Source organism: Lagopus muta, chromosome 16, assembly GCF_023343835.1.
Source record: "Lagopus muta isolate bLagMut1 chromosome 16, bLagMut1 primary, whole genome shotgun sequence".
In the NCBI taxonomy this organism is placed as follows: Eukaryota; Metazoa; Chordata; class Aves; order Galliformes; family Phasianidae; genus Lagopus; species Lagopus muta.
The window spans coordinates 4387587-4511802 of record NC_064448.1 but is presented as its reverse complement, the minus strand read 5'-3'; the positions used below and the strand labels follow the sequence as shown (position 1 = coordinate 4511802).

The following is a 124216-nucleotide window of genomic DNA, read 5'->3' as shown; positions in this document are numbered from 1 at the left end:
GCACTTTCGCACACATACTTCTATAGGTAAACCCGGCACCTGTGCATGCACATTTGCATGCGCGCACACCTGCACAGCTCCCTGCCTGTGTGCACATTCGTACCCACGTTTGCATGCTCACACCGGCACACTTCTGTGCACATGTGCACATTTGCACACGTAGACTCAAGCGTGTGCTCTTCTGCAGGCACACACACCTCATGTGTGCACACATCTGCAAGGACATGCGTGCATGCGTGCATGCAGCCTGCACAGGTTGCCCACTCACACACAGTGCACACACACACACACACACACCCTTTGCTCTCTGTGCATGAAGCATGTCCCCATGTGTGCACGCATGTGTGCTCCCTCACCCCAGTGCCCCAGGGTCAGCTCTGAGCTGGGCAGCATCCCCAGCACTTTCCCCCTGTTTCCCTCCAGCAATCCCTCCTCTCCTCCCCCTACACTGCACCCAACGAAGGGCACTGCAGCACTGGGAGCTCTTTGCTGATTAATTGCAAGCTCAATCCCTCTTCTTTTGCTTTTGCAATTAGTGGATAAGATGATGATTTCTCCATTTAGAGGCGGTGGTGCCTTCCTGCACTGGGAGCCACAGAGCAGAAGGGAGCCATCCCTGCACTGAGCAAAGGGCAGGAGGGGGAGAAGTGGGGCTGGGGTTGCTCCTCCACCCCTTTGCTGCCCTTTGGGACTGTTTGGGACAGTTCCCTCAGTCAGCACAGTGCTGCACCGTGGGATGGATGCTCACATACAACAGCCCCAGAGGCTCTTTGTTCATCCAAGGGGCTCAGGGCACCCAAAATACATGGGCCAGGAGGGCACAGGGGTTGCAAGGGGCTTTTGGGGTCGGAGCTGCTTTTGGAGCCATCCTTCCATGCTGGGTTCCTGAGCTCCGAGCAGATCACAGCAGCTGCAGTGAAGACAAATAGCCCCATTCTGCACAATGGCAAACCCAACCCCCAGCCACTTACTGCCCATCTATTTTTGGGTTTGGCTGGAGCTGAAAAAAAAAAAAACCTCCCTTTTGCCAAGCAGTTGGGTGCCAGCAGAGCTGTGGCATTTCCCAGCTGTGGGGCAGGATTTGGCCTCAACCCATCTGCTGTTCCCCAGCTCTCACAGCCTTTATGGCCAGGCTCATACAATCCCAGGGCCGGGGTTGGGTCTTCTGCTCTCTGCTAAGGCTTTACGAGCTGCAGGAATTTCACTCTGGGGGATATTTCCTAGAAAACATGGTGGGCAGCACAGGGTGAGCGCATGGTGAGGGTGGCTGGGGGCTCCCAACATTCTCTGCTCACACATCTGGCCAGAGCCTGCAGCCCAGGCACGGCTGGGCAAGGAGCAAACTCACTTGTAGGCTCAGTAAAATCAATCCTAAATGATTTTTAGTAATCTTTGTACACGTTCCCGGTGTTTATTACAAAATACTGGGTGCAGGAGCATCAGCAGCTGATGGAAGCTGAGGTTCGGAGCCATACCTGACCACAAACTGGGAGCTCTGCACAGTTTTCGTTTTCCCAGTGCTGTTGGAGCAGAGCAGTGCAGCACCCAGCCCTGAAATATCTTCACCCACTGGGGTTCTGCTCTTTTTAGGGTAGATGTGGCACCGAGGGACACAGTCAGTGGGCATGGTGGGGTGGGGTTGGACTTGGGGATCTTGGTGGCCTTTAATGACCCTGTGATTTTTGATTTGGGTATGTAAGGGTTCCTCCCAACACCAAAGCAGCCAGGTGTGAACGCTGGCACTGTGCTCTGACCTGCCTGGGACAGGCACCACAACTCCCAGAAATGATGCTCATAAGGGCAGTGCATCGCCCTCCCATCCCCAACATCCCCATGGCTCTTCCTGCTGGTGTCCAGCTTTTCCAAGTCTGATTTCTGCATTCCTGTAAGCTGGCATCTGCAGGGGATGCAGCGCACGTCTGCACAGACACGCGTGGTAATCGCTCACAAAGGCTCCAAAGTGAAAAATCATCACTTAAATGGGAGCACGTCCCTGCAGATCCCAGGGGGCCGGGCAGCCCTGCACAGCCCCTCACAAAGACACCTCTGTCCCTGCCTTTGGGGCAGGAGGAAAGCAGGGCAGGGGCACCCAGTGTTGGGGCTGGGGGTTTGACATGTCTCATAGTGCAGCAGGGATGCAGCTGTGGGGATCATGAGCTGTGGGGCTGATTCATACCCCTGCAGTGTCCCTGTTTGTCCTGCTCAGCCTACACGTGGATGGGGGTGTCCCAACCCCACGGGGTAAAGCAAAGCAGATCAGTCTGCCCTACACCCAGGGCTGTGCAATGCCCTGTGCAGAGGTGTTGCCGTTTTGTGCACCTTTAATTGTTCAGATTTCAGATGGGAAAGGGAGAGAAAAGGCTGAACCAGAGGGCTTGGATTTAATCCCCACCTGCTCAGCTGCTAAATTAACACTTTTGGAGCCTGTTCTCACTTGATTATCGCCCCGTGCCGTGAAATCCTCTGAGGACAGGATGTCCTACTTAGCAAAATCAACGCAGCATTGGGTAAATAGACTTTCTCAGGTTTTAATTAGTCCCATGCACCGCTGTGTGGGGGCTCCCAGGACGTGGCTGCAGCAGCTGCTCCACTCCAAACCAAGCCCATGTGCTGCAGGGTGGTGACACGGCATCCATTCTGCAGCCACCTCTGATCCTGCTGTGGTTCTCAGAAGCTTGGAGCAGTGCTAACGGACACCTGGCTGGGGCTGGACCGAAGTCCTGCTATGGGAGAGAGGGACAAATTTCTTCTCTGAAAGAGGCAGTGATGAAGTGGCACAGCTGCCCAGGGAGGTGGGGGGGTCACCATCCCTGAAGGTGTTCTGGAAATGGAGTTGTGGCACTGAGGGGCAGTGGGCACGGTGGGTTGGGGTTCAGCTTGGGGATCTTGGAGCTCTTTTCCAATCTCATTGGCCTTGTGATTCTGTGATTCCCACAGGGCCTGCTGATGTGGGCTTGTGCCCCACCAGCTTGCAGAGCTGGAGCCCAACCCCAGCCCTGTCTGCAGTGCTATGGGTTTTAGTAAGGGTGCCTGAAAGCCCCAGTGCCCAGGTATTCATCATCCTGGGCCAAGAGGTGGCTGGGGATTCACTGATTGATGCCTCTTGGGGCACTGCAAGTTCCAACCACATTCAGGTGGGGAGTGGAGGTGGAGATGGAGGTGAAGGTGGAGGTGGAGATGGAGGTGAAGGTGGAGATGGAGAGAAAGGAGAAGCAACAGACACAGGAGCCCCAGAGCCCAGCCCTATATGGACCATTGCCATGCCTCCATACCCTCACATTCCAGCCCTGCTTGGGCCCTGCAAACACAGCACCAAGCTCTGCAGCCACCTGATGGGGACCAGATTGGGCTGGGGGAAAGTCCTCAGCCAGCACAGCTCCTTAGAAGACATATATATATATATACATATATATCTTTTTTTTCTTTATGGGAAGAATTAAAATGTTGCTCGGAGTCTTTTGTTATTGCTGCAGGTGGATTGCGGTGCTGGCTCGCGGTGCCCGTGGAGCTGATGGCACTGTGTGTGTGTCCTCTGATTGGATTAAGTTGTGAATTTACAGTTTCATTTGGGGAAACAATATTAAAAAGGAAAAAGATCCGCGTGGAGAGAAGGGAGGCAAACAGGACAGCGTTCTCAAATAATTACCGCCGCCTGGAAAATAACCGTGACGCGTGAAAATCCAATTACATGTATCTGTAGAAACCTCTGAGTAAAAGGCATCCCATGTTCTCAAGTCCTCCCCAGTCCTGAGCCTGTGGCCAATGCCACCCATGGGTGCTATGGTCCTCTGGATGGGTGCTCCCTCCTCCCGCTGCTTTGGGGTCTTTGACAGGGAGCAGAGCACCAGGGAAACCAGCCACGTTCCTCCTTAGACAAATAACTTCCATCTGAAGTCTTTTTATCTCCTCTTCCTTATCCTTCCTCGGCTGCAGCAGGAGGAGAGCTGGTGTTTAATGACATCCTTCATCCTCTGAATAAGGAGCGTGCTGAATCATCCCATCTGCAGGCACAATTCTGCGGGGCTGCTGGCGGGTGGGGATGGGGATGGGGATGGGGATAGGGATAGGGATAGGGATAGGGATAGGGATGGGGATGGGGATAGGGGTAGGGATAGGGATAGGGATAGGGATAGGGAAAGGGATAGGGATAGGGATAGGGATAGGGATAGGGATAGGGATAGGGATAGGGATAGGGATAGGGATGGGGATGGGGATAGGGATAGAGATAGGGATAGGGATAGGGATAGGGATAGGGATAGGGATAGGGATAGGGATGGGGATGGGGATGGGGATGGGGATGGGGATGGGGATGGGGATGGGGATGGGGATAGAGATGGGGATGGGGATGGGGATGGGAATGGGGATAGGGATAGGGATAGGGATGGGGATGGGGATAGGGATAGGGATAGGGATGGGGATGGGGATGGGGATGGGGATAGGGATAGGGATAGGGATAGGGATAGGGATGGGAGTGGGGATAGGGATGGGGATGGGGATGGGGATAGGGATAGGGATGGGGATGGGGATGGGGATGGGGATGGGGATGGGAATGGGGATAGGGATGGGGATGGGGATGGGGATGGAGATAGGAATAGGGATAGGGATAGGGATAGGGATAGGGATAGGGATAGGGATAGGGATAGGGATAGGGATAGGGATGGGGATAGGGATGGGGATGGGGATAGGGATAGGGATGGGGATGGGGATAGGGATAGGGATAGGGATAGGGATGGGGATGGGGATGGAGATAGGAATAGGGATAGGGATAGGGATAGGGAAAGGGATAGGGATAGGGATAGGGATGGGGATGGGGATGGGGATGGGGATGGGGATATGGATAGGGATAGGGATAGGGATGGAGATAGGAATAGGGATAGGGATGGGGACGGGGACGGGGATGGGGATGGGGATGGGGATGGGGGTAGAAAGGGGGTGGAGTGGGATGAGATGGGGATGGGATGAGGATGGGGATGAAAATGGGATGAGGATGGGATGGGGATGGGAAGGGGGTGAGCACAGGGATGGGGATTGGATGGAAATGGGCATGGGAATGGGCGCAGGGCACAGAGCACCAACTTGGCCCTCCCCAAGCCATGCTCTGCGTTTGGGTTCCACACACAGCTTTCCCCCTGTTTTTCCCCCTGTTTTCTTGGGCTGCAGAGAGCTCTCAGCCATGCACTGAGAGACCCAAAGGGAAACCAAAAATTTCCTAATGAAGAAGTGCCCATCTGTAGCTTCGTCCTTCTCCATGGGTGTGTGCAGGTGGTCTCCAGGGTACTGCAGAAACACTGGGGGATGCTCAGCCACAGCAGCACCAGGGGTGATAACGCAGAGGCTTTGCAGCTCCTCAGGACAGTTTTATTCTGAAAACAGAGGAACCCCAGCTCGGTGGTTCCCACAGCATTGCCACACACCATGGGGACAACAGATCTGCACCGACCTGTTTGCAAGCAGTGAAGAGGAGCAAAATTCTTTCCCCCTCACACATTAAACCTCTCTTGGAGAAGTGCAATTACCGCCGTAAAACCAGGCAGAGCAATGGCTGGGAGCAGGGCTTATTTCTAATAGCAGCTTGGCGCAATCTGCACACATTTTTCAGGCACCGTTTGCCTTTCCCTGCCAAGGGCCCTGCACACACATTCTGCTCTCTGAAGATTTCTGCCTAGGCTCCGAAGCTCCGTGTGCAGACAGAGACTGAAGGAGAACTGGAAATTTTGGAGTAATGGAAAATAGCTCGCCGGGTATTTGAAGGAGTCGGATGCCTGTGATAAACAATACTGCCTGAGCTTCTCTCTTGCAGAGGTAATAAAAGGGATGCCAATAGCAAGGCCTGGGAGGTGGTGTGGTGTCAGCTCAGTGCTGTGCTGCGTGCACTGCTGGGGCCGTCTGTGCTCTGCTTTAAAGAGGGGCAAGCTGAGCAAGGAAAGACTGTGCCCACAAGGCGCAGAGGGATGTGTGAGCTGAGCCCCATCCGGAGCAGCTCCTGTGTGAGCATCCAAACTTTTGCAATTTTTTTTACAACATTTTGCAAAATCTTGTGGTGTTTTTTACAAGGGCTGTGTGCTGAAAGAAGGCTGTGCCACCCAAACACGAGCCGCTTTACTGCCGTAGCAATGTTAGTTTTTGTGCACAGCCTCATTCCAGCTCAGTGACACCGCGGCACACCTGCTGTGCTCTCAGCCCCTGGAACTCCGCTGAGGACAGGGTGTGATTTTGGAGCCAGCATTCCACAAACATGAGTTTTTCTGATCTTAAAACAAGGGCAGGGCATTGCTCAGTGTTGGGATGGGTCTGCGACAGGGAGTGCTTTGCAAAGGGAAAGTGCTCCCAGCAGTGCATCATGGCACAGACACCTGCTTGCCCTCATCCTGGATACACAGCTGGGTCCCAGTCCCCATCCACCAACCAACCCATGTGTCTCCAAACCCAACGCTTGGCTGCAGTGGGCTGGAGGCAGCTGGGGATGTGTGCCTGGAGGAGGTAGGGGCTGAGTCTGGGGCAGGGGGTGGGGGATAGAGGAGGTATCACTGGGCAGTGGGCATCAGTAGGGAGCAGGGATCATTGGGAATTGGGTATCACTGGGGATCAGGTGCAACCGGGGACTGTGCACGGCTGGGAATTGGGTATCACTGGGGGTTGGGCATCACTGGAGGTTGGGCATCATTGGGAAATCAGGTATCACCAGGAATAGGGCTTGTCGCCATGGCTTGGGCGATCACCGAGTGCACAGCAGCAGGGACTGAGCATCACCAGGCAGCAGGCAGCACTGGGGATCGGGCATCACCGGGAACTGGGCTCATCAGGAACTGGGCAACACCGGCGATTGGGTGGGACCAGGGACTGGGCATCACTGAGCGGATAGCACCAAGGACCGAGCATCACCGGAGACAGAGCATCACCGGGCAGATATCACCGGGGATCGGGCAGCACCAGGACCGGGCAGCACCGTGCTGGCGGCGGGGCGGCGCGGAGCGGAGCGGCGGGCGGAGCGCCCGGGGGTGGCGGAGAGCGGCACCGCCTCCGGCGCGGGCACCGGGGCGGGGCGGGCCCGGAGCTCCCGGTGCCGGCGGCGGCGCTGGGGGGCGCGGGGGCTCCGTCCCCGCCGGAGCGCGGCCCCTTCCGAGCGGAGGATGAGCTGCGGCGAAGCCAAGGACATGGAAGGTAGCGGCGGTGGGGGGGGGAAAGGGGGGACTCAGGTGCACCGCGGGGATCAGGTCCTCCTACCCGAAATGCGCGGTTTGTATATCCGTCCTGGGGGCTGCCTCCATCACCCTCCTGTCCCCAGCTCCTCCCTCCATCCCGGTGTACGTCCTCCATCCTTGGTGGAACGTCCCCTCTGTCCCTGGGCTCCGTTCCCTCCGTTAATGAGGCTCTGCCCCTTCATGCCGGGGTCCTTCTCCCATCCCGGGGGCTGCTTTCCATCGCCCCCTGCAGTGTCCTCTCCACCCCATGAGTCTGCCCTCTCTCCCAGGATTTGTCCTCCATCCCCACGTGCTGTCTCCTCCATTCTGGGGGTCTGCACCTTCATTCCCATACGCAGCCCCCTCCATCCTGGGAAGGTGTGTGTCTGTCCATCCCTATTTTCATCCCCATTTTGGGGGATACCAATGAAATGGGCTCTTGGACTGGAGAGAGGGGGTGCAAGGACAGGAGCAGGGTGCCGAGCAGGGTGGGACACCTGGGAAGAACTCAGGGACATGGAATGGGCTCTCTGCATGTGGTGTGTCTGTGCTGGTGGGCTCCTACCAGGAGATCCTGCCCTGCCCACATCTCTGTCCCAAGGTGATCAGGGACCCCTTGGCAGCGTCCATGGCCTCAGCAGCACAGACACCCACAAAGACACATACAGCCATGGGAAGGACATTGCCTTTTGTTCTCTTCCTCCTCCTTTCCCACTTGGCTCCGTCCCCGGCCATGTGAGGGGCTCAGGCTTTCACCTTCACAAGCAGGGAATTATGAGGAAAATAATGGAATGGTGTTAATGGCAGCAAGGGACTGAGCCGGGTATGCCTCAGGGGTGACCTGGAGAGTGTGAGCTCCATAGGGTCATTGCTCTGCTTTGGGTTTGGTCCTGTCCTGCTCGGGGACAGCAGGAATTTGGGAATGTCTCAGGGCAGGACCTAGTTTATAGAACATTGTAGAAGTCCAGCTTCCAGCACTGTATACCATGGGGGTCTCAGAGAGCATCGCTGAGCTCCAGGGCTCTGTGCCAGCAGCAGCTCTGCCCTGCATGGTGGTGAAGCCGTGGGGAAGGGATGGAGGAGCCTGGGACAATGGCAACGCCAGGCAGATTTGTGGCTCATGTAGACACTGCTGAAAGTGAGACAAATCCCTCAAAGAGCGGCCCTGCAAGCAGAGCTGTGCTCAGTTCCCCTATCCCAGGGGTTCCTGGAGAGCTCAGCTCTCAGCCCTGTCCTCACCTCGAGGAGCAGCAGCAGCAGGCTGAGCACTCCAGTGAATCCCTGCCACAAATCCCCCTCTGACTGCAGGAAAATCTCTCGCACCATTTGGTGCTAAATGTCTCTTCCCCTTGGAGACACCAAGCACACCAATGTGGGGTTTGTTCCCTGCAAAGCAAACGTCTCCCAGGGACTGCTGCTGCAGTGTCACCCCTGGGAGCCCCTCCACTCCCCATAGCAAATATGGCCCTGCAGCAGGGCAGGAATGGGGGACATTGATGACATCAGGGGCACAGAGCAAGCTGTTCCTCACACCTCTGTGCCGTGCTCCTTGCACCATTAACACATGAACTTGGGTTGCTTGCAACTGCATTCCCTGGGGAAGCACAACACGTGTGTGCAGGCACAAAGTGCATTTGCAGAAGGTCCTGATCCCGCTGCCCAAGGATGCACTGGCATTCAGACATCCCATCCTCAGCTTTCTGTCTCTGTGCCACATTCCCAGGAGATTCGCATCCATCTCCCCCTCCAGTGGTGCTGCTGCTGCACTGAGCTCCTGCAGCACTTTGCAGCCAGCCCTAAAAGTGTCCAGAGGGGGAAAAACACGGAGAGACCATGTGCAGGGTGAGGGGAAGGCACAGCCAAGTAGCAGCACAGCCTCTGCGCTCCATGCCTGCCCCACGCTGCTGGAGGAGTGCCCAAAATGCATGAAAGCCACTGAAGGAAAAGGAGCCAGCAGCGATTCCCAAGGCTGCAGGCACCCATTCCGTGGAGCAGGGCCCACAGGCTTGGGGGGAATTCGGAAAACCCCCTGTGCCCAATGGGAGCAGAGGAGCTGCGCATCCCAAGCAGGGTCCTAAGGCTGTGCCTGGCTGTGCCATGGCTTTTACTGGCCACGGTGTGCTTTGATGCCCAACTGCTGCTCACTCGGTGCCAGCTGGCCGAGCCCCCCCGGCCCCGCCGCCGGATTAGCCGGGAGCACGCGGGGAGAGCACGGAGCATCTCTCCAAATCCAACGGCGAGGGTGGGATTAAGGCCCTCGGGCTGCCGCCTCGCCCGGCTGCGCCTCGCTGGGATGCCCGGCAGGGGACCGGCAGGTTTGTGCCCCCCCGTGTGAGGCCGGCGGGGGCTGCTCAGCCCGGAGCTCCCGGATGCGGGGCGAGCGTGCGGCCGCCGTTTATTGGCAGAAGGACGGAGGCAATCAGCGGAGGCAGTCAGGTGTGGAAGAGGCATGAGGGGAGGAAGGGATGGAGCGGCGCTGGTGACAGCCGGTGCCGAGCGCTCGCGCGCATCCCTCCTCCCGCAGGGATGCAGCAGGGCCGCCCGTCCCTCTGCTGCGTCGCCAGCATCCGCGGCTCGCAGGGCGCACCTGAGCCAGGTGAGGGGGCCCGGGGCTGGGGGACGGTGCGGCATCCGGAAGGGATGGGGAGGCTCGTTTGGTTTGGTTTGGGAGAGAGGGATGCGCTGCTGGAATGGGGATGAGAGGAGAAGATTTTCCTCTGTTCTGCCTTTGCTCTGAAGATGGTCCGTGGCTCTGGCACTCCATCCACGCAGGCAGCAGCTCTGCCCTGCGCCATGGTGAAGCCACATGGAAAGGATGGAGGGGACGGGAGTTCTGGCTCAGCACTCCTTCAGTGCCCATGATGGGCACCTGGGGTACACGGGGCTGGGATGTGGGAGTGGGGGGCTGTGAGGTGCCCCCCGCACAGATCAGAACCCCAGCTCTCCCTGCTCGCTGCTGTTCCGGGCTCATTTCCCCTATTGCTTCCCCCCTCTCTCCCATCTGCTCTCACTGGCTTTCCTGCTTTGCTTTGAGCCGTGCTGCAAGAGGAGCAGAGATACCCACATCCTGCTGCTCCGTGAGCCACAATGATGGCACTTGGAGCTCCGTGGTCATCTCTGGCTAAAGGTCCCTGTGGTGGCAGAGCCCTTCCACAGGGACAGCCCTGGCACAGCTCCATCCCTGGGCACAGAGCATCTCTGTGCAGTTCTAATCCATTTGCTTCCTGTAAACCCCCTGCTCCCAGGGCAAGACCTCGTTTTCCAAACTAACCTGAGCAAGAGCAAAGTTTTAGGGTCAGGCTGCTGTTTCCCAAAGATGGATTTTGAAACTGGGAGGCCAGGAGGGGGCACGGCATGGCGCATCCTGTCCACATCGCTGGGACATGGAGCTGCTGCTCTCCCAGCACAGGTGCTCATGGTTTTGTTCAGCTCATACCCAACCATCCCTTTTTCTGGCCCCACGAGAGAGGGCTTGGGAGGCTGATCCGAAGCTGGAGCAACACTCATGGAGCCAACTCTGACATTCCGCTTTTCACTTCCCATTTCCTACAGGATCCAACACATTCAGCCTTCAGACACATTTATTTCTGTCCTGGCTATAAATTCCACAGGCAGCATTTACATCCCACCTTCCCCTTGCATAAAGGTGTGTGGGAGAGGTGAAACCTCCTCCACTCTGCACCCAGTGGGGCCGAGCAGCAGCGGATCCCCTCCAGCCCTCCCAGCCCTGGTTATTCTCAGCTGCTGGTGCTTTCCTGCTCTGCTTTAAGGGGTGTTTGGAGGCAGGTGAGATGCGGATGCTGCTGCAGATCTGCGCTGCTCATCCCAAACCATCTTCTACCCACACACCCCCAGCAGCATCTAATCCCCTTTGGCCTGCAGGAGAGCTTTGCATCTTCATTGCAATGCAGTCAAACAAAATGCACGAGCTGAGCTTACAGAGGTAAGGGCAAGGGACTGAATCTGGCCATGGTCACTGCAAAGGTGAGCGCGTTGGGGTGCATGCATGCCCCACACACCCCCAGCTCCAGGCCAACCTGCACCCATTGGTGTGCTACTGGTCTTCTTCTCCAACTCCCTGGGAACAGCTTGACTCCACCCGGTCTCTGGAATCCAGCTGACTGGATCAGAAAAGAGTTTCCATCAGAAAGAGGCAGATGGAAAAGGACAGGATACGGCTGGGCAGCTTGGAGCTAAAAGGGGCATTTTTGGGGGTCCCGGGTGCAGGGCAGACCCCTCTCACCCCCTTTCCTTCTGCAGCTGCCGCCGCCGCCGCCGCTCACTTCAGCTTCTGCCGCAGCCTCCTGGAGCACACGGTGTCAGCTGAGAACCTCAGCTACCGCCTGCAGCGCAGCCCCGGCACCAGCCTCACCTGGCACGACGGGCGCAGCCAGCGCGGCGAGGGCAGCCGTGCCATCAAACTCCTGCGGCAGCCAGGCACAGAGGGCTCCCAGGTATTGCTGGGTTCCAGGGTCAGGATTTTCACTGCTGGGTTTTGTGGTTCTGGGCTGTGCAAGGGTGAGCTTTGCATTGTGACTCCTCCCCGCTCAGAGCTGGAAGTTGGCACCGTTCTGCAAGTGATGCGCCAGAACCGAATTCCTTGTAATGCTTTAAAAGAACAGAGGACTTTGTTATGTCTCTTAGGAGGGAAATGGTCGGAACTTGGCTAAAACTGGGAACTTTATGGCACTCATGTGAGCAATGAAGCAGTGAGGCCAAGGTTCCCACACCCCCTGCTGCCGTGCTCTGTGCTGCCATGGGGAGAAGTGGGACAGATCTTTGGTGCTCTGTAAGCCCGAGCATAAAAATCATTGCAGCTTTTGGTACTCTGTTAACCCAGGATGCTGAGGGAGCAGCAGAACCTGGCTCCTGTGCTCACGGTGCCTGTGGGCTCGGGGTATTGCTGGGGCCCTTCAGTCCCCACCACATCCATGTCCCCTTCACTCCCAATGGGGGCACAGCACAGAGCAGAGCAGCTTCCCGGGCAACAGCTGTGCCTCCCAGTGCCTCCCAGTGAGGTTTGGGAGTGAGAAAGCTTCTAATTGTGCCACAAACAAGGGAAAACAGCCCATGGAGTGGAAGTGACTTCAATTGCTTGCTTTGGGTCCTCACACTGCTGTGTGGGCTTCCCCCATCCAACCCCCACTGCTGGGCATTGCTGCTGCCTGCTCGCCTCCGTTCACGGCTGAGAGTTCATTGGAGAGACAGCGCAGCTCAGCCACCTGGAAAAGCAGCCCAGCATCCATTACAGCCATCCCCACGTCCTGCTGCTCCCACTGAGCGCCTGCACACAGGGCATAGGGCTGCAATGTGCAGGGGTACCTGCAGCACAGGAACCTGGAGCACGGATGTAGCCCCCATTTGTGAAACGGAGCTCGAGAAGCAAGAGGATTCGAGCACGCTTCTGGCTGGGGAAATTGCGGGTTGTCAGTCACCTCTTCCCCAGTGCCCCCGAGGTTAGTTGGGTAATAGCTGCTGGGAGCTCACCATCATCTCTGTGCGTGGTGGTATGAGGAGAGAGCTCAGCAGCAGCAGGCTCAGCCCCTGCACTGCTTACTGCTGCATGGAGGTGAAACCAGAGCCAGAACCCAGGAGCAGAAGCAGGGTGCAGGGGTGCAGCGTGGGCAGCAGCATGCAGCATGGCAGGGGGATGCAGCATGGCAGTGGGATGCAGCACTGCTCCCAGCCCTGCAACTCACTGGAGTATCTCTGACCCCTCCGCCCTCCATTTCTTCCCATTTGACATCACTCAGGGATGTGCCATTCATTTCAATAACCGCGGGATGTCTGGAGACCCTGTTGCACTAATTATCTCTACTCCTCTATTAGGCATGCTTAATTAGCCAATGTTCACACACAGAGGTCGGTGCTGGCACACTGCAGTCCAAGCGCTGCCGACCTTTCTGATGCCAGCAGATTCGTAACTCATCCCCTTACTGTCCACGACAAGGAAGAGGAGTTTGCCAGGAGGGACCCTGGAAATCCAAACCTCTGCCATTGCAGCACAGAGGGAGCTGCCTGGCTCCGTACACTACTGTGCATTCAGTGTCACCTCCTGCCTCTCACATCAGGACTCAGGTCCCTCCATCTGCCACCAGGGCAGAGCCCATAGGACCCAGGTGATGTCCCCAAGGGTGGTCCTGCGCTCTTGCAGCACTCCACTGGGCTGGGAGGTGCATGGTGAGCTGGGCCTTCTTCCTCTGAAGGAACCATCTCTGGGCAGACAGGGCAGGACCCATCGCAGGATTTTGCACCCCATAGTGCTGAGCCCCACTGACACTTCCCATCTCCCTTGTAGGGCCGTGGCTGCGATCACTATGGCATCTACCACACCAGCCCAACGCTGGGCAGCCTTACCAAGCCAGTGGTGCTGTGGAGCCAGCAGGATGTGTGCAAATGGCTGAAGAAGCACTGCCCACACAACTATCTCATCTACGTCGAGGCGTTCTCCCACCACGCCATCACAGGTACTGCTGCTACCCCCAGTGCCTTGTGCTCATTGCATAAAGCACTGCTCCAGTCCCACTTCTGCCCAGTTCATGGCTGGGCAGAGCTCTGAGCTGGCCAGCACCTATGGAGTGTAAAGTGCAGTGCACAGAGCTGCAAGCATCATCCTCCCTGACCCTCAGTGTCCCCTTTTTGCTGGGACCAGGGATGGGCTCACTGGAGTGGGGCAGCTCTATGCACAGCCCTGTGCCCTTGAGGAATGCAAAGCCCTAATGCAAGAGCTCAGCGAGCCCTCCCTGTGAGAAATAAAGGAAGCATTAGCTGGGGAACAAGGACAAAAGCTGGTTGTGAATGCCTTATTTAATAGCCCCTGGACTGGAGGAGAGTGGCTGGATGGTGGCAGCGGCACTAATGGGTTTTGATGGGTGCCCTGTTTCCCCCATCCATCAGCCCACGTGGGGTCAGGAGAATGCGTCCTGATGTGGGAGGTGGAGTGGGGAATGGAGAAATGGAAAGCTCCTGCCTGCAGGGACAGGGAACGTGATTGCTGGGGCCAGCACTGGTCCTGACACTGGTACCTCAGCCTGAAGCCGCATGACCTCCAAATGCAGTAGGCCAGGGACAGGCTTCTGTTCTATTCTATTCTATTCTATTCTATTCTATTCTATTCTATTCTATTCTATTCTATTCTATTCTATTCTATTCTATTCTATTCTATTCTGCTCTGCTCTGCTCTGCTCTGCTCTGCTCTGCTCTGCTCTGCTCTGTTCCATTTTCTATTCTACTCCCTCCTTTCTGTTTTTCTCCCCTTCTGCTTCCCTTCCATTCCCTTCCCTTCCCTTTGTTTTTTCCCCATTTTCTCTGTTCCATTCTATTTTCTTATTCTATCCGACCCTGTGCCATCCCATCCTATCCTATCCTACCCTAGTTTCTATTCTATTCTATTCTATTCTATTCTATTCTATTCTATTCTATTCTATTCTATTCTATTCTATTCTATTCTATTCTATTCTGTTCTGTTCTGTTCTGTTCTGTTCTGTTCTGTTCTGTTCTGTTCTGGTCCGTTCTGGTCCGTTCTGGTCTGTTCCGTTCTACTCTATTCATCCAATTCTACCCCACCCCACCCCATCCCATCCCCTCCCATCCCCTCCCACCCCATCCCATCCCCTCCCATCCCCTCCCATCCCCTCCCACCCCACCCCATCCCATCCCATCCCATCCCATCCCATCCCACCCCATCCCATCCCATCCCATCCCATCCCACCCCATCCCATCCCACCCCATCCCATCCCTTCCCATCCCATCCCATCCCATCCCATCCCATCCCATCCCCTCCCATCCCCTCCCATCCCACCCCATCCCATCCCATCCCCTCCCATCCCCTCCCCTCCCCTCCCATCCCATCCCATCCCATCCCATCCCATCCCATCCCATCCCATCCCACCCCATCCCATCCCCTCCCATCCCATCCCATCCCATCCCATCCCATCCCATCCTATCCCATCCTATCCTCTCTTAGGATTTGGTTCCTTTTCTCTCCCTTGTTCCCATTACATGGACACGCACCCCAGCTGATTTTCATGTTGACAGTGTCCCCAGCCACGTACTCCCGATGTCCCCGCGGTGCCCATGGCCACTGGGCAGCTGCTGAGCCTTGTTGTGCTTGCAGGTCGGGCTCTGCTGAGGCTCAATGGGGAGAAGCTGCAGCGTATGGGCATTGCCCACGAGGCGCAGCGGCAGGAGGTGCTGCAGCAGGTCCTGCAGCTCCAGGTGCGTGAGGAGGTCCGGAACCTGCAGCTGCTCAGCCAAGGTAGGATTGGGACAGGAAGGGGAACCATGGGGAGATTGCAGCTGTGGGAACAAGGAGAGAAGTGGGTGTGTGAGCTGGAGCATGATGAGATGGGCATGGGCTGTGCTGCTGGGGGATGGGTTGTGGGGTACAGGCTGCGGTGCACAGGGATGGGTTGTGGTATGCAGCACAAAGTCTGTTGGTGGCAAGGTGCACTGGAAGGGTGGGATTCTCCCAGGCAGGCTCCGACCCTGCAGGCTGTTCATTCCTTCCTCTCCCCTCCTTGTTCCAGCGTCTTTCGGAAATGTCTCCTAGCTGATCCGTCTGTTTGGCAGATTGTACCAACACTGTGAACCGAGCAGCTCTGGGATGGACTGTGCACTGCAGATACGAGACCTGAGCAGCATGCTTGGAATACGAAGAGACAGCTCCCGAGCCACTCCAGGGCTTTTCTCTTTCTTCTCTCTCTTCCTTTTTTATGAATACATTTCTGGGCAGAGATGGGATGCTTTCTTCAACAGACGTGGTTCCCAGCTGGAGGAAAATTAACAAAGCAGTCGGTGGGACAGGTGAACTTTGGCCCATCTGAGCCTGACGGGAGAGACTGCAAAAAGAACCAGGGCTGAGCAGTGTGGGCAACTCCAGCACGGCCATTTGTGGGATAAACAGGAGCTGCACATGGGATGCTGATGCCTTTGCACACGAGTGGTGCCCAGTGCTTGGAGTGGCTGGGAGAGCTGCGGGCTCTGCTGGTGTCAATGCCTTGGAGCTTCGTTCTCCCTTCGAACTGGGCTGTCTTCCAGTGTCCTAGGAGATAACGTTATCGGCAGCAAATAAGATGACCCAACCAGGCAAAGAAATTAAAAGCAGGGCAGTCACCAGTGCCTGGCTCCACTTTGTGAATTAAAAAGGGAGCTGAGTCAGCAGCAGTGGAAGCCCAGGGGTCAGCACGTTCCAGGGGATGCTGCACAGGAGATGCTCCACGTCCTTTCTCTGTCCTCATCCACATGCCTGGTTCCCTGCTCTCTGGTCCCAGGCTCTATTTATTCCTTCCCAATGCTGCCCAGGCTTTGTCCAGGCCCTTTTGCAGAGGTTTACCCCTCCAGAGCTCTTGCAAACTCCCAACCCTTCAGGGGGCTTTGACAGTGCCATCCATACCAGCACCGTCCCCAAATCCCAGCTGATGATTGAAAGGAGGTGACATTTCTAGTTGCATCCCCCAGTGCCCAGGGACACCCCAGGGCTGTGGCAGAGCAGGCACCCAGGTGGCACCGCGCACCACCTCCTGCTCTGCAAATAAAGTCAGACTGTTGTTTCCATTTGCTGCTCTCCTACTCGTCCTGTGATTCTGCTCATTCCCTGCCCCCCAGCTAGGGAAAACAAAGTGAAAGATTTCAGCCACTGAGTCAGGGAATATCCCAACACTGTCCCTGTGGGAGCACTATGGTGTGTGAATGGAGATACCCCCCTTCCAAACATGGGGCTGCTCATGGACTCATTTGCAGGGACCCCACAGCCCTGGGGGTTTGCTGCTCACTGCCCCTTTCCCTCCTCCACATACACAGAAATCTGAATTTCCTCCTCCTCTGCTGATATTGACCTTTTTAGAAATGCAGTGAAATTGGCTCTTCTCACCTCGCTAGAACTTCACAAGCAACAAAGCTGAGCGGATTTATTGAATTTTAGAAAAAAGAAAGAAAACAAGCAGAAAGAAAACCATCCCTCCTGCAGCAGCAGGGAGCTGCTGGGACTCCCAGCTGGAGCAAAACACAGTGTGTGGGGCCTGATCCCGGCCAGTTCAGGGTGCATATTTGCTCCTTGCTGTGCTGTCATGCAGAGCAAAGCCCCATGCAGAGCAGAGCCCCATGCAGGATGTGGCCCTGTTGCTTCTGCTGTGAAACCCCAGATCAGAGCCCACCATGCTGCCACCCCAGCCCTGGCACTGGGCACTGGGAGAGGGTGGCAGTGGGGTGGTGGCAGTGGGTGGCTGGCAGTGGGTGGCTGGCCCCATAGGAGCAGTGTCCTGGAGCAGACCGTGGTGGCAGGGCTGGAGATGTGGGTGCAGTATCTTTAGAGCTGAGATTTTGGGGGAGAGCTCTGGAGAGGTGAGGGGGCACAACGGCTCCTGTCGTGTTGCACCCAAGTGGTCTGGGGGCAGTTTTGCTGTCAGAGGGTCCCTCGTTGAGACCCCAGCTCCGGCTTCGTGTGCCACCTCCACCCGTGTCAGGCTATGCTCCAATTCCACTTCTGCAGCCAGAGACCCGCTGAGCTGATGGAAGCCAAAAGCAAACCCCACATCAGGGCTGCACACCCCATTCTGCCGCTGCTCTGCTATTTCTGCATCTGGTGCAGCTGGAGCGAGCTGAGCGTTCTCCAAGGCTGCATCGGAGCACGGGTCCGCCTCTGGGCAATCATCTGGCGCCCTCTAATGCCTCTGTGCCCTAAGTCCCAGCGTCCCATACCCGAAGAGGACCGGGGCCGGACCCTGCTGGGATGCAACCGGAGCTATTTCCTTGCTCTCGGCTATATTGTTTGCAATAAGCAGGACAAAGACCTACTGAGATAAAAAATAACGGGCAGCTTTTTCTTGCTTTAAAAAGCAAAAATGCAGCAATCCCTTCCCAGTGGTGGAGGCTGCTTGCAGATTGCAGCAAGGCTTCGCAAGCAAAAAGAAATTGTCAACACCGACACAGTTGCACGTAGCAAATGCATGCCTAATTTGTCCAAGTAATTACTGTGCCTGCCTTGATGATACAGATATCTTCAGAACTGAAATGCTGCTGATTGCCTCTCTGATTCAGGAAGCGATCTCTCAGCATTCACATTCATGCTTGGCTACAGCCACAGCCACAGATATCCCTGCTGCGTGCAGCTATGGGACACTGCTGATGGATTTCAGTGTCTGCTCAAGGGCCAAACTGAGGCCAGTTGCATCTGCTGCCCTTCCCTGGTCAGTTATGTGCCCCAGCTCATCAGGAACCTGTTCTCCCATCAGGTATCTGCTGGACTATCAGTCACAACAGATCCCCATCCCCAAGTTCTGGTCTCTATTCCAGGATCCTGGTCCCCATCCCAAAGCCCTGTTTCCCATCCCATATCCCTGGTCCCCATCCCATAACTTTGATTGCCAACCCAAAGCCCTGCTCACCACCTCAAAGCCCTGCTTCCCATCCCATATCCCTGGTCCCCATACCCTTGACTGCCATCCCAAACTCTGGTCCCCATATCAAAGCTCTACTTCTCATCTCATATTCCTGATCCCCATCCTGAAGCCCTGGTTCCCACCCCAGAGCCCCGATCCCCATTCTACACTCCCAGTCCCTACCCTGGATCTCTGGTCCTTGTCCCTGTCGCTGCACACCCAGGACTAATCAATCTCAGATCATTGCTAATGAACTTGGGAACAGTGTTGGGATGGATCAGGTGCCACTCAGGGTGAGATGGATAATATAATTAAGATTTCCTCAAAGGTCCTGTCTTTCTTACCTCGTTAATTAAGCTGATGCAAGTCCCTCCATGCAGAATGCATAATGAGAGGCTCCACAGACAGAGCTGTCTGTAACCAGGAGGTGATGTTGGCAGAAAGGAAGCACTGGGGACATTTTGGCAGCCCCTGGGGCTTTGCTTCCCCTGGAGCAGCATCCTCCATCCTCTGTACTGCAAAACCACAAGAGCACACAGGGCAGAAGACACAGGCAGGGATGAGCCTGGGGTTGCAGGAGGAGGTTGGTGATGTTCAGCTTCCAAGAGATGCAGGAAGGAGTAGGACTGGGAAATGCTGTCCCCAAGGCCCAGGCACATTCTGGGTACTTGCTTTTCCGATGGTGAATTATGACGATGAATTAATGGCCTCTTAATAAGGGTGACAGTTCCCTTAATTAGAATGTATCAGAGCGGGAAGAATTGCTTCATTTCATATATTTTTCCCCGTGTAACCTCCTTCACTTTCAGGTTCTCATTTCCAACTCCTGAAGGACTGCAGTGAGCGATGCCCCCCAAAGCCCAAACTCCTCCAGGCAGCACCAGGCACAGAGCAGAACAATATGGGGGGGGGGGGGGGGGGGGGGGGGGGAAAGCTTGGTTTTGACACATCTCCAGGCTGGTTTGGTATGGGCTGTTTGTAGTGGGTCTCAAGTCAAAAGCCCCAAATCACCAACCTGCAATGAGCCACTTCATTTCCCACCAGGTAATGGCTCCCTGGGGGTCATGGAACATCCTGTGCTGGAAAGGACTAGTAAGGATCATTGAGACCAATTTAAGGGCATCTTCACACATTACTGCTCTGTCCCCAAACCCACTATCCTCATCTCACCCCGCTGCTCTGGGGCAGCCCCAGCATTGACCCTCCCCAGCTTGGGACAGGCTCCCCAAAGGGCCGATGATGCCCTACAAATAACTAATAGCAGCGCAGCCGTAGGGTTTCTCCATTAACTTCCCCTCTTTGCACCACAGCCATTTTGCTTCCGTGCCCTATCTAAAATTAAATCTGCTTGGATTTTTGCTTGCTCTTTTTCCCCCTCTTTTTTAGCTTGTATTTGCTGAACTCATTCAAGCATAGTGGGAAAAAAAAAAAAAAAAAAAAGACAGAAAAAAAAAAAGGCTATCAGAATCATTCATGGCTGGCACATGCTCTGGTTTCCAATCAAAGGCCCTGCAGGGCTGGCAGGAGGCTGGGGATGGCCTGGATGGTCATGAGTGATTCCTGCTTTGTTCAGGCACCACACAGGTGGTGGCTGAGCTGCAGGGCTGCGCTCCCCACCATGAGGACAACAGGGAGGGAGCAGACACCACCAGGGGATGCCTCCAAGGGCAGCGCTGGGTTGGGGACAGGGCCATGGCAGGTGTGTGTGTCCCCAAAATGCACGCAGTGACTGTTCATCACCTTGCAGCAAGTGATGCTCAGTGCACACAGGCAACAGCTGGGCTCCAGTGCCTCCCAGTGCCACTCCTGGGCATCCCAGTGCCCTGCTGTTGGTGATGTTGCTGCACATCCCAGCTCCAGGCTGTGGCTTCCCGTGTTGGCAGCTCACAGCACGAGCTTTGGAGGTGCATCAAGAGCAGAAGCAGGTAAAATCTCCCATCAACGTCATCCCACAGGTTGGATGGTGTGAAGGATGCTGCTGCAGCCTGCTGGGTATTGGAGTTATTCACCAGAAAGTGCATGCTAGCAAGCAGCTCTGTTCTGGGACAGAGGGACATTCCTGGATTCAAGAACCAAGAGTGCCCAGACCCAAACTGCCTCAGCATCCCTCTGCCCCTAGGGAGGACAGACCTGCATTCTAAAATCAAAGAATTTCCTGCCCTTCAAAGGGATTTTTTTTGCCCATGTTTTGCATTTTTAGATGCTAGCCAGGTGTAGTTAAGATCAGACTGGCCCTGGCCAGCAGTGCCAAGCCCCAAGGTGGGACTGTGGAGATTTATATGAGGGACACCCACCCTGCACACCCACCCCCCAGAAATTGGGAAGTGTGTGCATATGGCAGCACTGCTGCAGCACCTCCAGGGCAACTGGGGGCAACAGGGCTCTGTCCTGACACGGATGTGGCCTCCTTGTAGCACAGAGTGACATGTGCTGCAGCCATGGGCTCTGCATCCCTCCTCCATGAGCCACTGTTTGGCAATGCTATGATGCAGGATGATCACGATGGCTTCCCATGAGCACACAAAGGATGGCAGTGCCGTGGCTGCACAGCTCCTCTGTGCCATGGCCACCCCCACCCCATCCTCCTCCTCCTTGCTTTGCCCTTCCCAGCCGGGCTCTCACAACTCTACGCCTGGAAAACAAGAACAAAAAGGCGCTTCTCAGCATCTGTTCCACATTTGCTGTTCTTTTCAAGTTAATTCCTCAGCCCCCTCCCCTTCTCTGAGCATGGCCTGAAAATAGGAACTGTAGCTGTTGTTCTATGGTATTATTTAGGATTTCTGTACCTTGCTCAGCCACTGGCCTCTCTCCAAACCCATCCATGTCCGGACTGCACGACCGCTCCCTGGCACCATGCACCAAGTGCTGCAAAACTGTGCTTGGCCAGTGCAGAAAGCCGGACTGCGACAGAGAGCCTCTTCTGAGCCCCTCTTAACATCCCTCAAGCTTTGGGGCTGCAGCTCTGCAACTGTCGCCCTCAGCCATGCCATATGTGTGATGGCACTTGAAGGGACGCGGGTGCAGTTTGCAGCCTTGCACCGAGGAGTTGTGCAGTGGATGTGCATCAGCCCCATGGCAGCTCCACAGCTCTCCCCGCTGCAGGGAACGGAGCTCCCTCAGCTATACCCCATTCATACAAAGGAGGTGGGTTGTGCCTCCCCTCCCACCCTGCTGAGCACCCTCTGCTCCGCTGATAATCATACCCAGCAATTACATCGAGCCTTACATGCTCTCTGCAGACGTTAATTAAGCTCCTTCCCCTCCATGGAGACAGAGGGGAATGGCGGGGGAGCTCCCAGCTGGTGCTGTATTGCTCCGGTGATGCGATGTAGCTGGACCCTGCAGGGCGGGGAGCACGGAGAGCTTGGCCACAGAAACATGTCAATGTCCACCCATGTGGCGACAGCATCGAGCTGTCCCTGCGGGGTGTGAGCCGTGATGGCAGCACTGCCGGGTGCTGGGAAATGCCATTCTTCCCGAGCAGAACGGCATTTCACAGCCTTCTAACCCGCAGATTGCTCACCCACGTGGCCTGGAGATGGGGGGAAACGGAGCAGGGATGGAACTTAGAGCACCGCCATGTGCCTTTGGCGTGCGCTCAGGGCTGTCACAGTGACGTGTGACGCTGAGCAGGGCCACCAGCCTGGTAGCGACGGACACCGGGCTGCACTCCCACCTGCCAACAGCCTCCTATTTCCCCTCATTGCTGCGCAGCCACAGCTGCTGGGATGGCAGCAGGACTACAGCGAGCCCTGGGTCACGGTGTTCCTAGGGACGGCTCTACCCCGACACACCCGTCCCGGTGCCGCCAGCCCCGCAGGGTGACAGGGCGCTGGGGACACGGGGCTGCCGGCGGGACAGCCGCGAGCATAAAGCCTCGGGAACGGCCGTCAGCGCTCCATCCCCGCTTTCTGACCACGCCATCCCCACGACTCGCTTCGGCCACGGCCGTCGCCGTGCCCCCTCGCGTCCGCCGTCTCCGTCGCGGCACGGGCACCCCGCCGCTCACCGGGGCGGCCGGAGGGGAACGCGGAAGGCGCCGCCCGGCTCCGGCCGCGGGTTCGCCGGGACGGGCGCCGGTCCCGGCCCGGGGGCGCCGCCCGGTCCCGCCTCGCCGGGGCGGTGCCGCCACCCTCCCGCCCCGCGGCCGGGCCCCGCCGGCGGAGCCACGCGAGAGCCGCGCGGCGCTGGGCCCGGTGCTGCCGGCGGGCGCGGGGCGGGCCGGGCCGGGCGGGGAAGCGCGCATGAGCCGCGGCGGCGGCGGCGGCGGAGGGGCGGGCGGGAGAGCGGCGGCGGAGCGCGGGCGGCGGCGCGCCGGGGAGCCCCGTACGGCGGCCCCACAGCCGCGGGCGGCGCCGCTTCGCCGCTCGGGGGGCGCCCGGCCCCAGCGCCCCGCACCGCAGCCGCTGCCGCCGAGGTAAGCACCGAGCGAGGCCCCGGCCCGGCCCCGCCGCGGGGACCCCCCGCCCCCGCTCCCGTTCCCGCTCCTCCGGCCGCAGCCCGCGTCGCCATTTTGCCTCTCGCTTCCCCTCCCGGGAGCGCGGGGCCGGTGGCGGGACGGGGCCTCGGCACAGCCCGGAACGGGCCCCGAGCGGGGGCGGCGGGCGGCGGCGGCGGCGGGGCCCTAAGCGGGGTGACGGGGGCGGGGAGGAGCGGGGAGGGGGCGGGCTGAGGGTCCGAGGGGTCGATGGGCCGCGGGGTGAGCCGGCCCCGGCCGTGGCCGGGTCGGCGAGGTGACGGGAGAGGTGAGCCTGGAGGGAGGACGGGGGGCGCGGCAACCGAGGGTGGAACGGCCCGGGGCACCGAGGTGACAGGCGGCCCTGGACGAGCGGATCCCCCCCGGACGGCCGGGGAGGTGACGGGAAGATGCGTCGGCCGGGGCAGGAGGATGAGGGACCCGGCCGCCGGGTATGGCACGGCCCAGGCCGTGGAGGTGACAGGTGATGGCGTGACCCGGGCAGGCCCAAGGAAGTGACAGCGGGACGGGCGTCCGCCTCTGCTCGCACCGGCGGAGCCCAGCGGTGATGTGACGCACGGCCCCGCAGGTCACCGGGCAGTGGTGACACCGGGTGGTGGCTCCGGCCGGGGCTGCTGCCGCTCACTGTCTGCTGGGATTTTGTGTGTGTTTGTGTTTGTGCTTTTCCCATTTGCTTTTGTGCCTGAGGATGGCTGAGGGGGAGGGACTTGCTAATGTGTTTCAGACAGAAACTTTCAAACCATCAAAAGCTTCACCCGCGCCCAGAAACAGGCACTTGGGTGAAGTGCAGTGGCTGGGTGCTACTTCTGCTCGGTGCAAGTGATTTCCTGCAAAAGGGACTCATAGGGGTACTAAGGGGAACTGCTGGCCAGCGGGTGTTGCTGGATTTGGGTGATGGTGGTGATGCTGAAGGACCTCAGATGGACATCCCCTGCAGCCAGCAGCTGCACTCAGAGCACTGCAGAGGGGCAGGGGAGGCAGCGACATGCATGGCATCTCCACTAGCACAGGGTGGCCATCCTTACCCCAGTGGTCATGTCACCTGCCAGGCGCTTCCCTCTTGCTGATTCCCCTTTCTCCCAAAGGAGCCTTTTCCCATGCCCAAAAGTTTCTCTTAGTGCACAACCCTGAGCTCCTTTTGATGGCTGCCACCTGTGATGGCCTCGCTGCACCCCCACTGCTCCCCATGCCACTCACCCCACAGCTCACTTGCCTTTTTGGCATTACCTCCATCACGCCGAGCCATCAGTTAATTATTGACAATAAGCGGAGCGAATCAATGGATGATGTGTGCTGAGATGATTGCAAAGTGCTGGGGCCACGCAGCATTCCCTGCTGGAGTGTGTGTGTGCTGCTGCTGACCTGGTCCACAGTGACTGATACGTGTTGAAGTGTGGAATCAGTTCCCCTTTTCCAATTCATGGCAAATGTGCCAGCGGTCAGGCTGTGCCCAGCACCTCCTTGGGAGGAGTTGTGATAGAGTAAAGCTTGACCTGCAAAGATGCTGTGGCTGTCCTGGCCTCCTCCAGTGCATCCCAGCACCGCTCACAGCTGGGACCTGCCAATGTCTGTTTCTCTCATCACCGGCTGCAAAATGCACCAAAACGCAGTGGAAGCATGGAAAGGCACACGGCACAGGCTGTTGGCTGGTGTCAGCGGGTGTGACTCAAATCGAGTAAGAAGTTTGGATATGACTGAAGACAATGGGCTGATTTCTGCTCTCTGGCTCTGGGGCAATTCCTCTGGGATCCCCGGGGTTGTATTGATGGTCATGGAGTGGCACTTGGCTCTTGCTAGGAGGTTTATTGGCTTTTATTTTTCGTATGAGCTAAAAATTAGAGGGGAAAAAAAAAATCAAAGCAGTATTTGATGGGGAAAGCAAAGAAGTTTCAAACCTCCAAAACCGGCCAGAAAGGGCCTCACTGATGGGACAGAAGTGATCAGCAGTGATAGTGGGACTGCAGGTCCAGGATGGGAGCGCTCAGGAGCGATGCTCAGCCCCAGGATGGAGCATTAAGAAACGATGCTCAGCTCATCCCTTGCTCCCATTGCTGCCCGTGCACTGCTGCTGGGTGTGAGCATGCTGGGTGTCTGCTCCCGGCAGGACCTTCCCTGCGTGTTGTCCTTCACAAGTGGCACAGGAGGGGAGGGCACTGGAACATTTGTTCCCGTGGATGAGCTGCAATTTGGGGAAAGACTGCAGGGACCCCACTGGGTGCCCACTCCCAGAGCCGCTGCAGCTCATACCCAGCTCTTCTGCTGCAGGAGTTCAAAGGAGTGGAATAAATGATTCCTGTGTTCGGCACTGAATGCCAGAGAACCTGTTGCCAAGAATGAAATTTCTCATTTGATTTGATTAACCTTTGTGTCTGCACAAACAACCCAATATTTGTCACTGGCTGAACACTTGCTGGAGGAGTTTGCCAGCTCGTCTGGGAGCATCTGGTCTGCATGCCATGCACAGTTATGCTCTCCTGCGCAGGAAGTCCCTGTTGTCACCTCTGGAAGGACACCTCAAGGGGCAGCACAGCGTCCCACACTGTGATAGCAGTGCTCTGGGGTTGGGGGCCTGCAGCCCCTTTCCCCATGGTGTGGGTTCAGGGGAGCTGCTCCCCGAGCACCGCAATCCCACCGGGCACCTGGGCAGGGTGATTGGGGATGCTCAGGGGGCACATCTTTGGCTTGGATTGAGCTGAATGATGCAGACAGGGTTATGTGAGAGGCATCAGAGGCTGACAAGACACATCTGTGTTTTAAAAAATGTATGCACATGGGAGAGAAGTGTTAAGCAGAGGTGAAAAGAAGGCAGCAGGTGGCACTTCCTGCAGTCGCACTGCTCGGGTCTGGCTGAGCATCAGCATCACTTCCCTGGCACTGTCCATAGTCTTCAGGCTGCATGTGACCATGGGGGCCAGCAGGACCCACTCCCAAAGCCCTGACACCCCTAGGGCAGGTTTGGTCCCTTGGTGCAGCTGAGCTCTGCAGCAAGATCTGAGTTGAGGGCTATAGTGCTGCATCCAGATGCTGCTCACTGGTCCCCAATCCCACACTTGCTCAACCCAGCAGTGAATTTTGTCTGCATTGCAAGAAACTTTTCCAAACCAGACAGGCTGAGCCCCCCCTGCAAGGTGCATCCCTCATCGTGCTGCATTGTACCGGGCTGTACAGCCCACAGCACTGCACCCGGGTGGCTCACTCCAAGCAGCTGTGTTATCTGCCTTCATTCAAGTGTGAGGTTTGGGTTCAGTGTCTGAGGATACTTGAAATGAACTTGGGCAGAAGCAGCCACTCCATGGCCTTAATCCTCCTGAAGCAGAGGGGTCTCCTGCTGGTTGCTTCTGCAGGGAGCACGACCGGGCCTTCCGTGATAATTTCTGATGTTCATTATTTATAGAGAAACCAAATTGAATTATTAATACAGAAAATTTAGATAACATTAGCAATTCTCGGTTTATAACAGTTTCCCATTAATAAGGAAAATTGGAAATTTATCACTACATCTGTTCATTAAAACTCACTATTTTTTTTTCCTTTTGGTGTCTTAAATGAAAGCATAGAAATAAACGAAGAGGAAAAGCCATTTACTCTGTTACTTCTCTGGACGAAGCCAGCCCATAAGTTTTAATAAAGTCCTTGCTGTTATACGTGGAGAGGAAACCAGCTCATCATGAAAGCAGCTTTTCAACCATGTCTTTTGCATTGCTCAGCCGGAGGACAGATACTCAGAAACCTATCTTGTTTCTGCCCTTTGTGAGAATGCTTCAGCTGTCAGATTTCTAATTTCCCTCCATTCCAGCAGCTCTCCTTGCTTTCAGCATGTGTTCTTCCCAGCTCCATGTGACTTCTAACGCATCCCCTGCTTGTTTCAGAGATGGCGGATTCCTATGCTTGTAAAAGTGGAAGGAAGACTGCAGGTTCCACCAAACCCAGCAAAGAGAGCAGGGCAGAGGCGAGGCTGAACCCTCCAGCAGAGCTCCCCAGGCTGGGTAAGGAACTGCTTTTCTGTCTCTGAATGTGAATGGGCTGGAGGGGATCTCACCAAGCATCTGGCTAACGAGATGGGTGTCTCTAAATCTGTTTATCATGGTGCTAGCTAAATGTTATGTGAAAGGGTGGAAAGGCTGAAATGAGTTCAGCCATCTGCTGCCTCCCGTGTCGTACCCCCTGAATGGAGCTCCTCGGGGACCCATGCGCTGTCGCTCTGATCGATGGTGGGTTTCACTGTTCAGGCATCTCCAGACCGAAGGAGATTTTCTCCTGTCTGCTTCTGCTGAGCAGAGACGCTCCCAGCCCCTCTGTTGGGCTCACGTGTGGCTCTGATCGTGGAGAGTACATGCACCCAGGGCTGGTGGCATCTTATCAGCGCCTTAGAAGTAGGGCAGACTTCATTTCGGCCCTTCGTTCTGATTTACGTGGACTGAAAGTGATGCAGTGAAGAATGATGAAGGTACCTTGCTGCAATATCTTGGAAAGTGCCGAGAGAGTGGAAACAAGTATGGGGATTCCCTTTGTCAGGGTAAATAAGGCTTAATGCTGTCCCCAGCTGGCAGTTGGTCAGTGAGGGCATGGAGAGGCATCTGGACTGGGAGCTTTCTTCCACTTAATTGATGTGCAGCGTTACCAAAAGTTTTGAAACTTGTGGAAGTTGTAGAAAGGAAAGAAGAGCTGTCCCTAAGGCAAGCTGTGGCCGTTGGCATGCTGGGCTGCTGGATAGGGGTGTGCTCTTCTGGCTGCTCTGGGATCTTCTGAATTGGGGTTATTTTGAAGCATTTAGGAGAGAAAGCAGAAGAAAAGAAAGGAGAGGAGTAGCAGGTAATTACTGTGTTGTGAGTTTATGTGGTTCCCAGCTCATACAGTCCCATGATGTGCAGTAGCTCCATTTCACGTGGAGGATGAGGTCCTTCCCTACATAAGCACATAGGAAGAGCTGGGTGCGTGGTCTGAGCATGCACATAAGAGCAAACTGAAAATGCAAGAGGCATAAGGCAGGTGTGGTGAGCAGGAGTCCTCACAGCCACTCTAAAAGAGTTTTGGAATGAGCCCTGCAATGCTGCTCCAAAGCCTGCAGTTTGGGGGAGTCAGCCTGCAAGATCTTCCCTGCAGCTCTGGAGCAGTGAGGCTGCCTTGCAGGGCCAGATGGGAGGCCTTTAGGAGTTTTTATGTTCCTTAGAGGTTGCTGCTGTGCTGTATGTGAACAGCCAGCTCTTGCAGATGAGGCCTTCTGAGTTAGTGGGATTCCCAAGGGATGCAGCATCTCCAAATGATGCTTTTATGGGTACCAAAATGAAGCAAACCAGCTGGCTCAGCTTCTGAGGGCTGGGAAATAAATGAGGAAATTGTCTTGCTTGCTATTTTACCTCTGGCCGCTGGGGCAGAAGGCATGAAAATGAAGAGAGCCTATGGTTTTGGCAGGGCTTCTGTAGGTAACTGGCTTTCTGTTTAATCTCTCTCACTTGCTGAGAAATCTGGGATTGGCTTCAGAGTGCCACCAGTGCCAGGCTTGGAGCTGAGCTCTGGTTGCTCAGGAGCTGGGGCCATTGCTGATGCACCTTCTGGCCTCTTCTTCATGTCTGATTTTCACCAGGGAAGGGTGTTTTATAGGTTGAGTTAGTTGAGGTTTTTAATCTCAACTGCCCTCTGCTAGCTGTTTCGGGTTTCCTTCTCTGGGATGCTTTTTCAGCTTGGTTCTGTTGTCATAGCAAATGGCTTTCATTCCTGATCCCTCTCATTAAGCCCCCTCAGACCTCAGTCTGAATGTCATGCATGAGACTCAGCGCTGCTTAAAGCGTGACAGTTTAAGGAGCCTTGCAGCAATCTCTCCATTCAGGTGGGTCTCTTACAGCCATGCTGATGCTCTGCACGTGTGCTGCTTGCCTCCAGAGGAGGAGTTGGCAGTGCTTTGATCGCCTTGCTTTTGAACAGGCAATTTTCATTCCTCTTGGTTGTTACTTTTGCTTCCTCCTTTTGAGCTGTGCCAACAAGTGCTTGTGCAGGCAGATTTGTACATGCCCCAGTAGGGAGCAGGGTAACAACACGGTCTGAGCTCTCGGGCCCTTCCTTTGTCCATGTGTTGGCTTTTGTACAATTGCAGCCAAGCTATGAGTCGTGCCGAAATCTATGTCAGAAAATTGCCATTTCTATTTCTTGCTATTTCCATCACTTCAGTTCAACTGCCTGACCTCTATTTTCAGAAATTGCCCTGATTTGGAATGTTTCTCTTAGCAATTGTTAGACTCTAAAAGCAGAGCACAAGAGAGGGACTGAGCAGCACAGAGCACCCATGGTGCCAGGGCAGTCATGCAGCACCATCAGCTCGGCTGGGTCCTCTGGGAGAGGCTGCTTGTGCTGGAGTTCTTCTGAGCCAAGGGGGTGTGAACTGGCTGCCAGCATTCTGATGGTGAAGATAAACCTGACCATGTGTCTGGTGAGACCAAAACTGTCCTAGTGAATAGATTTCCTGCCCAGAAGCACCTCACCAAGGCTCTCCAGACCCACAGGGTGACAGCAGAACTGTGCTCCAGCTAGGAAGGATTAAAGTTTGTGTTACAATGGGTTGACTTGAGAAACTTCCTCAAGCTCTGCATACAAACCCTGATGAAAGTTGTCGTGGTGTTTGTTCCACTTGGCTCAGTCTCTTGTGGTTGTGAGTTAGGTGAAATCGGGACTTTGCTGTCCTTGTGAGCCTCAGTGTCCAGTCTAGGACTTGGCACAGTTCATTGTGTTTGTGCTTGTGCCCCATGATCTCTGTGGCTGTTTGGAAGTGGTGACAACATCTGGCTGAACAGAGCAGGTTTCTGGATGGGACAGTGAGAATCTGCTGTGAGCACACACAGCCATGGTCCCTTACAGAGGTGTCCATGTCACCTCTCCTCCTGGTCTGAGCCCCTCCAGGCACTGCCTTACCTGTCCTTCACCCCCTGCCATTCCTATTCCTGTTGCTCCCCGTGGAAGTCAGTGTCCTGCAGCCCCAGGGCAGCTCAGTCCCACCAACCATGCAGAGTGAACAGGGGATTTCAACAGCTGGTTCAGCACACAGATTTCTTTTGCTAAGTAGCATAGTTATGGAAGGATTTCCATCTGACTCAAATGGGAGTGTGGCTTTCAGCTGAAAATGCTTTGCTCTTAAAGGAGAGCAGTTTGCAAACTGCAGGAGAAGCTGGACTGTGCTCAGTCACCTCCTGCACAGGTGTCTGCAGGTGCATGGACTTTGCATTGAGTTGCAATGAGGGAAGCTGGAATTGCCTTCAGAGGGGGATCTGCATCTTGTGCAGGGCAGCCTGGAGCTGGGCAGACACCATGGGGTAGGATGGGCAGAAGGTGACTTTTGCTACATTTGTTTGCAGGAAATGCAACCAGTGACAAAACCGAGGGCAAGAAGAAAGGACGACCCAAGGCTGAGAACCAGGCACTGAAAGACATCCCTGTAAGAGCCCAGATGAGGTCCCTGCCTCTGCCTTGCTCCCTGCACCACCCACTACAGTCAGCCTTGCTCTGTTAAACCTTCCTTTCAGGTGGTCTAGTCTTCAAAGCAGCATGTTAATGAGCTTAGCAGAATCTTGGGTCCTGTATCCCCTCTGTGCGAGTGCACAGCATCGCTAAGCACCCTACAAAAACCCTTTGGTTTTTCTCCCTTGGTGGGGAGCAGTACCCCCTCCAAATTCTCCTTCCCAGTGCTGTTCCCAGATGAGCTCATTTCTCTTGCAGCCACCTCAGGTTTGGCTAACGATCAGGGAGCACTGGTTGATTTATTCCCCCTAGAATCTTGCAGTTTAATTCCAGCACACTGGCGTGGACAACACACAGAGCAGTTAGTCGTGAGGGAATGAGCACAGTGTGATTTACCACCTGAATGAAATGTGGGGTAGTTAAATCACCCAGGCAATTTCTGGCCTGATTTATTCCCCAGCCTGGCCGGGAGCACGCTGTGTGCCTCAGGAGGCACAGCAAGGTAAATTCTCAGGGGGAACTGAGAGTGTGCAGAGCCTGCAATGCGTTGCTCCATCCCCATGTCTTTCACAGGTGAGAGGGAGCACTGAAACCATTGGGAGGGGACTGGGAGTGGACAGGGATGATCAGAAATCCCATCTGTGCCCCTGGACCTCTCAGAACATAGCGGTGCACCCCCAGGCACGAGGTGCTCATCGCTCAGCTGCGTCTCTCATCTCTCCTGTTCCCAGCTCCCACTGATGAACCAGTGGAAGGATGAATTCAAAGCCCACTCCAGGGTGAAATGCCCCAATTCAGGCTGCTGGCTGGAGTTTCCCAGCATTTATGGCTTGAAGTACCACTATCAGCGCTGCCAAGGGGTAAGGAGACCGGAGGGCCATGTATCATTCCCAGTGGCCTTTCACATTGCAGTCTGCAGGGTAAAGCTGCTCTCAGGCCTTATACCCTTTGAGAAACATGGGATGAATATGGGGAGGACACAGGGACAGGCTGGAAGGTGCTTACAAGTGGATCCCTCGTGGTTTTGGAGGGAACGTGGACATTTGGGAGCTGTCATGAGGGGAAGGGTATTATTACTGACTGTGTCCATAACTGCACCAGAAAAATGCTGGCCTTGCTGAGGTCTGACATCCATGCCCACCTTTCTCTCCCTTCTCCACACAGGGCGCAATCTCGGAGAAGCTGACGTACTCCTGCTCGTACTGCGAAGCTGCCTTCAGTTCCAAAACCCAGTTGGAAAAACATCGTCTCTGGAATCACTTGGACCAACCAGTGCCAGCCAGCAAAACAGAAAGCAAAGTGCACAAGGCCATTGGGAAGAGCAGTGGCAAGAAAAGGTACCGGGCTGCGGCTGGGCTGTGCGGTAGTGGCATAGGGATGGCTGGAAGCCTCCATTCCCATGGTCTGGGATTAGGAGTGGGGAGAAGTGTCAGGACATTTGTCTTTCAACCCCTCTTTAAACAAGCCCTCTGTGCTTTGCCCTAGAGCTGCTGAGAGTTCAGCTTGCCCCACCATCCATCCCAAACAGGCAAAGACGGAAAAAGCCGTGTCCCAGGATCATGCTGAGAATGGCGAATGCCCGGCGGAGAGCCGGGAGAGCAAGGAGTTTCAGATCGCCGCAGCCGAGGCGATTGCAGCTGCCACCCCCACAGCAAAGTCCTCGAGTGGCAAGGATGGCGGGCAGCAGGGGGGCAGCCAGGCATCACTGCAGGAGGAGGACCCGGAGAGGATGAAGCACAGTAAGATGAGAGCCTGGGGCTATGCTGGTTCAGGAGCCCAGGGGAGGGGGTTCCCATGGGAAGGGTCAGGGTTGTGATCCAGTGAATGCTGCTGAAGGTTTCTGGATGTAATTAAGCCTTTTTTTTTTTTTAACATCCTGCTAATTTGCTCCCGTGGTGTCTTGCAGCAGTGAGTTTCACTGTGAGTTAAAAACAGGTAGTAGCTATATAGAGGTATTTTTGTAGTACCTGTGGGGTTGGATGTGGATTGAATTACCTGCAGCATAGCGAGCTGCTTAGTCAGCTTCTCTATCCTGAGTGTGGCATTAAACCAGGCTGAGTGACAAACACATTTTCCTTACCTGTTGGGTGTCAGGAAGCTCTTATTAGCACTGTGTGGCTGGCAGGCAGGGCTGGGCTGAGCCAGGCCATGGTTACCCCTGTCATAGCATGGGTTTGCACTTCTTGTGGCTCCCCAAGTGAACCAGCACCAAATACCTTAGCTTGTGAGGCTCTTGGCACTGGACAGAACCATGGCTTCAGTCATTGAATTGGCCTTAGGTATTATGACTTCTAGTTTTGTGGTGAAGCAGAATCCTGTTAGTGTTCACTAGGCTGCCTGCTGCATTCAGCATCTCCTTTATTTCATAGTGGTAAAGGCCTCCTTGGGATGATCCCTTTCCTCCTGACATGGAGTGTGTGTACAGCCCTGGCCCTGGGACAGCTGAAATCCACTTGGCAGTAAGGGTATTTGACCAAATCTCTCTCTCTGTTTCTCTCTTTTGAGTCAGGAAGGAAACAGAAAACTCCTAAGAAGTTTACGGGGGAGCAGCCGTCCATCTCGGGAACATTTGGACTAAAAGGTAACATGGATGGATCAGCTGTGGTTTGTAGCTTCACTCTGGGACATTTCAGGGAGAAGCTACAGGGACATTTCAAGCCCTTTCCCCAAGAGCCCTCCCTGTGGTGGAAGTAAAGTGGGAACCACTGTGCACAGAGATGTCATGGCAGAGGAACTGGTGCCTTTGACTGTGAGAGGAAATTGGAAAAGAAAGGCAGTGACATTGTTATCATTGCTACCAATCCAATCTGCTCTTCTTGGGAGCCTTTCCTGGAAAATGAGGGAAGAGAGGGAAGGACCTGGTTTAGTCTGTAACACAGAGTAAAGAGCTGCTGGCACCAGTGAGCCGTGAGGCAGGCGATCTCTGGCTTGGGATGCCACAGTATTGCCAGTGGAGCTGAAAATTATTTCTGCTGAGTAGAATGGTGACACATCCATTCCTCAGACTGTCTCCAGTGCTGGTCGCCCACGTTACAGAAAATGAATTCAAGGGTGAAGAGATGCATTACTGGGATCTTTTCTGAGAGGAGACTCAGAATTTGGCTTCTTCAGCTTGACAGAGCGAGAGTGAGTGGGACTGTGGTCGTGCTCCATCAGCACACCCAGCTGGGTATGGAGGGAAGAAACCTGGAACACCCCCAGCTTGAAAGCAACTGGATTCATGCTGGCTATGAAACTCATTCAACTGAGGAAATAAAACATGCGTTTCTAGGCACTGGAGGAGGCAGCACCTTCCAGTACAAGTCCTGGGGGAGAAGCACTAATGGCTTTGAAGGAATTAAACACACTTACCAAAGAGCAGATGGGATGTGGTCTCTGTGATTTCCTGTCCTCTGGCTCCTGGGAAGTCTGGGTTTGTTTCCCTTAACTTCCCCACAGAGACTCTGCCACAGACTGAAATGTCTGCTGTGGGTTCCTTGTGAATAAACCCATTCCCCCATGGCCTACTGCCTCAAATGGAAACTGAACAAGAGCAGGCATTTCCCAGTGTCCCTGTGGTTCAGCATACCATCTGTAACACAACAAAGTTTGCTCCCTGGGGGCAAAGGTGCCTCTAGGGTCATGGGGTGCTGTTTCTGCATGTATGGAGAGCCCTGCTTTCGAGTTCCTCTCCCAGCTCATTCTTTCAGAGCCCTTTCTGGTTTGCAGGCAGCTCAGTGATGGTTGCCATCAGCCAAGGGGACTGTGCTAGGTTTCCTCTTCCTGTGTACCTGTTGCCAGGTCACCTCTCCTCCCCTTTTGTCCTTCCTCACCTTCCCAGAAGCCAGCAGGACCAGGAGAGACCTGTGTCCATCATGACAGTTGTGCAGAGAGCCAGTGGTGAGAGGTCCTGGGGGATATGGTGTCTGGGAACCCAGTTTGTCCAGTTTTCTAAAAGGAATCCTCATTCTTTGGAGGAAGCATTAAGCCTTTCCAGTGCAAGTTCACCAGCAGGAGCATCCCTTTTATATCTTGGACTTGCTATTCAATTGCCTCTTCTGGTTTATTGCAGAATGCCCTTTTGCCTTCTCTCCAGGATGTCTTCTTCCTGGTCTCCCTTGCCACAAGCAGTCTACCTGCTTTGCCATGGTGTTTCTGTAGTTCCTAAATTGTGAGGATTGAGGGAAATGATTATTTCAGTTTACAAAGCATCACCAGTTATTTATAACATTGTCTGTCGTAACGTGGTCCCACACATACAGCCTTGGCAGACCTACACCTATCTCACTGTTCCTAGGTCAGAAGTATTTTTCCTGCTATGTGTAAGTTGGTCGGATGCTATTAAAGCAAGTGTTGAAGAAAGTCCCTCCTCACTACAGGTCTCGTCAAAGCAGAGGACAAGGCGAAAGCCCATCGAGCCAAGAAGCTGGAGGGGAGCACCAACATGGAGGAGCTGAAAAAGAAGCCTCCAGGAGCTGGTGTGAAGAAGGAAGCAGCTGTGCACCTACCAGCAGGTAAGGCTGGTGGAGGCAGAGCAGGGGCAGCAGCTCTGCATGCAGCCTGGCTGCTTAGCAGCTCGGTCCTGTGCTCTGCACTGGGCCTGCCCACCTGCACAGCCTGTGATCCCTGCTTCCTTCCTGGTCCAGCAGCCTCTGTGCTGGATGAGTTTTCATGAAGGTTTGTGAGCAAAAGCAGAAGCTAGACCCAGCACAAGACTACAAATAGGAGCAGACAGTTTCTGTCCTTTTGAGGTGTAGCAGGCTGACCATAATATCACAGCTGACATCCTGAAAGAGGGTCACTGTGAGGATAGATGGGTTTGCTGTAAGTGCTGGGAGTTAGCAGCCAGATCCTGGTTCCACCTGGCTTCAGTGTGACCACAGTTCAAAGCAGCTCCTGGGATACTGGCATTTTTGTAACTTCATCTCCATGAGCAATGCCAACATATAACTGACTATGACTGCATCTTCCTGGAGCCCTCAGGGTGCAGCCTACAACCTAGCACAGGCTGACTTTCTCTGGGAGCTCTGACAGCAGGAGGAACGCAGGATGTGCAAGATAAATACAGCTGCAGTACCTTGCTCTGGTTTCAAATTCAAATAAACAACTCTGTGATCTCACAGCCATGCAAAAGATTCCAAATAAACAGACTTGGTGGATTTTATTCAGACCGGGCTTCCCTTGCATGAAACCCAGCACAGTTCTGCTGAGAACACGGCATGAAATCTGGATCTGGGGGCAGGTTTTGGCTGCGTGTGTCTCTTATTGTAGGTGTTTTTAAGCTGGACCTGGCCATTCAAATAAACACACGCCTGGAAGACAACACTCCCCTAGCTGCTTGTTTGTCTGCTGGGAAGAGAAATGCCAGAGAAGCTTTCCAGGCACACATCTGAATGGAGCTGAGGCTCTCACCTTTGTTTCACTTCCACTAATTGTTTTATTTGGCAAGAGGGAGTCATTCTGAGCAGGGCAAGTTCAGGTGATGAGGGGCACTGTAACTCCCAGTATGCAGAATAACAGCAGGAGTTAGAAATGTGAAATGCCACCAAATGCCAGCAGGTCAGGTAACCCACATCAGTGACCCGTTGGCCCTGTTTGCTGCACCTGCAGGAGCAGAGGGACTGGCATGGTTTACACGTGCATGATTTGTGTCCAGCTTTGGTTTGGCCCATGAATATAAATATCTGTCTTTTAAACATCACAAACTTCCTGCTTCAGTGCCTTTCAACATGACCAACCCAGGCTTGTAAAAGAGGTGCTCTCTGCTTGTCTCTGGGTGTCACACCTCCCTCCTCTCTCTCACCAGCAAATCCCGAGGACCAGTGGCAGCGGGAAATCAGTGAGAAGGGAGAAGTTGCCTGTCCAACCTGCAGTGTTATAACCAGGAAAACCATCGTTGGGCTCAAAAAGCATATGGATGTCTGCCAGAAAGTAAGAGCTTGCCATACTCAGTCACACAGATCTGGATTTTGGAGGGGATTGGCTGTGTGCATGCGCTGCTTTTAAATGCATATTGGTATTCCTAAAACCAGTTCTGGGCTGTGGCTGATAGAGCACTTGCTAGTCGTCTTCAGAGAGCTGGCTGCCTCACTTTGATACGAGTTCACAGGGGGATATGGACACCTAATTCTCATCAATTCAGAATCCCTTTGTGGTCTTGGCCCCTTGTTGCCATATCTCCAGCAGAGTTGGGTATTTCTAGTAGCTAAATGAATAGTTTCAAGGCTGGAGAGATTGTTGGGGTTGTCTCTAATCAGGCCTCCTACAGAGCCCTGGCTGCAGGATTTCACTCTGTGCCATGCCTTGCATCAGGCCAAATAAATTGTGGTTGAATGAGAGCATGTCTCAGTGAGATACCAAGCCTCAGTGTGCTCGAGCAGACTGTTGAGATGCAGAAGTTCAGTAATGGTGCAGTGAAAAATTGTCTCTCTGCCACACCAGCATCCATCAGAGCAAAGGATTACGTCTTCATCCGTCACCTGGTGTGGTGCAGAGCCATTGCCACAGAAAGCCAACGTGGGATCAATGCCTCCCACTTTGAAAATACTTTGCTCAGCTTTGATTCCACATTCATTTTCTGTAAATGCTTCCTCAGCCTGTGCCTCACTATTTATATGGCAGTGAGAGGCTATTATCCCTTCCAAACCATGCATTACATTGATGCCAGGCCTCTGCTAGTGTCCTGGCTTCGATGGAATGGGGATCTTGGCCATTTTATCTCCTATCTCTGTGCTTTCCAAGCAGCTCCCTAGCCAAGCAGGCTCCGTGTGGGCTGCAAGGCTAGCCAGCCTACCGAATGCAGATCTTTGAGAGCCACCAGGTCTGTCTTCCCCTCTATAAATAGGCCTGTGGGTGCTCAGCCAAGGAATTGGGGCTTGCACAGCCTGCCAAGCTTACGGCAAAGTGGAATCACAATGGCCTTGAGAGCCAGACCTGCCCAAAAGGGCATACCTGTGCTCTGGCTGTGAGAACAGACACACCAGCCCTGGTGGATGTGCAGGCTCCTGCTGTAGGAACGGCTGTGCTGCTCCTTTTTCCCATGAGGCACAGTCCCTCCTGAGGTAACTGTCACTCACGGAGCTGGGGTGCTTCACAGCATCTCTGCTAGAGCAGTCTGTGGCCCAACAAGTTCAGTCCCTGTGTGTGGCTGCAGTTCCACTTCCCAGCAGCATCTCTGCAATGAGCCTATGGCATAGCTGTGCCTTGAGCTGCTCCCATCAGAAAGGAGTTTGGAGTGCAGGCACCCTCTCCGTTTGTTCTCTGCTGTAATATCAGATTGAAGTATTTCTTAGCTGGAGTCTGCCTTCTTTCCTTAGATTTTGGAAAGGAAATAAGGGATAGGAAGGGTTGCAACATGCTTGGATCCGAAGGAGTTGAGGGCAGGTACATCCTGCCAGCATCCCAATTGAAATAGTTTATTAAGATGTGAACATATTGTGTTCTTCAGTGTTAACCAGAGCAGTAAGCCCTACAATGGCTGGCACTGGCATCTGCTGAATTCAGGCTCTTTTAGCATTGACCTTGTTAGGATTGGTGATGCGATCTGGAACAAGATTAACCCATCAGAGCAGAGGTGCAAGTGAGTCATTTCCAGTTGGCTGCTGTAAGGTTTCATTTTCAAGAGCTCTGTGATGAGGAGGGATTTGCAGCTCTGTCTGCATTCCCCTTCAGCTGCTAGGCCAGGTTTGAGTGAATGGACTGTGCTGAAGATGGAGCATCCTCCAGGCAGGAAGAGCAGGAACAGCCACAGCCATCCCAATGCAGTCTCCCTGCTGAGACATCCTGTCTCCTAGAGCTCAGAGCATTCCCCTCTTGAGTCAATAAATTCTTGTACTTGCCCCAGCAAAAGTCATCACTCGCTTACTCACTTTCCAAGTTCCCCTTCTGCATCAGCGTGTGCATCATTCAGGAGACCAAGCTGGGTCAAGCAGTGGAGTAACATGAGAAGTGTATGTGTGACTGTGTCCTGCAGTGTCTTAATTCTAAACAGTTCGGACACCCAGAAAGCACATCATACACCAGCATCTGTCACGATTAATAGGGCTGCAGAGAAGAAGCTTCCCGCATGTCAGTAGATCAAAGCTGCTTCTCTGTCCTGACCCTCTCCCAGGAAGACATCAGGTCCAGATGCTTCCAGCCAGTGGGGTTTAAATCTACATGCAAAACTGAACGTTATCCAAAAATTGGGACACATGGGTTTGATAACAGTATCCAAATTACAGAGAGATCCAGACCAACAAAGAGAAAACTGAACTGCAGGCTCAAAGTGGGTCGGGAGGACGGGGTGCTGAGTTGTCTGCTGGGTCCCACCACTGGTATTGGCGCAGCAGCGGCTGCCCATGGGGCTCACTGATGAGCAACCCTTGGAGAACTGAAGGTGTCGGGGCCTCCATGGTGACTTGCCTCTGATTCCTTCAGCTGCAGGACGCCTTGAAGTGTCAGCACTGCAAAAAGCAGTTCAAGTCCAAAGCTGGGCTGAATTACCACACCATGGCTGAACACGTCAGCAAGGTAAGAGAGCTGGGCAGCTCTCATCTCACACCTCATTTCTCCTCTCTTCCTAAAGATGCACATACAGAAGACAAAGCAATCAGCTGTCCACTTTCCTCCATCTTTACAAAGGAGGGATTCACAACACCATCTCTGCAGTGTCCTGCATGCTGCTTAGTCCAGGTGATAGCCTTACCCTTGCTAAGCAAAGCCATTCATTCCCAGGCAGCTAGTTAAACTAATGCTGATCCCTGGGAATAGAGCAGAGAATGGAAAAATAAGACAGGAATTCAAATCCCAGAATGGCGGAAGATTCAGAGTATGGTGAGGTGGATTTTGAGTGGCAAAGCTCTGCCTCCAAAACTGTGCCTGCACACCCAGCACTGGTGGGTTCTGCTTTGCACAGGTCTCAAAATCCGATGTTTTGCTCTCCACCATTTACGTGAGAAATAGCAATAAAATTGGTTGTGAACAAAGTCTGGCAGGCAGCTGTTTTGGTGCTGTGCTTAACAAGCCAGTTGTGTCTGCCTGTGAGATACCAGGGCAAGGCATAACCATATTTCTACATGTCCCATGCTTACCAGTTGTGACTTGTCTTTAACCTGTGCATTCATCTCCTGCTCTTTAGCCTGGCTGGTGCAGGAACTGCTCGTCCATTTCTCAATTAACCCTTTCAGTGCAAACACAGAAAATGCATGAGCAAATCTGGTGTTGAACAGCAAAGGCTCAAAGCAGTGGGAGACCCAGCGCGAGGTTCACAGCTGCAGTGAGGCAGGGCTGTACCACCCACTCCTGGCACAGAGGACATGAGTAAATGGTTGACTCTGTCGCTTCTGTTACTTCCTTGTTTCCAGCCTGTTCCTGTGGAAACCGCTGCCCTTGGTGAACAGGAAGAGCGGGAAAGGCTGAGGAAAGTGCTAAAGCAGATGGGAAAACTGAAATGCCCCAATGAGGTATAAGAACGATTCCTGTTTCTTGTTCTCTCAGAAGAAGGAAGGAGCGAGTCCCAGTGCAGAGGGGACGTGTGTCCTCTGAGCATCCCTCGGTGTGCTCGACCTTGCACACGGTTCTGCCTTAGCTCAGCTGTCCCTGTCCCCATCCCCATCCCCGTCCCTCTGGCTCCCAGTAAGAGGGTGACAGCAGAGCGGGTTGAGGAGCACTGAAGGCCAAGTTCTGCCTCCTGAACCCAGCAAGGGGCACAGGGCTGCTGGTGGTGTCCTGGGCACAGTGTAAAAATCAACCGAACAGCACCAAAATGGTGACAAGGCGGTTGCAGACAAGTCACGAACAGGTAACAGGGGCGTGTGGCTGAGGTTTGTCTCTGCAGCTGGTTTGCTCTGTGCGTAGCATACTTGGCAATGCCTGCCTGCCACTCGCTGCTCCCTGCCCGCCGTCTGTCTGTCTGTCTGGGGAGCCCTGTCTGTGTGTCAGAGCAGGGCAGGTAGCACGGGGCACTGGGACTGCTCCCTCTGCCTCTCCGTGTCACCGGGGCTGGTGATTCCCCCGTGTCTCAGAGGGGTTTGCAGAGCAGGACATGTCCCAGCCGTGCCCAGATCGATGGCACCTTAACCGCTTTGCCACAGCCCACCCTCACCCCTCTCTTTGCCCCACCTCTGCAGGGCTGCGCAGCCAACTTCTCCAGCCTGATGGGCTACCAGTACCACCAGAAGCGCTGTGGGAAGCAACTCGCCGAGGCTGACAAGCCTGTCTTCAGCTGCCCTCACTGCGGGAAGAAATACAAATCCAAGGCTGGCCATGATTACCATGTACGGTCAGAACACCCGGCCTCAGTGAGCCCCCCAGACACCTCTGCAACCCAAGAAGTGGGGCCATCCCTCGCTGGGGGTGACTGCAGAGCTGCAGAGCCTGTGGGCAGGAGCGAGCCAGGCAGAGCCGGGCCAGGCAAGGCAGGTGCAGATGTCAGACTGATGTTGTTCTCTCCATTCACATTACTACGTGTGTGTTGTACCGTGCAGTTTAGGTGGGGAGCAAGCAACAGCTCTCCCTGCCCCTCTAAAAAAGCAGGGAGCTGTTTTTAAGTGAGGGGAGTGACCAGTAATTCCTCTGTCCTCCAGCCAGCTCTCCATCCCTGGTTGCAAAACAAATATCAGATCGTGTCCTCAGGGCCAGCTACTCACAAGCCCTGGGGTGGCGGGATCCATCCCTGGGGAGCATCCTTTTCTGTTCTGTTGATCCCTGCTGGCACTGCATCTGACTCTGATAACCCTGTAACTAATAAATGGGGATGTTTGTACAAATGAGAAGCCTGAGAGTATGGAGGAATGCCATCAGCAGTGCTCAGGCTGGGTGGCGGTGGGAGGAGGTAGTTGTGTGTGTGCCTGTGGCCCCTACCTTGGCGTGCTGGTGTTTCTGCAGCCCTCTCCGGCACGCAGCAGGTTGGCAAACATAACCTGAGCCTGAGTGTCCGCATCCCAGGACTGGAGCTTACCTCTTCTCCCCTACTCATAGCAATATCCCTTTTGCAGCCGCCAGAGGAGCCAGAGGTGAAGCCAGAGCCCACCCCCATAGAGGATTTTGAAAGGACCCCGAGTGGCCGCATCCGTCGCACATCGGCTCAAGTGGCCGTGTTCCACCTTCAGGAGATAGCAGAGGATGAGCTCGCCAGGGACTGGACCAAACGGAGGATGAAGGACGACCTGGTACCCGAAACTAAGCGGGTAGGAGGATTTGCTTTCTCCTTGTTTCGGGCTGGGTGTACACAGAGATCGTGGAAGGGCAGCGTGGCCCCAGGTGGCTGAGCCCTCACATGTCTGGTATGCTGTGTATTCAGTGAATTAGCAGTGATGGTAAATGTAGTGCTGAGCAGCCCACCTAGCAGTGGAAGTGCCTTTACACTACTGCAGCCTGCAGTGTGTGCTCTTGGCACATTGTCCTGCAGAGGCACTGAGCTCACTGACTTGCAGCAGGCAGGCAGGAAACTAGCACACAAACAAACTGGCATCATTCATATGTGTCCTGGCATCTCCATGAGGTGCCCAGCTTAGAGAAGGATCAGGCCGTGGTGCCACCACCCGTCTTGGAGCAGAACTGGAAGTTTAGAGCTAGCGCTCACTGAACACTTTTGATTTCCCCAGTGTGTTTCCAGATGACTTCAGCTGTAATGCATTTATAGCATAAAAATAACCAAGCCCAAAGGAGCTGTTTCATTTAAAATGCTCTGCAGTCCTCAGGGAGGAGAGGTGTTGTGCTGTCTTTTCCCCTTTCACTCATTCTTCTTTTCCTCCTTTCTATTGACTTTGGGTATTGCACACCAGACCTATGTGTGAGTGTACAAAGACATCAGAAGGGTTTCAGCCCCTAGCACAGCTGCACCATGACATTCCTTTGTGCTTTTTATGAGACGTTTCACATGTTCAGAATCTGATTGTTTAATGTGAGCCCCACATCAGTGCTAAGAAAACGACACGCAGGGAGGATGGTGGAAGCAGATTGGGGTTGAAAAGCAAGAGAGAGGGGAGTTGGACCAGATCCCAGGTGGCAAACGAGGCTCTTGGTCTGAAGGAGTGGGACCCTTAGCCCTGCACGTGCTGCTGTTCCTGCTGTCCCCAGCTGTGCCAGGCTTGTGTTGCACAGATAAATTTGAGGTCAGTGCAGGGAGCAATGCGTGTGTAGCTGTGAGTGTCTGTCTCTGGGCACGTCTTGCAGTGGCTGTCACGTTTCCTTGACAACATTCTCAAATATCAGCTGCTCAGTCTGTGCCATCTTTTCTTGAGGCGCAGTGCTGGGGGAGGTGGGAGACAGTGGGAGCTCTGCTGGGTCCAGCACTGCTGGGTAGCGCCTTGCATCGCTCAGAACCAGCTTGTGTTTAAAAGGTACTTCAGTTAAGTGTATGGAAAACATTCCAGCATCCCCCAAATACAGCAAAAATAGCTGTTTCCTCAGGATCAGATTCAGCCGTGCTGGCAGAACTGTTCTGCAGTGGGTCTGGCCCTGGGCTGCACAGGAGCAAAGGTCAGCATCCCTGTATCCCTGCGTCCCTCTGCATTGCTCCAGCACTGCTGCTGAGCACAAGCTGTGGCAGTCCCTCCAAGGGCTCTGACAACCCAGAGCTGCTGGGGCTGCAGGAAGACAAATGCAGGCCAACCATGACCAGGGCAGATGGTTCCCAGCACGCCGCCACCTCTTCTTCCCACGGGCTGTTTCCAGTTGTTGGATGTATGCTGCTGACCCACAGGCCCCTCGCTGGACCCAGGGAGAGGTGAGATGCTGGGGGCCAGCAGCAGATTGCCTCTGCACCAATGCCATCTCTGCAAGATCTGCAGCATCCCAGATGGATCGATGCTTCCCAGCTCCAGGCAGCTCCCAGCAATGGTTGGATGTGCCCAGGCTGCTCGCCGTTTGCTTCAGAGCTCTGTCCCCAAGCTCCCAGTGACCCACTGCAACCCTCATGCCACAGCTGTTCCTGGCTGGGGAGGGATTGTGGCTCCGGATCCCGTTGGTGGCCCATGGTGAGATGCATTCGCCTTTTCCCAGGAGGGTGGATTCCTTCGCACCAAAGCAATGGCATCAGAATAAACGATTGCTGCTCAGATCCCAGGCCCTGCAATGCCTTCATTCTGCACTAACCAAATCCAGCACTTCTAAATATACACTGGAGTCTTATTTTCTCGCACTGATCTTTATTTGCCTCTGGATAAGCTGAAACAGATGGGGTATTTCACAACGGCCGCTTGCTGAGGATGTCAGATGGGGAAGGACACACCCCTGCTGCTTTTCTGGGAAAAATCCCCTTTCAGAAGCTCCATGAAGATGTTGCCGATCCTCTGAGTCTCCTCTGGCCTTTGCTGGAGCCATCCTGCACCCTGCCCACTGTACCTATACACCTACCCACTGTAAGGCTCAACTCTGCCCCTGTGCTGCTGAGGGAGGATTCCAGCTTTGGGCAGGAGGGGCGAGAGGTTGGGAGTCACCACCTGGGCTGGGCCCTGCAATCCCTGTCTGCAGAGGAATGCCCTGACCCTTTTTGGAGGCTGGCTTCAGAGAAGCAGCCCCGTAGAGAAGAGGTGAGATGGGATAAAATGCTGTGGAAACCCAGCTTAGGTCATGGTTTGATGCTTTCTCTGCATCCCTGTGAAACAGCTTGTGCTCTCAGAGGTTTTTAGGGGAAGGATGTCTTTTTGCCACAGTGAGCTCTGGCCCCATATCCTGGTTCTTCTTGGACTCTTCAGGGAACAGTTTGCTTTTGTGCTCGCTCCTGGAGAGAGCTGCCTGCCTGCTCTACTCAAGCTGCTTTAGACTGCTGGGTTAATGAGTTATTAATCGGTGACAGCTCCAGGTGGGGTGCCTCATTTCTGGTTGCAGCGAGAAGGGAAGGTCTGGTCCCAGATGAGCTTTGTGCCAGAGCTGTTGGGTTCATGTGGTGGGAGGGAGGGGGAGAGGGGGGCACACAGCCACCCCGTCCCCAGCCTTTGGGGTCTGCTCATGGCATGGGGTCTGCATGGCACTGCGGTGCCAGGCTGCTCTCACACGTGGCCAGGGCTGTGAGTCCTGGCAGAGTCACTGCTCTCAGCAAAGGGCTGGTGTAGGCCAGTTTGAAAGCTGGAGGGCAAAAGTCATCTGCGGGCTCGAGTCTTTAAGAAAACCCCATACTGGAACCAGAATACATTCTAGACCAGAAAAATCTGGCTGAGGTCTATCTCCCAACACAATGGCTCTGCAGTCCCCACAGAAGTCCTGAAGCTGGGCTGAGCCCTGCAAACTCATCTCACTGGTGAGCTGAGCCAGATCCCGGTGCAAGGTCGGGTGAGGACCACATGGGGACCTGTCCTTCCTCCCTGCCCTCTCTCGAGAGCCCTGGCTGGGTGGCAGAGCTGCCCTGTGCATTGCAGCAGCTTCCAGCCCACCGCCGACTGTGCTTTGGCTTTGCCTCCAGGATGGAATGAGCTGTGGTTTCCGTGGGGCAGGAGCACGGGGCGACCCGAGGGGCTGAGGACCCCGTACCGCGGCAGGTCTGTTGGAGGGGAAGATGTTGGCTGGGGCCGAGGCAGAACACATGGTTCTCATTTGTTGCAATATATTTTGGGGAAGGGGAGAGCTGTCTGGGGAGCAGAGAGGATGGAAATATGAAAGTTAATTAAATAAAACTGTCAGTCAAAGAGAACGAGCCTTCCCACCCTAGCATCCTTCAACTGTTCAGGGGAGATGGGCCGTGGCCAAAACCAGTTGTAGTCGTTTAACGATTTGGCCATGAAGATTTTCACTTACGGGCTGTTTGAGGAAAATAAATGGTAGAAAATAAAATATTCCATGCCTGGGGCTCCTTCTTAATAGAGACATAAAGATGGCTTTGACATTCCTAGAACCGCAGCGCCCTGGGAAGACGTGGGATGTGCATGTTATTGTGCAGTGCCTGTTGGAGCGGAGCGGGGAGGGATTCTTCTCTGCAGTGGGATCCGGAGCAGCGGAATCCGCATCTCTGAGCATCTCCCCCCACCTCCTCCTTGGGGACAAGCAGAGGGAGAGGTTGTTGCTGGGGCTGTGTGCGGTTACCATTAATGTTTGCTCATTCATGGGATTGATTGGCTTTTAATTAAGGAGGCCGGCTGGCATCCCAGCTCTCAGCATCAATGACAAAAAGGGAGCCCTGTGTTCTCCCCCGGAGGTGGCATTGCCTTCCCCGAGTGGTTGACGAGCACCATCCCAGTGCTTCAAAGAGCTCTGCTGGCATCCTCGTGGCTGCAGAGCACGACAGAACCACAGCACACCAGGCCTTGGGGCATATTTCCACATCCATCCTTAGTAACGTCCCTACCGCCGTTTCGCAAGTCCTTTTGCCCCTTCTCCCTTCCCTGGCTGCGTGCCGAGGTGAGGGCAGAGGGGACCTCCTGAGTTGATGTGACAACATCTACAGCCAACCCTCGCCATCACTGGTACCTCAGGCTCAGTGGCAAGGAGGAGGAGGTTTTGGAGCAGCACGACCCAGCTGGACAAAGGCAAATCTGCTGCTTATCAGCACGTCCAGGAAAAGTCACAACTGGGAAACAAATACAGCCAGCCACCTCCCTGCATTGTCAGAAACGGGAGTGCAGAGTTTGATGTGCACACTTGGATGAAACAGCTTGGGTTTGCACTTCTCTGCAAGCGTGGTTTGTGCACGTCTCCTCTCTGGAGAGCAGGGATATATCAGTGTGCCAGTAGAGCTGCAGGGCCATAAAGCTGCTCAGGTACCTGCACCCACTCACTGCGACCTGTAAGCTCACCCTGCCATGCTCTGCCACCGAGCAAACTGGGAGTTCAGGACATGATCAGCGTCCCTGCAGAGCTCCTGTTGGCACACATATGGCCAAGGGCAGCTCTGTGCTGCAGCCCCATGGAGCATATAGCCGTGTGCCACAGCGGGCACTGGGCATGAGGTGCCACAGCTGCTCCTGTGTGTGCTGAACATGCAGAAAGAGAGCGGGAAGGGCCAGCCCGCTGTGCTAAACCTCCAAGTCACTAATAAAGTAGTAATTAAAAGCACTTGGGAAGAGCTGCCCTGCCAGGAGAGGCAGAGACACAAGAGCCTTTCATTGTTTAATAGGCTCTGCTCATTATTGGGGTGGAAGGCAGCCATGCAGGCTCTTCAAACTTGGCATCATCCCTTCTGCCCAGTGTGCAGGGCTGTTTGTTCTGTGGGTTATGAAACATGGCCGAAGGGCAGCTGTGACACAGGGCACCAATAGCACAGGGCCTGGCCCCGTGCAGCACTGGGGTATGTGCCCAGGGAGCAGGAGCATGAGAGACTTTTGTCACCACAGAGGTGGCCACGGTTCTTGCCCTGCTATTCCTGCTGTCCTGTCCCTTCACTGGTGGAAGGAGAGCCACTCCCAGGGGGTGACATCCTGTAGGGCAGCTTCCCAAAGCATTTTTGGCCTCTCTTTACTTCCATGGTAGGGGCAAAAACCCATTTGGTTTTGCCTAAGGACTCCACCAAGGATGGGACCGGTGCGTGCCACTCCACTAATCATCTCCCATTGTTTGCAGCTCAACTACACCCGGCCAGGACTTCCAAAGCTGAATCCAAGGCTGCTGGAAAGCTGGAAGAATGAAGTGAAGGAGAAGGGCCACATCAACTGTCCCAATAACGTGAGCACCTTTTCTCATCTCTGGACCAGTCTGGTTTTGCTCTGCAGGAGGCAGGGGGAGTTTGAGGGGCAAAACCCCACCAGTGTCAGGTTCTTACTGGGTACTGCTCAGTCCCTGGCACCGGGGTCAGGCTGCACCATGTGCTTTGGACTTTGCTTGTGGGGAGCTCTCAGCACCAGCACTGGGGGAAGGCTGCACAATCTGTGCTAAGCCTTTTTCTGCACCGAACCTGCTTTTCCCAGAGCAAAGCTGGAGCTGGTTTTAAGTCTTTTTATATGTTCTTTTTTACTTTTTTTGAAGTGCTGGGATAGGCAGAGGCCTCCAGGACATGGTATGTGTGCTCCATCTCGCTGTAAAGCACAGCCTTGGCCTGAGCTCGCAGGGAGATGAACTCCACCCTCGTGCTGGGCCAGTGATTTATAATCTGAAACAAAGCCTTGGTAATGGGAAATTTGAACGAAACTGTTACCACAAGGCCGAGGGAGACGCGCTGCCTAATTAATGTCATACACAGGCACTTTGAAAAGACGTTGCTCAGAAACTGGTCATGCTGCTGCCCGGGTGATTTCTCTCCTTCATTAAGCGTCTGCTGTGGCTCCAAGAACTCCTGTAGCCCAGCAGGACCTCCTGACTGCTCCCAAATGTACGTTTTTCACGGAGACATTTAAGGGAGACATTTTTCAGCTCGTTGTAGAAGGATGTGGCCACATGACTCCCATTAGCACTAATAGGAAACGTGTGACCGGAGCCCTGGGTGCCTCGCAGAGCATTAACCTCATGCTGCTCAGCCCAGACCTGTGGCCTTGCTGGCACAGCAGGCTCCTGGACGTGGGATGGAGGAAAGCACAGAGATGAGGGATCATGGCAAAAACCCTCCTCTGTTTGTTTCTGCAGTGCTGTGAAGCCATTTACTCCAGCGTCTCGGGGTTGAAAGCTCACCTGGCCAACTGCAACAAGGTAGGTTCCTCATTTCACAGGTTTGGCTCGATGGTGGCATTGGTTTTGTCCTTCCATGCCCACGGCTCATTTGAGAGTAGCATTCCTAGGGACAGTGACATGGGTTAAAGGACTGTGACCACATCCCTGTGGCTTCCAGCCAGCGCTGGGAGGGGTGGAAGCTGCCTGCAGTGCCCTGGCTGAGGGCAGGGCATGAGCTCTGCAGAGAGGGCTGGCTGAGTGACACGCTGCCATCAACATGTCACTGCCCAGCTGTGGCACTGCTGCAGAGCCCAGCTCCATCCTGGGCAGGATCACACCCACAGCCATGGTGTCACGTCCTGCCTGATGGAAGTCACAGAGAAGACTTAACCAAAACCTGAGCCTTGGAGGAGAGCTCTCTCCTGTGCAAACCCCAGAACAACGCATAGCAGCCCCTGCACAGCTCCTGCAGCTCCCAACTCATCTGTGGCCAGGGCCAGCACCTGGCCTGGGATTCCGGTTGCCTGCAGCCACTGCGGGAGGAACGCTCAGCATAGGGAACTGGGTAAGAGCTCATAAAGCTTTATACCCTGAAACATTTCCAGCTGCAGCTTCCATTGAATGCAGCTTCCAGGAGGCAGCTCCAATAAATACCCCATCGTTATTAAGAACGCAAACTCCAGCACTCCTCCAGCACTAGCTGGAACATCAGCCCCTAATGAGATCATTTAGAAAGTGGGCTGCAGAGATCCGGCAGAAGAAGTATTCATCCAGGATAAAAGTGCAAGCTCAGGAGGCTGCAGCAGTTCCTTTGCTGGCATGCAGAACCAGCAAATGGTTTCAGGGAGAAAATGGAGCCTTTTTCCAGCTCTGGTGCTGCGCACAGAAAGCAGCCAGCAGTTGGAAGAACATTTTTTGTATACAGCTGCACCCCCAGGTCAGGTGAGCCTGGCGTGGCCCACAGCACAGCTGGGCACTAAGAGTGGAGGAGGCTCCCAGGCACAGCCCACCCTCACATGGGCCAAGATGATCCTTACATGAGGATTTATGGGGCCAGGCTGCCCACATCCTGCCTGTCTCCCAAACGGGAACCCTGTCTAGCTGCAGATTTACGGCGCAGAGCCAGCTATGGGGAAATCCCCACGGAGTGGATATATTGCCTGAAGAGGCCCATCCATAAACCCCTCGTCAATAGAGAACACATTATCTCCCCCGAGTCGTGAACTGCGGCAGAGCTGGGAGATCAGTCATCCCCAGAAGGGCTCTAATGACAGAAATCCAGCAGTGGCTGCGTCTCCTCGCCAGCATAAAAGGAAAATTAGGTGAGCCTGTCGGACATAAATTAGCTGAGGGCTCAGTCCCAGTAGATCACAGATCTGCTGACAGTGAGGAAATGAGCCCACGTGGCCATGCGGACACACGCCGTGTCAGTGCAGCACCAGCACAGCTATGGCTGCTGCACGGCCAGCACTCGCTGCGTGCGGAGCAGAAGGTGCAGCTGTGGCAGTTCTGGTGCTTTAGAAAGGAATGTTTCTTTTCTGTTGCTTCTGGGTTGAAGTGTCAGCCTGCTTTGGCTGGGAAGGAGAAGGGGAGGGGTGCGTTGGCTCAGCGTGGGGTGCAGCAGTGCGCTCTGTCTTGCAGGGGGAGCATTCAGTGGGCAAATACCGCTGCCTGCTGTGCCAGAAGGAGTTCAGCTCTGAGAGTGGGGTCAAGTACCACATCATCAAAGCTCACTCGGAGGTAAGAAAGCTCCACTTTCAGGTCCCTGCCATGCGCTCATGCTGGCTCTTTCCTTCTCCAGCAAGGAGCAGAGCACGGCAGCTCCCGTCAGTAGTGGTGACGTGGTGGCGTGGCACTGATTTGGCATCCCAGGCTGAGGGGCTCGGTGTCCCCAGCACCCACAGGCTGATGCCAGTCTGTGTGCCCTTGGGAAGGTGATAGCAGTGGGGCATGGGGGGGTGAGAATGTGGGGAAAGAGGGCAGGAAGGTCCTCAGGCAGCCCAAGGCCAGTCGCTAACCGTCTCTGTTGTAACCCATGGACACAGAACTGGTTCCGAACCTCCTCAGAAACAGCCCGGAAAAAGAAAAACAGGGAGCAGCTTTCATCCAGCAAGGAGGAAAAAAAAAAAAGCACAAACGGGAAGAAAAGAGGGAGAAAACCCAAGGAGAGGCCTCTGGAAACATCCCTGAAGAACAGAGAGAGCGTGGCAGCAAAGACTAATCACAAGAAAAGCCCTGAGCACTGGGAGGGCTCCCGATGCAGCTCCGATGGAGATGAGCGTGGCCCCAAAGCTCCCAGCCAGCGCAAGGGGGGAGTCAGCAAGGTGCCCGAGAAGTGAGCATTCAGAGACTCATCTGCAAGGATTCGTTTACAGCCCAGGGTAACAGGGTGGGGGTCGCTCCCAGTTTTCCACCCCCCTCCCCTTCCTTCTCTCACTCCCCCTTTTTTTTTTTTTTTTTTTTTTAACAAAAAAAAAAAAAGTCACAAAAAAAAAAGACAGGAAATACCAATTAACCACTTTAAGCAAATCATGGACCTTGTTTCACACTGGAAAACAAGCAGGATTGAGCAAGCTGGACCACTCTCGCCCCCTCTGCCCATGTACACACCCCTGAGGCTGTGCCCGTGCCCCGGGGGGGGGCCCTGCTGACGTCCCCTCCCAACCTTCCACCTCTGTGCAAAACTGGTGATGCTTGAGCAAAAGAAAAGTGCAATAGCAGCAGAGCCGGCATTGGATCCCCACCTGCTCTTGGACCCCCATGGCTGCAGCCTCCCAGGACGGTGTTCCCAATGATGCTCGTTCCGTGCAGGCAGCCTGGAGAGGTGGGAAGGGGCAGGGGACAGCAGGGCCTGGCAGCAGACATTGGGTGGCACTTTTTTGCTGCAGCATTGGGGCCGTGCATCAGCAGGGATGTGCCTTGAGACCTGTGTGGCACAGGGCTTTTGCGGTGGCACCAGGAGGGGACGGCGCCCAGGTGCTAGAGCTGATGGGAGAGGGGTTGCTGCAGGATGGGTCTGGCTTTGGGTTTAAGTGAAAGTTGCAGAACGATGTGAGCGTGGTGAGGGGAGGGATGGAAGGGCGAGCGGTGGGACAGAGCAGAGCCTGAGGGCGCTTGGGGGTCCTCATCCCAAAGATGCTGATTTGGGATTGGGGGAGCAGGTGTTTGGTCACCCAGCTCCTGCGCTGGGCTGCGGGCAGTGTGCAATGGGGACACGGGGTCAGCATCAAGTGACAATCATGGGTCCTGCTTTCGGGTGAGTCCCCACCGCTGGGCACGTTGCAAGCCGAGCCTTGGGGCAGGGTCACTGCAGGGCATTGTGCCATCCTGGCTTTATTCTGTGTCTGTGTTCCCACATTGGTGTCATTGTGACACCTGGCTCGGAGGAAGCGCCCCAGACCGAGATGTGTTTGTGCAGACAGGAACCAGGCTACCTCTGTCCCTGCGTTGTGGACACGTCTCGCTGTGGTTTTCTCTCAGTAATGGAGCAGAAAACCTTAATTCTGGTTTTCCTGCATTCTTCCCCATATCGTGGCTCAGGAAGGCGACCTTTGAGGGAGAAGAGGTTCTGCTTTTACTGTGTTTGCTTGAAATCTCAGCCCTCGGTTTCCTTCGCTGCTCTTCACAGCCCATCTCGGCACCATCCCTGCTTGGGAACGACTCACATCCTTTCCCACCAATGCTGCGTTGCTGCAGATGGGGACAGCAGCAGAAGAGGGGCAAAAGGCAGAGCTGAGCAAAAAGGGGGGGGGGGGGGGGGGGAGGTGAGCAGGGATGGCGTCCTGCCCTGCAGGCTGCTCTGACAGAGGGGAGCTGGGATGGGTCGGGGTATGGGGACAGTGCTCCTGGCACCAGGCTGTGCTCCCAGCCTGCAGCTGGCTGGGGTGCAACTCTGAGCCCCGCGTGAAAATGGGTCCCTGGGGAAAGGGAACGTTTTTATGAGGAATTGAACCAACCTAGTGGTCATAGAAGTGCAGGGAGGTGCTCCTCCCCAGTCAGTAATGGGCAGGGCTGCGTTTGGAGGCAGCCCCAGGGACCTGCTGCTGGGAGCTTTGGGGCAGAGCGAGCACACATCCCTTGAGGCCAGGTCTGCCCCGGCACCATCCTGGTAATGCAGAGAAACGTTTTGCTTTGCTTTGCTTTGCTCTGGGCAACCTTCATTTCCCATTCCAAAGCAATGCCGGGAGCAGCAGCGCTGCGTTGGTGCTGGTTGGGTGCTCTGGGGCAGCGCCAGCAGGCAGGGCTGAGATCGGTGTGATACGGTGAGCTCAGCATCTCCTCACCCCCATCCCACCGGCATCCCCTGCTCCTGGGCACCACAGCCCCACATCCCACACCTGCAGCACCACCAAAACTCATCTTCACACCTCCCACAGCTCAGGATAAGGGCTACACCTGCGTGCGTGGGGCTGGGACCCATCCCTCCACACAGCCCACCCCAGCAAGGGCTCCGACAGCATCCAGCACCGGCGCTACCCACGCCACGGAGCACTGATGGCACAGGGGGGGCAGGAAGGAGCCCCCCAAGCCCGTGGTGCCATAAGCCCTGCTCCCCAGGCCTCCCCCAGCAGCACTGTCCTCCTCCACCCGTCAACGCTGGGCCCATTCTGCTCCTTCCTTTCTCTCCTCACAGCACCCATCCCATGGCATAGCCGAATGTCTCTGTCAGTCGATGCCAGTTATTTAGTGCATTAAGTGTATTTTGGGGGAAAAAAAAAAAAAAATTAAAAAAAAATTTAAGAATTTTCAATTTATCACTTGTAACCATATATATAAATATATAAATATATATATTAAAAAAAAAGTGTTTATTTGCAAAAAAAAAAAAAAAAAAATCCGTTTTAACAGTAAACTATCTTATAATGAACTCCCGATTTGTGCAGATCCGTTCTTTTGTTAATCATCGACAAATCCTCAGCTGCAGGGCACCGCAGCACGCAGCTATCAGCGCCGGGGAGGGAGCACTCCATGTACTGTATGTATGAAAAGCAGCTGTATCGAATAAATGTTTATTGATTTTTTACTGTGGTCATCGTCGTCGTTGGGTGGGTGATGACATCTGTGATGAGGTGGAGCTTTGCAAGAGGTGGGGGGGTTCCTTCCTTGTGTTCCCTGTGCTTTTAGCACCGAATTATCCCGGAGGAGCCCTGCCCAAGGAGGCTGTGGATGCCCCGTCCGTGCAGGCATTCAAGGCCAGGCTGGATGTGGCTCTGAGCAGCCTGCTCTGCCGGTCGGCGGCCCTGCACACAGCCGGGGGTTGAAACGAGACGATCGTTGTGGTCCTTTTTAACCCATTCTACGATTCCGCGGGGCTCGCAGGTGGGAAGGCACACATCTGCCTCCCCGGCCCCTTCAGCACCCACCTGTGCCCGCAGCACCCAGCAGAGCCTCACCGCACCCCCGCATCCCCCGCCCGCACTACAAGTCCCGGAGATCCCCGCGGCAGCTCCGCCCCTCCCGGCCCCGTTCCGCACCTCCCGCCCGGCCTCTCCCGGCAGCGTTATGGCCGCGGCCCCGGCGGCCGAGGCGGCCCCGGCGGCGGACGCGAGGTACGGGCGGTGCGGGGCGCGGCGCGGGGCCGGATGGATCCGCGCTCCTACCGCCGTCGCGCAGCTCCGCGCGGAGCGGAACGCGTCCCCGGGTGGGTCGGGCTCTGAGTCGGCGCCGCGGGGATCGGGGGCCCTTCCTGCGCCCATCCCGCCGGGCGGGGCTGTGGGTGGCGGCCCCGCCGTGGTGTCCCGGGCCGCGGATGGGGGCGGCCGGTGCGGGGGGGAGGTTCCGTGGTTCCGCCGCTTCCCGCGAGCCCCGTTGTGACGCAGCGGCCGCGGGCTGCTCCGCTGGGACCGGGTGGCGGCCGTGGGGAGCGTGGCGGTGATCGCCTTCCACAGCCGGGCTGCGGTGCGGCCATTGAGCAGCGGTGCGGGGCGCGAGGAGGGTCCGGAGCGGCGCTGAGCTCCCGGGGAGAAGCGGAGTCCCGCATCCCGCACCTCTCAGGGCGTCCCCATCTCTTCCCCCTGCGACGACTTCAGTTCTCCTTCAGCCCGAGCTCTCCGCTCCTGCGGCCCATCCTTGTGTCCCGAGGCCACGGGTGGCATCTTAGAAACCTCCTGGTAGGAAAAGATGAAATCCCGGACCGTTCATCCCGCACGAGAGCTGAGAGCGCGGGCTGAGATGCGGGCTGTGCTGCGCCCTGTCGGACAGAGGCAGGAGAGGCACCGGCTGCGCGATGGGGGACGGCGGCACGTGGGCAAGGACTGCTGCGTTCCGGTTTCCGATCCCTTTCTTTTTTGTTGTTGTTTTGGGAGAGAATAGAAATCGCTGCGGAAGGGAATTTTATTCTTAAGTTTCTGAGTGTGCTTTTCCAGAGCAGGGATTGGGAAGGGGAGTTGGCTGCAGGGCTGCGGCGCTGGGGATGCGCCTCCTGATCCCGCTGTCCCCAAATCCCCCAGCACTGTGCTGGCACTGCTGGAGTCCCGCGCTCATCCCATGCTGCACGTGGCTTTGGCACAGTCCTACAGCACTGCGCGCGGGGACAGCAGGGTCCCCATGTCCCCAGAGGAGGAGGAGGAGGAGGAAGGTCCTGCCCCATCTCCAAACCTTCCCCTGCTCGGTGCCTGCATTGTCCCCGGTGCCCCTTGCAGCTGTCACCTGCCCGCTCTGGGTGTGATTTGATGCCTAGGAATGCGTCCCCAAAGCTGTGCCCGCTGTCACCTGGCGTAGCGCGGAGCTGATTCTCGAGCACTGCAGAATGAATCTTTGGGTTCCCAACCCCTGAGCTGGGCTCAGAGCTGCCGAAATGCTGGGGGGGGGAACGGGGGGAGAGGCAGCGGGCGCCGGGACCCGACCGAGCAGCAGCGTTATTCTTAGTGCCGGTGTTGAGTTTCGCACTTGTTTACTGCTGTGACTCTTCCCGTGGAGCCGGAGGGGCTCCGAGCCGAACGCCGTGGGCCGTGGGAGGCTCAGAGCCCCTCAGTGCCCCCTCTCCATCCCCACCCCAGGACCCCTCCAGCCCCATGCTCACCATGCTGAGCAGCCCCGTGCTCTGAGTGCCCAATGCAGCCAAAGCAGCCACTGCCCGGCATGTGGTTGTTTGTCTGCCCAGAGGAGGTGTCACCCTTGCCCCCCCCCCCACCCCACCCCCTTGTTTTTTCTTTAATCAAGCCAGTGCTATTAATATCAGGTAATGAACATAATCTCAGCGTTAAGCTATCCTCTTATGCACGCTGAGCTCCCAGCACCTCCCGTCCCGGCGCCGTGCCCCCCCTCCTGTACTGCCTGGCTCCAGGCCCCCCCTGCACTACTTGGGGCCATCCCTGTATGGCTCATCCCCACCGAGCAGCACCGAGCCCCCAACCATGAGCAGCCCCCCCACCTACGGCAGCGTCCGCTTCTCAGGCTGCCGGACCCTGGCACCCGCGGGCAGGTGAGCTCCCCTTTATGGGGTGGGTTTGAGGTTAGGGTTAAGGGTTTTTCCCAACAAGAGGGGATGGGAAGTTGGGCACTGGGGCACAAGGGACACTGCAACACAATGGGGCTGTCTAAGCAAAGCGAAGGGGATGCACGGGCAGCGGGGGCAGCAAAGGATCCCCAATCCCAGGAGGAGGTCGGGGTGCCCCAAGCAGGGCTCTGCAGGAGGGTTCCCCACCCCGGGTGACGTTTCCATTTGGATTTACCTTGTCCTGTTGTCATGCTGCTCGGAGCGAAGGGCCCCGTGGGGCTGTGTGTGGGACAAGGACAGCACTGCCCTCACTGCAGCCCTCACTGCAGGATCACCCGGTGCACAGAGCAGCGCTGCTATTAATAGGGCCCAGGGCTCTGCACCGGGTCAGGAGTGCAGCCCTGAGTGGTGGGAAGGGACAGGAGGAAATGGGGAGTGGAGAGGAGCAGGAGGTGGTCGGGGCAGCCCTGAGGCCACGCAGGGGATTTGTGACCTTTGCAGAGCTCTGGAGCAGTGGCTCAGTGCTGTTTGTCTGAGATAAATCATGGGAACGTGGGTTTGAGAGGCAGAGTGCAACATTTACATAGCAGTCCATAAGAGTGAGGGTGAGATGAGGCAAAGCAGAGAGGCTCTGGAAATAGGATTAGGGCTCCCCGGGTCCAGGAGCACACTGCACGTGGATGGCAGCCCTGCAGCGCTGCAGGATGGGGCAGCACGAGCAGCACTTGTGCCACTGCCATCCTGGGGTCACTGGGGTGTTGATGGGCTGGGGGCAAGTTGGGGGCTGGCAGGGATGCAGCTCTGAGTAGAAGGTGCAGTAATGCTGGCGGTGGTTGAGAGCTCCTGGTTCTGGAGAGGGCTGGGTTGCACTGGGTGCAGTGGATGCCCTGGTTGCAGTGGGAGCACTGGGCAGCTCTACACGCAGATGGCCGGTCTGAAATTTTGGTCATTATCTAGCATTATTCCAAAAAGGGCCATGGGAGGGAAGGGAACTGATCTTAATGCTGAAACAGCTTAAAACCCAACAAAATCTGCCAAACCCTGCAGTTTAAGCCCTCTGAAGAGCAAAACAGAACTGAGAGGCAGCAAAGCCCCAGCCAGGCTGTAGCTATTGGCACCGGAGCTCTTGGACCTGGCAGAAATTTGTCCCTACCCAATCCCACCTCTGTCTCCCATGGGGAGAAAAAGACTGGTTTTTCAATGCTGGCTATGGAGAAGCAGGACAAGCAGCTCTGGCTCTGGGTGTCGATCAGTCTGCCATGGCCGTGCACACACAGCTTATCTCCTGCCCTTATCACCTCGCAGCCGCCGTGTCCTGCTGCCAAGTGCCAGCTCTGGGCTCCATTTGCTCCTCTCCCTCCTGATGCAGATAAGAGGCTCAGCGGCTGCAGCCCGCACAGCAACGTGGGCACAAGCAGCTCCAGGAGGGGCGTTCCTGCCTGCAGCCCCACTGCCTGGTGCTGGGAAGCTCATGGGATGGACATGAAGGGTCTCAGCCCTATATAGGATGCCTGCAGCCCCTCTGCCTGGTGCTGGGAAGCTCATGGGATGGACGTGAAGGGTCTCAGCCCTATATAGGATGCCTGCAGCCCCTCTGCCTGGTGCTGGGAAGCTCATGGGATGGACGTGAAGGGTCTCAGCCCTATATAGGATGGGATTTGGGCAGAGCTGGAGAGCTGCAGGTGGGGTTGCCATGCTCATTGAACCCACTGCTCCCTGTTTCTCCCCAGCAACAGCAGTGCCGAGTCTCTGGACCGGCTGTACCCAGCGGTGGGCTCCTCCAAGCCGCCCCGAAAGCGGACCACCAGCCAGTGCAAGTCGGAGCCCCCGCTGCTGCGCACCAGCAAAAGGACCATCTACACCGCCGGGCGGCCGCCCTGGTACAATGAGCACGGCACGCAGTCCAAGGAGGCCTTTGTCATAGGTGGGCATGGGTGGCTGCGTCCCACCGCTGGGCTGTTGGTGCTGCAGGGGGAGCCAGGGAGGGTTCCTGCTATCGCCGTGCTCCCACAACCTCAGAATTGTGGAGTCACAGAGTCGTGATGGTTGGAGATGATCATCCGGTCCAACCGGGTTGGAGCTGCGTTGTCTTTAAGGTCCCTTCCAATGCAAGGCATTCTGTGATGGGTGCTGTGGAGCTGGCCTTGGAGGCAGGTCAGGGCTCCGTAGCCCCATCCCTTCTTTCTGGCAGGTCTGGGAGGGGGCAGCGCCTCTGGGAAGACCACGGTGGCCACCATGATCATCGAGGCTCTGGATGTCCCTTGGGTGGTTCTGCTCTCCATGGATTCCTTCTACAAGGTGAGGCCACGCAGCCCGATGGGGAAACGTGGTGGGGATGAGGCAGCAGTTTCCTGCTTTCCCCTGGCCCCATGGCGTTGGGGCAGGAGGAGACGTGGCACAGCAGTGGGGTGATGGTGATCTGGGGCTGCAGAGTGGATGGCTGCTCACTGATCCATCTTTGGGGCCAGGTGCTGACCAAGCAGCAGCAGGAGCAGGCAGCCAGCAATGACTTCAACTTTGACCACCCCGATGCCTTTGACTTTGACCTCATCATCGCCACCCTGAAGAAGCTGAAGCAAGGCAAGAGTGTGAAGATCCCCATCTACGACTTCACCACCCACAGCCGGAAGAAGGAATGGGTATGGGACATCGAGGGGCATGGGATGAGGTGGGGGGCTGCCACCTCTGTACAGCCTGCCAGTAGATTGCAAGGGCAGCGGGCTGCACGGAGGAGAAAACCCATGGGTTGTGCTTGTGTCACTGAGAGCTCTTTGAGTCCTACAAGTGACTGCAAGGCACAGGAAATAGAGGAGCTGATCATTCGCTGTGTTATCATCTTCCCTGGAGTGTGGTATCTCTGCACGCGTTCTCTGTCCAACCACATCGATTTTTTGCCTCTGCAGAAAACCCTCTATGGTGCCAATGTGATTATTTTTGAAGGTATCATGGCATTCGCAGACAAGGAGCTGCTAAAGGTGAGGCAGCCCCATCCTGCAGCCCAGGCTTTGCTGGGTGCAGTGGGTATGCTGGGTGTACACGTTGTCCTGAGTGTTCTGGTTGCAGTGGGCATACTGAGTGTGCCAGTTGCAGTGGGTGTCCTGGTTGCAGTGGGGCACTGGGTGCACTGTCTTCTCCTGCTGCATCAGCATCGCCTGCATGCCCACCCTGCATGCCCCATCCTGATGTTCCACAGCAGGGGAAGAGCCCCGGGTGGACGTGGAGCAGAGGGCCGTGTGTCAGCCATTCCTTCCCAGGAATTTGGAGCCAAGCTGTGACCTGGTCCTTGGCAGCAAAGGTGTATCAACATGACCAGAAGTACCTCCGTGCTGCCCGGCTCAGCTTGCAGCAAAGCTGGCTGCAGCCGTGCTCTGCAGAGCCTGGTGTTCCCAGGCTGACCTCGTCCAGCACTTCAGGCATTCCTGAGAAGTGCTCAGCTGCATGAGAACCCTATAGGCTCATAGCCATGCACAAGCATAGCCAAGCTCAGTCTAGGAAGTTCCCTTCCCTGCCAAGGGAACGTTTGTACTGCACTTTCCTGGAGCAACGATGACCTCCAGTGGACAGCTGAGTGCATCCCCGAGCAGCTTTCTTTCCGCTCATCCTTCAACCAAGGGCAAGCAGCAGGGATCCCAGCCCCCTGAAACGACGTCCCCCAAAGTGCTGGGGCTGCATGGAGGGCGGGTCGTGGAGCAGGACGGGTTTTGGGGTTGGCTGCAGCTTCAGCTGATGCGATTTGTTCCCACTGCTCTCCTTGCAGCTCCTCGACCTGAAGATCTTTGTGGACACGGATTCGGACATCCGCTTGGTGCGCCGCCTGCGCAGGGACATCAGTGAGCGTGGCCGTGACATCGAGGGAGTCATCAAGCAGTACAACAAGTTTGTGAAGCCTGCCTTTGACCAGTACATCCAGCCCACCATGCGGCTGGCCGACATCGTCGTGCCCCGAGGTACCCCACGCTCCTTATGGTTCCGCCAGGGCTCCGTTTTAGGCCCCAGTTCTCTTTAATGTTTTCATCGGTGACTTGGATGTAGGGATGGAAGGTGTTGTGAACAAGCGTGCTGACAAGCATAGGATCGTTAATGTTGGAAAAGACCTCTCAAATCCCTGAGTCCAACCTCACCCCACCCTGCCCACTGACCGTGTCCCTCAGTGCCACATCTCCACAGCTCTGGAACACCTCCAGGGACAGCACTAAATTAGGAGCTGTTGACTCCATGAAGAGTGGAGAGGCCTTGCAGAGAGATGTAGACAGATAGGAGAGCTGGGCAGTCATCAGCTGCATGGAGTTTAACGAGAGCAGGTTCTAGATTCTGCAGCAGGGCAGGGAGGTTGGCACTGTGGCCACACCTCACTGTTTACTTTTGCTTTTGCTTGACTCCAGGGAGTGGAAACACGGTGGCCATTGATCTGATCGTCCAGCACGTGCACAGCCAGCTGGAGGAGGTATGTCCTGGCTCCGGCCCCATGAACTGCTCTGTGCCTTGCTTCTCTGTGTCCCGGTGCTCCGCTGGGAACAAACCCACCTCACCCACTGCAGTGCAGTGCCCTGGGGGCAGCAAGCCATGCAGGGACAAAGCATCCTGCCTGGCTCCAACACCTCTGCTCTCTGGCTCTGGCTTCTCCTCTTCGCCCCCTGCTGCCATTGCTGCAGCCTTCCCAGTCCAGAGCTCTGTTTTCCACTTCAATGCTGGGTGCAGCCCAGGGGTGTCAAAACCCAAAGCTTTGCCACAGGTTACTCGCAGCCTGAGCCATGTCCTTCTCCACTGCTGACCACAGAGAGCCATATTTTGTATGGTTCTGGGCCTTGAGCCTGCGACCCATCCACCAAAGGACACGGTTGTGTGTTGCCACCCCTGAGCCACGCAGCTTCCTCCCACCCTACTCGTAGCTTTGATGTTGAAGCTGTGACGATGCTCAGGGCGATGCTCTGGGAAATTGATGGCTTTATAAGCAAAGGGCTCAATTCCTGCAGAAATTCCTGAGCCCCGGATGAACTCCATGCAGCCCCAGGGCCGCCTGCTCTGTGCTAGGGCACGGTGTGAGCTTCCCATGGGCCCCCACTCCCTGCTGCCAGGGCTTTCTGGCCTCCCCAGTTTCCAGCAATACACTCTGGCAGGGATCTAAACCCTGCTTCTAGGACACAGAGCTCAGCCCAGAGCCCTGGGAGTTCTGCAGCCAGCAAACACGGCAGCTCCTGCCCAGAGCAAGGGCTTGGCCGGGGCTTAGCGTTTCTTTGGGGAGGGGAAGAAGGGGAAAAAAAAAAACCTACATGTGAATGCAGGAAAATATTCCTATTTTTCCTTTTCTTTTGTCTTGAAACGCCCCTGGTGTTGGCAATGCTTAATACCGGTTGCATTGTGTCTTTGTGTTGCTGCCGCAGCGTGAACTCAGTGTCAGGTAAGAGCCCCTAACTCTGTCCTGTCCGTGCAGCCCGAGGCATTTCCAATGCCAGGCACTGCTTGGCCTAACCCTGACCTGCAGGCAGGTGTAAGGCCACCTGTAAGGCCACCACGTCCCTGGCCATGGGAGAGGCTCTGCAGCAGCACTCTGCGTTCAGGCATCCGCTCCCATTGCCCTTCCACAAGACAAACGTTCAGACCCACCTTCCAGCCCCTGGTGGATGCTCTAAAGCATGCAGCCATTTACTTCCCCTCAGCTTTTGGATCCGTTTTTCCATTAGGCAGCCAGCTGGGTTCACAGCTATTTGTGTAGGAGGCAGAGCAGCACGTTACTGCGCTCAGGTTTCCGTTTGGATCTTCATTGTTTTATGGAGACACTTAGGCAAGTCACCCAAAAACTTGAATTTGGCAAAGCTTTCAAATACCAAAGGTGAACAGGAAAGGCTCTCTTCTTTACTTCTGCTCAAGCCATTTGTTTCCCAGACTGAGCAACTGGATGGTTTATTTTGATTCTTTTTGCTTGCTCGTTGGGGCATGTCCATACGGTGCCATGTGTAAGCCCCCCGTGTGCCTGGAGGTTTGGGTGGGAAGCTGCTCTGTAGCATATGTACATATATGTGCATATAGAAAGATATACCCACAACAGATTTCCTTTCTCTCCACTGATTCTCTGCCTTAATCAAATCTGGCCCTCAGTAGAAGTGATCTTTGGACTTTTTGTGCTCCCTGCGTATGGAGCAGCATGTCAGTGTGAGCATTGCAGTGACAGCCAGCTGAGGGAAGTGACTTTGACCTTCAGAAGTACCTCCATGGTAACCACAGCCATGGATAAGTTTTTAAGTTCAGTGGCTCCTGGTTCCCATTTGTGCCTTTGCCAGAAAGTCTGGAAAGAATATCCAGTGAAAATCCATTGCTGCTCCTGGAGTGCTGGTGGGTGTCACTGCCTCTTGGCTGTGGGGACGCAGCCAGGTCATTGAACAGAACCTGGATGCTCAGACCTGGCCCCAGCTCAAGGTATCCTCTTGTTTCCCGTGTGCCAGGTTGGTGTGCCACTGCCTGACCTCAGCTGCTTCATGGTGAGGTGGTGTGGCCCCAGCACTGCTGCCCAGAGAGCTGAGGGGGCCCCATCCCTGGAGGTGCCCACAGCCACGAATGGGCCCTGTGCAGCCTGGTTTATGGGAGGTGTCCCTGTGCATGATCCAGTGGTTGGAGCTGGCTGGGCTTTAATCTTTAATGTCTGTTCCAACTCAGCCATTCTGCAGTACCATGATTATGGGGTTGTTGAGGTCCCTTCCAACCCAACCATTCTATGATTCTATGCAATGAGTGAATTCTGAGGAGGTTAAAGAGAGCAGTGCCCCAGACCCATGGGCTGTTCCACACCACTGGCAGCCTCCACTTTGCTCTGCGTCCTCTCAGGGTGAAGCTCAGGTCTTGGGGTCATTGCATCCCATCCAGCCCCCGTTGTTTAACCACATGTGCTGGAGCTGTGGTTACCCACCCTTTGCACTATGCCAGGTGACCAGCAGCACCTGCAGCCTGTTTGCTGTCCCATTTTAGCCATCAGCCTGGCTCAGGGAGCCTCTGCTCGTTTCAGCTGACTTTCCCTCGCCGATCGATTCCCCCCCCTCCTCTCCCAAGGTCTGGATCAGCTTGGCATGCCCTCTGCCAATTGTGTCTTTAAATATCAGCCCGTGGCGCAGTCTGATAGCCCTTGTTTGAAATGTCAGCTGTGAAAGCCAGCCGCTGTACGTGTTTGAAATGCCTTGACTGCATCACTCCTTTGTAGCTGGATGTCTCTTGTCTGCTTCCTGTTTGATAGCATGCTCAACAAAGAGCCGAGGATGTTCCCTGAAGCCTTCCTGAGCGATGGCCACCCCTTTTCTCTCCTTTCTTTTTCTTCTTCCTTTTTCTTTTCTTTTTTACCTTCAAACCTTTTGTTCTTTGGGGGGGGCAAAAATAAGTTTCCAAAGTGAGATGTCTTCTTGACGTGCTCATGGCCGCCTGTCTGAATGCTCCGCCGCCTCACTGGGGAGAGGGTGGGAGCATCACTGGTGGCTGCATGACCTGCTGTGCCTGTGTCCATGTATGGTGTGTGAGTCCTCTACGTGGACACCTGGTCCAGGGGGGGCCTTGGAGGTCCTCGAGGTCTTCTCAGCTGCTTGTGATGCTCAGCTCAGCGCTGGGTTTCTCCCACTGTTCCCATTGCTCTGGGCTTTATGGTGTCACCGAGGCTGCAGGAGGTGGGCACCGCTGCGTGCGCACTGGGTGGAGGTTGTGCAGGCTTCAGCTCCTGCACATGCTGTGGGATTGTGGGGCTCTGGAGGCATCAGGGAGCCCTGCAATGTGGTGCTGAATGGGACGCAGTGTCCCTAGGTGACAGATGGGGCTCAGCATGGAGCTGAACTGGTGCACTGGGAAGCAGAGGTGACACGGTTTGGTCACCCCGGAAGGGACGTTGGGGTCTGTATGCAGGCGGCCATTCTCAGGCAGCTCCAAGAACCACCGATCCACTGGGACTTTTTTTTCCCCCCTTTGACTAATGCCAGTGCTTTTTCCTTTATTTCATGTCCTGTTTGTCCCTCTCCCCTAAAACTCTGGTGTCTCCCGTCTTGTCTCCCCGAATGTCCCTCCCACCTGGTGACCAGAGGAAGCTACGCTGGGATATGTGAGGAGACCTCCACTGCTGGCAGCGTTCGGGGTGTGACACTAACAGCATGGCTGGGGCCAGGGCCGTGCAGCGTGAGCGTGCTACTAACCTGGGCTGCACACGGGGTCCTGCTTCTCTGGGGCTTCACAGGTCAAATTAGGGTGGGAGGGACCTGAAAGTCTCTTTCTTCATCCCTGAAAGTGATGATGCTGAACAGCATCCCAAAGAAGCAGGGCTGCATCCCGCACCCAGCCCTGCGCGGGGGTTGCAGGAGGTGCAGAAGGTGCAGTGAGGAGCTGCTGACAGCGTTCCCCGAGGGTTGCTGACAGCTCGAGATGCAGGGGAGGTGTTCTGGGGCTGCTGCAGGAGGTGGGAGCAGGAGCTGGGTCTCGGGGCCCTCCTGCATGGGGTGGCGGTGATGGGTGAAGAGGTTGCAAATTCAGGGACGTGCCTCAATGCCCAGGGCTGCGCTGGGTTTTGGGACAGCAGTTTGGGATGAGAGAGAGCATACAGGCTCTGCACTGGGAGCAGGCACCCGCATCTGCCAAAGGCAGGGCTCAGCGCCTTGCGCAGTGGCTCACGCCATGTGGGTCAGCGTCCCCAGGGCCGGAGGGGTCAGGCAGGGCTGTGGGTGCTGTCTGTGTCCCCAGGACCCGTCCCCAGGCTGGGGTTGGTGGCAGGAAGGAGGGGACAGAGCCACGCGGTGCTGCTGCGGTGCGGTCGTGGTGTGGGCATAGCTCTGAGAGCAGCTAACCTGAGTTCTGGTGACTAACGGAGTGAGCTGGGGTGGTGCTGGGCACTGGGGGCCTGCTGACCAGGAGGAGCCTTGACGTACCCCCAGGCCTTGGGAATGTCCCATTTGGCCTTGGTTGGCCAACCTGATCGAGCTGCAGGCATCCCTGTTCATTGCAGGGGAGTTGGATCAGATGGCCATTAAGGGTCCCTTCCAACTCGGACCATTCTGTAATTCCATGGTGGCTGGAGGCCTCACGCCATCGCGCCCTGCCCTCCTCCGTTCCTACCCAGTCATCTTTCTCTTCCTCTCTGCTCGTGTGCCTGTTTGTGTGTGCAATTAACGCAGGTTTCTGCTTGGTTTGAAATCTTACTCATCTGCTGCTTCCGTCTGTTGGCTCCCTTCTCCCCCTCCCCACCATCTCCCTGCCCAGCTGTGGCCATAGCACATTTGTGGTCTGATGCGTGGCTTTGTGACCCCAGCCCTCCTCCCAGACGAAGGCACTTGCCCATCCTGCCCAGCCCCATGGAAGCCAAAGAGATGTGACCTTCATCTCGTTACTGCCGCTCTCAAGTAGAGAGGTGACTAATGGGGCCCCATTGTGCGCTTCCCCGTGAACGGTGTTCCCTTGATCCAAGAATAGCTCCCAACCCTATTAGTTATGTGGAGATGACTCACACAAAGCCAGCCCCGTCCAGAGGCAAAGTCTTGAAGCTGTTCCCAATTTGGCATCAGCTGCGACCAGCCCTGAATGGGCCGGATGTGCTCAGAAGCAGCCTCACTGCAGCCCGCCACTGCAGCACTGCCCTGGGGGAACTGGGGATGGCGTCACAGTGCTGAGCTCCTGCCCCACACCCAGCCCTTGTCCTGTGGGGCAGAGACTGCTGTGATGGCCCTTCCTCACCCGCTGAGTGGGGGTCCCACCGCCAGGTCCTCTTCCTGGAGTTCTCCATGGAAACTCTCAGCTACAGTGGGGTCAGCCATGGCTCAGTGACCCAGCAGGGAGGGCACGTCCTGGGGCTGCATCGAGCGCCCCTTCCCTGCCTTTTCAGAAGGTCCTGGGCAGGGCTGGCTGCTCATTGGGCTTGGCCACATGGCTTTGGGTTGCGTTGAGAGCTGACATCTGGGAGAATGGCTCCGGCCGTGTGCTGTGCCCCAGCTTTCAGGCACCTCCCCGGAGCCCTCCTGATCCTGTCTTTGGTTTCAGGGCCGCCCTGGCCTCTGCCCATCAGTACCACCCCCTTCCGCAGACCCTCAGCGTGCTGAAGAGCACCCCTCAGGTGCGGGGCATGCACACCATCATCAGGTAATGGCGTGGCACCACGGGCCCTGGGGCGTAGAGGGGGCTTGGCTGGGTGGGCTAGGCTGGCCTCAGGTTCCTGACTCCCCAGAGTTCTGCTCTTTGCCTTTCAGAAACAAGGAGACCAGCAGGGACGAGTTCATTTTCTACTCCAAGAGGCTGATGCGGTTGCTGATTGAGCACGCGCTCTCGTTTCTCCCTTTCCAGGTGGGTTCAGGGCTGCACCTGGTGATGAGGTTTTGTCCCATTTCAGCTTCCACGGGTTGGTCAGCTTTCCTGACCAGCCCCTGCCTGGCTCCCTGGCAGCAGGGCTCACAGAGCCACTGTGGTGATGCTTCTCATGGGGTTTTTACAGAGTTGCACTGTTCAGACTCCCCAGGGACAGGACTACGAAGGGAGGACATACAGTGGGAAGCAAGTAAGTGGGAGCAAAAGCTGTTGCTTTCAAACCTCTGGGTGGGGCTTCACTAAAAGCCCTCTGCATGCAGGGAAGAACACCACAGGCATCTTGGGGTTCCCACCAAGCCTGAGTTTGGTACCTTGTGTCAATGGGGCAAAGATGCCACCGGTGTGCAGCACAACCCTGTGCTGGGCGGGATGCACTTTGGGGTTTTCCTTTGGAGGTTCCCAGTGTTGAAACCCAATGCTGTGTGCCCCCACCTGCCCAAGTGCTCTCACTGCAGATCACCGGGGTGTCCATCCTGCGGGCAGGTGAGACCATGGAGCCAGCACTGCGAGCTGTCTGCAAGGACGTCCGCATCGGGACCATCCTCATTCAGACCAACTGCAACACGGGCGAGCCGGAGGTACGGCGTCTCCTGCCCATGGACAGCCACGTGGGGTTGGCTTGGGTGTGGTGTGAGTGCTTGGGAAGGGCTTTAAAAGCTTCTGAAGTGGGTTTCGCCAGTAAATATGTGCACGCAGGGCTGGTTTGGTGTCTGCACCGGTGCCTGGCCCCAGGCTAACAGCTCAGATTGCGGTGATGGGAACGTGGAAAGATCCTTCCCTCCTCCTAAAGATGAGCTGGAACTGCTTTGTTGCCTCCATTCTGTACGAGGACAGACCGCTGTGCAGCGCCCTGAGCCTGCAGCCCCTGAGCTGACCCCTCTCTCCCCCTGCCCAGCTCCACTACCTGCGGCTGCCAAAGGACATCAGTGAGGACCACGTCATCCTGATGGACTGCACGGTCTCCACAGGAGCTGCAGCCATGATGGCCGTGCGGGTGCTGCTGGTATGGAGGGTATCGGGTGTGTGGGGGCCTTGCATTAACATTGAGCCTTCCAAAGGGGGGTGTTGAGAGTCGCAGCAAGACCTGGAATGTCTCCAAAGCGTTGACAGAGCCCTTCCTAGGATAGTAACAGCTTAGATTTAGGTGGTTCATTGGTCTTACGCCCACCAAACCCTACACCCAGGGACAAAAAGTGGTTCCAGGAAGGTCCTCGAGTGCCCCGAGTGCCAGACTATGGACCATAACACAGCTCGTCCCACACTCTGCCATTCCTGCAGGATCATGATGTCCCAGAAGACAAGATCTTCCTCCTCTCCCTGCTGATGGCAGAGATGGGTGTCCACTCAGTTGCCTACGCCTTTCCCCGGGTGAAGATCATCACCACAGCTGTAGACAAGAAAGTGAACGACCTCTTCCGGATCATCCCTGGCATTGGTGAGTACTTGAGGAGGAACGTTTGGTGTTTCTGGCCCGCTCACCAGATGAGGTGAAGCCCTGCTTGTCAGCAGCTCAGCCTTGTTTTAGTCTGCCCTTGTTTTACTGAGGGACCCTTTGCCTCTCCCGGTAGAGAAGCTGGGCTGGGGCAGCTCTGTGCCTCATTCCCTGAGCTGCTGCCTGAAGGAAGCTTGTCCTCAACAAGCTCACTGCGTCCTTCCGTCCTCACCTCTGCTGTGCCAGGAACCACCCCTGCCACGGCAATGCTAAAACAGTCCCCAGTGTGCTAAAACAGCCTCCGGGCTGCTCCAGTTCTGCCGCTACCGTGCAAGCTGTCAGATAAACCTGGTTTTGTTTCCTCGCCTGCTGGGCCAGTCCAAGCTCTCCAGAGCTTTCTCTCTCCCTTCTCCTCATAGGGAACTTCGGTGATCGGTACTTTGGGACGGATGCTCCTCCTGACTGGAGCGACGATGAGGATGCTCTCAGCACTTAGCTGGGTGGGAGATGCCACCAGCGCCAGGCAGCTTCAGCACCGCACCTTAACCCCTCCTGTCCATTGCAGAGATTTCTCCTTTCTCCTCACCAAGCATATATTTTTTTCAAATCTTTCATCAGAGATCTAGGGCATATTTTTTCAAACACAGATCCTAGTGTGACTCTGTGGACAGCCGCGTGTCCCAGCATAGAGTGGAGTTAATTTATTTTAATTTAACTATTTGCCTATATAACTTATTGGAGATATTTTATAAAGAAAAGTAATAAATTTTTTTCTCTGGTTTTCTTGAACGGAGCCACTGCTTGTCATGGCCTTGTGCTGCCCCAAAGGAATCACAGGGTCATTATGGTTGGAAAAGACCTCTGACATCCCCAAGTCCAACCCCAGCTCACTCACTGCGCACACTGCCCACGACCCTCGGTGCCAATCTCTGCAGCACTGGGACGCCTCCAGGCTCAGTGACCCCACCACCCCCTGTGCAGCTGTGCCACTGCATCACTGCTTTTTTTGGAGAACAAATCGTTCCTAATGTCCCACCTGAATCATAACCCATTGGGATTGCCCTGCTCACTCTGAGCCCCCTGGGAGCTCCTGGGGGCAGAGAGGTGTTGTCACCTTCCTGCAAGGCAGGGTGACCCCTCCCCACCCCCCCCACCGACCCAGGTCTCCCTGCTGAACCTCATCAGGAGGAAAACCCACCGCTCTTCCCCAGCTCCCTCCTCCTGCAGCCTCATGCTAGGGATGCAGTACTGAACTCCAGATCCCGCTGTATCCCTCCTTCCTGCAAGGAGGCTGAAGTTCAGCTTGGATCCTGCTGCACTCGAGGTCAAAAAGCACCAACTCTTCTTCCAGTTCTGCAGCCGGACTGAAGCACATCTCGCTCAGCACAGCCTGCTCTTGCTGCATCAGAGCTGTTGGAGGTGCAGGCCTGCAGGAAGCTGCCAGCGGCCAGAGAAACCTCAGTGGGAGGGAGAAAGCAGTCAGAGGAGGCTGTGCTGAGCACAGAGCGTTTTCCCTTTCCTGCACGATGCAAAGTACCGATGCCACATCCTTGTGCTGGCAGTAAGCGGGCCGAGACGAGCCCACTCTGCACTGGGCAGCCCTGGATGGGAGAAGAAGAGGGGATGCTGTGCTCGGCCGCTGCCAAAACGGGGCCTCTGGGTGACAGCTTGGTGTGCTCTCGGCAGTGAGGAGCCCGAAATAACTGCCATTGCTCTGCAGCGTTGTGTAAACCTGCACTGCGTTTAAAAGAAAGCAGCTGCCCGAGTTCCTGCAAGCGCCCGGTGAAAGCGCGACACCCTCAGCTTGAAAGCCACGCTCCCAGCCAGCGCCGGCGCTTGATTAGTGCCTCTAAAAATAACTCCTCGCGTAGGTGGAAGGAGAGCTCATAAGCACAAACACAGGAGAGGCAGACGTGGGGCTTCAGGCTGGGGCAGCGTGCGGCCGGGAGCTGAGCATCACCGGGCATCGCCTGCTCCCAGAGTGCTGCCTCCGTGCAGCCCAGCTCAGCCCCATGCAGGAATGCCCACCAGCCTGCATGCGTACGGCTCCTGCAGACCTCCTGAGCCCGATCTGCTCTCAGGGTCCACCCAAAGGGTGAAGGGCCCACTGGGGAGCAATGCACTCCTTCCCCACTCAGCATCCTTCATTCCAACCCATGCACCCCGTTCCCTGGAGGCCTCATGGACACGGCAGTTCCCGCTCCCTCAGAACAGCCCCCAGCAGGCAGCGTGTCGGGGACGGCCGTGGGGCTGCGAGAAGTGTGGGTGCAGCAGGGCTGTGAACCTCCACAGCAGCAAAGGGCGTCCGTCATCCGTGATCCCCTGCAAGCCTGATGGGCGCCACGACAGCTGTAGGACCCTCCATCACAGGAGTGGAGAACAACCTCAGGGAGAAGGGGGAGGCAACACATCTTGTTTTGCAGCACGTCCAGGCTGCCGAGTGCCACCCATGCACCCATAGCCACAGCACCCATAGCTGCAGCACCCATAGCCCCAACCCCCATAGCGCCAGCACCCATAGCGCCAGCACCCATAGCCCTGGCACCCACAGTGCCAGCCCCCACAGCCCCAGCCCCCATAGCCCCAGCCCCCATAGCGCCAGCACCCACAGCCCCAGCACCCACAGCCCCAGCACCTGCAGCACCCATAGACCCAGCACCCATAGCCGCAGCCCCCATAGCCGCAGCACCCACGGCTGGCACCATGGCAGCACAGCAGGGCACGGCACGGCCCCATGGCTGCCATGTTCATGGCCAAACACTCATAGCTGCCCCGCAGGCACAGCCCAGGGCAACCGCAACAACCAGAGCTGCTGGAGACCTCTGCACTCTGGGCAGCTCCAGCTTTAACTGCACCGCGACCATTTCCCTTTGCACGTCTGCATTTGTGCTCAGCAGATCTGTTTCCCCCACCAGACGCACATTTTCCCTTAGCAGATCCACGTTTTCCCCCACCAGACCCCTGTTTTCCCTCAGCACACCGCACACCAAATCCTCACATGTGGCCACCACAGTGCTGAATTCTACCCACGGAACATGGCGCCTTTCTTCCTCACCCCGCCCCACTGGCAGCAGAACTGTTAGATTTAGCGGCACGTGCCACAATGGGTGGCCTTGTCCCATCCCTGCTGCCATCACCCTTGCCGCCAGCCAGCTGCAGGATGTGGTGCTACCTTGGGAGCCGCCATCTTGGGAGGCCGCCATCTCCCTCTCCCCACTCCGCCATTGCCATCACTTCAAGCTCAACTTTCTTCTGCATGTGACAAGCTGCTGGTGGCAAACACACCACCTCGGAAACACCGTGTGGGTGGTGGGCGGCTCCTCCCCACCTCTGCCTTTCAGGCCGCCCGGTGTGGCAGCCATGATGGCCGCTCGTGGGGCCAGGCGATGAAAACAAGAACGAAGCAACACTTTTTTTGGACAAGATATTTTTGCAGGTGCTCCTCGAGCTCTGATGGGCGAGAGGCAGCCTTAGCGTTAACCAGCGTGGCCACAGCCCTGCAGCACAGGGGATGCTCTGCAGAACAGCACCTTCAGAGCCCAATGGCCTCCATCGGATGCCCAGCGGTACCAAGTAATGAGGAAAATAATCTCCATTTCTCTCAATTCAACACCCAGACAAGTCCATGCTCTCGGCTCTGCTATGTGTCGTTCGAAATGGCCAACGAACTGCGTTGCTATCATACAATATTGGTGTATTGCCACCTCTTGCAGCCCCCAGCAGCGCCCCCCACCTCCAGCCCCCCCCCAAAGCCCAGGGGCTTCCTGCCCTGCCTCAGGAGCAGCCCAAACCACAAACCCTGACCGACAGCAGAGCCTCTTCGGCACCATCCTCCCAGCACTGCAAATAGAACAGAGTGGGGAAAAAGAAAAGAAAAAGAAGAGAAAGAAAAAAAACAACCTGAGAACAATATCTGCTTGACCATCAAAGAGCGAACGCACTCATTTCGAGGCAGAAGCGCCCGCGAGGAGAGCGTTTGGGTGGTGTTTTCTCTTTCTGCAGCAGATGGCCCTGGGTTTTTCTGAGAGAGATGAAACGTTTTGCTGTCGCCAGCCCCGGGCTGAGGCCCCTCCAGCACTGCCCGTTGGTGGGGCTCTTTTGGGTCAGAACAAACCACTCATTTCCCTTTCCAGCTCTCTGCCCATTGATTTCCCATCCGTGCAGAAAGAGGGCTTCGATTTGGGCATTTCTCCACCACTCATTCCAAAACTGAACAACTCATCGTGGGGGTTCCCATCCGACCCCAAGCTCCAGCAGCACAGCAGAGATCCAGTCAGGAACAGCTCCATCCAATTGCAAAAAAAGAACCAAAAAACCAAAGCCTCAGTTTTTGTGTATTGCAAACAAGGACATTGGCAGCACACGGCCTGCAGCAGGGCTTGCATTGGAAGCATTCCTCTGCTCAAGTGGTTTTTCAGCATCAAAATGACAGTGGAAAATGGGGTGCATGTGAGCACAGCAATCAGACAACGCATCTGAGACACTGTGCACACGTGTTTACCTGTAACCAACACAAAGAGTGACTGGAAACTTCTCCAGTGACACCTTGCATTGAGCTCACAGCCCTGGGTCCTGTCTGCTCACCGCAGAGACATTTATAACAAGCAAAGACACTTAAAATACATACACATACATACATATATGTATATATATATTGCAAAAAACAGACAAAGAAATGCAAATTTTTCCCCCACTGTCCCCAAAACTGAATAATTGCAAGAAGAGAAAGCGTGGTGGACAGCATCCACAATACAAGCCCTGAGCATTTGGGATCTCGCAGAGCTGCACCCTGGGGAGGTTCTCCCTGTTTTGATACGCCTTCAGCAGCGCCACAGCATCCCAGTTCAGAGCGGGGTTCCCCCACTGGGCTGCAACCAGGAGCCTTGGATCTGCAGCCAAAATGTTGGGCATCAAAACGAGGAGAAAATGTTGGACCTGCAGTGTTCGTCCTCTGCTTCCCACCAACAGAAAGAAAACAAACTCAAACCAAATAAAAACCATGCAGATGCTCCACTCTCTCCGTTCCTTTCTTGTGCAAACAGTACAGGAAAGGAGGGCTGAGCAGCACCAGCAGGTCCCTACAGCAACTGTGTGGTTCCTGGGCAGCTCTGACACAAAGGAGAAAAAACCCCAAAGCCCCTGCAAAGCGAGACCTGGGGGTCAGGGCACGTGGGGAAGGAGCAGGGCACAGCTCGGGTGGGAGAGCAAGGGAGGAACGCTGCCTGGAGCAGAGCTGGGTGCAGCAGGATGGCCGCTGCCCATTGCAGAGGCAGCAGGATAAGGCCACGTGTCCCCAGTGTGGCCGCAGAGCTGTGGCCTCGCAGGAGGAGCGCAGTGCTTCACGTCTGGGGACATTCCAGCATTGTCACAGCAGGTTTTCAACTCTCCCTTTTTGTTTTCCATCCGCAGGCTGTATGTTCTATGGCCAACATGGCTCTTCTTGGCCTGCCAAGGGGAAACCAGGAACAGCAGTAGATCGGATACCTTCCAGATCTGACAGCTGAAGGCTAAGAGGAGCAGGAGCCGCGCTGCACTCTGCTGCTGGCCTCACTGGAGGATCTGGCATGAGGTGGATGGATGAGGCTGACGGGGCCAACCACTGCCTCCATTCAGAGGGGCAGCAATTAGGAAGCACAGCTTTTGGTGGCAGGGTTGGAAATAAGGGTCTTTCACTTACTGTGCCCCCAGGGCTGGGGGAAGGGGCACCCAGAGCATCCCTCCATCCCCCCCAGCCCCTTAACGCAGCCGCTTTCGGGTGACTCAAGCAGTGTCACACTGCATTGGGTTGGGTGGTTTTTTTTTGGTCTTTTCTGTATTTTTTTTCACTTCTCTTTGCCGCCCTGTGTCTGTCCAGCGTGTAATGGAAATTTTACCACAGCCGCTCGCGATGCACAAACAGGAAGCCAGCAGAAAGTGTGGCAATTCGCTGTAGCCCGGCTTGACTCCACCGAGCCACGAGGACAGGGAGGGCCATAAAAGCGGCGCGGGCGCAGCGGGCGCAGGGATGGAGCTGGAGCTGCAGGTGAGAGGTAAGGCAGCACTCCCCTCTGCACAGCTGATCTCCCCCTCCTCTTAGATGCTCTCCCTGCCTCTTTCTGCTGGGCTCCTTCTTGCAGAAGGGCAGGCTGGAAGGGCTCTGCTGCTCCTTCTTTGCTCTGCCCAACCTTCCCCCCACCCCAGCCTTGCTGCTACAGATTCCGTTTGGTTTCTCCTTCCCTGCAAAGCCTCAAAGTCCCAGAAGCTTGATCATGGATTTGAAATAGAGTAAACTGAGAGGATAAAGCTGTGGCTCTGCAGTCCCCTTCATTCCTGCCTGAAAGATTTCTCTTCTATTGACCCCATTGCTCCACTGGAACAGCCTAGCTCACATGCCTGGGGACACACCTGGCTCTGTCCATGCCAGAGCACAGGAGATAGGACCCAAATGGGGCAAGGAATCCAGAAGGGACTGAAACCGATCGCTTATTCCTTGGTGCCTTTTCTGACAGCTTCCTGGGCCTGAACGGGCTTTGCATTAAGATTGAAGGTGCCCAACTTGAAAAAGCCTTCCCTTTGATTATGCAGTTAACTGTCAAAGCTTTAATATTCCTCCCTCCACGCATAAGGCAAATCACTCTGCCATGAGAGCCGCCTCCCCAGAGAAGCGATGTTAAGCACCCCATAGCATTAGGAAACTGAACTCCACCCGTTACCTGGTGCAAATCTTGCAGGGCATCTCTGCAGATTTTGGGTGAGAGATTTTGGGCAAGCCTTGCAGAAGCTCTCTGATGCTCCCAAGGTGCCGCCATCTGCAAACGGGAGCAAAGGAAGGGAATCTGCTGCTCCATCTCTGTCCCAACATCTCAGCCCACGGCCAGATGGGTATCTGTGGGTCCGAGCTGCTCTGTGCCTATTGGGGAGATGTTGGGTCCATGCAGCTGCAGCAGCCTGGCTGTTAACCCCGCATTCTGGCTGTGCAAAGGTTTTCACCACCACTGCTTGCACGAGGAAGCATGGCGTGCATTTGGGAAGGGGCCGACCCCTCAAGAACCTCATGGTCAGGCACGGATGCAGAGAAGCTGAGGCACAGCAGAGCTGAGGGGCCACGTCTCTGCTTTCTCTTGCACAGTCCCTACAGATGGGGGATCTGGGTGGGTGCGAGACACAGGACGCGGGGCACGGGGCGGTGGCTGCCCGAGCGAGGGGCACCTCGAGGACTGTCTAACCTGAGAATGGTGAAACATGAGGGTCAATCTCAGGTTCGTCAGCCCATGAGATGCCTTCTCCAGAGCGGGATGGGCAGCGCCGTCCCCGCAGCCCCAGGGATGCAGGGAACATTGCTGCTGAAAAATGCATGAGCGCTGGCATGGCCGTTTGTGGGGTGGGGATGGGATGGGGATGGGGAAAGAACCGAGCACGTACCAGGAACACACAGAGATAAGCAGCAGCGTTCTTTGAGAGAAGCTTCTGGAAGCTTGGCTGCGTTTTAGCGCCGATGCTGCCACGGTCCACAGGGCTGGGGCTCCCACCTGCGGCTCTCTGCTCACGAGCCAAGAGGCTCAGAGTGCTCCCAGAGCCTCATTAGGAGCTGCTCTGCCTCTTCCCTGCTGCGAGGCCACGGCTGCACGGCGGCACGAGGCAACAAGCAGAGCTGGGGGTGAGCCTGGCATCCCTGAAGCATCGCTCCTGAGCGGAGGAAGAGACAGAGACATCCCTGTGAGTGACAATAATGAGTCCCCAGGCGGCACATGGGGCCCTTCAGCACTGAACGTGTCAGTAATTTATGATGGAAGACGAATTTTTATTTATTTATTTTTAATATCTTCTGAGTTGAGCTTCCTAAATAAAACAAACAAGACGCCATTACCAGTTTCGTCATCTTTCCAACAATTAAGCAACGAATCCTAAAGCGTGGGGACTGAAAGAAAAAGGGTCCAAAGCATCACCAGCCCCAGTGCTGGCTGTGGGCTGTGGCGATGGATGAACCGAGCTGAGCACCGCGGCTGTGACGGTGCAGCACTCTGTGCCTGAGCCGCTCCCCATCAGCTGGGGGCAGAGCAGCCCCAAAACACCACTGCCTGATTCCTAGGGGCTCCTGGGGGTGCTCAGTGGCCATCAGATCAGGGAGATGCTCGGCAGCAGCCCTGGGGTGGTGCTTTGAGGCACGAGACAGCTCTGTCTGCTCCCAGCCTTGGTGCAAGCCTGGGTGGAGAACTGAACACTGCAGCCGTTCTCAATGATTCAATAAAGAAATTTAGAGAACGCACCATGCACAAAGTGAGGGGGAAGCAGATGCTCCCCGTCCCTCCAGCCCTCAAGACCGCTCAGCTTCTGCCGTGAGTTTTTTCTGCATCTGGGGATCATTGGGAGCCCCTTTATTGCAACCTCAAAGAATCCTTTGGCCTTTTGGGTGACCTGCTGAAAGCAGCCGAGCCCTCATTTTTGGGTAGCTCTGCACAGAGCGTGACTGAAGGGGTTCTCACTGCGCGCTCAAGTTCTACTTGATGTTTTTCTTTCCTTCTCTTGAAACATTGATACCTCATACAGGAATTTTAATTTTAGAGGCAGCACTTCTGCAAGATGAAGTGATTGCTGAGCTCCAAGTGCCTGCTGATGGAAGCTCCAGCAGGGAGGGAGGAAAAGGCAAACAAATGACTCCAACCTGCAGCCAGAGGTGCGTATCTGTGTGTAGCGACAAGGCCAGGAGGAGAACATCTTTTGTGCTCTATTAGAGAAGGAATATTGCACTCCAGAAGTGTATTTAAGCTTCAGAAGTAAAGTTGTAAGCTGCTCTCACGCAGTGACTCACCCCAAGGAGTTCATTGCCTTCACTTTGCGCATGGAAACGCCCATGAAATGCAGAGCAGATGCAGCCCATGGACTGTTTTTTTGGGGGGGGGGGGGCCTGGTATGGGTCCGTGTCCAGGAGCACAGCGTGGGAGGGGGCTCAGCTGCAGTGCTCACACCTGGCACCCATTGATTTCTTCTCCAACCCCATGTACCCCCCACGGGCACTCAGCCTTCTTCCCCTCTCCCAGTCCTATGGACCCCACAAAAAGCACTCACCCTTCACACCTCCATACATCCCGAACAAATTCTCTCCAACACCTCCCACCCTGCACGCCTCCGTTTGCATCTCACCACCAACCAACTCCTGTGCCCCCGTGTCCACAGGCACCCACCAACACCCCCATGCGTTCCCATGGGCATCTCCCCACCACCACCACCCCACATCCCCCCATCCAGGCACTCACCCCTCCACCCTCACCTACCCCCAACGTTCCCATCCGGGCACTCCTATGTGCCTCCACCATCCCCCCCTCCCCACACGCCCCCAGGTGCCCCCTGTACACCCGCGGTCGTTCAGCACCACGGACAGCTCCCCGCCCGGTGTCACGTGAGGGGCCGCCGCCCCGCTATAGCGCGGTCACGTGGCGGGGTGGGTGTTGGGGGGGGGGGGGGGGGGGGGGTGCCGCCGCCCCTATATAGCGCGGAGCGGGCGGGCGGCGCGGGCAGCGGGAGCTGCAGGCGGAGCAGCGGCAGCGGTGAGCATCCCGCCAACCTCCCACCCAGCCCCACTCCTGGGAAGGGGTCCTGAGTCCCCCTGGGGGATGTGGGGGTCCGGTTCCCGCTGGGGTTGGGGGGCGGAGGGCGGGGAGGGGCGTCCTATGACGGGAGTGCCGTGAACGTGAAGCATGAACCTACCTCTGAAACGTGAGGGTCCCGTGTCTGGGTGGTGGGGTCCCGCATGTGCTGGGGGAGGGGGGGTCCCGTCCGGTGGTCACGGCTGTCCCGTTCCCGGAGGACGGGTCGCGTTAGCGGGGGTTCGGTTCCAGTTCCCGGGGAAGAATCCCGCCTGCGGGTGGGGGGCTCTCACTCTTGGGGGCGGGGGGTCCCCCCGGCGGAGCTCATCCCGTCGGGTGCCCCCTGACCGCAGCGTTGGGGGGGACGCGGGGGGTTTGGGGGCTGCGGGGACCTCTTTTACAGGTATCCGGTCCCCAATCCCGGATCCGGAGCGGCAGCGATGAGGCTCAGGATGATTTCGGCTGCCTCCGTCCTCGTGCTGCTCTTCCTGCCTTCGGAGAGCTGCTCCCCGCTGCAGCCCCGCTGGGAGCCGGCCGCCCCGCGCCCTCCCCACGGACTGTGCCGACCGCGGGGGGCAGCGCCCGGCCCGGACCCCCCCCGAACCCCGCGTGCGCTGCAGGCAGGGAAGAGACGAGAAGGGAAACCCAACTCTCTCGACCTCACCTTCCATCTTTTGCGCGAGTTTCTCGAGATGTCCCGGGAGGAGAGACTGGCGCAGAAGGCGCTCAGCAATAAGCTGCTGCTGCAGAGTATAGGGAAGTGACGGGAGGGGTCCCGACGGACGGAGGGGACGAAGCCCGGAGCAGCGAAGCGGGGACCCCCCCCACCCCCACCCCACCTCCCTCGGAACCCCCCCACCCCGCGCTGTGCTCCCGCTGCTGCTGCTGCGCATTAAAGTCTCCCTCGCACCTGCCCCGCTGCGCTGCTGCCCCGCGCTGTGGCGGCGTCGCCTTTCCGTGAGGGGGGGGGGGGGGGGAGGGCTTTCCCTGGGTCCCAAAACACCCGGGCGTGCGCGGGGGGCAAAGGGGATTCCCAGGGCAGGAGTGGGGAACGGGAGGGGATGGAAGCATCTCACCCTACATTGGGGACCGAGACCACCCCAGCCCCATGGTGCCAAGTGCTCCTCAGACCCAAATTTTGGATGCCCACATGTGCTCCAATCTCGCTCCCTAGGGCGCCACTCACCCATTCGTGCTGCAGGAACGTGGGGTGTGTGTGTGTGTGGGGGGGGGGGGGGGGGGGGGGGGTGTGCCCCTGCACAACCCCTGTGCGTGGGTCCAACAGCAGAGCTTGCAAATTTCACCCATAAAATGGAAGTGTCCCCACTGGGCAGTGCTGGGGATGGGGAAAAGGACATGGGGGGCTGGGGGGCACTGCAGTAGGCATCCATGGGACAGGGGGCACTGAAACGTGTGGGCACACGGACCCAGCTCCAGCTGCTGAAAGGGCTGCGGGCACCACTGAGCCCCCAGCACTGCGTTCTCGCTGATCTCAAAGCAATTTCTGCCTCTTGGGGTCACAGACCTGGAGAGGGGAGATGAGCCGGGGTTTGGGGTGCATCAGAATGGGGCTGAGCACCTGAACCCTGCACCAAGGTGGGGTTTTGCATGGGAACAGGTGGGATCTCTGGGAGAACACGAGGGAAGGGTGCTTGGGGATGAGGGCAGAAATGAAAAGCTCAGGTGATGAGCTGTGAGGAACACACAGGTAACAGCTCAACCCATCCTTACTGCAAAGCAGCCAAAGCACGGCTGCGTGCAGCTGTGACTGCTCTGTGCCCACACTCCACACTGCATGGTGTTTCCCAGCCCATGGGAGCAGTGGGCCATGGCAGGCAGCCCTGCACAGCCCAGGGGTGGTGGGAGCCCGTCCTGCAGGAGGGCTGCTGCTCAGCACCGAGGTTTGTGCTGAACAGAGCTCTGAGCATCACGCACAGCTGCAATAACACACAGCTGCATGAGCAAAGAGGCCAAATCACAAAGGGGAAACGGTCAACCCAAAAGAACCAGAGCTCCCCGATAGAAAGCAATTTTCAACGCGCTCCCAGACCCCACACTGCTGAGCTTCTGCTCCCCTCACCCCCCAAACAACCCCAGCACTCACATCCAGCTGCCTTTTGGAGGCTGGGTGGGTTCACTTCCACAGGGCTGGAGGGCAGGATGGGAAGGATGCTCTGTGGGATCCTTCCCCCATTCAGCACGTTGTCCAGGGGCAGAGCTGCAGTTGCCCACTTTGAAACAGGAAACAAAGAAGCCATCCTCCAGAATCGGGCTGTTGGTTAAAAAAAGAACAGCAAACACATTAAAAAAAACCCAAAACCAAACCAAACCAAAACCAGCAACGGTTGCAAACAAGGTGTTTGCAGGAAGCACTCACCCGGAATGCACCGACAGCCCTTTGCTGCAGCACGCAGCGCTGGTAGCAGGGTGAGCACACGCACAGGGTGCACACAGTGCCCCACACAGCTCTGAACTCCCATCTCAGGAGCACAGAAATATCCCAGCAAACTTCACATAGGCAACTGAGCATCCATGCAACACCTACAGAGCAGCCCTCCTCCCATGCTGCCATCAATTCAGGATCCCAGATACAGAAAAGAACAAAGCCCACACGTAATTCTGCATTGAAAACATTTATTTTACAACAGTGGTTTCAGATAACTTAGCAATCTTTATTTTAGTTTCTATCTGGACATACGATACACAAATTACCATGCTAAAACATAAAATAATTCCTTCTGCTGTAACTGCAGGTATGTACAGGAGCTCAGTAGTATCCAGTGTTACAATCCACGAGGTTCCGACAGCCACATCTACTTACATACAATTCAAAGTATGGTCCTTTAGTAACATAACAAAATATATATATGTCTTTATTATAATTGCTTCTCAGATGCATTTATACTTTGTGGGGGGGGTTTTTTGTAGGTTTTTTTTATTATTATTATTTTTTTTACAGTCTTTTTTCCTTTGCTTTCGGCCACTGGTTCCCCCCCACCCCACAAGCAGCCCCCACACATCTCCCCCCCCCCTGCACCCAGCTGTGCCTCTGCACAGATCACCACCTAGCTTCAGTTTTATGCTGTGCAACAGCTCCAAGTCCTACAGATCCCACCTGTGAGCACTACAGACTGAGCCCACAGACCACGCTGCGCCAACGCTCACGTCTCCATGCACCCCAACAAAGAGGGAAGGCTGCTTTTCCCTCTCCAAGCAGGCAGTTCTCCCATTTGTACCACCTGTTTATTTATACAACAGGAGCCTTCCATCGCTTCCCCCCATCAGTCACAGATCCCATCTGGTTTTCCCTGCAGCTGAAAGGTGGAAGCACAGCTCCGGACGCACAGAACCTGTCTGTCTGTCAGAAGGACTTGGGGCCAAATTCAGTGCTTTACCATCACAGAAAAACAGCAGCAAGGCCTGGGTGCACACCTGGTGTATAAACATGTACATATGTGCATATATACATACATACACACACGATGCTGCAATCCAAAACCTACAGCACAGCTTTGTGAGCCGACTCGCACTTTGTGAGTACGACGCGCTGACAACTGGAAGAGGAAAGAACCCGGTGCAGTGACCTCCAGAGATGGATCTCTCAACCGCTTTTCAAACACCCCACACACCAGCAGCACGAGCCAAAGCTCTTCCAGTGTCTCCCCTGGGTTTCAGCTCCTTCCCTACAGCAAAGCCAGAATGGTGAAGCCCAGCTCCTGTCAAGCAGGCCGGGGCTGAGGGACGTTGGCAGAGCTCAGATGTCGCCCCGTTTGGAAGCCATCGCTGTACAGCATGGTAAGCAACTGCTGCAGACCATGAGAACACACCCACATTGCTGGTGGTGGGGGAAAGAGAGCAGAGAAGACAACAGCACTCAAAGAAGAATGGCCATGTTATAGAAGAGCTTCCTCTACACATGTACATATACATAAAACCACCAGAAGTCGCCAGCGTCTATCCTTGAAACAAGGAAATCCACTGCTCACGTTGACGTTGGCATCTTATTTTCAAACACAAGTTTGTCTTCCAGATGTATGGCATTTGGCTTGTGCAAACATAAAAGACAGACAGCTTCCCCAGCAGTTCCCTCTGGCACAGAACACATCCTTCTGGAATGCAAGGAGCATTTCGGTCCCAGCACTGAAGCTCTGAGCACAGCGCATGGAGCAGAACAGGTCCTGCAGGACGTGGGCACTGACAACTCCTGCTGCTGTGTCAGCTAAGAGTTACACTTCTTCCAGGGCATTATAAGCAGCTGTTGGTGTAGCAGAACACTACTAGATGATTTCCACTATAATACAGAGAAGCAGCACCAAACGAGGAAGCAAGTTAAGCTTACACCAACCTTACACTGCACACAGTGGTACTGGGGTTACGTACCAGCGCTCAGATTCTAGGATTAATGCACAGAGACAGCATCTGGAATTAAGAACACGAGGCAGGGGCTGCCCAGTGCCACCAGTCCTGAACCTCCTGTTCAACATCACGTCCAGTTGCAGTGAGTGGGGAGAACCACAGCACCGACACGTCCTAAAGGAGCCCGAAATGCCAGTGACACCAAAGGGCACCGGAGAGACCGTGGGCACCAAATACGTGAGAACAGAGCAGCTCTCCTGGAGCCCAGTGCTCTGAGACACAGCCTGAAGAAGCACACGTGGGTCCCTCTACACCACAAGACTTTAAGAATGGGACAGGAATGTATTTTCTGCCAGGCTCCCACCTGTGGACACCCCCGTGTGCATTTATGGGCTCCGACACAGAGGGCTGGGAGAAGCCACCCATCCCACAGCACTGCTGCAGGGCAGCTGCTCACACCTCCTCCACACGGCTGCAGGCTGTGTGCAGCCCGGCCCTGCCCAGCATCACACATTACCAACACGATGAGCACTGATATCTAAAGCAGTTTAAAAATATTACAAATTTAAAAATAAGACTAAAAAGGGAACGTGGCTAGAAAACATCACTGCGTGGTATCAGCAGAAATCTACACCGGATCGGACGCCACTGAGGTTCACTTCAGTTTATATACAGATAAATAATTCAGAATATCCTACATACGTCACTAACTCAATGAAATTGGCATCTAATGCCCTTTGTTTGCTTCAAGTGAGAGTGCAGCTGGGCATCCCCAGCCAGAGCAGCAGCTCCCTCTCCTCCTGGGCCCTGCAGCCTTGCAGCGGGGCTCCTGGGGGCCGTCCTGCACGAAGAGGAGCCGCAGGGCAGTGCCAGGAAAAGTGCTGCCAAGTGGTTCTGTGCACTGGGAGGAGGTTGGGCTGCTGACACGGAGGTCTCAGGCAACTCATAAAACAAAACAAACGACAAACTAACAGGATTGCGACCTACAACAACAACAGAAATCAAAGCTCAAGTTTTAATTCTGGCAACAGGCTGAGCAGAGAGTGGCAGCGCTCAGGTGGAGCTGTGGAAGGAACCATCCTGTGTCCGAGCAGTGAGCAGGGCTTGGTGCCCGCCAGGCTCTGCTGCTTTGCATCTGGTAGCTCCACCAGCCCACACCCCGAGCCACACCACATTTGTTCACCATTATTTCCAGCACAACTTTGTCTTCACTGGGATTAACTTTTGGCCATTTTGAAGTGCAACTCACGTTAGAGCCCGGGATGCTCTTATATCTTATCTACAGCAACACAACCAAGCAGGCATTCACCCATCCCTTATACAGTTCAGGAAGAAGTGCATTAATAACTTTAAACTCAGAGGGTAACGTGGGCAAACAAACCATTTCAAAAGAATCACCTACAAATGTGTTTTCTCCTCATTCCCCTGCGCAGCTCCCCTTGGAGCACCCAGCACATCATGCTGGCACTAACAGGACAGGCCTCCCTTGCCGTTCACACACCACCCACAGAACAGCTGAAAGGAAGGCAGCAGCTCTTACAGAGCTCCAACAGCCCCTTATCCTGGGTATCACCTTTTTCAAGCAGTGCAAAACACGGACAAAGGTGTCACCTCAGCCTCCACACGGCAGCTCTGCTGTCAGCAGTCCCACACAGCTGGTCCGTGCTGCACACCTGGATGGACACAGGGAGCATTACACAGCATGCAGGGTTAACTTCCTCCTGCTCGTTCTACCCACCCAACCTCACCAACACGCTCATTTACACGGCCTCAAAGCACTGCCAGCTCCGTTACCAACAACGTGAAGTGACCCATGCAGCCTCTAAGGGCAATTTTAGCCAGCCAGCTCTGAGGGAGGAAGCCTGCAGATGGCTGTGCAGCTCAATATCGAGATGTGGCACCAGGCAAAGCCTACAAGGACAGCCAACGTGATGCTATTCAAGCTTTAAAACTGCTTTCCTTTTTAAGGGGTCAAACAAAAGCTTTAATTAAATAATGACCTCGAGCCAAATAATGCACTGCTGTCCTCAAGGCCACCCAAGAGAGAGATTCTGAGTTAGAAGCATCTTCCAGTAATCCACAGCATTTCAGGACAGAAGGACTACCAGCAAGGAAGGAATCACTAACAAGTGTGCTGCTTCAATCTAGTCATTAAATTAGGAGTGTTTGGAATCTTTGGAACCTGACGTGGCACCAAAAGCATCCCTTATCTGCAGCAGGCTGACAGGCAGGCAATAAATGTGCTGGTACCCAAGCACACACCTCACAGTGCTCGTGTGCCTTCATGTCACACTTGCTGTGCCCTGCCATGTGCAGCTCACGCAGAGATGGAGTGAAAATCTGTTCAGGATGGTTCTCTGGCAGCAGATCCCCCCCTCGTTTCCTGGCTGTTTCCTACAGACTGACAGAGCTCTTTGCCCCCCTTCCCAAGTAACACCTGTATCTTGTAAAAGAGCAGCATGAAAGACCTCAAATGAAACCTGGGATGGAAGGCTGTGAAAAGCCTCTCCACAGAGACAGGTGACCAACAGGGGAGGGGAGATGGAGGTACAAAGGACAGGAGAGGCATCGTGATAGAAAACAGATAGACGTGATAGATCAAGGTAAGGAGAAGGCAATTAACTGCTAATCATGCCATGTGTAAGCTTACGAGTTGCTGTTCCACATCCCGACCCCGTATCATTCAAACCAAGGTTATTAATAACAAAATATGCCAGCAATTCAGCAGCTAAAATGCCTATTTAACAGTTAAATCTCAATGAACAGCTGTTTCAAAAGCAGTATTCAAACACGATTTGGCTTCAAAATAGCTCAGGAAACTTTTCAATCGTTTCCCCACCGTTGTTCTGAGGGAAAGAAGAACACTGGTGTAAACAAGTCTAAAGGTAAGACAATGTGCAAATCATACAATAGCAACATAAAAAGTGTTTTGTTCTTAAAAAGCCATTTCAGTACTCCACAGAGATGCTCATGAGAAAATTAAAGGGCTAACATACTACAACAACTTTAAAGAACACCACAGGACACCCACCTGTCAGATTGTTAGACAAAAATTAAAACCACAGCAATTATTAACGTTTATGCTGTCACCTACTGCCTGTGTTCTATTCACCTGCTAGTGAAAACCAATTAACCAGTTCCACTTTAAGATTCTCATGCATTCAAAGAAGCTGCACTATTTGGTCTGTAGCATTTCAGGAAAAGGACTGAACTCAAACCAGAACAGCATTGTGCTTGAAGTCCCACTGTCACCACCACTAAACCCATTGACAGCTGCCTTTGTGACAAACCACGCTTTGTGGTCACACCATCACTGCAGATAACCCTCGTGCAGAAAGAGCTGCTGATCAGTTTAATGGTTCCAAGAAACTCTCCCTCCTTGTTTCTCAAGGTGCATTCATTGAAGCTGTAAACCAGCATTAAAAGAGAATTCTAGCTTTGCAGGACTGGCATTTTTTGGTTCTTGGCTTTGTAAACTTGCTTCGTTAGCAATGCAGAAATAGAAGAAGGAATAGGAGAATTGGCTTGTTGCACCCAAATACAAATCATGGACTTTCTTTTCAGGGTCTTTGACAGCTCGGCTGTATGAAAGTATGGTGGCTCCTGTGAAACTTGAAGTCTCATTTTAGGCCAGTACCACTGCTTAAAATGCAGAATGTCTCCATCACACGTACTGTGACAACTCAATACATCACACCACAGACATTTAACAGAACTCCATACATGCTATTAAAAAAAAAAAAAGAAAAAAAAGAAAAAAAAACAACAAAAAAAAAAAGAAAGGGAAGAGAAAGGAAACATCAGACCGTAGCTAAACTGCTTTACATACTGCATGCTACAGCACTTCAGGTATCATGGAGATACGACACTGAAAGGTGACAAAAGGCTGAAGGGATTACAAAATACTTTCAGCAGGTTGGAAAGCTGCCTTCTAACTGTGGCAGAATTTTTCCCCCTCCCCATTCTCTACTTCTAATGTTCATGATTCTAGTGTTGAGTTGGCCATGTATTTTTTTTTTTTTTTCTTTTTAATCCGTTCTAATTACAGTGTTTCCTTAACTTAATTAAATCCATCAGTGTGGTAGCTAGGGTGAGAGTCAGCTGTGAGCTGGGTTGTCTCTGTGGCTGATGCTGGCTGTATCACAATAGGTGCGTCTGAGGCCTCTGAAAAGCAAAGACAAAAGGCTTAGTATGCAGAGGGAAAAAAAGCAGTGCTGTGTGCTTTGGTAAGCATAAGGTACCTCCCTCTGCAATGCTTTGATAACACCATTGTCAGGGGGTGAGCAACTGCACCCTGCATAAGCTGTGCTCATTTCCACTGTCCTTATTGCTTCTTTTCTTTTTCTCCCCTTCTTCTTTCTTATTAACCCATCCTTATCCCAACCTTGGGCTCTCCAATTCTCCCCCCCCCCCCCCCCCCATTCTGCTGTGGTGGGAGTGAGCAAATGGCTGCAAAGCATTTACCTGCAGCTGGGTTAAACCACAACACCCATTTCCCTGAAGCTGACCTCACCAGGTTCAGGGGAGTTTTCAGCAACTGAATTTCTGGGGCCAGTTACCCACACAACTGTTTCAACTCTTGTGCTACAGTGACTCCCCTGCAGGGACCTGTGCTGATCTGCCTACAGAACAGGCACTGCTCCTCACACAGCACCCTGAGCCCTTAGTCAGGGACTGACACACTGAATTACAGTCCTACAAACCTCGCAGCTGCACTGCTTACCCCTTTCATCTGACTGCAACTGTGCCTCCAAGTCCTCTGGAGAGACGTAGTATTCCTGCTCCTCGCCTTCAGGAGGTTTAGGTTTACACTTCCCACAGCAGCAATTACAGCAGCAACACAGACAGCAGCAGCAGTAGCAGCCTGTGATGAGCCCACAGAACACAAACAAGGCCTGCAGGAGACAGAAAGCAAATTCCACAAGTGAGAACAAACAGTTTTCAAACGGAGCCCTTGAAGCATCTGAAATGCCAATCCAGAACCATTTCTCTTTGTGCTTCAATTTACCTTTGCCCACCAGCTAGACAGCACGAAGTACGTGTTCACATTTTCTTCTCCAAACTGCTCTGCTACATACAGACCCAGGGAGCCATATTTATCATAAATGTTTCTCTTTGTCGCATCGGTCAATATTGCATGTGCATTATTGATCTCTTTAAATTTTTCTGCTGCCTCTGGATTATCAGGGTTTTTATCAGGATGGTATTTCAGTGCGAGTTTCCTGCCAAAAGCAAAAAAGAGAATGTAGATTAGATGCTGGATTTGGGTTCCTGGTTTCGTTTTGTTGGGTTTTTTTCAGTTCTGCTGCTTGTCACTGAAGGGAAACTTCCAAGTGCCAGCTGAGAATCTCTCTCCAAGGACAGTCTGTTCATTTCTCATTCACTTCCCTGTGGATTCCAAAATGCTACAGCACTGTCTAGCTTCACTCACAGGATTGACTTCAGAGTGCTGGACAGGATCCTTGGAAATCCAGTGAAAAAATTAGGATACTGAAGACAAGAAGAAAGCACTTTGCCCCTCAGCTCCAGCGATTTCCACCAGCAAGTTTTGCTCCTGCTAAAGCAAAGGCCAAGCTAACAGAAAAGAAACACACCACAAGTCTCAGATACAGCATCAAAGAACAAAGAGAAGCTACAACTCATCTACAGCATCTCAACACAAAAATAGAACAGAAGCACTTGTGGTTAATTCACCAGTTGCTTTGCAGGTACAAGGCACTTCAGTGCAAGGCTGGCGAGAACAGAACCAGCTTCAGGAAATCACAACGTACCTCCCCACATCATTCTACATCTCTTTCAACTACATGACAGCAGCTTGTAGTCCCCAGAGATCACTGAATACAGCACAAAAACTCAGATTAAGCACTGATAAATTTGCAAATTCAAATGCAGCCCAAGCAATAGAAGAAATCACTTCTGGCCAGGCATCTGCTGACTGCACGATTGCAGTTTGAGTCATTTGTGCTTCGAAGGAGAAAAATGATTCAGAATGATAGTTCTAATAGTTCTGCACCACCAAAAATGGCAGGTGACCAGCAGGGATGTACCAGCAGAGCCCCGTGTCTGACAGCCACACCGAGAGCCTGCAGACATTTGCACACCACAGCTCCTCAGGAGGGAAATATTCAGATAAATGTACAGTAAGGATTTGTGCAAGCATAGCTTTGGGTGCACACAAACACCACAGCACTCAAACAGTAAAGTGAGCTGCACTGGAAACATTTGTAGGCTGTAAATTATGCTGCTTGGAAAGATAACATTATTCAGGGCTGCCAAAGGTGCCACTGGATCAGAGAAGACTGAGACAACCAGTTTTCATAATTAGAGGGAGGGTATGTCAACTTAAAGAGGACCTAGCTACTACCAGGTTGTGATAGAGAAATACTTTTCATGTCACATTTCCTGCATACACACTGATCCCACAGGCCAGCAAAGGACATTCCAGATCAAATGGAACGAAAACAAGAAGTGGCCACTAAAAGAGCAGAAGAGGCAACAGGATTAGATGAAGCTCCAGGTGTGAATGAGGCAGCTCCTGAATTCCCCTTGAATCCAGCTGTGCCCTTCTCCCCTAGGAGAAAGTCTTCTAGGTTTCCCCCCCATGAAGTCAAAGTGTTTTTCAGTCCATTGTGCTAGAAGATGATTGCCCCAAATGTGCATTGGAGGACTTGGGGAAGACACAGATAATTCTGGACCAATTTATTCATACGTTTCACTCAGTCATTGCTGGTGGCATAAAAAGTGGCTTTGAAAGGGAAAAGCTTTGGTAAACACTGAAGATTGAAACAAAACTTCTGAAAGGAGCAACCTCAAGTGAAGATGACTGCTGACACCTAGTGAGATGGGAAACACACTGCCACTGCCCAGGTAGTCCCAGCATGGCTGCAGCTCCCTCCTACAGCAAAGAACAGATTGCATGCAGGCAGGTTTGGAGGGAAGGTAGGAAGGAGGTGAGGATGGTTTGTTGTTCATTTAATTAATGGGGAATGTGACTAAGAAAAAGGGTTAACAAAAAATGTTCTTTTGAAAATAACTCCACGGACATTTTCAAGATGTCAAAAGACATTTGGAACGTGGCTTTAGAAAAGAAATCACTGTTGATACCCAGTTTTCACTCTTATTTACATCTTTAATCTACACTTCGCCGTGCCAGAAGTCGAAATGATGGACAGAAGTGCAGGACTGCCCACCTGTGGTCTCTAAACCACACACAGAGCTGCACAACACAAAGGGAGAACTGAATTCTGGTGGCAGAGCCACAGCTTTGTTCAATTTTATCTGAAGTTTTCAGAGCCACGCGGCACAGTGGAGAATTTCACCTGTTAAATCCTTGCTGTCATCTGCCCCAGCTCTGACACACAGATGCTGTCAGTGACAGTGACATGCAACTCCATGCAACTTCTGTTAAAGCAAACCACGTTTCTCCTCTGTTTTCTCACGTGCTTTTCTCACACAGATTTTAAATAAACCAACTGGAGCCTATATATAAACACCTCATCTGTCGAGCACCTCAAGATATTGGTTTTATTGGGTGATACTTGGAAGACTGGAAGCGTTACCTGTATGACTTTTTAATATCATCAGAAGTAGCATTCTTGTCCAGCCCCAGCACGTGGTATAGTGACTCTCCAGAGGTAGACAGCGAGCGTTGCCTCTGGTCTGCCATCTTGGACTAACCTGAACAGAGAAATGTCCCTGCCAAAACAAGAAAGAAGAAAAAGATGAGATCAAGAAATGCTTAAACCAGAAAGAGCACAAGGCCTTGAAGAAATCAGCCCTGAAACTGGAGGCTTTGGGGTACGAAACTTACGTGAAAATTCACGTTTTAGGTCTTAATGGGCTTTGAAGAGAAAAGGCTTCTTAACACCCGTTGCCAAAATATCAGGGAATTCTCAGCAAAAGCAACAGTTCCCAGCACAGAGCACACAGCCCAATCACTGCTGCATGTACTCAGCTCCACTCTTTAAAACAAACTCAAAATCAACAGCTGAGCTCCAGCTGTAAGGATCACACACACATCCCTGTTGCTATTGCACTGTCCTTCTCAGTCTCACTGTTATTCACTCCCAATAATACCTACATGAATAATGGACAACAGGCTGCTGTCAGGTGGAGCTGCCTTCTGCACCGCAGAGGTGAACTCAAAGTTCCAACTCCTTAACCTGGGCTTTTATTTGCATTCTCCATTGCATGCATTCCATACATTAAAAGAAAAACCACAACCACCTCCAAAAACCCAAATCTTATCACTGAAACCAGGCACAGCAGAATCTGTTAGCCAAAATCCAGCAGACCTAGGCCAATGCTGTTCTGAGAGAGAGAACACCTGCCTGCTTTGGGAGGAGGCAATCTCCCCTGCAACAACATCAAGTTGTGAACCAAACATTTAATATACATGCTAGATAAACCCTCTTGCTGGAACTTGACTTAACCTCCTGCTCTGCAATCAGACATGCAAGACCCTCGAGGTGTCCTGAGCCACAGGCAGGCATGGTTATGTCCTCTAACATCCTTAGCAGCTTAGCATTTGCCATTCTTTAGCTGCAGAACTGCAGCAAGGATGAGCATTGGAGGGAAGACTATTGGCTATTTTTGGATTATGTCATTACAGTTAGCCCACACCAGATTATACAGACTTTGAAAAAGATATTTAAAGCACCAGACTTTTCTAATTTAACCCTTTATCTTATATAATAAAGCTAATAACTTTGGGTTTCAAAAGGCTAACCTCCAAGAGCTACCCTCAGACCTTGCTTGTTTCACTCCTCAGTTCTTTACATGCTCTCAGAGCACTGATACGCTTCACAAAAATACCAGTTCTGTTTCTGCCAACACACAGCTCTCATCCTTCTTGGACAGGGTGACCAAGGGGCACAGACAGGCAGCACAGCTCCCTGCTCATCTCCGAGCCTACCAGTAACTGCCCAGGTGTAGCAGCTTTAAATCACTTTAACACTGATACCTGCAGCCACTTTCTTTCGCTGGAAGTGAAGTTCAGCACCTGCTGACCTTGTAAACTCTCATCTGATTTCCTTCGAGAAGTTATTGACAGCTCTGGTAAGTTTAATGAAATGCTATCTAATAAGGAAGCTGATTAATTAATAATGACGATAACAACACTGAAATACATGCAAAATCTGGAAGGTAAATAACGTCTTTTTCTTTTAACAACATAGCATAAAGCTACTGAAAACAACCCACAGAAGAGGAGAGGAAACTTACTAAGAAATAGGGCACCCACAGGAGGCATAGCCCTCAGGGAGCAGCTTCTCACACCAGCAGCCTCCCTGCCCCCTCTACCTAAGCAGCCCCAGTGCTGAGGTCAAAGACTGCTGATCCTGACGTGGAGCTGGTAATCTACTAATCACAGTGCACAGCTGCCCTGCACTGCCTCTTGCACCCATGGCCAAAACCACCTCCCCTTCCTGACACCCATCCTGGGAATTCTCCCAGGCAGCTCCTGCCATACCCAGCAGCATCCAGCCCAGGGAAGCTTCTCCACCACCCCACCACGGTGCTACCTAGAAGTCTGTTGCTCCATTTAGGCCTAATGAGCTTCCTTCCTAGTCAGCCCAACATGCCCTGGGTGCACAGATGCTGCAGGTCACAGGTACAGTCCCTGTGTTCATTAATCAAACCTCCACCGTAAAACTGGGCCAATGAGTTTGGCAAAAACAAATTCAGCTCGATCCAGCTGTGTCTGTCAGTCTGCAGGCTGCCTGTCAAGAATAAAGGGAGACACAGGAGTAACATTTCCTACCGCTGCAGTTTTTAATCACTTCCATCTGAGAAGTTCAGGGTACCTGGGGGGGGTCAGTGCAATGGGATGCCTGCATTTTTAGTGCCAGAATGAAAAGGGCACAGGCAGAAGAACAGAAGACAAGGTGCTAACTGGAATTCATCTGGGAAACTTGTTATTTAAAGGAACAGAACGGTCTTATTACAATGAAGGTAACCTTTGGCTCTTCAAACATGGAACAGGATTAGAAACACAATAAAGCTGCAAGCTTTCTGCATTCAGAACACTCCATAAAACAGGATATTACCTGTCCCACTGCTTCCACAAGTGGCTCTCATTCACAGCACCGAAAGCTGCTCTGTGTTTTTAAGGAGGGCTGCATCCAGTAACAAACCATCTGCTGTATGCTCTAAGCAAGCAGGATTCCCTCAAGAGGTTTCTCTCAGAAGGCTCTGAAGAAAGGTAATCCCCCGGATTAAACAGCAGCTTTTAACCATCTGTGTACCAGCACAGCCTGCATCAGCCAACCGTAACAGGAAACACACCTGCTGGCAGCACAGCCACAACGGGGTCATCGGTGCCATCTCAACAGAGAGATTTAGGTTAGGCCTGATTGGTGATCTGAAAACTGGCCTTAACATCTGACAGACATCAGTGGTAAGCTGGGCCCTTTTATAACCTGAGTTTAACCAAGAAAAATAGCAAACTGCAATGACAGCAAAGAGAAATGGGAAGTTCCCTGCCATTCTAGGCAATTAATACAGACCATCCAGTCCTGTGACATCACAGAGCATCCAGTGAGCGCCAGCACCAAGGATGACAGCAGGTCAGGCGGCCAAAGGCAGGACTAAAACTTCTAATTTTGGCTTCATGAGCAGAGAGCATTCTCTAAGAAACTTTGAGTGTTGTTTCCTCAGCATTACACTGCATGTAAATAAGTGGGCTTTATTTTAAGCTATAAGAAATCCAGAACTACAGCACTCACCTGGTACCTAGTTTGCCTATTCTAAGACAAGCGGTAGCTGCCTCCACACCCCTCTGGAACAGGATCTCCTACAAAAGACAGAACAAAAATAAATCACTTTTTCACTAACTCCTGCTGGGCACCTGCAGCAAAGTTGTCATCATCCCATCAGTTGAACTTAAAGCAGATCAGCACTGAGGCCATCAGGTTATGGGAGCTGTTACAGGCTCACAGCACGGTCAGCTGGCAGCAGGGAGCACATCCTGAGCTCTGTGCACCGCCAGGATGCTCGCAATCACACACTGCCCTGTGACACAAGTCCCAAATAAAGTCAAGATTATTTCTGTTGCCCAAAATGCTTTGTAGTAAATCTCCATGGTGGCACATAGTCAGACGTGATGGGCTGTCAGATGAAGGTACAAATACTTTAAGGTGCAGACCCAGGGGCTGCGTGCTTCTATCTGTAGCTTCAGCCTCCGTTCCCGAGCCTCCTACTACACCAAAGACAAACACACAGCTAAAACGAGGCAGCTCTGAGCACAGAAACCATAACAACTGCTATCTGCTCCAGACTCCAGCCTTCTGCACCTTAGGCATTGGTGAAATAGCTGTACTTAAAACAAGAGAAGTGTGTTTTTTAAGTCTCGGTAATCTGTAATGTTGTTAGAGAGAGACTGCTAAAGGAGCTTAGCTGATGTGAGGGACTGCAAGCTGCAGCTGAAGAACCAAGTCTCACTTTAGCATACAAGGAATGGAACCGGAGAGGATCCAGCAGCACAAAGCAGCAGGCAGCCCTTCCACTGGTCGAGGCACAGCAGCACCAATTGCTGCAGGACGCGTGCAGGTAAGAGGAGAAATGATCTACAAACCATCGATTCCTTGTGTAATCCCTGCCTCTTACATGTGAGGATCAGAAGAAAAGAGGAAAGAAGGCTGACTTATCAGCCGACAGACAGGAAGGCCACCTGAACACAAACTGAGATCAAGCAATGGATTGAAGGCACGGCAAGAAGGGTTGTCACACAAACGAAGGGACACGCTCAGGAAAGTTGCCTGTTGTTCCAAGTGTCTCATTGCCCCAGAACCAGCTCCTCTAACCTCATCTGTCCCACAGATTTGGATGCAAGTCAGACAGTCGCTGCTCCTTACAGCAGGAGCCATCACTCAGACCTGAACGCCTGCCTCTGTCTGCTCCCACCTCTCCCAGAGCTGCTATTATCCGACCATCTCAGCACAGAACTGCCAGCCCCCAGCCCCACACCTTACACACACTTACAGGTAATTAAAGAATAACATCTAAAGCTGCTCACCATGCCATACTACAGCCAGCTGCAGATGGCCCCTTCCGGCAGCAAAACCCACCTCCCCACTGCCTCCGAGCCTGAGCAGAGACAGCATCCACCCTTAACAACCCTGGGGCTACACTGAAACTTGTAACAAACTTAAGGGCAGTGATACCAGTCTTGTTCCCCTAATTAGCTTAGCAGATTAAAATTCAGCCATGCAAGTCTGAGGGCCGACCTGTTACAAAAACCTGTGACCTTGTACTTACACAAGAGTGAGTCCCAAACACCCTCATGAACTGTTTCCACACCAAAGCATCAGATTCCCATCTTCCACCCCCCCTCCTCACCTACAGTCATTACTCCTTATTTGATTCTTTGTGCCTTCCCTACTTGGGGTTCCTTTGGCAAAACATTATTGTTTATGGCACTACAGTCGTTTATATGGCAGCATGCAAGTGTCACAATCCACACATGGCTATATAGAAAACAACTGCATCTTACTCAGCTGTGTTAAAGTCTAAGGGAAACCAGCAGTTCTGCCTGCCCACCTTCTCATCACCCTTGCTTCTCTATTAAAAAACCTCTGCAGTGCTTTGAATCACCGACTTCTCATCGCATGCGAGTGCGCTGCAACCCACAGGGCAAAGCACTGCTCACTGCTGGGGGAGCCATGCCAAAGGCACTGCTCTCCTACAAACAGCAGCACCTGATCTTTGTGGCCTTTTCCAGCCTTACTGTGATCACACTGATCCGATGACTCTGCTGCTGTCGTTCGTGGGGGCAGATGGAGGGGCGCCATGGGAGCAGGTGAGCACGGCGTGAGCAGGGACCAACGTTATCCCACAACCGCTCCAACCAAACACACCAACCTTCCTATTAAAAAGTGACAAAAACACAGACAAAGCAGAAGCAGACAGCAGAACGTACACAGCTGAGCTCCCAGATCCAACCACCCCCAGCCATGGCACTCGCAGGAGCAGCTGGAGTGCCTCTGCACAGCACCACGAACCAATGGAAGCACTCTCTGAAGTTGGATCCCATTTTTTCCTCCTTTGCAGGTAATTACACCATCTCCCTTCCCCATCTAGACAGAAAGAAAGCAGCTTAATTTCTCTCCACGCACTTTTATCTCATGCATCCAACCGGGCCTTTCCCTGCCCAAGGAGAGGAGTGCCTGTCACACGTACCCCCAAGCTGTGAGCGCTTCCATCCCAAAGGCTCTGCCTTTAGCCAAGTGGAAAGGTCAAGCACCTCCTCCTGCCAGCTGCACTTCGCCTCTTCTGCTGGTGCACGGGGAGGAGATGCCATCGTTTCCCCATTTCACTTCTCAAAGAAGCTGCCAAGAGAAATGGATGTGCTCATGTCACCCTGTGACAAGCAGAAAGCACAGGCCTTCTTTATTAGACCAATGAAACAAAGGCAAAGAAGCACCGTGGCTGCGCCATCTTCCAGAGTTAGACATGAAAACCTTAAGGCCCCTTCCAACAGAAGGCAGTTGGTGATTCTATCACCATAAAGGAGGTTAAGAAAAGATTTTTGTTACGAAACCTGAACTGCCCAGCGCTGCCTCCACAACCCAAACTTCTACATAATGCCATGGCTGGAAAACACAGCGCCATTCCTTCCCTGGAGACACCTGGTTGGTGCTGGGGGGGCACCTCATAATGCAGATCTGTGCCAGTCTGTGCTCAGCTCACTGCCTCTGTTGGGTTCATCTGGCTCCAAAACGAAGCCCAGCGGTTGGCCAAGAGGCCTTCATCTGAATGGACACTTTCTCATGGGGGATAAACTCGTTGGTATTTTCTAATTATACAGAGCCATTTCATCAACAACAAGATTTATTTTACACTACCTCCCTCCTACAGGCAGCGTGCTGATGGCTCCTGCTGTTATCTCACCCTGCAAACATCCCATCCGCAATCCATGAGATGAGCCACGTCCTCACAGCCCCACTCAGCCTAGCCTACATAAATAAAGACACGAGCCCATCATTTAGGAATAATAAGGAAACTGAGAGGTGCTTGTTCTGCCCATTCCCCCTACCTGGCTGTGACAACAGCAGCAAGGCTCTGTGGCCTCATCCTGCACAGCCAGCATGCAAGGAAAAGCCCCTCCTACATAGAGCATAGATGCACCTACAGTGGTGCAAATGGGATTATAAACACAGCACCTAAACATGCATGCATGTTATAAACTTTTTTTTTCCCCACCTGAAGGAACAGAGCAAAGCCAGGAACCTGCCTGCTTTCTGTAGCTGATGCTTCAGCTCCGTGGTGCTGAGTGCTGTTCAAGCAGTGCTGTCCTCACAGTGCAGTGGTTAAGCTCTCCCAGTCCTTACAGGGTTACCATTAAACAGCAGTTTGTATACCCATGCATTACAGCAGCCTCATAACAGCAAGGAAGGAAGAGTGGAAATCACATCACTGGGAGATAATTCTTAACAGCAAGAGGCTTTGTGCAGAAGATGCCAACGGCACGAAGTCACAGGAAGAAGCGTGGTTGTAAGATAAGGGGCAGGAAACGGGGCAGAGGGATTTGCACCTACAGCACAGCTGGAGGAGACAGCGGGTGCAGCATCTGAGGAGCTCTGTGCAGCTGCCATCCCACTGCAGGGCCATGAGCAGACATGGGGCTGCCCCCATGGCCGTCCTGTCCCACAAACCACGCCGTGTGCTTGGGTAGCTGCAGCCGTGCACCTCTGCTGATTCCATCTGTGTGGCTTTTGTAAGTTAGCAAACAGTGTGTGGAGCAATTTCTGAGCGCTGTGGGGATGAACTCAGGGCGTGCAGAAATCAGGAACTTTGGCAGGCAAGAAAGAAGACTGAGGGGGGTGGTTATTACAGAGAAGTGATATCTCCTATTGCCCAGGCTGAACGTTTCTGCGCTTCGTGCCGCTCAGTGTCTGTCAAACTGAACGCATCTTTTCCCAGCAGTAACTTTGGGGCCTCCTAAAAGAACCCATGTGCTGCACCGAGCCCCCAGGATCAGCAGATCAACGTTCTGAAGAAGAGATGCGGTTTGTCACCCGATTCTCTTCCATCACTCAGCCCCATTACGTGCTGCAGTCACACCTGGCCGAGCTGCAGCCTCCCCTGTCACAGACACAGGCAGGTCGGTGTCGAAAGGAAAGCAGCCCTGTAGCTCAGGAGGAGCAAACTGGGAGCAAACCTGGAGCAGCCAAGCCTTGCGTTGCGTGCCATGCACTCAGACGGTGGCACAGAAAAAATATGAGATCACAAAATATTTCTGAGCATAAACACAATTGCTGAAATATGACTGCCATCACAGTAACAGAAAGTCCTGTAAGAGGAGCAACGACAGATGGAAGGGAAAAGAGTATTTTCATTTGAAATACAGCCAAAATTTCAAAGACTCAGAAAGGGGAAAACAAACAGAGCTGTGCAGGTTTCTCCTTTTTGTGCCCTCAGATTATCACTGAGCTCTGGACCTGACTGGGGTTTTTATTGCTGCTCTGGACCTACTGCCTGCAGTTCTTCAGCACAACACAGCAACAATTTGGGAGCAAAAAGACAGTGCTGCAGCATCTCTGCTTCCACTGAAATGCCATGGATGACACAAAGGAGGGAGGGAAGGAAACAAACTCCTTTTTGTTTGCAGAACGTCTCACCTCCCAGCACTGAGTTATCCCAGAGCAGACCCTGCAACGCCAGCACTGCCAGAAGTTGTCCTGAAGTCCTTTGGGCACCACAGGAAAATTGCTCTTTCAGTCCACTCTGCAATCAATTTCTCTTCCAGTCCAACCTGGGCAATCCCTCTCTTTCCTCCCTCCCAACGTGCACCGTACTTAAATTATTAGAAGCAATTCATTAGTGCAATTGAATTTGGCACCTATTCCTCAGCCACCTTATGCAGGACCTGACCCGTTTTCTACCAGAAGCCAACAGCAAGGCCCAGCCCAAAACCAACAGCTGTCATAAAACTTCCCAATCCTTGTGCTGGAACTGCAGCTGGTGCAATGCTCCCACACACAAGTGGCCAACAGGACCCACATGAGGACATCAGAACCACTGCACACCAGTGCACTGCATGCATGAACACATGGCCTTCTGACAGCTGTACTGCAGAGAGTGGCTATTCAGCACACCCAGCAGCATCTCCCACATTAACACCTCCATAAAAGCAAACCCAGAGATAACACTGCCTGCTTTGCTGCTCAGGTCCGGCCCTCACCTCGCTTCCCAAGCAGGAAGCTCCACGGCATCGTGCTGCACCCGGCAATGAAGTCAGCAGCATTGTGTCAGCCAGCAGAGAGGTGTCGATGAGGGATGAGCACAAAGGCAGAGCGCTGCCTCATCCCTCTGCTGCTCCCGGTTCTATGGTGCATCCCCACAGCATCCTGACCGGAATCCTTAATTCCAACACCGCCCAAATAAAGGGAATTACGCTGCATCCGCAGCTTTCTGACTGGAAAGGCTTTCTGGCAATACGTCATTCGTTAATGGCATCGTCACCAAGCAGTCACAAATTACATGTAAAACATCACAGGGAACCACGTAAGGAAGTGGAAGCACAGAGATCCCCCGAGCGATCCTCGATCGCTGCTCACCCGTAACACAAACACTCTGCATTCAGAATTCACCTCTCCAGGCCCTCGGCTGTGTTCTGCGGGGTCTCTGCAGCCCCACACCCCAACACCGCCGCTTCCCCAGCAAAGCAACGCGCGCGCAGGCAGCGGGAGGACGGGATTTCCACCCCCCCGAACACGAGGTTCCCACGGAAAGAGCCACGACGCCCGTAACGATGATGCTTTTTTTCCCCAGCCCCGCATAACGAAGGGATGCTTCACTAATCGCGGCGGCTCGCTGCCCCCCGGGACACCCCGGCCCATCACGGAGCGGCAGCACGGAGATGCACTGCCAACATCCCACCAGGCCCCGCCACTGCCAACATCCCCCCCCCCCCCAGCCATCCCCGTTCCGTCACAGCCCCTTCAGGCCGCTTCCCCTCAGCCCCACGGCCTCCATTCATCCCCACGCAGCCCGGGGCTGTTCCCGCCCGCTCCCTCAGCCCCACGGCGGCCTTTCGAGGCTCCGTCCCCCCCCCCCCCCCGGCCCCACAGCCTCTATTGAAGACCCATCCTCCTCGGCCCCGCACGGCCCTTCAGGCCCCACCTCCCCGGGGCATAGCCTCCGTTTGGGCCTCAGCCCCGCGCCCGTACAGCTTACGCCTCAACCCCCCCCACCCCCACCTCGGGTCGGGCCCAGCGCTACGAAGCGAGGCCCGATCGGCCCGGCGCTCACCTGCGCCCCGCGGGAGGGCGGACGGGCGGGCAGCTGGGGCCGCGCAGCCCCGGGGGGGGGCGGGGCAGGACACGGCCCGGCGGCTGCGGCTGGCGGCGCGGCGCCCACAGCGCTCCGCAGCACCGGGACCCGGCGACGCTGAGCACGGGCGGGCGGGCGGGGGAGGGGCCTGCGCGGCGCGCAGCGTGTACGGCGCCTGCGCGCGCTGCCCCGCCCACTTGTCGCCGCGCGAGCACGCGGAGCCCCGCCTCTCCCTGCCGGGAGCGCGCGCGGACGCGGTGGAGCGCGCGGAGAATTAGTGCGGGATGGAGGGGGTGGAAGGCGGGGCTGCGCGCAGCGGGACGCGCCCTATTGCTGACCCGGGAGAGAAAAGTGGCCCCTACGGAGGGGGAGTGGCAAAAGGCATCTTCCCTGACCGGGAATCGAACCCGGGCCGCGGCGGTGAGAGCGCCGAATCCTAACCACTAGACCACCAGGGAGGGCTGAGTGGAAGGTTTGTTACGCTCTCTCTAAGCCGAAGCACGGAGCCCCGCCAGGTACTTTTCGTAATTGTCTGCTTCTCGGCTTTGTTGTTCATCTGCTCTGTGCTGCCCCGTGGGACAGAACGACCCCGTTCGCTGCAGCCTCCAACCCTCTACTCGAAGCCTCTCCATCTCGTGCTCCTCTGCAAACCACCTTGTATTTAGGTGCGGTGCGGGTGTTACCCAGCCCCTGCAACGCAGCACGGTTTCCTTCTGATGCCTCAAGTGGCCTGAGAGACGCGCAACGAGCTTTCTCAAACCCTGTCCTTCACCGTGCATGAACCACGGGGGGCAGCGGGGCTCCCTCTGCTGCCCTTCTAAACCTAAGAGCGGCTCCCAGCCCAACTCACACAGCCGTCACTTCGCCTCCACGGGGACCGTTTCAATCGGAGCTTCCAAGCTGCTGATTGATTCCCTGCGGTCTCCAGCTGCGCACGTGAGCCAGCACCGCAGCTGCTGCTTCTCCACCTTACATTCCCCCAGCTCCTGCTGTCACTACTCGGGAAGCCCGAGGCACGGGGAGAAAAGGGAGCAACGTGACATCACCTGGTGCAAATGTGGGCCTGCCACTTGAAAATCAGAGCATAAGCACTTCTTAATGCATTGCTCCACGAGATGCAGGCAAGGCAGAGGGATGCTCCGTGCCTCATCCCCACAGGAGGCCAGGACTTCCCTGCCAAGTTCACAGCGCACACCTAAAAACAGACCAGTAGCATTACAAGAAATAAAACACTCACCCCGTTTTCTCCCAAAGGAATGCTTTATTGACAAGATTCCTCAGAATTGATCTGTGCAGAGAAACAGTTCCAGACCCAATCTCCAGCAGCGCCCGTCTCACCGCTCCTCGCACAGAGGCCAGCCTTGGTCAAACAGGGCAGGCTGGGACACTCCACTCCTACTGCCAGCACATCCGCTGCTACTCACACTCAGGGTCCCCATCAGGAGGGGAGCAGGGGAGGGGAACGTGGGGATTAATCAGCAGAAAAGTGTCAAAACTTGCTTCTCTAAGGAAGGGCCAGGCAGCCCAGTCCCTTCGGGGTGATAAACCACTAAAGCTACCAGATATGTACATAGGCAAGCCTAAAGACCTGAATAAGTCCCACTTGGCCTCTAAGGCACAGAATTGCTCACTCTATATGGAGGTACGTTGCCTAGAATAAGCTCAGGCCTCTGTAAGACAACTCACAACTTAGCTCCCAAGCAATGAAGCTGGGCATCAAAAGAGCAAACCATCTGCTCTGGGAACCAGTGAGCTCTGTGACTTTCTGCTGGTTTTGTAAACCAAGGTTGCAGCTGGGGCTTTCAGCTGAAAAACCCACACAGTCACAGTCAGATGTACCAGACAGAGAGGCCCACAGAGAGCAGAGTCCTTCCAGTATAGCACAGTACTGCTAGCAACAGCTTTGTCCTTTTTAAACCTGGCCCCGTTGCTAGCAGCCTTTGGACTTCTTTTCCTCCAAGAACAAAAGCTGAGAAGGGAGAAGCAAGTTTTATACACAGGGCAATAGAGTGCACCACTGAACGTTTACACAAAAACTGGCTCACAAGCATGCTGCTACTACTGAATGATGCAAAACTCCAGTGCTCAATATCCAGCTTTATAATCCTTATAGTCTTCTCTATAGAAAAAAAAACAAACAAGTAAAGCATAAAGTGATGTAAGGCTTGCAATTCAGTTTCAGAGTCCAAGGCAGCATTTCCCTAATATGATGCCAAAGCTTTTTTTTGCTGTTGTTAAGCTTTATTTCTTTAAAGTTCATTGCATTTAAAAATAAAGATCTTAGTTTTGTTAAAGCTAGAGCATTAGTGTAATATCGAGGCAGCTGCTAAGTGAAGTTTCCCTCTTGGAAGCCCAGAAAAACAAGTGTTTGCCCCATTTAACAGACTGCTCCAATGAGAACCAGAGGAAGCAGTAATAGGAGAAGCCTGGGAGATCAGGGAGTAACTGCATGGCAAGCCCTGAACAGAGAACACAGCCAGAAGCTGAAGCTAAGATGCCCCTCCTCTTGGTTTCTCCTCTCACTGCCCTCCTCACACTGCACATGGCAATTTAACTGTTCCAAGAGACAACAGAAGTGGAAAAATGTTTTTTTTCTACACCAGTGGCATTTCTGAGCTACTTTAGGGAAACTCCATCTTCAGTGCTCTCCCAACAGGACAGCACAGTGATACAATTCATCTACAAACTTTAGTGTAAAATATTATCTGTGTACAAAACTTTGCATTCTCTTTATTTGACTCAGATCCAGCAGCAGTGTCTATGAATGAGTTATGGATCTCTCCAGACTGGCTCTCAGCCCCTTCATGGATTTGAATGTTATCGCTGTTGTGAAGATTTGGGAGGGAGGAGGCTTGCTCTTGGAGTCGTGCACAGCTGTGCAAAGCCACACTGCAGGTCTAGAAAGGAGCGTTGTCCTGGGGGGGCTTGTCTCCAGCTGAGGGGGACTGGAGGCCATCAGTGCTGTTTTCCCTGCTGCCCACCACTCTGGACTGAAAGGAGAGAAGCTAGTTAGGATAACAAGAAACCAGTACTGAGATTACCAAGCCAATCTCCCTCGTCAAGGTCACCTACCGTACAGCAAAGACTCTGTGCATCTGAGAAGCCATTTGCCTCAACAGCAGTTTACAGAACACTATGGAAATTAAAATTTCTGCTTAAGGCTTCACACTGTACAAGGCAAAGCAGATAGTTACCTTTATGGTCCCAACTCTATCTTCAAATGACTTGAAGGTTGCAGAATTCCTTGAAGAAATAGGAAAACAATAAATAAAAAAAAAATCAAAACAAATTAGCTCTTAAGTAAACCAAACCACAGTGTGCCTGGGCTCCCTGCCCGTTCCCATGCAATGCCAGAACACCCACCACACTCCCAGCTCCTCACCACGTTAGCCCTTGGCACAAATGTCTCACGCACACCAGTCAAAAACCCCCACGTACAAACTGTGAGGGAAAACATTTCTGCCATGTGCAATCTATTCATAAGCTAAAAAGTTGAGGGCAAAACATCCTAGCAGTCTAGGGAATCAATGCATGACACGTAGAGAAGAAACTAGATCTCAGTCCTTCAACTAATAGCATGCTTTCTTAAATAATGGAAATGAAAAGCTGACAAGGGTTTCAAAAAAGGCTTCATTTTTCCACCTTGCATCCTGCTGGCAGGAAGGGGAAGGGCCACGTGCCTGAGCCTACGGGCAGTTCTGTTACACAGGTGTGGTCATAACATCAGGAACCCTTATAGAAATCCCAGTGTGATAAATTAATCAGCAAAGAAAGCCAGGTCAGTTGTTTGGCACTGAGAGGTGGCTTCGTTGGTGAATGTTCCCAGGGGAGGGCTGAGCAGAGCGCTCTGCTGGACAGTCATGCAGAGCCTTCTCCCCAGGATAGAATGCATAAGCAGCATGAGCTGGGTGACAATAAGCCTCATCTCAGGCATTTCGATCCAAATCAGCACTTTACATTTCTGCCACAAAATAACATCCGCTGAGCAGGAATGAGGATGAACAGAGAGGGGGCTTCTGTGGGCCTTGCCCAGCTCTGGTGACTGCTCCTCTTAAAGGATCACCATCTAATGTACCACAAAGGCACTCTGAGAAGGGCACGTAGCTCCCGAGGTGGAGACAGGAGACTTAAGCTAGGATTCAGTATTAGCTGTGCTGTAAATGGCAAGAAAAAGGCTGTAATCCCTCCCTCCCCTTCCTGGAACCTCTGAAAGCTGCAAATTTCAATTTGACTTTGGTATAGTTGCAACACACTTAGTCCAAAAACAATGCAGGTGCTACCAACCATAAAGAGAGATGGAGTAAAAACAAAAACCCCAAATTACTTAAAGCTCGGGGCACAGTTACCCCATCCTCTGAGCAGGGAAGCACTCGCACAAACCAGAACAACAAAGGCACCCACAGTCTCCCACCAACCCCACTGAGGAACCACGGCTGTGTGTGACATTACCTCATTGCTGGCATACTTATCGAGTGGCGAATGGAGTAACTGCTGCTCGGAAGCATTCAGAATAAGGAGGAAAAGGTTAAATGACAGTTTTAAACAGAAGCCACGCACAAGCAGCACGCCCTTAATCCTGCCCATACACAGGCTGCCAAGGATGAGCATGGAGCTAAAATCCCTCTTCTCCCCTTCTTGACAATGAGATATTTAGAAAAGGGCTTTCCAGCTATGCCCAAGACATGAGAGCTCAGGTGCCAATGCTCAACAGCAGAAATTGAAAGCAGGGACAACTGCAGGACAAAAAGGTGCACAACTGGTCTGTCTGTACAGAGCCACTCAAATGAGTGGGTTTTCACTAGTGATGGTTTCTGCCAGCCAGCTGTTCCAATATAAAGCTGACAAAGACAGGAAAAGCACGCAGTAAGCACTGCCAAAAGGTACGCTGAGTTAGGTGCTATCAAACAGCAAGGTGTTAGCAGCTGCTCAGGAGTTAAGAGGAGCCTTCTAGCTGCAGCTGTACCATATGGCAAGAACTGCAAACTGCAACCATGATATAAAAGCCAATTGCCAGGCACTGGATTGAGCTAGGTTTCTCAATCCATGTCAAAAGTGTAGGCGAGGCTCAAATCATCAGCTTCCCCTTTAACGCCTGCAAGGACTTGGCACAGAAACATCTGCTCTGAGAGCAACCTTGGAGATATCTTACCTAAAGGAATGCGAGAAGGGGTGAGCCCTGAGAGAAGCCATTGACAGCAAAAAGAGAAAAGGGAAGCAACAGTCAGGCATTGTGCAGACCTGAATGCTAAATGCAAGGCAGCTGAGCAGGGACACAGTCGCGGGATCACGGCACAGTAGAAGACTCCTCCTTCAGAGGAAGCCTCTCAAAACAAACTAGAGAAGCAAGTGAAAAAACCAATTGCTTTCCATTAACTCACCCCAGACTACGCTTACCCCCCCATTGCTTTTACTTGATTTTTTTTCTTACAGCCTGTTTTCCTAAGCTAAGGTTTTTACCAAGCACCAGCTGATTTAATAAAAACATTTCCTTCCCCTCTGGGCTGTGGCACAAGGACAGCAGGGCCAGGCTTTCTGGCTGAGACCTCCCATAACGGCGCCTGTGTGTTACCTTGCCAAGCCTGCAGACCTGAGTTACAGCTCAGAGAACGAACAGATCTCAGCGTAATAAAGATAAGAATATCTGGATGAAAGTTATCACGCATACTCAGCACCCATTCTTAAAGTGAATCATTTGCCACCACGTTACCAGTTTCCACATCTGATTTTGCAATGCAGCACTGTCTCAGTCTGAAGTTAGAGTAAGCTTTCCTACTGCCACTACTGAGATTTCCAGCATGTTTTGAAGAGGCTTCTCCTTCTAGAAGCAGCATTTTATTCCACTTCAATATCATTTTTGTCTCTGCAGCTGGAAGCAGTCACAGCAAGTTGAATGTGAAGTGCTTGGCAAGGAGCACAAGGGCTTTTCCTTCCAGTCTGAGCAATGACATTAGGCTTTGGGATTTCATTTCCCCTGTATCCAAGTTGGCCCTTTGGCAACACAGACCCCTTGAGACGCTGTCTGTGCGTGAGAAATAAATTAACTTCCTCCTTGCTCTCTGTTAAAGGAGAAGAACACAGATCACACGTCCATGCAGCATGCTGCTCTGCGTGCAATACCACAAGCACTGGTGGGCCTGGAGACTTCTTGGCAGTGACCCTTTTTCCTCCAATCGTAAGGATTTAAAACTTCTGTGAATTCAGGAGTGTGGGAGCTCCACCTTACAATAAACGTGCTTGTAGTATTACAGACAGCAGCGAACTCAGGCACCACAAAATGCACTGGGAGACAAAAGCACAAAGCTTTTATCTGGCAAAAAGAAAACACCTTCAATTTGCAGTTTACTGGGGTCAGTAAAATGCAGGAACACCTAAAAGCCAGTTTACTTTTCAACTGTAAGTGGAGATAACAGAAAGAGCTGAATTGGCCAGGACTTCCAAAAATCCCACCCGTTAACTAAGCTGATTTCGTTACTTGTGGCAATCTAACAGAGCAATAGCTCTAATAAGTACATTTAGTGCATGGTTACTGCATTCACCTCACGCTCCCTCCTTGCAATTATAACAGCCTTAACATTTAGAAGTATTGTGACCAGAATGCAGGAACTGAAGTTTTAACCCAGGGCCACGTTACTGTACTTCACACCATTTCAGTGCACACATTTCTAATGGAATTATGACTACACCCTCTGCATATCTAAGGAGATTGCCCATTTATCACACCTTCCTTGTATTTATCAACCGGTGAAGGCTGACTAAACAAGGAAATCCCCTCTGTTATCTCAACACTTCCAGTGCTGGAAAATAAACCTTCGTGGAAGGGGAAAAAGCAAGTACAGTAACTGAGGTTGTAGTGTTGGCTGTGAGGCCTGGAACGGAGATTCTTGGAACACAAAGACCATCCCCCAGCAATCAGAGAAGTGATCACAGCAGGATGACAGACTTCACTCTGGAAGCTCTGATTGCATATCAAAACCATGTAAAGTTTCACCTGGGGTAGAAAACGAGCCAGTTCCTGCAGAAGCTTACACTCAGAGCTAAACTTTGTTCAGAATTAGAGGTATCGAGGCTTGAATACAGCAGAGAGAATTTCATTTATGTAAGCACAGAAAAACTAAAAGTCTTCTTAAAAAAAAATAATTATCATTACTGCGTTCCCCACAGGGCCATATATACAAAGCACATCCTCCTGAAGTAAATTTGGCAGGGATATCCTCAAGAAGCTGCCTCTGTTTCCTTATACATACAAGTATTATCTATAGAATTACATGCTTTGAAATTGGTGACTAATGCTGAGCAACGCCATGGCTGCAATGGCCTGACGTGTGAGCAGTGAGCTGGGCCAGCACACACCAACAGCACGGTGGCTCTGTCAGCCCACCTCCACCACCAGGGCTAAGCTCCACTCCTCGCTCAGCTGTGCATCCCTCCCTCCATCAGCTGGCCCACATGGTGAACTTGTTCTGCCAGTGAAGAGATGCCATGCTGACCAGATTGATCCCGCACATCTTCTGGTGGTAATGCTGGCTGGGAGCTCCCCATTTGATCCAGAGAGTACAGTTCTCATCCCTTTGCCACAACAGCCTGACCAGACTGCAGAATTTAGAAGTTTACTTCACCATTACCAGCTCAGGAAGAGCTATTACCACACCATAACATCTTGCACCAGCGTCTGTCTGCTGATGTCACAAGTGATTACACATAAATCTTCTTCCCATAAAGAAGGCAACTTCCAGGACAGAAAAATTAAACCTTGAGTACTGGAAGGAGCAGGAAGTCAGCCAGTCCTCTGCCAAATTCAGACAAGTGAGATGCTGAAAACGTTCACCAACATTACCCTCCAGGAACACAGTAAATGAGTCAGTGGGGAGAGATCTAGAACAAACCAGCACTGTGTGATCAGAGGCCAACAAGTTCTTACCACTTGGGTAATCCCAGCCACAGTGGAATAGGAAATTCCCTACAAAGAACAACAGCTACCAATTCAGTCCAAGATCTGGAACACCATATTAAATTCAAGCTCTAAGAATTCTTCTTTAGTCATTTAGGTAGATTGCAGGTTCAGAATTAACTCTCAGTTCCAAGAAAAGCATCAGCAAGATATTCCACGTGCAAAAATGTGCACAACGCCACCATTAATGGAGAAACAATCTTTAGCTTACATTTCTCCAGACCAGGTAAATCATCAGTTCTAACCTTCAGCTTTTTAACTCCCAGAACCAGAACCCCAGCCAGCAACTGAGGGAATCAGCTCTTAACTTTTCAGCCAAGAGAGTCTTAAATATGCAACTACTTCAGCTGCCATCTAAAGGCATCTAAAGAACCACCAACCAGGAGAAGTCCTTAATATTGTCATATCTTCTGCATCAGCTCATGGCTTCCAAACTACACGACATAACCATGCTCAGAAGGCATGCTGCTCTCCTTCCTAGAAAGCTGACATGTAGGGTTTGGAACTGCATGATAAGCAGCATCCAGACTTTGCTCACTTTAAAGCACAGAATAATAATCCTGTTCTAATCTTAAGCCACAACAGTGAGAAAATACACCTCCACCATACAGTAATGAATAGAAAACACAACCTTTAATACTAGTTTCTTATGTATGGTGAAAAAGCTGCAGTGAAACTATGACAGCAAAAGAGGGAAGGGAGCTAAGAACGTTCTGCTGGTTCTGCTAAGCGGAGTCACGCTGTTAAGTGCCTTGAAATGGGTTAAAGACTGGTTGAGGGGTAAAAAGTGTTTAATCTGTTCTGAACAACGATGTACGGGGCCACACATAAGAAGGTGGTCCATCAACAGCAGAGTGCTGCCAACTAAGCAGAAAAATGGAAAAAAGCCTTGTTATTGTTTAAAGCTTCATTGCTGTTTGAAACCCAGATCAAAGCACCAGAGCACAAAACAGAAACCTTACCTCATGTCCCCAAGTTTCCTGCTGATAACAGAACCTACGTTGGAAAGGGCTGCTGAAGTCTTCTGTCCTGCTTGGGAAAGGGTTTCTTGGGTCTTCTTATAACTAAGTAAAGAAAAAAAAACAACCAGTAAGCTGAACTGACAGGGTTAGGCTCTGAAAGTGAGAAGCATCCCCCAGTTTTAAAAAGGAGCCCACGTTAAAGGAAAGAAGCTAGGTTAGTGAGCTGCACTAACTTCACTCAAAGAGCCCCCTCCAGTCTGACATATAGCAGTCTTGAAGTTTTAAGAAAGCAACAAGTGCAGGATTAACCTTTCCATACATAACTTCTGTTGTGTCACCATCTTGATCACACTGTCTTGAATTTGACAGACAGTTGCAAAAAGAAAAAGCCAATTTTTCACGTGGCAACCTTAATACTACAGCATTGTAACCTATTTGCTCTGTTATTTTGGACACTGAGAAAATTAAGTGTAGGAATCAATCCCATAATATGCCCTGAAGAAGCAATAGGTTGTGGTGTCAGGGTATGGAGGATAGAGGCAAGACTAAGATCACTGTACAGAAAAGGAAATGCAAGAATCAGCATAACTCCTATAACCACAGTTCAGAATTAAATTGGCAGAGAAGTTTCCTATCAGTTACCATTAACCACAATAAACAAGTCTGACAGCTCGCATTTATCAGCTGATTACATTTGAGTTTCTGCAAGTGCTGCAGTCAGACACTTGAGAACCTTTGTTTCCATACATGAGACCTGCTTTAGGAACAAAGGTTCTTCAAGTCATTTTCTTTAACTGATACACTCTAAGCTATTCCACAGCTGGTGATTAACATCCACATTTAGGGCATTCTTACAAGACTCACTCTTGAAAACAAGTCCAAAAATGTAAGCCAAGTTTTCTTTATCCAAGCACATCAGCTTGAGATGACTTTTTTGCCCAACTGCTTTTAGCAGAAGGACATTTATAAACAGAACAGAATATCCCAAGTTGGAAAGGAGCCACAGGATCACCAGGTTCAGCTCCTGGATTCACCTCAACAGCCTACTGTTCCCACCTCTGAGCTCCCAAGGCTCGAAGCCCCACGATGACAGCTGTATCTACTTCCCATTTGCTCCAAACAAAACAGTGGAAGGCAGCATCTTGAACTAGATTCCAGCAGTGCAAACTACATTTGTTTCTTTTGCTTTTTGGTTTTGTTCAAGATCACAGCCACCTATTTCTGAATCAGGAATGCAGTCCCTCTTGCAATAGCTGGGCATGAATCCTGGGGTAAAAGCTTCTTCAGAAGAGGAGCACATCAGCCCTCCTTCTGCAGTCTGGCTCCCTAAGCCCTGTCACTCACAGCTGACAGGAGACATGGAAGACCTTGTGCTCACTAAAACATGCTGTGCCCACTAAAACAGCCATGCTTACTGCACTGCTTGGCGCTCAATTCTCCCAGATTAGCACTGAGACCAGAGCAGTGATGAGAGGAAGAGTTTACAGAGGACACCATCACACCTCGCACACATTGGAAACTCTTAGCTATTATGTTGAGCTTCAGCAGATGAGAGATTTTCCAACTGCTTTTTCCACACTTGACAGCAGGATTCTTAAGACAATCCAAGATTTAGCACTCAGGTGTTGCTCCTTCCCCCTGAACGTGCTCCTGCACGATGCCAACACAACTGTGAGCTGACATGGTGGTTTAGATCAGGGAACCCACCTGGCTGAAACAAATGCTTGGAAAGAAAAATGAAGATAGCAGACATCAGTTCAACCCAGTCCTGCATCCACAGCTCCTACACACAGACACACCTCCACCACTGCAACACACGAGGCAGAGCCAGGAAAGCACAGCAGATGAGAAGCTCCTGAACCCAGAACTGCCATCCATCAGGCAGACGTGTGGGATCGTGTCTGTAAGCAGCAGGGACCAGGCTACAAAAGCCTCCAGTGCAACTGAACAGTGCTCAGCTCTGACCCAGAAGTCACAACTACCCTCCTGCAAGTCACACAGCTGGGTACAGCATCTGTATCAACTCATTCACTTCCTTCCCTCAAGCACACTGGAATAACCCAAACCTGGGAGCAGTTCAGTATGAGCTTTGTAAACACCTCTCTATACCAACAGGCAGCTGGCTGCAGAAGCTGCAGGAAAGGTCTCTGCCCTGAGGTATTCTGCAGTACTCACACATTTCATTGCATCCCTCTCCTACCAGAGAAGAGCCAGACACAAATCCTCAAATCCTCCTTTATCCCAATACCAGCCTCCTCTCGCTTGCTTTTATCCAACAATCGCTGTCTGCACCAATTCAGTCACCTTGCATCCAGTTTACCACAAAACCAAAGCTACAGACAGAGCTGACTGTCTGTCCTTGCCCTACTGCACACAGAGGGCAAGTCAAGCTCCAAGGCCAGAGCAGCAGCCACCAGGAAATCCAGCAGAGCACAAAAGCACATTAAGGTCCCGGGTCAGTCAGGATGCTTGTAAGCTATTAGAGAAGCTCCAAAACAACAGGAAAGAGGATTCATTTACACAACAAACCCAAACCACACAACTGAAAACCTCTTCTTTGGTTCTCTTGAACTTGGCTCCTAGCATTTACCAAGCTTTAGGGAAAGGAAACTGTTCAGTTTCTGAAACACTGCTGGAATTTTACATTTCAAGCCCACTGGTCTCTCCCATTTAATTGGCATCCACCTTGTTAGCATGAATTGCAATGCTGCCTAGTGCCAAAGCAAGCAGGAAAGCTGGCATGCCACAACTATTCAGGCCCTGAGCACACTCCAGAAGCTCGCTTCCGCCACACACTCCTGGTGCTTATTGAGTGCAAGGAAACAGATATAATGAGAAGCTTTCTATTCCAGCAGGCACACCCAGAGAGGAACTCTGACTAAACACCACTGCAGTCAGTCACACTGTTGGTGAGCATGAACACAAGTCACTCTATTTAGCAAGTAAAATAGTGACTATTTACATTTTCTTAATCTAGAAAACATTCACAGAACTTTGAAAATGGAACCTGCATGCATAAGTAGTGTCAAAAAACAAAACAACTGTCACCTACCCTCACCCGTCTAATGAAGAAAACCTTCTATTCACAAGCACTGAAAGCAAGAGACCAGCCTCAAAGGACTGAATTTCATACCTACCCCAGAGAATAGGAATATCCTGCTTACCTAAGACCCACCTTACCATGGTTCAATCAGCTCAGAAAGCAACAGCACAGCCTACCTGCTTCCACCGCACTACTGCAAAGGATTTCCCCTACATACAATGAGAAGGATGAAGGCCAACTTCTGTAACACGCTTCTGTAATTCAGCCCAGATGAGAATTTAATCCAGACACTTAATAAAAACATAGCTAAGAGACTTTTGCAGCCAATGAATGCGGTACAACAGCTGTGAGGTTTAAGCTGTTCACATCCCTTTGGAGCCTTAAAATGTCAGAGCAGCTGCCTTGGACACGAAAGCTTCATTTGTTCTCCTCAGGTACCACAGGTAAAAGAAGAGCTCTTGCTCCCATCACAGAGCGTGCTGAGGGGTGACAAGAAGAGATCAGGCAGACTATTGCACAGCTCATCAGTTGAAGTTACAAAACCTGGCATGCAGCTCAGGTACCCAGTGGCTTCAGCCAGTTCTCCAAGAGCAGGCAGCTGTTTGAAGAGCATCACCTGAACCACAGTGAAACCATTCAAAGACTGACCTGAAAAAAAGTGCTCCCTCTCTCAGAATAGACTTTTATTAGGGTAAAAAAAGTGAAAGCTGGAAGAAAGAAATGCTTAAATGGATGTAGTGAAAGGACAGGACTGCGAGCAGGGGCACAGAGCATTAGTGGCAGCAGACTGTCATGAAGGCATTTGTTAACGCTGAAGGTTAAGACACTCACGCTTCTGATTGAGTTAATTTCTCATTCCAGTCCTCCAGAGTGCTGCTGGCTGAAAGATATCTACAAACACAATGGAGGTTAGATACAGGTACAGTGCCAAGATTCACGACTGATGCTTCTTCTGACCGCTGTCTTGCTGACTTCCCACATCAGTGTCTCTTTACACTGACAGCACTGCAGGTTTCATTTCTCTGATAACAGCCTTCCCCCTTCTCTGTTACAGACAGAAGAAAAGGAGCTGTTGTTTGAGAGGCAGGAAGACACCCCAGCTCTGGTTTCTTTCTTATCCAAACACCTCCAAACACTGTGCACAAGGAAAGTCTGCAGTTTTGAAGGCGTTGGGAACTGAAAGACTTCAAACCTTCTGCTCCCTTCATAAATCCAGCATGGGCAACCAAACACCAGAAGTTAAAAGCAAGCAACAGAGAATTGAGCACAGTGCCAAGAAATCTGACTGCCATCCCCACAGCTGCATTTTACCTGTAGAGGATGAACTGGACAAACTGTTACAATGCACTTCATTCTCTCATCTTTAGAAATCACGTTATAACAAAGTATCTTTGGGATTGTGAGAATTAACACTGAACGCACAGAAAAAGTGCTATGAAAGCATCTGCTGCCACATGTAAAAGTGCTCAGAGGAGGTACATTGCAGGCAGTTCCTGTCGACCCTGGAAAATAACTGTGCCTAGTCAGATCAGAACTGCTGACAGGAAGCTTCTAACTCACATTCTCTCAGCTAAATAATCACTTTCTTAAGCACAAAATGCAGAATGGGGAGAATCCCCAGCACAGCAAACAGTCAAGGTCTCCTTTATGTTCAGTTATGTAAGAATCAATGTGATTTGTGACTAAGGAAGAGAGGTCTAACATGACTAAAGAATACATTCTAGAGACAAAAGCAGGCAGCAACATTTAGCACCTGCTTGTATATATTGCAAAGACTAAAATGAATTGCTTTCTAGTGTTGGACAGCATTCAGAAAGGTTCACATGCATCAATCAGTCACAGCATGGCAGCTTTCAAAGCCTCCTGTACACGTTTACATTTGCAAAGCCCCTGTTTTCAGCTATGGCCTTCAGGCATCCTATTCCCACTGTGGCCAAACAGAGAGGTAATATTCAAACTGAAACCTACCACATCTGATGAGAAAAGAAATAATTTCACAGTAAAGACAGGAGTTCACTGGTAAGATACCTAATCACAACAGATCAGTCCAACAGTGATCAGTTAAAGTGAGACTGTGGTTGATTTCTTTCATTATTTTGTAATCAAATGTGGTTTGGTAACTGATTGGAATTTTTCTTCAGCAATGGCAAGACTATAAGAAAGATGACAGCAGTAACTTTTACTCATTCCTCTGCAACTGAGGAGTGCTTATAGCTGGATGTCAGGCATGCTGCTAGGAACAGAGCTCTGCTGCGCCTCCAGCTCCCAATCAACCCCTGATGCCTGTGAGAACAAGGAGCAGCACAAATGGGGAATGCAGCAAGGAGCACGAAGGTGCTGCTGAGCAGCCCGAAGGAACTCACAAGTCAGACTGTGTCACTTTGTCATTCCACTCTCCAAGTTTCTCAGATGTTCTCACATAACTAGAAACAGAAAGTGTTAATGAATATAACTTGAAATATTCATTCCTAGAAGACAACGACACATTACAGTTACAAAGTAGTAACAGAAATCCAACGGGGGATAGGAGGGAAGATGAGGAAAAGAATGAGCAGTGAAATGAACAGCTGAAGACCTGCCCTGCCGACGTGATGGCAGTAACTCCAAATTCCATTTCAGTTGCACGTGGCTTTTTAGACTGAATTATATCCCTCTGGGTACCCAAGGAGCCTTTACATCAGGCAGCTGTGCTCAGATTTACCCCGACTCTCCTTTTGGCACTGTCAGACAGTGCAGCAATCACACACTTCGTACCTGTTTAGAAATGGTCTTAATTTCAAACCCTGTTTAGGCACAGATGCCCCTGCATGTCGCATTCATAGCAGACTAATGATACAGACTTTTTTTTTCCTAGGAAGTGCAGGCTTTTTAATTCAAGGCACACAGCCCAGGAAGCAGTTTTTGAACTAACATACAGCTAACATTCTCAACTAGCACCATGCATTACTGAGTGAGCTCTGGCATTTTTTGCACTTGTCTTTGAGCTCGAGCTCAGAACGAGGCAGCAGCAGTCTGCCTCTCAGAGCAATGGGAAGACAAACTGAGCTTTGAGTAGTGAGCAAGCCTTTCACATCGTGCAAGAGAGCATCCAGCAACAAAGCATTCAGACCACAGATACGAAAATCCTTTAAGCTGACACAAGATCCATTCAGTTCACTGCTTTTTAAAACCATCTTTTACTCTATGTACCTATCACAGCAAAACCCTCCAGCCAGTTGGAAAAGCTCTGCAACAAGCTGCAGGGAAATAACTGCTGCAGTCCCTTTTCCATGTGAAACACACATCACAAGCAACACTTACGCGTTGGAGACCTGCACGTCATGCCAGCTCTTAGACAGGTTTTGCTTCAACCCATCCAAGGGAGTCAAACCCAGCTTCCTCTTCAGCTCTCCACAGTGCCTCTCTTTAGCAGCCAGAACTTGTCTGAGAGTACCAATTTCTTCTTCAACCTTGGAAAGAGACAGAAGCACATCTCAATACCACGCTTTGCTACGATTCTGGGAATTAAGCCAACTTTCTGCCTTCCTGAAAACTAGCACAATTCCATTAACATGAATGTAAGGAACTGGTAGGAACTTGAGGTGCACGCAGCAATTCAACTACACATCAGTGGTGTTGGAACAGTGGCTCAGATTTCAGCTAGAAAAGCATATAAGAAGCCATTGCACTGGTGTTTCAATGGCACTAAAAGAACTCATTCCCTGCACTGTAATTTCAACAGTAGATACCATCCAAAAATGTTACCAAATACTCATTTAGCTGAGGTTTCAATCTTATGATCGTTTTCCTCTGATGTCATTAGAACAAAGAGCTTTTCCTCAGAGATCTTTCTTACCAGATTTTCAGAATACTCTGGAGTGGTTTCAGAGCAGAGAGAATTCATTCCTACTTCTTAACTAAAGTCTACCAAGGCCTGCATGGCCATTCAGAACAGTGAAAACCTCCCTTGCTAAAACATGCAAAGCAGAGAACCAGCATGAGATTATCAAGTGTAAGAAAGAACAACCAAAACTACCTTCAGCTATATTACACACACAAATTATAAACTGAACTTTAAAACCCAGAGGGTGCCTAAAATTTGAGGTCTTACATTACAAGCTCTCAGCTTTAGAAAAGCATAAAGGAATCTAAAACAGCCGCCCATAAAATGTGATAAATATTTAATAAAAAAAGGCTGAAGAAGAAAGCACCTTAAGTACCCCATTGTTTCAGCTTCCTAAGGAAAAAGGAGTTGTTTGCATACCGCTCACCTAAAGTGCTGTTTTCCTGCTTAGAGCAGAACTAAGAGCCTAAATTAAGCCAATTATTTCTTTAGGGCTGCACATTAAGCAGTTCTGTGCACGAGCAGGCAGTCTGAAATACCTGCCAGCTCTGTGCATTTAGCAAAGAATGCAGAGATCCGCAGGCAACACCACTGCAAGTTCTTTCTTTACTATGAGAGTGGTGAGGTGCTGGAACAGCTGCCCAGAGAGGCTGTGAATGCCCCATCCCTGAAGGCTTTCAGGGCCAGATTGGATGGAACCTTGGGCAGCCTGGTCTGGTATTAAACGTGGAGGTTGGTGGCCCTGCACGTGGCAGGGGGTTGAAGATTCATGATCCTGGCCATTTCTGTGATAAGAACCCAAAAATGCATCCACCAAACCCTCATTTTTCCTCCCAGCAGGGCAGGATCCCAGGCTCAGGTTTTACCTTGGCGATCTCAGCCCTCAGCTCCTCCTCCTCAGCAGCACTCAGCCCTTCGGGCGCTGCCGTCCTCCCCGCGGCCGCGCCGTCCACAGGAACGTCCATCATGGCATCCGACAGCAGACCTTTGTTGGGAGAGTTAAGGTTGATATCTGTCACAGACGAGAAGCACAGGGCACACATAGTGAGCAGCCAGCAAGCGAAGCACGATATGCAAACCTGGAGGGGAAAGGTGAAGCACAGGGCCCTGTGCTCGCAGACAAAAAAAGGAACAGAAACCTTCAGCCGAATTCCCCGAGCCCGCACAGAACAGAAGCGCCGCGCTCCGCAGACCCAGCAGAGCGGCTATCGCACAGCGCCGGCCCGACGGAGGGGAAGAGCCGCCTCCGAGCGCCCGCCCGGCAGCCCGCACAGCCTGCCCGTGGCGGAGCTCCCCGAGGCCCGGCCCGTTCCCCCAGCGGCTCCTCGATCACCGCCGCCCCCCTCGCGCGTCCCCGCCCCGAAGCGCGGCCGCCCCTACCCTGACCCGCGCTCTCCATGGCGGCGCCCCGGCCCCGTTCAGCCGCCGCCAGCATTGCCCTGTGACGCAATCACCCCGCGCCGCCCGCTTCCGGGAGATGCGGTGAGAGATGACGTCACCCGCTGCGTCGCCACGGCAACGGCGCCACGTTCCTCCCTCCCCGCCTTTCCTCGGCCTCCGCCTTCCGCCAGCGGAAACGGCGGCGGGTGACGTCAACGAGAAGGGGATGAAGTGGCGTCACAGGGGCGGAGGGCTCGGAGCGGCGGTGCTGTGCGGGCGGCTGGAGGGAAGGGGGCAGCAGCGGCACGGCCTTGGCATGGCGTGGCTTTGGCCTGGTGCGGCGCGGCCCGCAGCACCCAGGGCCCCGCTCCGCTCCGCTCGGTACAACCTCCCCTGGCGCAGCTCCACGCCGTTCCCTCAGGCCCTGCCGTTGTCACAGAAAGCAGAGCTCAGCGCTGCCCCTCCGCTCCCCTGGAGGAGCTGCAGTGCCTCTCGGCCCCCTGTGAGCCAAATGAACCCAGGGACCACAGCTCTGGATGCCTCCCGTTCCCAACGCGGGGATTTCTTGCAGGGAGGCGCCCACCTGCTGTGAGCAGCACTGAAACTGGGAAGCGATAGCAGGGACAACACGCGGCCAGCGCTCCTTGCAGCCCGCAGCTCTTTGCCTTCTGCTTTCGCTGTCTGTGGGGCTGCTGATAGGCTTGGAACCAAAACCCCCCAGCTGTGTCAATGGGGGTTCTGGCCTGCTTTGGGGAAGCCCTCAGCCATGTGCTGGAGAAGCCCTGGGTAGCTCCACTGATAGAAATCCTGCAGCTCACCCCGATAAAAACCCCACTTAGCTCTAATTGTGTCACCAGCTACTTTCATCTCCAGAGCTGTTTCTACCTGGTCTATTTTCATTGCCCAAGACGAGCGTGAAAAGGGAAGCGAATATAAATGGGGAAACGTGCATTAATTTTTCAGAGCTGTTTCCAACAGCACATGCTGCATCTGAGCAAAGGGTTTGCAATTAGCATTGGTGAGAACTGCTGGAAACACCCAGTGAGGGCTCAGCAGGTCATCCTAGACCCACATCACAAAGCACCCGGCCACCCTGACTGCTTCCTTTTGCTGCAAAGAACAGGGAGCACCACGAGAGCTCACTCCTTTATTGCTGTTTTTAATGTAGGGGGGTTATACAGAGTCTGGCACTACTCTGGTTTCAAAGCTGGGCTCTGTGGAAATCCAAGTGTTGAACCCACATGGAAATCCGGAGCAGAGGCAGCAGGAGGCGCAGGGCCTGGCTCACAGGGAGAGCTGCAACAGCTCTGCCAGGAACAAAAACCCAATTCAGCTCCAGTCCTACTGCTGCCAGCATCAGGGTGTGCCTCCACGGGAAGCACCACATTGCCCTCCCAGCGCCCGCTGCTCCCACTGCTAATTTTGCTGTACCTTCAAGCGCTGGATTTTAATTAAACATATTCCAGTGCCAATTCGAGTCTCCATCCCAAGCCCTGCATGTGTATTAGAGTGGGGAAACAGAGAGCAACCCTGCATTTGGAGTGGGGAAAAAACTCCTTGTTCCAGGATCACTGCTGCTGTTCAAAGCGACTGTGGGGGCCAGGATGTGGGGCAGGGCAGGAATTTGGGGCAGCAGGCAGCATGCTGGATTCCCTGTAACAGGGGCTGAGGCTGGCTCTGGCTGCTGTCATCCCCAAGCTACCAGCAGAGCTTTCCTGAGGTTTCAGGCACGGCTTATGCCCTCCCTGCTGCCCCCAGTTCTCCTTTTGCTACTGGGACTTTCACTCTCTTGGGGGTTTTCTTTTGAAATGTCAGCCTGGAGTCAGTTCCCATCACTGATGCCCCCTCTGAGCTGCTTTGGCTCCCACACAGAGGCAGTGGGGAGGGATGTGGATGGCTGTGATGGCTGCAGGGATGTCGTGTTTGGGGGGCAAGCAGCATCAGCCCTGTGCCTGGGCAGCTCTCTGTGTCACAGCAAGGACACGTCCCCTGCAGCACATTGCCCGAGTCACAAAACACGGCTGTTTCCCAGCAAAGCCAGAAGCTGTGGCCAGCCCTGCAAAGGGAGCTGTGTCCCAAGGCTCTCGCCATTCCTGTTTGCCCCAATCCTGGACACCCCAGGAGGGCACAGACATTTCCCGGCTGTTCCGTGCTCAGGCAGGCGCTGCAGCTCTGCTGCTTCACTTGGAAGCTGACACAAGCTGGGCTCTGTGCCCCTTTTAGAGAAAGCCCTGACCTAGATTTCACTGCCCACTGCAAAGCTGTAGCTGTCGCTCCTCCCTGCAGCTGGAAAGGGCCCAGTGGAGCAGTCCTGGCTCACGCTTGTTAAGCTGGTGGCTATTAGCCCTGCAGGGAACGAGCCTGCACAGGCTGATGGGCCCCCATCACATTTTGCTCCTGTTTCCCAGGCACAAGGCACTGCTGGAGCTCACTGCTCTGCAGGAGGCCACCCTGATGTTGCAGTGAAGCTCTTGGCCCCCCCTGCTCTCCCCATAGCCACGTCCCCATCCATCCATCCTTCCATCCATCTGTTAATCCAACGACTGGTACTCCCACCCACCCATCCATCTGTCCCTGTGTCCATCTGCCCATCCATCCATGTGTTCTCCCACTCTTCCATCCACCCACACACCAGGAGCAGAGCAGGTGCTACCATGCTGTCCCCATGTCCCCACTGCAGCTCCCCGGCAATCTGTCCCACTTGGCCTCATTTTTGGCCACAGTCCTTCCTTGGTTGGCTCTAAGCTGCTTGCTATCCCCCATACCAGGCTGGCATTTACATGGGTGCATTAACCATGCATCTAAAAAAGCCCCGGAGTGCTTCAGGTGGGAGAGATCTGCATCCTTCAGCCCATCTTTGGCAGCACTGGGGCCATGGGCTGGCAGTGATGGTGACATTCCTCTTTCCCAAACCAACCCCTGTCACTTCACCCTGCCCTCACCGTGGGCTGCCTTCCTCTTTTCTCAGCACCCAAAATAACCCCGGGGCTGCAGCAGGGGGCTGCCAGAGGTGACACTTCCTCTTTCTGAAACATCACTGGGGAAGGGATGGGGTGGGGGGGGATGCAGGCACGGCTGGATCCCGATTTTCCCTGCTGTGTTGGGAACCCCCAGCTGGCAGCCAGGCTGTCCCATCGAATCCCCCTTGCTTCTGAACATTGAGCTTCTCCCTGATCCCATAGAAGGAGTGCAGGACAGGGCTAGAAACAGGTTTTAGCTTCTCTCTTCTGAGGCTAGTTTCACACCTCCTCTGGGAAACAGAGCCTTAATTTCTGCCCCCTTATCATGGCTCATGTGGCTGCCCTCAGCCCCAAAACAGCCCTGGGGCTGCATGGGGATTGCCTGAGCGCTATGTTCCCACTATGGGTTTTCTCCCTTTTCCCCACCACGTCACACTTTCAACTACTTCACACCACTCCTCTCCACCCCCAGCACTGGGAATTCCCCTGACAGCATTTGGGGCAACACTGCAGTGGGGATTGCCCCTCTCCAGCTCTACAGAGTCAGCCCTGGAGTCCCCACTCCTGCTGTCCCTTGTTCCACAGTCCTTGTACACCCACAGGGCTCTGCTCACCATTGGCACCATGCACTGCCATGGGGCAGTGGGCACCTGAAGGATGGAATGTACTCCCATGGTTGCACCACATGCCCAGGACCTCACAGGGCAGAGCATCATGGCCAGCCCTGCAGCATCCCATCGGGACATAGGCTGGAAATCCACTCCTCCCCTCTTCTGCCTGATTTCCCCTGCTCTGCTCTGCCCAGGGCTGTGTCCCATCCCTCTCACCTCACCCTGGGACCCATCCGGTACCATCTGCTGCCTGCAAACCCTCTGCTCCCTAAGCTGCTCTAATCCCTCGGATCCTATCTGTGTCGTGGTGTGAGCTGGCAGCCCTGGGCATCTCCCCCAGGGTTGTGGGGATGAGAACCCAGGGGTTTGGTGACGTTACCCCACGAATGGTGAGGGAGTGGTGATGGAAAACGCAGAATGCAGGATTGATGCAAAATGCAGAATGGATGCATTTTGGTTCTATGTGGTTTTCCAAGACAAGAAAGAGGGATAAAATGTGCCCAGAGCCTCTCCAGCCGCTCCCCACTCCCTGCCCAGTCACAGGGTGAGCTGTGTGCCCCCAGCAGCAGAACACAACCCCCAGAATGTGGCTTGGCAGGAGAAGAAAGGGGGCAGGGGAGTGGTGTGGGACCAGGGGGGGCCTTCCTGGAGGGTGTGGGGTGGGAGGAAGTGCTGCAGACAGCTGCACAACATCTGGCAGCACTTGGCCCCCCGGGATCCCAAGGTTGCCGAGCGGGCTTCCTGCCCCCCCACTGCCAGATGTGCCCCCCGCATCCCACCCTTCCCTCCAGGCCGTGCCCCACACCTGTGTCCTATTCTGCCCCACTGCTCCCATGTCCTCCTGGCCCCACAACGCCCATGGGAAAGGCGGCCCCATCACCTCCACCACCTCCATCCTTCCATCCTGGAAAACCCACCCACAGGAGCCACGGCCCCAATTCAGAACTGGTTATGGCTGTGGGGTTTGGCCATGGCCCCGTGCCTGGGATATGGGGTTTGGCCGTGGTGTGGGGAGCGCAGAGTGCCAGCCCTGCCCACCAGCAGCCCCCAGCCCCGCAGTGTATGGCTGGATGGTCCCTGACCCCGATCCCATGGGGCCTGACCCTGCAGAGCGCCGGGTGAGGTTGGAAGGAAGGGATGAGCCCCAGGCAGCAAAAATAGCCTCTGTCCTTCAGGATCGCTTCATGGGATTAAAAATAGCGGTGTTCCCAACAGCAACGCTCAAGGGGACGCGGGCAGAGGGGACAATTGGCTTTAGAGTCCTTGGTGCCACCATGAGAGGGTGGTGCAGGATAAAATCCAAAGGAAAAGGGTCTGCGTCCCCATCTGGGAGCTGGGAAAAACCTTAGGAGTGGGGCTGGGGCGCAGACAAAGCCCTGACCGCATTTTGCTGGGATGCATAGGGGATGTGATGCTCCCCCCGGACCCCTGTGCCCCGTGGGGCCGCGCTCCTGGCTCCCTGGGACCGGTGGCTGGGATCGCTCCCACGGCCGGGGAGCGGCGGAGGTGGCGGCTCAGCCTCCGGAGGCAGGAAGTCGGCACTCGGGGTATGCGGGGACACGGGGACAGGGGGACGTGGGGAAACAGGGACGTGGGGACACGGGGACACGAGGACGTGGAGATACAGGGTGCACAGAGAGCCGCAGGGATGCTGGCCCGGTGGGACACGGGTGACATCTGGAGCCCAGTTTGTCCTTTGGGCGAGCGCTGCTGGATCCCGTGCCAAAAGCCCTCGCAGCAGCACTCGTCCCCATTTCCACTGCTCCCCTACGGGTGAGCTGCACGGCTCCTTCCAGTGCCGCAGGGAAGTGGCACCGACGGCAGGATCCGGTGTCCCGATGTCCCCGTGTCCCGATGTGCCATTGTCCCTCCCCCTGCCATGTCCCCGGCACAGCACTGACTGCAGGGTCCGGCGTTTCCCCTCCTGCTCTCTCCTCTCTGCTCCCCTCCCCTCGGGGCCTGGGAGCCGCTTTTCTTTCTCTCCGTGTTTTCTTCCCACGTTTCCGCTCGCCATGGCAGCGCTGTGCTCTGCACAAGGTCTGCTCGGAGGGAGACCTCCTCCTCTTCCTCCTCCTCCTGCTCCTGCAGCAGCAGTCCTGGGCAGGGTGCAGGGGACAGGAGCTGCAGCAGTGACAGCATTTCAGCAGGACCATTGCAAAGGAGAAATCTCAGCTTCTTCCCTAAAGCTCAGAATCTGGGGCAGGCCTTTTGCTTCCATCCCATAACGGGAATGGGGTGGGAACGGCCCCAGACACCTTCCAGCCCCATGTGGGGCACGCGGGGGGACACTGGCACTCGGTGCATCTCTGAGCATCCCTGAGAGTGTGTGCATGGAATGTGGGTGCTCACAGTGTGTGCCTTCACCTGCACTGTAGGCCAGCTCTGTGGGACACGGGCTGGGGTCACGGGATGTGGACATGGGGTGGGGCCACGGCCATGGAGAGGGGATGGCTCTCCCTGGGCATTATCCAGCCCCAGCCAGGCATTATCCAGCTGATCCCCCTCACAGTCCCTAAATCCCTTATGGGGGTTACAACCAGCAGCTGCCAGCCCTGATCCCAGGAGACCCTCCGTGCCCCCGCTGTGCTCACATATGGTGAGACTGGAGCCCCCTGCACCCCTGCTCCCTTCCCCCGGCCCCAGCTCCGTGGCCGGGACATGAAAGCAGGGCTGAGGCGCGCTGCCCTCCCACATCCTTCCCTGCAAATTCCTCTCCCTCCTTCATCTCTCCGGGGGTGCCCGGCTGCGCTTATCACCACCGTGGAGAGGGCCGGAGGAGACCTTCGCATTTTCCCCTCTGTTATAAATAGCATGAGATTTATTTTCTGGCAGCATGGAAAGCCCCCGGGGCGTAAGAGAGGAAGCAGACGGGCTGGGTGGGGGGCGGGCAGCGGGGGGAGAGTGAAAAGGGCAGGAAATAACCCCCCGGCTGCAGCGGCCCCGCAGAGGGGAAAATGCTTCGATGCAAACAGAGTGTGGTTAATATGGAAACTCCCAGGGCAGAGCCGTGCTGCCCTGTGTCCTGCTGTCCAGCCCTCAGCCGTTTCCTGCCCCCTGCCTGGACACCCACCCAGCACACAACCCCCACCCGGGGGGATGAGCATCTCCGGCCCCACTTTATACAGAAGGAGATGGGGATGCTCACAGACCCCCCCAGCCCACAGCCTTCCCTGCTGGGCTGTTCCTTGGGTTTGCCCATGACCCCGCTCAGAGGCCGAGCACTGTGTGAATCACAGCAGCCCTCTCCATAAATCACTGCAGCTGCTTCCCAGAAGATGCTCTCAGCGACCCCAACCTCACCGTGCTCCCCCGCTGTCCCCCTGCCCACCCCCGCTGATGTCCCTCTGCCACCCCCTGCCCCCTCCCATAGGACACAGCGCCTCGCATCCCTCCCTTGGTGTCACACCCCACTGACCCCAGCCGCCCCCGGTGACCTCCCTGTGCCACCGGGGGGGAGGGGGCTGTTCCTATTTCCTGGGGACGTTTGGTCACAGATTTTCCCCCTTCCCCAGTCCCCGTGTTATCGGCCCCGCGATGATTTCCTCCCTGCCCACCCACCTGCTTATTTTAGCCTCTTCTTCCTTCCTCCCAGCTGCTCTCCAGCCCCGCTCCGTCCCTGCACCCCCCAGCCCTGTGCCCCCCCAGCCCCAGCCTGCCCGCAGAGCCTCTATTTAAGGCACGATCTTTAAATTGAAGCCTGTAGCCACCGTTCAAAGCTCCTTGGCTCTCTGTCCCGCTCCTGTCCTCTGCCTGAACTCTACTGCCAGCCCCACTGCCTGTGCCCCCCCAAAAATATTTGCTGGCTTTCTCCAAGGCGAAGCACTTGGCAGCGAACCCTCATCTCATGAGTGACAGCCTCACACCCGGCGTCCCTGCATGCAGAGAGGGTCCTGGCATGGGGACATCCGCAGGGCCGGGAGGTGCTGGCAGTGATTTATGGCAGTCAGCGTCCCCGTGTCCTTCAGGAATGCATCCCCTCAGTGATGTCCCCGGGGGAGGACGCAGCCCCCAGAGCTGCTGCACGACACTGCCATGGAACAGTGGGGACATGGAGAAGTGAGGACATGGAGACACAGGAACACGGGGACAGAGGGACATGGGACATGCTCCCCAGCGGCCTCACCCCATCCCCAGGTTTGGAACACAGCAGTGCTGGCACACAGGGGACATATCTGCTGTCCCCACCCAGGCACGGTGCCGAGCTCAGTGCGCCTCGCATGGCCGCAGCACAGGTCTCTGCGTGGTGACAGGGACGAGTGGCTCAGGCGCTGTTTCCAAGGTAACCCCGGATGAGCGAGGCCTCCGCATCCCTGCGTGCCCCCGCAGATGGAGGAGCCTCCGGGGGCCTGGCTGCAGCGGGGGCTCAGTGAGGGCAGCAGGGCTGGAGGCAGGGCTGACTTGTGGGGACAGCATAGGGATGGGATGGGAAGGGGTGGGGTGGGATGGGGTGGAATGGGATGGGATGGGATGGGATGGGATGGGGTGGGATGGGAGGGGATGGGATGGGAGGGGATGGGATGGGATGGGGTGGGGTGGGATGGGATGGGGTGGGATGGGATGGGATGGGATGGGATGGGGTGGGATGGGATGGGATGGGATGGGGTGGGGTGGGATGGGATGGGGTGGGATGGGATGGAATGGGGATAGTGGCAAGAATGAGGATGGAGACAGGAATGCAGACAGAGATGGAAGCAAGGATAGGAACAAGAATGGGGACAGTACTGAGTGTGAGGAGGAGGGATGGGGAAGGAGAAAGGTGTGAGACATCCCTGCACTTCTGTTCCCAGCACAGCCATCCCCTGGGAGCGGGTGTGTGCAGCACATCCCAGAGATGGGACCTTGGGGACGTGGGGGATCAGGTCAGGGTGTTCCGTCCTCCCGTGGGTTGGACCCGGGGCACCTCCCATGGAGAACACCAGAAATAGGAGCTGTGGGTCCCCACCCAGCTGTGGGCACGGGGCCACGGCTTCTCACCCCGGGGACGCCCATATTGGAGCCCATCCCTGAGCCTCTCCTGGTCTGCAGAATGGGCTGTGCTGGAGTCCGCCTTGAAGTGATGGTCCCAGCACAAAGCTGTGGGGCTGAGTCCAACCCTTACCACCTAGACCCGGGGTCACATCACCGCTCCCTTCCCCGTCTGCTTTGCTGTGCTCTCACACACACA

The 124216-nt window shown here is 53.9% G+C and overlaps 6 protein-coding genes, 1 long non-coding RNA gene and 1 other non-coding gene across 31 annotated transcripts; 4 read left to right on the top strand and 4 right to left on the bottom strand.

Moving 5' to 3' along the window:
* The first annotated feature begins 7055 nt into the window (after positions 1 to 7055).
* On the top strand, positions 7056 to 18834 carry SAMD10 (sterile alpha motif domain containing 10). Of its 4 annotated transcripts, none has more exons than XM_048962818.1 (5): positions 7056 to 7161; positions 11442 to 11635; positions 13480 to 13648; positions 15298 to 15438; positions 15753 to 18834. In XM_048962818.1, exons 1-5 carry the CDS (start codon positions 7131 to 7133, stop codon positions 15815 to 15817), a joined length of 600 nt encoding a protein of 199 aa, XP_048818775.1. In that variant the 5' UTR covers positions 7056 to 7130; the 3' UTR covers positions 15818 to 18834. The 4 variants fall into 4 exon arrangements, with proteins under 4 accessions (XP_048818775.1, XP_048818773.1, XP_048818772.1 ...); XM_048962816.1 differs by lacking the exon at positions 7056 to 7161 and adding an exon at positions 9656 to 9777; XM_048962815.1 differs by lacking the exon at positions 7056 to 7161 and having other exon boundaries at positions 10777 to 11635.
* Positions 18835 to 22865: 4031 nt separating this feature from the next.
* Positions 22866 to 52721, top strand: ZNF512B (zinc finger protein 512B). Of its 6 annotated transcripts, XM_048962673.1 has the most exons (17): positions 22866 to 22976; positions 26906 to 27022; positions 30380 to 30459; positions 31214 to 31342; positions 31647 to 31819; positions 31968 to 32221; positions 32992 to 33063; positions 34841 to 34975; positions 36268 to 36392; positions 38880 to 38972; positions 39806 to 39904; positions 40571 to 40858; positions 41438 to 41629; positions 46935 to 47036; positions 47931 to 47993; positions 49596 to 49694; positions 50000 to 52721. In XM_048962673.1, the coding sequence occupies exons 2-17, from the start codon at positions 26908 to 26910 to the stop codon at positions 50291 to 50293; spliced, it is 2313 nt and encodes a 770-aa protein (XP_048818630.1). In that variant the 5' UTR covers positions 22866 to 22976; positions 26906 to 26907; the 3' UTR covers positions 50294 to 52721. The 6 variants fall into 6 exon arrangements, with proteins under 6 accessions (XP_048818630.1, XP_048818631.1, XP_048818633.1 ...); XM_048962674.1 differs by lacking the exons at positions 22866 to 22976; positions 39806 to 39904 and having other exon boundaries at positions 23266 to 27022; XM_048962675.1 differs by lacking the exons at positions 22866 to 22976; positions 31214 to 31342 and having other exon boundaries at positions 23267 to 27022.
* Positions 52722 to 53079: 358 nt separating this feature from the next.
* On the top strand, positions 53080 to 67962 carry UCKL1 (uridine-cytidine kinase 1 like 1). 3 transcript variants are annotated; one of them, XM_048962681.1, is made up of 15 exons: positions 53080 to 53503; positions 57123 to 57316; positions 57584 to 57690; positions 57861 to 58031; positions 58296 to 58367; positions 59150 to 59339; positions 59775 to 59836; positions 63441 to 63460; positions 65383 to 65481; positions 65589 to 65682; positions 65831 to 65893; positions 66159 to 66281; positions 66599 to 66706; positions 66982 to 67138; positions 67555 to 67951. In XM_048962681.1, exons 1-15 carry the CDS (start codon positions 53457 to 53459, stop codon positions 67629 to 67631), a joined length of 1584 nt encoding a protein of 527 aa, XP_048818638.1. In that variant the 5' UTR covers positions 53080 to 53456; the 3' UTR covers positions 67632 to 67951. The 3 variants fall into 3 exon arrangements, with proteins under 3 accessions (XP_048818638.1, XP_048818636.1, XP_048818637.1); XM_048962679.1 differs by lacking the exon at positions 53080 to 53503 and adding an exon at positions 55187 to 55377 and having other exon boundaries at positions 67555 to 67962; XM_048962680.1 differs by lacking the exons at positions 53080 to 53503; positions 63441 to 63460 and adding exons at positions 55188 to 55377; positions 60774 to 60790 and having other exon boundaries at positions 67555 to 67956.
* A 4530-nt stretch (positions 67963 to 72492) lies between these two features.
* LOC125701139 (uncharacterized) lies at positions 72493 to 76964 on the bottom strand. 3 transcript variants are annotated; one of them, XR_007380153.1, is made up of 4 exons: positions 76820 to 76964; positions 74341 to 74800; positions 73828 to 73923; positions 72493 to 72580 (listed from the first exon to the last, which is right to left on the bottom strand). It is a non-coding gene; the product is annotated as an uncharacterized LOC125701139 (long non-coding RNA). The 3 variants fall into 3 exon arrangements; XR_007380151.1 differs by lacking the exon at positions 72493 to 72580 and adding an exon at positions 73043 to 73151; XR_007380152.1 differs by lacking the exon at positions 72493 to 72580 and adding an exon at positions 73043 to 73151 and having other exon boundaries at positions 74537 to 74800.
* On the top strand, positions 76620 to 77508 carry LOC125701137 (corticoliberin-like). Its single transcript, XM_048962734.1, has 2 exons — positions 76620 to 76659; positions 77102 to 77508. The coding sequence occupies exon 2, from the start codon at positions 77139 to 77141 to the stop codon at positions 77460 to 77462; it is 324 nt and encodes a 107-aa protein (XP_048818691.1). The 5' UTR covers positions 76620 to 76659; positions 77102 to 77138; the 3' UTR covers positions 77463 to 77508.
* A 2087-nt stretch (positions 77509 to 79595) lies between these two features.
* On the bottom strand, positions 79596 to 98404 carry DNAJC5 (DnaJ heat shock protein family (Hsp40) member C5). 2 transcript variants are annotated; one of them, XM_048962875.1, is made up of 6 exons: positions 98305 to 98404; positions 91779 to 91846; positions 88614 to 88749; positions 86063 to 86276; positions 85778 to 85949; positions 79596 to 85218 (listed from the first exon to the last, which is right to left on the bottom strand). In XM_048962875.1, exons 3-6 carry the CDS (start codon positions 88718 to 88720, stop codon positions 85115 to 85117), a joined length of 597 nt encoding a protein of 198 aa, XP_048818832.1. In that variant the 5' UTR covers positions 88721 to 88749; positions 91779 to 91846; positions 98305 to 98404; the 3' UTR covers positions 79596 to 85114. The 2 variants fall into 2 exon arrangements, with proteins under 2 accessions (XP_048818832.1, XP_048818833.1); XM_048962876.1 differs by lacking the exon at positions 91779 to 91846 and having other exon boundaries at positions 98305 to 98366.
* A 307-nt stretch (positions 98405 to 98711) lies between these two features.
* Positions 98712 to 98783, bottom strand: TRNAE-CUC (transfer RNA glutamic acid (anticodon CUC)). Its single transcript has one exon. It is a non-coding gene; the product is annotated as a tRNA-Glu (tRNA).
* Positions 98784 to 99566: 783 nt separating this feature from the next.
* On the bottom strand, positions 99567 to 115671 carry TPD52L2 (TPD52 like 2). Of its 11 annotated transcripts, none has more exons than XM_048962827.1 (10): positions 115488 to 115671; positions 114968 to 115113; positions 113579 to 113727; positions 112642 to 112701; positions 111110 to 111169; positions 107236 to 107337; positions 103475 to 103501; positions 102775 to 102816; positions 101520 to 101568; positions 99567 to 101315 (listed from the first exon to the last, which is right to left on the bottom strand). In XM_048962827.1, exons 1-10 carry the CDS (start codon positions 115534 to 115536, stop codon positions 101223 to 101225), a joined length of 777 nt encoding a protein of 258 aa, XP_048818784.1. In that variant the 5' UTR covers positions 115537 to 115671; the 3' UTR covers positions 99567 to 101222. The 11 variants fall into 11 exon arrangements, with proteins under 11 accessions (XP_048818784.1, XP_048818785.1, XP_048818783.1 ...); XM_048962828.1 differs by having other exon boundaries at positions 114968 to 115086; positions 115482 to 115668; XM_048962826.1 differs by having other exon boundaries at positions 115482 to 115667.
* Positions 115672 to 124216: the final 8545 nt, after the last annotated feature.

Coding starts and splice junctions, on each gene's coding strand:
- TPD52L2 (XM_048962826.1), bottom strand. CDS start 115,536: ATGCTGGCGGCGGCTGAACGGGGCCGGGGCGCCGCCATGGAGAGCGCG. Junction 115,114..115,481: donor CATGGAGAGCGCGGGTCAGG/GTAGGGGCGGCC, acceptor CGTCTGTGACAG/ATATCAACCTTAACTCTCCC. Junction 113,728..114,967: donor TGAGGGCTGAGATCGCCAAG/GTAAAACCTGAG, acceptor TCTCTTTCCAAG/GTTGAAGAAGAAATTGGTAC.
- SAMD10 (XM_048962815.1), top strand. CDS start 11,339: ATGGAAAAGGACAGGATACGGCTGGGCAGCTTGGAGCTAAAAGGGGCA. Junction 11,636..13,479: donor CAGGCACAGAGGGCTCCCAG/GTATTGCTGGGT, acceptor TCTCCCTTGTAG/GGCCGTGGCTGCGATCACTA. Junction 13,649..15,297: donor CTCCCACCACGCCATCACAG/GTACTGCTGCTA, acceptor TTGTGCTTGCAG/GTCGGGCTCTGCTGAGGCTC.
- LOC125701137 (XM_048962734.1), top strand. CDS start 77,139: ATGAGGCTCAGGATGATTTCGGCTGCCTCCGTCCTCGTGCTGCTCTTC.
- ZNF512B (XM_048962673.1), top strand. CDS start 26,908: ATGGCGGATTCCTATGCTTGTAAAAGTGGAAGGAAGACTGCAGGTTCC. Junction 27,023..30,379: donor AGCAGAGCTCCCCAGGCTGG/GTAAGGAACTGC, acceptor ATTTGTTTGCAG/GAAATGCAACCAGTGACAAA. Junction 33,064..34,840: donor GGGAACATTTGGACTAAAAG/GTAACATGGATG, acceptor TCCTCACTACAG/GTCTCGTCAAAGCAGAGGAC.
- DNAJC5 (XM_048962875.1), bottom strand. CDS start 88,720: ATGGCAGACCAGAGGCAACGCTCGCTGTCTACCTCTGGAGAGTCACTA. Junction 86,277..88,613: donor GATATTAAAAAGTCATACAG/GTAACGCTTCCA, acceptor TGCTTTTGGCAG/GAAACTCGCACTGAAATACC. Junction 85,219..85,777: donor GTTGCAGTCAGATGAAAGGG/GTAAGCAGTGCA, acceptor TTTGCTTTTCAG/AGGCCTCAGACGCACCTATT.
- UCKL1 (XM_048962679.1), top strand. CDS start 55,310: ATGAGCAGCCCCCCCACCTACGGCAGCGTCCGCTTCTCAGGCTGCCGG. Junction 58,032..58,295: donor ACAGCCGGAAGAAGGAATGG/GTATGGGACATC, acceptor TTGCCTCTGCAG/AAAACCCTCTATGGTGCCAA. Junction 65,683..65,830: donor TCTCGTTTCTCCCTTTCCAG/GTGGGTTCAGGG, acceptor GGGTTTTTACAG/AGTTGCACTGTTCAGACTCC.